The following is a 124,516-nucleotide window of genomic DNA, read 5'->3' on the forward strand; positions in this document are numbered from 1 at the left end:
ACCTGTTAAAAACTCTTAGCTTAAAAAGGCCAACGTGTCCCACTGCATCCAAGGCCATCGCCAGTCGTCCTGATGGAGATTTTACACATCCTGTCTCAAGCAGCACCTCTCTGATGTCATGGTCCTGTTAGAGAAGGAAGGACAAACAAGAGGTTCAGTAAGGAGAGTCTTCCACTGGGATGAGTACACAACCCATGTCATAACCCGTGCATTTTAGGTAAAGAGACCTGATGCAGTCAACCTAAGAATGACTTATTCTTTGAAGCTTAAGGTCCCTCGACTCACCGCTTTAGCGGGAGATGAAAGGGACGCCAGGTGGGTGGATGCTGGACCCATTCATAAAACCCATAGTTCCCGGTCTTCTCTTCTCATTGGCCCTGGGGGAAAGGGGCGTGCCTTGCGGGCGGAGCACGCCCTACGTCCAGGGGAGTGGGACAATCCATGCTTGGATAGAGCAGGGGGAGATTTTCCTCAGTTTTCCACTTTCCTTCTCCTTTCTACAGCCTGCCTCCCTCGTGGTGGGGATGGTACGCCCCACCCTCCTTGCATTTCATCCCCCGCCTCCCCTCCTCAAGCCGCGGCAATTGCCGCCATCTTGGCGCGTCAAACTGAGGGAAGGAGCCAAAGCGGGCTTCGGGGGGCTGGGGCGGGGGAGCCCCCCCAGGCGGCGGATAGCTACACCGACCCAGTCCACCTCCTCTCCCCGCTCGGGCGAGGGTTTTCCGGTCCCGCGGAGGCCCCGCCGGTTTGGGCCGAGTGCTGTCAAGCAATAGCGGGGAGGGGCCGGCGGAGCGGCCACCGCCTCCCTCGGACGGGCGGTACCACTAGGGCGGGGGCGGGCGGCTCCCTCACCTGGGGGCGGGTTAGGTAGCGGGACGTCCCGGCGCCTGGGGCGGGGGGAGGGAGGAGCGTGGGGCGGACGGTACCACGGGGGCGGGGGCGGGGGGGAGGTAACGGGCCGGGCGGTACCATGCGGCGGTGAGGGCGCCGCCGCCGCCAGGGCTGGGGATCGGGCCGGGGAAAAGAAGCGTCGGGCCGCGGGCTCAGGAGCAGTCTCCGCCGCCGCCGCCGCCGCCGCCGCCGCCGTCCGGGCATGTCGTCCAACTGCACCAGCACCACGGCGGTGGCGGTGGCGCCGCTCAGCGCCAGCAAGACCAAGACCAAGAAGAAGCATTTCGTGTGCCAGAAAGTGAAGCTGTTTCGGGCTAGCGAGCCGATCCTGAGCGTCCTGATGTGGGGGGCCAACCACACGGTAACCACCCTCCCGTGGGCCCCATGCACCCCCACGCGCCACCGCCGTCCGCGTGTGTCACCCTGCGTGCCCCGGTGCCCCACGCCCCTTGCATGCCTGCTGCCTTCCCGCTGCCTGCAGGCTGCGCCCACCCTCCCGGGGGTTCATCACCAGCCTCCGCGGCCCGGCCCCTCCATCGATGCATGCACCCCACCCTTCGCATGATGCCTCCGCCGTGTGTGCCTGCCAGCCCCCCTGGATGCTGCTCCCCCAGGCCTGGTGTCTCCGGGGGTAATTCCCATTCCTTATTTCTCTCTGCTTCCTGCATCTTAGAACACCCCCCGATACACACACACAATGACTGACATGTTATTCTGGTCCTAACAGGACCCTCACCCCCATAGACTGGGCTCTCTTGGAAGGCCAGGGTGAAGATGTAGCTCTCGTTCTCTCTCTCTGCCTTTCTAATTTTTCTGTATCTTTGCTGCTTGTGTTCTTTTCCCCCATCACTGCTTGCTGGTCAGCCTGGGCAGGGTTTGAAGGGTGGGAAATGGAGGGCGGGGAATGACGAGTGGGGAGTGGAGAGTGAGGTTGACCCGAGTCTTCTGCCCTGATGCTATGACTTCACAAAGTTTCCCATCACCCCTGCCCTTCTTAACCACCTCTGCAGAAATTCCGATTTTCCTTATATCTCTTCCTTCCTGCAGGCAGGATGGTAGTCATGTTGGGTAAAAGTGTATGTGTCCATGTACTATTAGATAGGATCTTTATTCTCTCCTTCCTTGCCAGTGTAGGTAAGAGAATTGAGAAAGAAGGAATGTAACTGGTTTTAGATTGGTAAGTCCTGATTATGATGAGGATAAGAAGAAATGTGTCCTTTTTTGTGCCTTTTCACCAGGTGTCACATCAGACAGCTGTGTGTTTTAAAATTTTATCTAGATCTTAATCTAGAGTCCCACCTCAGGTGGGAAGGGATATAATCATTGAGAATAAAAGCTTTGTGGGAAAAACACCAATGCAAAATATTACTTTGTTTTTAGAATTCTTTGTCCATCACTTCTCTTACCAGGGCTTACTTATGCAGCAGTACTTGCCCAGGAATGGGATGGCAACAAGGTGCTGAAGCCAGTTAACCTAGTGATCTGTGGATCATTTCAATAATCAGTTCAAGAACTGATTATTTAAGGCCCTTTCTTCTTCCTCTTGCTTTAATTTCATTTAAGTACCCATTAATCTATCTTTGTTGTCAAATGATAGAACAGGAGAATTAAAGGAACCAATCTTTTTCTCCCACTATCTTTTGGCCTCTTGATAAATTTCAATTTGCCTCTGCCTCGATGCTATTGGAAACCATCAAAATCAGATACCTAGATGTTAACTGAATAGTGCAAAAGTGAATATAAGGCCCCATAGGATTTTTTTCCCACCTTTCTCTGCAGAAGATTGGCTGATTGATTGATAGATCCAGTCTTTAGTCTTATTGAGAATGAAAAAAGTATGCAGTGAAAAAGTATGCTTGTGTTTAACACCATGTTGGAAAAGTTATTGTGTTATAGTGGTCATCCACATAGATGTGAGGAACTGTAGGCTCACAACGACCAGTCCTTTAGAAGCTTCTTTAGGTCAAATATCCTATTTATATGCAATTCTGAACTTTGAGTGGCTATGAAATTTTAATTATACTTTTTTCAGGGGCCAGCCAGGGATAGTGGTAGGATCAGGTTTGAAGTAGAGATCTCATTTGGATTCCTAGTCTGTTTTCTCTCCATAATATTCTTAGACAGTTCTGACTCTAGTAAGCAGCAGTTTCTTTGTGTATAAAATTGGAAGATCTTGAAATATAGAAAGTTTTCAAAGATCACATAATCTATTGTCTCATTTTATGGGGAAGGAAACTAAGTCTCAGGTAAAGTGATTTTTCCATGGTCACTAGAAAAAATAAGGAGATCCCAATGTATCCACAAGCAGTATTATCTACTGGATATGCTTATTTTGGCATATTTCATTGTCTTAAGTCAGGGAATTGGAATATACTTATTTGGTCAAGGGCAAATGGAAATTGTCTTGATATTGCTGAAGAAGCATGGTAAGTTATTTTTACTTATTGGCAGAAAGTTTTACAAGTCATGCTTGTAAATACTTATAGAAGCTGAGGGAGTCAGAATGACAGACAAGTAGGTTCCAATAATTCCTTTTAACTTGTGTTTAGGAAAGGGCTGCTGGTACCCATTGCCTTTGTTAATTTCTATAGATTGCTGTCTTCTGGCTCTTGGGAACTTGAATGAAGGCCCATGTTTTTTAAGAATAATTTGCATCTCTAGGGAGCCTCACTGACTTCATGCCTTCAGCAGGAGGGATGAATCTTCCCATGTTGTATAATTGCATCTGAGATCATATGGAGACTCATGATTTCTTTGTTCCTAGCTGTGAAATGGGGAGAATAGTTCTCCCCAGATGATACTGGCAGAGTACTTTAGAATCTCTAGGAGACTGGAACTCAATTTTACTTGGTGAATAGGAGTCCTTCCTTAGAGGACAATTTCTTTAAAAAGAAAAGTGGCTCCTTTTTTAATAAGAGCTGTTTAGCCTCCTAAATGACGAAGCATTCAACAGTGTGTCTTGTGTAATTGTTTTCTACAAGATGAAGTACAATGAGATGGAAACTAGTATATTTAGATGAATTCTAAGTTGGGTAAATGATTGGGCCCAAAGGATAGTCATTAATAATTTAGAAGGAAGTTTCTGATGGAAATCCCCAAGGAGCTTTCTTTTCTGTGGTCCTATGCTATTAGCATGCCATCTCTGCCTTTATTGGTCATTACTAAAAATGTTAATCAAATTTGCAAATGGCACAGAGTTGGTAGGGAAATCAAATGCAGAGAACAGCATTAGAATTAAAAAAGATCTAGAACATTAGGTCACATGTAATAAGATGATGTGATGGGGCAAATAAAAAGTCATATATTTGAGTTAAAAAAAAAATCAGTTTTGAAGTACAAGGTAGAGACCTAGCTAGATAGGTGCCACATTTTATTTTAGTTTATTTTTCTTTTTTATTATTTTCTTTTATTTTATAATGACTTTTTATTGACAGAATCCATGCCAGCGTAATTTTTTTACAACATTATCCCTTGCACTCGCTTCTGTTCCGATTTTTCCCCTCCCTCCCTTCACCCCCTCCCCTAGATGGCAAGCAGTCCTATATATGTTAAATATGTTGCAGTATATCCTAGATACAATATATGTTTGCAGAACCTAACAGTTCTCTTGTTGCACAGGGAAAATTGGATTCAGAAGGTAAAAATAACCCGGGAAGAAAAAATGCAAATAGTTCACATTCATTTCCCAGTGTTCTTTCTTTGGATGTAGCTGCTTCTGTCCATTTATCAATTGAAACTGAGTTAGGTCTCTTTGTCAAAGAAATCCACTTCCATCAGAATACATCCTCATACAATATCGTTGTTGAAGTGTATAATGATCTCCTGGTTCTGCTCATTTCACTTAGCATCAGTTCATGTAAGTCTCTCCAAGCCTCTCTGTATTCATCCTGCTGGTCATTTCTTACATAACAATAATATTCCATAACATTCATATTAGGTGCCACATTTTAGTAGCATGCAAAGTGCAATATGAATCCATGGGGGGATATGGTAGCCAAGAAAGTGAATGTAGTCTTCCTTTGCATTTTTTTAAAAAGATATATTGTTCAAGGCTAGGGATGGTGATAGTCTTCCTACTGGAAGTCTTCCCTGGACAGACCACAAATGGATTATTATATTCAGTTCTGAGAGCCATACATTACAGAGGATAATATTATAAGATGGAGAACATCCAAAGGAGGACAGTGAGAATAGTAAAGGTCCTTGGGGTCATAAGGATCTGCAAAGAATCAGAGATGTGTTTCTAGAAAAAGAGAAGATATAGAGAGATTTGATAACTGTTTTCAAATGTTTAGGCTATTATAGGGAAGAAACTTTAGACTTGGTCTTCTTTAGCCACAGAGGGCTGAGCTGGGAACAGTGGGTGGAAAGGTGCAAAAAGACAGATTAGACTTATTGAAAGGAAAAAATTGCCAACAACTAGATCTATCTCAGAGTGGAATGGGCTGCCTTAGAAGATAGGTTACCCCTAAGTAGAAGTCTGTCATCAAAGCTGGAGGATCACTTGTCAGCTGTGTGATGAAGGGAAGAGGAGGTTTACGGTTTGGATGTGGGTTGTACTTAGTGGCTTCTGAGGTTCCTTCCAGTCTCAGTTGCCTAATCTATAAAATGAGGTACTTGAATTAAAGAAACTTATAATCCGTTCTAACTCTGAGATCCTGGCACCTCTTTGATTATTAAATCTTTCATTAATTTTATATTTATGATATCTTCTGAGGAAAAGGTGGCTTCAGGACTATGATAGCATTTGGAGCATCTGGTGTAGTAGCTATTAAGAATGACTCTGACTTTTCTCTAGGATCGTTTTATCTTTTAACTTCATGATCATAAAGTACCTGATTATTTGGCCTTCAGTTAGCAATGGGAAAGCAAAGTTTAAGAATTTTATATAAATGGGCCCAGCATGCCTGATGAGGAGGTAGGGAGTAAGCTTATCATGGATGAGTACCACTGAAAGCCAATTGGCTTTTCAGAAGAAAAATGTGAAGCATGCAATTGCTGAAATCTTCAGCAGCCAAAGGGTGGGAGTAGGTTGCAGAAAGCAGTGCTCATTATGGAAAATGCTTTAAAGGGACATAGATAAAGTAGACAGCAGAGCCCCTGAGAAGGTAGATTGAGGGAGGGTGTAACAGGCAGTGGCAGGGGGATGAGGTGGAGGAGAGAAGGGCAACATGGACAACAACGAAGACATGACTGTGTGTTTTACATATCAGAAATAGTGATCTTTTTGGCGAATCAGCATTAGAACTCGGTTCCCTGGGTCCCCGGTGCATCAGTTCGAAGGACATCTAAGGTGATGCTCTGAGGCAGAGGAGAGATGTTTGGAAAGGTGGAACCTGATAACTGAGGTCTCCTCTTTGGGCTTATATTCAGTCACTTCATGATTTATCCATGTTGATTAAGGAATAGTGATGGTATACATAGATCAAAACAATGTTCCAAGGGATCTTCAGTTTCATCAATGGAAATATTCTTTCTGCTGGCATAGATTATAACTCATCCTTGCCTTTATATGTGGTGATTATGAGGTTTTTTGTGACTGAGCCATGTTTATATTTGATTTTGGAGTATAATGGATTTTAATTTCTTCCTCGTGTTTTTATTGAATTTAAAAATATTCATTACTTTAAAAAAAGGGAACCGTTCCAGAAGTGTTTGGTTAACAAAGAGAAATAACAAGAAGGGAACTGGCCCAGATGTTTTTTTTAAAATTAATTTATTAATTTATTTATTTTTGCTGAGGCAATTGAGGTTAAGTGACTTGCCCCCAGGGTCACACAGCTAGGAAGTGTTAAGTGTTTGAGACAGATTTGAACTCAGGTCCTCCTGACTTCAGGGCTGGTGCTGTATCCACTGCGCCACCTAGCAGTCCTCCAGATGTATTTTGGCTAAAAGAGAGAAGATTAAAAATACTGTCTTTAGCATATTTCTTCTTACAGTGGTATTCTACTGCCTATAGAATGAATATAAGGCAGAAGATATTGAACTTTAACATCCTTAAATACCTTTAACAAAGTCTGGCCCCATCCAAGAAGATAGAGTCTTATGGAATTATTGATTTAGAGGGGGACTCTGCCCTAGGATTTGGGAACCATGATAATACATCTCACTTAATGTTGTTCATTACTATGAGAAACAAAGTTTAGAGCCCAGTAGGTTTTGATAATTTGATTTACATTTCATATGGTCAGACCAACATTTGTAAAACATAATGTTTCAATGGGGTTTGGTTTATAATGTAGTAAATATGAAAGCTAGAAGGGACCTCAAGAGATCATCTAGTTCAGCTCAAACTTGAATAAAAACAATCAGTAAAAAACTCCATTGTGGTTATCCATTCTTTTTTTGAAGATCAGTAAGAGATAAGAAAAGTGTAGAAGTGACAACATTTGGCAACTAATTTGGCACGAGAGAATGAGGAATTTAGCAAATCTTATGCCTAGCAAGATGATGCTATCTTTTTTTCCCCCTGAGACAGTTGGAGTTAAGTGACTTGCCTAGGGTCACACAGCTAGGAAGTGTTAAGTGTCTGAGAGCACATTTGAACTCAGATCCTCCTCACTTCCGGACTATTGCTTTAACCACTGCACCACCTAGCTGCCCCAAGATGATGCTGTTCTCAAATAGTGATGAGTTTGAAGGGAAAAAATGAGTTCTCTTTTGAAGCTGTTGAATTTGAGATGTCTGTAAAGCACCTCGTTTGAAAATTCCATCAGGCAAGCTGGCAGTACAGATTTAGAGCTAGACTGGATAACCATCTAAAGTTAAAAGGAATCTGCATAGTTAATATTTGCACCCATGAGAACTGATAAAGATGGTCCAGCAAGGGGGACTGAGTAGTATAGTTAGATGGTGGAAACAAGATAGCAATGTCAGGAAAACCCTAAGGTGAGCAAGTGTTTAGGAAGAGAGAGTAGTAAACAGTATCAGTTGTTGCAGAGAAGAAAATAAAGATGAGGTTTCAGAAAAGTCCACTGAATCAGTGGTAACTTTGGAGAACTCTGTAGGAAGCAGCATGCATAGTGGAGAAAGTATATAGTTTAAATACTGTCTTTGATTCTTACTGTCTGTATGACTGGGCAGGGCACTAACCACTCTCAGCCTCCTCATCTGTAAAATGTGCTGGAGGACCTCTGAAACTGAAGCTTCTTCCAGTTCCTGTGACCTATGATGCAATAAACAGAATTTTAGTCTAATGGTGAGGTTTGAAGTCAGACTAAGGGTAGTGGGGAAAGAGAGTGAGAAATAAGTTAGAAGCAAAAGCAAGAGACAATTTTTTCTAGGAAAAGAAGAGAAAGAGAGGACAATGGCTTAAGGTGATAATCCAGTCGAGCAAGAGTTTTTAGGAATGAGGGAGACCTGTATATGTTTCTAGGCAGCAACATGTCAGTAGTAGGAAACGGTTTAGAAAGAGAAGGGTATGTGATTGTCTGACCAGTGTTCTAAAGAGGATATGAGGGGATGAGATCAAGGGGAAAGTAGAAGTTTTGGCTTTAGCAAAGAGAAAGGCCACAATTTCCTCCAAGATTAGAACAGAAGGGGAAGAAAACGAGGGATAAAGTCAAAGCATAGAGAAGTAGAATGGGGGAAAGGGAATTCAGGGAAAATGGACTCTTTTCTCAGTAAAGGATCAGGTCCTCAGTTGGTAAGTGGGGGGCAGATAGGGTGGAAGCCCCAAGGAGAGAAGAAAAGGCTCAGATGATAGAGACAGTTTCCTTCTATGACCTGAGCCTAGATGTATGAATTATCTATTTGTTTCATTTGTCCCTGCCAAACACCATTTGATGGCATGAGTAATCAAGAGGGGACACCCTTTTCCTACCTAGTCATCCTACACACAGTTGCTCTCACCTTTGCCTCTACCCCCCCTCAACTCTCAAAAGAGATACTATTAAATAGATACAATTGGTATTCCTGAACATGGTTTTGCAAAGTTATTTTCCCTTTCCCAGGCTGATGAGAAAGTCTTGGTCCCATAATAAAGCCTAAATTCCAGACTCTGTTGTAGCAGTTTGCTACAAGCCCTTACTCTTCAGGTCATTTATATAGTCTGCCCAAGAGTTGGGACTCAACTGAAAAAGAGATAAATTAATTGTATTAAACTTGAGGGCCTCTTTAGATTTACTTCTTGCTCCTCCTTTAGCATCTCTAAGTCAGGTTTTATGGGAGAAGGGGAATGGAAATAGAATTGCTTATATGCTATTTTCTTCAGTGTTCTACACTGAAAATTAGAATGGTTTTAGCCAAAACTCAGACTTAGCAAGCAAATTTGCCAAAAGATAGCAGAAAAGAGGGCTTGCAAGACCTCTGAAAGGTTAAAATGTCTTCTCACCTTATCTCTTACTGCTGCAAATACTAAGGTTTTAGCTGATGGTGTTGGTGTAAAATGCCTAGTCCTGACCTCTGATATGGCACATAGCTGATTGCCAGAAATATTCTGAGTCATTTGCCTCAGTTTCCACATTAGTAAAGTGAAGAGTGTGCCTTTCTCATTTCTGGAAGGCAGGATTTCCCTCCAGATTGAGTCATAGTATATGAACTTCCTGGGACTTTTCCAAGGAAAAAGATAGGAAACATAAAAAGGGTAGTGAATTAAATGCCATTTCTAAGATTCCTAGAAGAATCTTAATGACTGGGTTGGGTTAGATTCTCTCTCCTCACCCCACCTCTTGCCCGCAACATGGGACCGCATTGAGATAAGGATGATTGGTATAGAAATCACCTAGCAGCTACAATGCTCTGGCCCTGGATCCATTAGTAATGACTTCGGTCACAGTGGTAAATCCAGAATGCATTAGTGGCAACTGAGCTTATTACATTCAGGAGAAGTGAGGCGGGGGAACATCTATAGCTAATAAGACAGTGAGTTAGTCTGCCTTATAGTGTAAAGAGGTTTCTTGGAGGTGAGACAGGTGAATTGACTCAACTTTTCCCCCTCTGAACTAGTAGGAATTCCACCTTTGTTTAATATTCCACTCCACTGTTTCCTGTCTCATTGCTGAACAGGACCTGTGAGTGATGGAGAAATAAAGATGAGAGCAATAGAATGATACCTTTCAGTCACTGGTCAGGGTTTGAATAAGAATAGTTGAGTATTTGATAGAACTTTCTCAATGGGAGAACTTTTTCATTTTTTCCCTCTGTACAGATGTTTGCTCTTTTCTCTAGCCTGACCTTATGATGAGGTTGAATACAATACTTCCTTATCCAATTTGTAAATGATCATGTCCATCTTGATATACCATTTCACATTTCCCCACCCCCCCCATTTCTAATTGTTTCACCATTAATGTTAAAGAGCTATTCAGATGTTTCAAATTTATAAAGAACAAACTTGGTCCTAAACAAGAATTTAGAAGACACCTTTGCAGAAGTAGGAATCTGCAGTTGAAACATTGCACATGAGATCTTTTTTTGATGTGTTAATTAGTTTTCCTGAATTTTCTTTTTCTTTAAAACTGCTTCTGGAGGAGTAAGAGGGATATAGACAGAAATGTAAGAAATGTAAATCTTTTTAAAATTTAAAAAAAGAACTATTATGAGATTTATTTTCATTGGTTCAGAGGATTTTGAGCTAGCGAAAAGACCTCAATCTTTAGTTCAATCCCCCTCTTTTCAATATGAGGAAAATGAGATCCAGAATTATTAAGTGACTTGGCCAATAGACTCTATCAGGCATATTAACTTTTATTAAGTACTTACCATTTGCCTGGCACTGTGCTAAACCTTGGGGATACAATCAATTAAAAACAAAAAATTCCTTCAATAGGGCTACTCTGGCAGTGTGATATTTCCATTTTATAGCTGAGAGGTGAAACTATTTGCCCGTGGCATTCAATAATTAAGACTCAAACCCTGGTCTTTAGTACTAATCTCTTTTCAGTTTTTAATGTTTTGTTGGTGCTTTTTTTTTTTCCCCTTCAGATATCACTGTCACTTCCCAATAGCCCCTGCCCTCAAGGTGCTTACACTCTAACAGAAAGGGACAAGGCACAAAAAGAAAGTTCATTGAGGGAAACCAAGGGGTCCCAGAGACAGTTGAAGCCAAGCAGGACTGCAGATGCAAAGTTTCTGTCCTCTGTGAAGAAAGGCATTGGGAAGAATCTGGTGTCCTGCCCTGCAGCCCTCCAATCAGAGGGGAGAAAGGCTGAGGAAGGCAGCTTCCCGCAGGGTTTAGGTTAGCAGCCTGGTAATGAGATTAGAGGTGATGAGCTTACCCTGGGGGGGTTGGGAGGGGTGGTGGTATCTTGTTTTCTGGAGTTGAAACTACCAAGCAGCAGATACCAGATAGAGATCCAGTTGCAGAGGAGGGGGAAGAGGAGGGGAAGGGGGGGGAAATGGGGAGATATGGGGGTGGTTCCCCTACTCATTTCAAGTCAGTTTCTTGAAATTTTAATACATGAGCACAATTCAAATAGACACCTAGGGCTTCCTCATCATTTTACAAATGAAGAAGCTGAGAGTTCCAGATAGCTGAAGTGAGGTGCCTAAATTGTCTGGGTAGATTGGGAATCTCAACCAACAAATACTAATCACTTATTCTGCTTGAGGTTTTTGTTGTTAGGCACTATGAAGGATGAGGATGATTTAAGTCAGGCCTTCAAAGAGTTTGCAATCTAGTAACAACAGTGTTGCGCTGGTGTAGCACTTAATAGTTACAAAGAGCTTTTCATGAATTATCTATCTCATTTTATTTTCACTTCCACCCTGGCAGCTATTTTGTTCAAATGGTGGTGTCCTCATTTTATACCTAAAGGGTGAAAGCATTTGCCCAGGATCACACAATAAATAACTCAGAACCAAAGCCAGGTCTTCTGACTTCAGTACTAATGCCTTTTGATTTTTCTGTCCTCTCTTTCTCAGATATCACTGTCACTTCCCAATGGCTTTCTCCAATCTTTGTAACAAAGAGGTACAGTTAAACAAAACAAATCAAACCCACTTAACCATATCTGACAATGTATGCCTGATTCTTAACCTTAGTCTTCCACCTCCCTGAAAAGGCACGTTTCCTTATGAAGCCCCCTTCCAGAGTCACAGTCCAACACCATGTGCAATATAACATCTTGCCTCTTTAGTAAGGGAGATGCACAAATTAATTATTTATAAGATTAAATGTTGTAAATAGCATAAAGGGAGATACCTTAGGAATTGAGAGAATAGAAAAATTGCTTTTTTTTTTTTTTGACAGCAGAATCAGATACAGAAGAAAGGGTATTCTCCCTTTAATTATTCTCCCATGGCAGGTCTCATCATGAGCCTCATTGTTTTCTCTGCAGATCAATGAGCTCAGCAATGTTCCAGTCCCTGTCATGTTAATGCCAGATGACTTCAAAGCATACAGCAAGATCAAGGTGGATAATCATCTCTTCAATAAGTAAGTTCCTGGGGTCAGGTCTCTTGTTTGGAGGACAGACCTTCCCTTCATTTGGAGAACTTTGGAGGCCAGACCTTGTACCAGTGACTGAGCCAACATCTGTTAGGGGTGGGAGATAATAAAAAAGCAACAGACTAATAATTGCTGGCTCTCCCCTCCCTCCCTATCTCTTGACCTACCCCACTTCTCAATAGTGCTGTGAGGTTCCCAGTGAGCTTTCAGCTGGACACTGAGGACTCACTGGAGGCCAGCTTGGGTGGAAGTGAGCCACCTGGTAATTGAAGCATCTTGTGTGGGGCTGCCAGCTATCTTGATCTTGAGAAGAGGCAGGAAGCTGCCTGGCATGTTTCTAGTCTGGACTGCAGTCATACTCCCTGTAGGTACAATGCTCTTCTCCCTTGTGAGTGGTACAGGTACAATAAGACTGGTAAGGAGCCTATGGACTCCATTCAGAGTTACTTTTCTCCTTCTGGGCCTTTAAGGCATCTTGGGTAGGAAGCTAAAGCCTCTGGGCTTTCTCTTTGCTCTTTGGAGACCTCTGCCCTTTGCTCCTGCCATCTAAGTACTACCTACCCATCATCCTTTATGCTTTTGAATTTTTATTGAGTTTTCTTGCACTCCACAGCCCTTCCTGGTTCAGTGGTCTTACTGTTTTAACCCCACCATTTACAGAGACTTTGGTTCGTGAATCTCCCTCAATGTCTTTCTTCCACAAGGAGTAATAAGAACACTTTGTTCTAAAAGCCATCTCCATATCACAGCTGCCACCAACTAAATTGCTATTTAGCTGAGGAGAGGCAGGAAAATCTGAACAATTATATTCATTGTCAGCCTCTAGTTGAGAGTGGAGAAGGAGACTTTTGTATTCCTGGGGTTCAGGTAAGATCCAGGAGGATCCAAGGACCTTGGGCCCATCGCAGTTTCAGCATCCATTGACCGTGAAAAATATTCCCATTACTCTTGGACAAAAGCAGGAAATTCCCTACATTTAATGGGAGGAGGAATAGTCAGGGGAGAGTACTAGCAACAATATTCTGAAGCCAATTTTTTATTTTACATTCCACAGTAGTGGGGATGATTATATTTCCCTCCCTACTGGAAACCCCATCAAACTGTAGAGAAAAGGAGTCATAAAAGCAGCAGTAAGCAAGGAGGCCTTCCAGGAAAAGTTGCAGTCTTTTGTTAGTAGACTCATGGCTTAAAGCACCAGAGCCAAAGATATTTTCCTTCTCTGTGTTGGCAACAGGAAGACAGAGGGTTTAGATCATCATATCTTTCTCCAGGGCAGTGATCTGAGCAGTTCCATTGGCTGCAAATGATGATATAAACAAGGGTCAAGTTTGAAGACATGTGACATGATATCACTCCTCAGGGCTTTTTTATTGTGATAGTGGAGGGTAAACTGGTATGTATGTATTCCATTGAAACCCAGTGGACAGAAAGATTTTTTTTTCCTAGAGAGAACCTACCCAGCCGATTTAAATTTAAAGAGTACTGCCCAATGGTGTTCCGAAATCTCCGGGAGAGATTTGGCATTGATGATCAGGACTACCAGGTAAGAGAATCTTTTTTTTAAGAGGGCCTGAGAGTGGAATTGGTGGGGATAGGTGGACAATGGCGCAGATCTTAGTGGGGGCAGGAAGCTTGAAGCAGCACTTTTCCCCAGGGAAATTCAGGTGCTAGTGCTGCTGCTAAAGGCACCACAGGCATAGCCTTAGTTGACAACAGGGCCTTGGCACTTCTTGGACTCAGGAAACATGAGTCAGGGTTATTGGGAGGTTGAACAATGGGATGGAAGAGGGGATCATGAAAACCACTTCATTTTGATCTGAAATTCCTGGTCTAGGCTGAAGATCCCTTCTCCTTCGTAGTTTGACTTAAGAGAGTTGTTCCCAGCAAGAGATAAGAGCCTTCTTAAAGCAGATAAGACAGATTAGGAAAGGAAGACTTCAAGGCTAGTATAACTCCTTCCCAGGTATGAGTGTCAGGTAATAAATAAGCCACTTATGATTGGGGGAGGGGGTCAGGCAGGGTAGATTAACTGCCCCCTCCATTTGATGCTTTTTGTGGGTTGAAGGAATCAGTCCCCTTTCATAAATTGGGGGAACTGATCCCATTATCAGGAATATTATAGTGTGATTCATACCTCATAGTTTCCCTTTCTCCTCTACCTCTTCATCTGGGCCTTTTTCTCTTACCTAACAGGCCTCCATCAAATAAGACTTGGGCTGTGGGGATTTCTACCTCACCTATATAGTAATAGGAGATACAGATGATCCTTATATTAAGAAGCAGGGGAGTGTAGTTTGTTAAAATCTGTAAAGGATGCTCAGATCTCCATTTTGCCATGGTATGAGTGGGTCTCCCATCCAAGTAGATCTTTCACTGGAGCTTGTCTCCAGGAACAAAAGGGGTCTGGTCTGGTGCTCCTTCCCTCTCCTTGACTTTTCTCTACCCTCCTCCTCTAATCTCTGTCCCCCTACTGAAAGCAGAGAATAAAAAAGAGTGAGATGGAAGAACTAATACCTGAATAATTAAAATTCAACTTTTATATATATACACATATGCTACAGGAAGGTTATCCTAGTCCTGTATTAGAATAGAGCCCAAAGTAAAATCCAAATTTTAGGAAAGAAGCGTGAGGAGTTTTTGATCATCTCTAGTCATTGGAATGACAGCAAGTTGTCTTTCCTCATCACCCTCTACTGTGGCTTACGCCTCATTTCTTGTCTCATATTGTGCTGTGTACTGAAATTTTCAGCTGCCTTTCTGGGTAGATGGCTATGCTGAGGATTGGATGGGGCTTAGGGAGGATCATATAAGTCAAGATTATTCAGAACAGGAGCTATATTCTTCATCTGTTTGTTGATTGAAAGCCTTGGAAAAGAATTTATTTGGGTTTCCTGCCACATTGGTCTTTCCAGGTAGAAGGTCAGGAATGGGAGCAATAAACATGTATGCACTGATTTCCACTACTGAGAAAGAAAGTATGATACATCAAAACTTTCAGGCTTCATCTCCCTTCTCTTCTTGTTAAGCCTGAAAGCCCAGTCTGAGACTCAGTCCTTTCACTTTCATTCCTTGCTTGCAGACCTAGTAGTAGCAATGTACTTGGATTGTCAGGACTCCTTGAGAATTTAATTCTTCTCATAAGACTCCTCATTTCATGCCTCAGTTTTCCTTTAACAATAAAAATGATATTATTTCCTTCCCAGAATACTGAGGCCTATATAAATTAACCCAAGGGAGTTGGGGGTGAGAAAACTTGAAAAAAAGTAAGGAAAGCATCAAATGAGGGAGAGGAAAAACATTGAAATTAAGCATTTGCAGTGACCTGGGGATAATTTTTTTTCCAAATATTTAGAAACAGATAAATATAAGCCTTATGCCTAAGAATGTCATTTTTCAACATTCATTCAAAAGAAACCTTTATTAAAGCACCCACTGTATTCAAGAGTTGTGCTAACCACTGAAAGAATTAGAAGACATAGTTCCTGCTTTCAAGAAATTTATGATTAAGTAGGGGAAATATGACATGTACATAAATAACCATCATAACAGAATGTGCTAAGCATATAAGAGAAATATTAAGTATTTCCCTGCCTCCCGCTTCCCTCTTGTCCTCCAGAATAACCCATTATTTTTCTGAGAGTCTGGTAAACAGAAAATCACTTTCTTTTCCCCTGACTCTTTCCAAAGGGTTGCTTTTCTTTTTAAAAGAAATTTGAGTCACTTTCACTTCTGAATATTTCTCTTCCCTCTTCTCAGTAAACTTTCCCTTTTAACAAAGATTTAAAAAAAAAAATTAGCATAACTGACATGTTTAGCAGTTTATGCATGGCTTCTTTTCCATAATCTCTCCCCTCTGCAGTGAAATGAAAGGAGGGTGGTATTTTTTCTTAACTCTTCTCCAGGACTAAGTGTGGTCATCCTAATAACACAATGTTTAGTTTAGTTTTTTGTTTTTTTTTAATTGGGTTGAGTTTTTTTCCCATTACCAGGGATATAATTCCATTTCCATTTTATTCCTTATTTTTCTAGTTCTCCTTCAGATTGCATCAGTTCATGGAAGAGATTTGATGCTTCTCTGCTCATTTATCTTATGGGGCAAAATTATTACATTCATTAACCATAATTTGTTTAGTTACTCCCCAGCCAATGAGCACCTACCTACTTTGTTTCCAGTTTATCGTTATGATAAAAAAATACTACAATGACTATTTACATATATAGAGGATTTCCTTTCTTCTTCGACCTCTTTGAAGTATATGCTTAGCAGAGAGCTCACAGAATCTAAAAACTTGTACTTTTTAGTCACTTTTTAATAATCCCAATTTACTTTCTAGAATGTTGAGAACAATTCATAGTTCCACCGTCAGTTTATTAGTGTACCTCTCCAACACTTACTATTCCTCCTTTAGACAGATCATTTTGTTTGGACCAGACAGTTTCATGGCCACTGCTAATCATTGTCCTCCAAAAGAGATGGAGTCTTAAAAAGGAATGGAAAACCCAAAAGTCCCCCAAAGAATTCTAACAAGCCTGGTAAATGCAAAGCAGGAGGCTGGGGAAGGAAGGGCTCTCAGACAGAGCCCTGAAGGCCACGGCTACAAGGAGAGTCCATGTTTCACTTGTTTGGCACCCAGGCAGGGCCTCCCAAGAGTTGTCTTTAGGCGGGCTCCTTCACTTCCACAGCTTCAGAGACTGCCAGGATACCTTGACTGCTCTTCTGTAATTCAGACCCACGTCTCTGTGTGTCTCCATTTGGGCGTTTGACCATGTGTTTCCAACTCAGCATGTTCAAAATCAAGCATATCTTTCCCCTAAACTTCCTTAATGGCACTATCATTCGCCTCTGCTAAAACACACGTGCTGCTCCTTTCTTCCTTACCTGCCACAAACCCCATTGAGTCTTCTTCCATGGTGAGACATCAGTTTGTCTGAAAAAGACCAGGAGTTAAAGAGAGCAGCAAACTTAGATGAGTCAACATTGTGGTATCTTAATGTGGTCTTAGCCTGCACTAAGAGGGGTAAAGCCTCCAGGAATAAGGAAGGGAAAGTCCCTCTCTCTCCAGTCAGACGCTATCTCGCATCTGCTGTTCAGTGTAAGGATGACATTGATTAACTGCAGTATCCAGAAAGGTGGAGAACTGTGACCGGTAAGTCTAAGTCACAGGAGATGATGCTGAAAGAACTAGGAATATTTAGCCTAAAGAAAACAGGATGCAGGAGGGAATCTGCCAGCTGTCTTTAGTATATGAAGAATGTCACATGAAAGAGAACGAGATGTCTTTTAGTTGTTCTCAGAAGGCATAACCAGGAGCAACGAGTGGAAATTACCAAGAGTCCAGTTTAGGCTTGGAATCAGGAGAAATTTCCTACCAATGAGAACTGCCCAAAGGCAGACAGCCACCTCAGGAGGGTTGGGATCTCTCTAGGATGTCTCCCAGCAGACACCGGAGATCCATTTGTCAGGAGGGTTCTAGGTAGTAAGGGTACTCTTAGGAATGGATTGAACTAGATAGCTCTTGGGGTCCCCTTTCAGCTGGAAACTTCTGTGATTCTGTCATCTCTGGTAGCCACTCCTTCCTCCAGTCCCCTTGCTGTCTGCCAGGACTATTGCAATGACCCCTTTCCTGATACCTTCATTCTCCCTTTTCACCCATTCTGCTCATTACCAGATAGATATACTTTATGCTTCTCTTTGGTCAAGTACTCACAGCTCCTTATGGTGCACCCATGTTTAGGCTTCTGTGCCATCTATGGCTCTGCAGCCACACCAAGTCCATAAACTTTCTCCCTTGGGGTGTGGTGTGAACTGGAATAGTGGTTCTCTCTTTGAAGTCCAACTCAAAAGTTGCCTTATATGGCAAGCCTTACCCTCATTTCCCCTTTAGGGAAAACCTTTTTCTCCTATACCTCAGACTTCACTTTGTACTTCTTTCATGAAATTGTTTGTTATTTTGTACATCAGTACATCAAACACTTTTACCAGATTGTTAGACCTGGCATGGGACTTTGCACTGAGTATATCTTTTGAATTGAATTGAAAAAACAACACCCAGTTCTTACATTTGTTTTCATAGGACATAAAAGGGGAGCAGGAGTAATTGGGAATGGGATTAATCTTCCCTGGTGCAGATAAGGAAACTGAGGATAATAGATGTGTAGTGACTTTTAGGAGGTTACATAGTATGTGTCAGGATTAGGTTGGAAGTCAAAGGACTTTGACCAGGAGGTCCTACTTTTAGGTCGGAGAGAAGCTCATTGGAGCTAGAATTGATGGAAAGATCTTTTTCCATAACTTCTCATACCAGCTGTAGGATAGAGGAGGGGAAGGGAGAAAAAGGGGCAGCGCTAGTTCTATTACTCAAAACTCTTTGGGGGAAATAAGTGGGCAGCTCTAGTTTGGAGTGCCTTTGTCCTCATACATGTCTGCAGGGTGAGGGGAGGGTCAAACTCCTTGTTGAAAAGGAGACACCCAGTACCAATTGGGGTCCCACAGCCAGCCTAACTTCCGTCTCGATCCATCAGAACTCAGTGACACGCAGTGCCCCCATCAACAGTGACAGTCAGGGCAGATGTGGAACACGTTTCCTCACCACCTATGATCGTCGCTTCGTCATCAAAGCTGTGTCAAGTGAGGACGTGGCCGAAATGCACAACATTCTCAAGAAGTACCACCAGGTATGGGGAGCCCCGAGTCTTAGCTGTGGAGGGGAACAGGCGCTGCCTTCCAACAGCGAGCCCTGGCCCTCTCCTGACACTGCTGCAGAAAGAATGGAGGCCCTATTGACTCCTTATCTGCGCAGCTCTCCCAGCCTCTTCACTGACACTTGGGCACCTGCCTTGTCCGTTTCTGGAGTGAACCTCCAGCTTCCTGGGAACCGTTGAAAAGAAGCCTGGCTAATGTGCTCACCACATTCTTTGTATTTGTTGGGCTTGGTAGCCCTTGTGACTTCTGTCTCCAGCAGCTAAGTCAGTGCTGAAGAATCATGGAGAGAAGTAGCAGGGGATGGGGAAGTGGAAGGAGCAGCTCTGGTCCCAGGATGGGGATAGAATTTAAAGCTGCAGCTAACCCTTTTTTTTTTTTAAAGCAAGTTGCCCCTCAAGCCAGGGCCCTATAACGCTCATTTGCTAGGGATTCATTGGAAACAGAACTGAGGGGAACCCATGTCCAACTTCTTGAGGGCTAGAAATCCAGAATTGTAATTGTGATTTGTACAGGAAGGAATCCATCTGTCCTATTACATCCAGCTGTTACTCCTCTTTTTTTCTTTTCTTCCCATCCCCTCCCATTATAGTTCATAGTGGAGTGTCATGGAAACACCCTTTTGCCCCAATTCCTGGGCATGTATCGCCTGACTGTGGATGGTGTGGAGACCTACATGGTGGTCACTAGGAATGTGTTCAGCCACCGGCTGACTGTACACCGGAAGTACGATCTCAAGGTACTTGTGGGGCCCCTGGACTCCCATGTCCAGTGAAAGCCAGTGAGATAATGTATAGTAAGCCTTAAGTACCACCTATATGTGAAGAAGCTGGAAGAGCTGTGATCTTTCTGAGAAGATGCCTGGGGGTAGGGAGGCTTTATCCTTTACGTCCAAATGGGTTCTATGTTATGTTCCTTCTCTGTGCCTCAGAGGCAGCCTAAGTTCTCAGCATGTGGGGGACAGGAGGCTAGTTGCAACCTACTTTTAACCCCAAAGTTTTTGTCCTTTATGGACAGAGAGGAAGGCCTTGAATTTCTGTTAGTGGGATATACACAGTGAGGCATGAGAATGGAGATGAGTTGGGATGAGTTGTCTACTTGGTCACTTGCTTTTGGCCTAAAGTCACCTGATTGTAAACCTGGAGAACAATTTGTGATTGTAGAACTTTTTTTTCCTTTTTTTCCCCCTTTATGAAATTTAACTGGCCCCTCCACACATCCGACTTCTGAAGTTGGCACTGATACCACAGCTCTAACAAACTCTGCCTAGTTGTTTGTTTCTCTTTTCTCCCAGCCTTCCCCACTCCCCAGCAGCCAGTCCTCTGTGGACTTGGCTTTTCCAGCATCCCATGAGATATAGAGTGTCTTTGCCTCTTCTCCCCACCCACTCCTCTTTTATATTCCTCCTCAGGGCTCCACTGTGTCCAGAGAAGCCAGCGACAAAGAGAAGGTAGGCTGGGGCGCTTAGTAGCCACAGTCCAGCGTCTGTCTGGAATGGCTTCAGCAGGAAGGAATTAAGACTTTCTTTCTATTGGCAAGACCCTCCAGGGAAGAGAGTGTTTTATCCCCTAGCTCTAGGTCTGAGCCCAGCCTAGCAGAAGTGGCCTGGGGGATATGTCAGATCTGTTAATGTTTAAAGAAGATGAGATTCCCACAGGGCTCCCATACCTTAGCAGGAAATTCTTCTATATCACTAACCTAAGGCCCTGACCTCTGCTTTTTTCTTGTGGCTTATCTCTAGGCCCTCCCTAGGTTCTTTAGGGCCCTCTAGAAGCTAGGACTGAGACTCGATGGAAGGGGCTGGTGACCACTCAGGCTGGGCATTTGTGTCTACCCACCCTCTACCCCTCCCTGGGGGGATAAGTCCCAGAGCTGCCCACCCTGCCTGATGTTGCCTTCCCCTTTCCACAGGCCAAGGATTTGCCGACCTTCAAAGACAACGATTTCCTCAATGAAGGACAGAAATTGCATGTAGGGGAGGAGAGTAAAAAGAATTTCCTGGAGAAATTAAAACGGGATGTAGAGGTAATAAACATGGCCATCCTTCTGTTAGGGAGAGGATGGGAGGTGATCCAGGGGAACCCCTCTCTCTTCAATGCTGCATCCACTTAAGTTACTAGAGCACCTTTTATCAGATATCCCTGCTTGGCTTTTAAATATTACAGATCTATGATGTATAGATTTTAGAATTGCTCTAGAGATTTTGTGTATGTGCTTTTACCTCTGTCAATAAATTATGAGTTTCCAGGAAAGAAGGACCATACTATCTCCTCTGTCTCTCTGTCTGTCTGTCTGTCTAGCTCTCTCTTTCTGACACCGCCCCCCCCCCCCCCACTCCCACCCTGGCAATTGAGGTTAAGTGACTTGCCCAGGGTCACACAGCTAGGAAGTATTAAGTGTTTGAGGCCAGATTTGAACTCAGGTCCTCCTGACTTCAGGGCTGGTGCTCTATCCATTGAGCCACCAAGCTGTCCTCTCCTTTTTCTCTCTCTCTCTTTTTTAAAAACAATCATTTATTAAGCGCCTGCTATGGACCAGGGACTGTGCTGAGAGCTTTAAAATATTATCTTATTTGATCCACATAACAATCTCAAGAGAAAGGTGCTGTTATTCTTATTTCACAGCTGAGGAAAGGGGATAAACAGAGGTTAAGTGTTTTTCACAGAGTCACACACTTAGAAACTGTCAGAGGTCACATTTTAACTCAGGTCTTCCTGTTTCCTAGCTCACACTATACACTGGGGCCATCTCACTACAGCTCTTGGTTTTCTCTACACAAAATGTATTTTTTATATAAAAAGTATTGCCAGCACCTGCTTTTCAGATAGTTAATTTATGAAATCATTGTGTTCTTTGAGAAACATATGTTAGCATTAAAACAGCTTAAAGAAATGTCATGGCATTTCTGAAACAGCTGTTGTAGCATGGAGAAAGTTCTGGGCCCCAAGTCAAGAAGATCTGAGTTCAAATTCAGCCTCTGACATTTATCAGAAATTGGATCTTGGGCAAATCACTTAATCATTGTTTGCCTGAGTTTCTCCACCTGTAGAATGGGGATAATAATAGACCTACCTTGAATGTTGTGAAGAGGAAATATGAGATATTTGTTTCTGATTTAACAAATACCTGGCACCTAGTAAGTGCTAGATAAATGCACATTTCCTTCCTTTCCTTTGTCTTCATGACTCTCTTGGAAAAAAAAAATTTTTGATTCTTTTTTTTTCCTTCCACATTTTAATATTAGCATAGTTTTCTACTGCTTTCTTATCTTATGCTAACAGTGGAATGCAAGCTGGATTTGGAATCAAGAAGACCTGAGTTCAAATTCCCCTTCTGACATATACTGTGTGTTCATCTTGGAACTTGACTTTCCCCAAGAAAAAAATGGAAATGAGGAAACATCTTCCTCCTGGTATTGTGGGACTCACATTCATTTTAAACATCAAAAAAACTTTATAAGTGTCAATTACTTAATTAACATTAATAACAAGAATACTAAACTAGTAGGGATTTAGAACAGTTCACTAATCTTCACATATCAAGATGATATGCCTGAACTCCCCAAGACCTATGGCTTGTTCATCAATAGTTGAAATAGATCTTCGTGGGCCCCAGATATATTCTCCTTCCTTGTTTGTAATGGATCTGTCACATCAGGTAATGGCCCAGGATGAAGGCCCTTTGTGGCCACTACCAAATTAACTGGAGACCCAAATTAACCTAGCCTCCTTAATAAAGGGCTTGTCAAGTAAAAGCTGACTAGATGATCCCAGAAGCATTTGTTTCCTAGGATCCTTCGTTTGCTTCAGGAGAGTGAAGAATAAAGGGAAGAGGTGGGAAAGTTTGTTCCCTTCCCCTCATGGGGTGAAGTTTTTCTCTCACTTTTGGTGCCTTCCCCCCTTCTCTTGGCCTCCTTCCTCATCCTTTCCCCTTTACAAAACCACTGGAACTTTGTATATAATCCTTTTCTTTTCTTTCCTCCTTTAGTTCTTGGCGCAGCTTAAAATCATGGATTACAGCCTTCTAGTAGGCATCCATGATGTGGACCGGGCAGAACAGGAAGAGATGGAAGTGGAAGAGCGGGCAGAGGATGAGGAATGTGAGAATGATGGGGTAGGCGGCAATCTGCTCTGCTCCTACGGGACACCCCCCGACAGCCCTGGGAACCTTCTCAACTTCCCCCGATTCTTTGGCCCTGGGGAATTTGACCCATCTGTGGATGTTTATGCCATGAAGAGCCATGAAAGTAAGTGGGAGCACTGCTCTATCAACCCTATTTTCTCTAGTCCCATGGCCAGAGAACCTTGTCATCTGTAAGAGCTGTTGCTTGTGGCAGCTATAGCATGGCAACCAGAGTCCTGGTTTGGAAATCCAAATGGGACCTGTATTATGTAGCATATGGATGACCTCAGATAAGGCATTTTGGGATAGGTTATCTCAAAGGTTCCTTTCAGCTCTAAATTTTAGGTCTTCTCTCCTTGGCTTTTGCCATCCCCAGAAAAAATGGCATTGGCCCCTGTGTTCATGAGCTGTCTCCATGCCCTCCCAAGCTCCCTGTGCTACATTTAGTAGCTCGCTTTTCCAGGAGTTCCTTTCTGAGTTTTTTCTAAACTCTTCAGAATGGGAGAGGGGAAGGGGCTTCAAAGTAGAATCTGCTTTCATCTTCCTTCATTTAAATATCCTGATCATGTTCTGCAAAGTAGGGGAGAATGAGGTTCCCGAGGAGAACATTTTGAGTGCTTCCTGACCTATGGGTGGGTAGTTTAGGAGGCCTTCTGAGTTACTCAAACACAAAACCCGAAAAACTCTTCAGCTGGACCAACTTATCTGACCCCCACTCTGCCTCACAGCTTGTGAGGATACAGGAAAATAGTATCCTCTTTTACTTTAAGAAGATGTCAAGGGAGGGTTTGAGAATCTCTGCGTTTCATGTCCAGGGTAGGTGTTTTTGTGTCTGATCCAGCTGTCTCCTGCCCTCTGTTTTCCTGCCAGATGCCCCTAAGAAGGAAGTGTATTTCATGGCCATCATTGACATCCTCACACCCTATGACGCTAAGAAAAAAGCTGCACATGCTGCCAAAACAGTGAAACATGGGGTGAGTCTGCCCTGTTCCAGACCAGGTAGTGGCAAGGTGGGGGACCTTGAGACAGAGCTCTGAGAGGCCCCTGTGTCTGAGTCCCTTCTGGCAGCAGTCTCCCCAAACAGCCTCTCAGGAGGCAGCAGCCAGGCTCTTTCTCAGTCTCTCTAAGAGTTGAAAGGTTTTTCCTCACCTAAGATTGCCTCTCTTCCTTTCACCCATTGCTGCCCTTCAGCCAGGCAGAGCATCCTTCTCTTTCAGCGAGTGAAGTCAACAGCCATTTCCCCCCCCCCCCCAAGTTTCCTTTTTCTCTAGAATAAATGTCAGTCATTTGATCAACTAATGCTCATGTTCTCCAAGCCCTGGCCCTGAGAGCTGGGTGGCCTGAGGCCTGCTGCCCCTTCCCTGTCTCAGAGAGGGCTCCAGGGAAAGCTGCTCTTTCTGTTTGTCCTCTGCCCCTTCAGGCAGGTGAGCTTGCCTTGACCCTGTTTCTCTTGTCCTTAGAGAATGATCCCACCTGCCCCCTCTCCCAGAGGGTTCCTTAAGATGTGTTGCTTCTCACTAGGCAGCTTGTAACAACTTTGTTTTTGTATTTATACTGCTCCCTAAAGGCCTCTTTCCCTCCAGATTTAAATCCGTTGTTCTGCAAAATAAAACAATGGAAGATCTGGGGCCTTCACCTTGGCCTCCCCTCATAATTAACTAAGTGTACTATTATAGGCTTGCAGGGAGGGGGAATCTGAGCGTTAGTGAGACTTACACTGAGAAGAATAGGAAAAAAACAAGCCAGTTCCAGTGGGTCAATCATACTGAAAAACTGCTTGCAAGAACACATCCAAACTGTGTGCAGATAACTGGGGCCCCGTCACACTGGGCAGGCTCTGACCCCCGGACCACTCTGTAACATGTCCTTTATGCATTGCAGGCTGGGGCGGAAATTTCAACAGTGAACCCTGAGCAGTACTCCAAGCGCTTCAATGAATTCATGTCCAACATCCTGACATAGTCGTCGTCTGCTTGCAGCCAGAACCCGAGTGCTGGGGTGGGAGCTGGGAAGGAAAGGGGGGGGCAGGTGGAGAGTTGAGGGGGAAGAGGGTGAGCTTCAGAGGAGAGACTAACGTAGCCTGCAACACTGTACAAGACACTGTAGCAGCGTGTGCGAGAGTGAGTGAGTGTGTGTGTGTGAGAGCTTTGTGGGGATCTTCATCTTCTGTGCACCCTGGATTTCCCCCACTTGACCCTGGTGGAAAAGTGGCCCTCTCTTTGTTACTAAGACACCCAGAGGCTGGGCAGGACTCCGTCGGGTTTATTTGGGTTTTGTTTTTTAAATCGCAATGCTTCAACATTGTTATTTATAATGTTGTGTGCAAGTCATCCTGTTCTCCTCCACCCCAACTCTGTTTTAATGAAAAAGCCCCAGTAGTCCTCCCTGCATTGGGGCCAGTTAGAGCAAAGCACTATGACATCAGAAAGGAGAATGCCAGTAACTTCCAAACCTCTTGGGGGGGATTTGGTTGGATGGATTATTTTTTTAAACTAGGGTATCGAGTGCAGCTCTCCCCACTGCCTACCATGCATAGAAATTCAAAATGAGATTGTTCTTCCATCTGTACTTACTCCCTTCCCCCAGCCCCTGACATGGCCCAGCACAGGCCATGGGGGGACTGATGGCCAAAGACGTCAGAGTTTGTTGGCTTTTGGAGCCATTTGTTTTAAAAAGGGACTGCACATGCCCATGGAATCCTGGCAGGTGTTTCCTTCTCAAAGCCTGCCTCCCAGTGGATCCCAGAAGTAGAAAGTATGCTAATGGATATTATCATCATGTATTCAGTTATTTTTCCCTTCTAAAACCTCAAGAAATCAGAGCATGAAAGTCACTGAAAATCTTGTGTACTTCTTCCCTTTCAATTTAACCTCCCCCCCCTCCCCAATCCCAGCAATCCTTATTTAGTTTTGGACTTGTGTGGGTCCAAGTTCTTAATCTGAGGGAAGTTAAATTGTTCCTTCCGAGTGAGTGTCTTCTCTAGTTGAGATCTTTCCTAGTTCTGTAATATAGATGTCTTATTCTTCAACTCCTGGTGCAGCATTCAAAAGCCCTCAAGGTTAATGAGTAAGGGAGTGAATGTCCCTTTTCTATTTGCAATAGTTCAGGAGTCATCTGGAGAAACATTTCCAGTAAGTTAAAATTCATGTACTTAGTAATATATGTGACCAAGATCAGTACCATCTGGGATGACTTTAACCCCCCAAAATAACCCTGGATTTTTAGCTAGTTGCCCATTCATTCTTCTTCCCATTTAGAAATAATGGGCTTCTTCAACTTCATTTTGGGCTCTCCTACCTCAGGGGCCCTGATTTACTTTTGATTCATAAATGAGCCAGGCATAGGTCTCTCTGAGGTCAAGCAGTTTCCCCCTTTTCAGAGAGAAAACTCAGCCACAAGGAATCTAACCAAGTGAAAATACTGACTTGAGGATGGGGAGATGGCATTCTTTATACCTTCTCTTTACCTAGGACAGAAAACCAGGGAAAGTATTGGGGAAGCTTGTAAATAGTATTGTCCAAGACAGTATGGTTTGCCACACCGTTTGGAATGAGGTTTGATTTTCTTTGTTGTCGTTTGGGCTTAGCTTCTCAAGCAGGAATGGAAAGCTTTCGTCCTTAACCTTTTGGTCTGGATTCATTATAGGAATGGATTAGAGATGATAGATTAGTCATCCCTGCCCTGTGCTGCTTGGATGAAATTCAGAGGAGTGGTAGGTGCAAGGTAGCTTGGATCAGCTATCTGCAACAAAGCTTCCAAGGTGACAGGAGACAGAACTTGGAACCAGATGACCCTCAGAAAGCCAGTCAGACTTAGGAAAGAATTTATGTAGGAATGATTTTTGGACTTGACCCCATCCCTAAATCAAGAATGAAAAGTTGGATATGATTCTAGACCTCTGTTGTCTGAGAAGTTTGGAAGAGTATGTCCTTTTAACACTTGTGCTCCCACCATTCTCTTTCCATTACATCTGTTGATCATGTTGCCATAATGTGTATAGAAAGTGCAGATGTGATTTAATCATTTAAAGATATACTACCCAGGTATCTAACTTGTTTTAACATTACGGTTTTTAATTTTTTTTTTTTTGTATATTGTTTACATTTTTGAGAGGTAGCATTCTGTTTCAAATACTTATTTTGTTTCTAGTCAGTATTTTTGGTTATCTCCCAGCTGCAAGGTAAGAGTTACCAGCATTTGAGTTGTGGGTTTGGTGATTTTTTTAAAAAAGGGTTTAAAAAATGGTTACTCCATTTTCTGCTATTTCTCAAAACCTTAGGTTTTGTCCTTTGAATTAGAATATTTAAAAGCTATTCATCTTGCTTTAATTCAAGTTTTCTCATTTTTTAATGGTTAGAAATGTAGAAAAACGGGAACTGGTATTCAAAGGTTGTTTCCCCCCACATCCTTTGGGTAGGTGGAGTCTGACATTTCCCCTGCCTCCCATTTTTATGTTATGATTTTGCACAGAAGATAGCTCTAAGAAGAGATGAGAAGCTGTTACAGTCTTAATGTAAAATTTAAGAGCAATTCTGGAGTCTCTGGAGGTTAAAGGTTTAAAACAGGAAAGCCAGAGTGAAATTAGAGGGTCTGTCTTCCTTTCCTCCTTTAGGGGACTGAGTAATATGTGTTTCTATTAACATGAGTCCTCCTCTTCAGACCTTTCTATTTGAATGTTTATGGCTGCAAATGAGAATCCAGTAGGCTCCTTGTCACAGTGAAGAATTACTCTTATACCTCCACAATAAAGACCACTACCTGAAGGCCCTGGCCTCTTTAAACTCAATGACCACTAATCTTTGCATGCATTCATGTCCCACCCCTACACTTCACCACAGTACACATACACACAAACTCCTCCTTTCCACTCCTCATTTGGTGGATTGGAAGATATTCCAGCAAATTATCAGCTCCACAATCCAGGTTGAGTATGCCTAGATCCTTCAGGTTATTCTCTCTAAGGAATTGGGCCATCTATAGCCCTTCTCTGGTCTCCCACTGATTCTGTGGTGGTAATTGATAAAGAGGCTGCTAACCCTTCCTACTCTCCTGTTCTGTATCTCAGGACAGGACCTCCCCAGCTGGTGCTTCTGACATATATTTATACCCTGGGTGGAAGAAGATATTACTTTGTTTTTGTCCTTCTTATCCCAGGAAAAAGAGAAAATTATCTACCATTTTGCATTTAGAATGGAAGAGTGTTGTTTGCCTCATTCCTATGTAAAACAGCCCCCTTCATATGAAGAATAATTTTAAACTCTAAAAGGCTAGGGAATGGTTGGACTAGTTTAATTTTTTAAGTAGAAAGCAAAGGGAAAAAATTTACATTGCACCAATATGAGGGCTGATGGATGGCTCATTTCAAAAGGGCCAGTTCCCTGTATTTGAAACATGACAATTCTATAGATCAGAAAAATTTTAATCATTGTGCTTCCCCCCCCACCCCCTTTTTCAAGTCTTTACTTAAAGATATTCTTGACCATCTCTTGATGTCATATCCATATCTCCCAGAAAGCTTGGGGTAGCAGATCTTAAGAGGAGCTTACTTAAGGAAGAACTTTCCCCGTGCTCTGCTCATAATCACTTTGCAAAAGAGATCTAGTGTAATGCCTCAAAGGAGTTAAGTCCAGGATTGTTCCTTAACTGGTATCATGCTCTTTAGCACAGTCAGATCATTGCAATTGAAACAAAATGTGAATAAAGTTTTGGGTTCAACTTTTTGGGGGAAGGGAAAAACTCCATCAATCATGACATCTAGATTTCCATTTTTTAAATAGGAATTTTCAGTCCTCTGTGCTTGTCTGTTTGCTCGGAGAAGTTTGAGACCCTATTACTGTTTTGAAATGCATGCATGTTACAAGATGAATCTCTGACCCAAGGGGAAAAAAATAAAACTCCAAATTTTGTGTACATCTTTTTTTCACTATGGTTTTTGTGCCTACCTTGGAATAAAGTTTAAAGTAGCATTTTACCTTCCAATTTGCAAAGCCAACTTTTAGCGATTACCAAGTGCCTCAGCTTGAGGAAGGGACGTTACAAATGCCATTTTGACATGCTTTATTAGACTAGCCGAAAAGGGTGGTGCAGCTAGTGCTTCTTTATTGTCTCCTATCAATCACTTCTCCCAAACTCCCTTATGCTTTGCCTCCAACAAGATATATTTGTATACATGCCAGCCCCAACCCTACCATTTGTGGGTGCGAAGGACCTAGTACCCCTTGAAAGCTTTTACAGATAAACAGGAGTCCACAAGGCAAAGAGTACCCAAGGTTCCTTCCAGGTCAGGAAAAAAAAGGGCCACATCCCTGAAACAACTATGGAAGTTATTCAGAAAGCAAGAAAGAGAGATTTCTTATTACTTTATTTTTTTAAGAAAAAATCAGTGGGCTCTGAGAGAGGGAAAAAAAGGGGTGGGGAAAAGTTAATCCATCCGTGCTTTCAATGTTCGGGTGGTGATCTTGTCTTTCTCACTAAAGGAGGAATTAAGAGAATATTACAATTTTAAGTTTTAACTTGTGATTTTCATGCCTAAATGACCACACCAAGAGAGACACTAATACCTTTTTCAAGAAACTAGCAATACATTTAATGTTAAAATTTAACAAGGACGTTTAGTGACTATTCAGAAGTTTTTTCCTGTTCATTGCTCACTGTACTACAATATAGTTGCACTAAACCCATTTTGGGATGTGACCCACATGGGGATTTGTTTTGCCTTGACTATGCTTACTTGTTACAAATTTTCTTTTTTCTTGGGAGGAGGAAGATGAGAGGAAAAAAATGCAAAAATGGGGGGGAGGGGAAAAAGGGGGAAGATTCCCTCCTCTCAAGTTAAATACAACTGCTATAACAAAGACGAACAGGAAAGTAATTGACTTGGCTTTTGGTTTTGCTAAACCACATTTAGATTTAGTTTACAGTATGATTTACAGTTTTGAAAATCATACTGGCGAAGAAGAAAAGGAAATAAACTTGCTAGGAATCAGAGGAGAGTCATCATGAAATTTTAAAAATTGGCTAAAGATTTACAATCCCTTCCTCAAAAAATCTGGAGCACAGGGAAAGAAAATAAATTACATCTGTTCTATGTTAAAGCCCAGGGACAAATGTCTATATTTCAAACTATTTTCCAAGAGAATATTTCTGCCTCTCTTTAGGGAGAATGGACCCTTGCCCTAAGTCTTCTGATATGTGGTCAAACCTGGAAAGTGCCATGACAAGAATGGAAAGTTCAGGACACAAGACCAGGCATTATATACCCTAGGCAGTGGGGAAAGAAAATTGGAAAGAATGAGCAGCTTAGTTTATTCCCACTTTATCCTTGCTACAAACCAAATAGTTCCCTCTCCAAAAGCCTACCCAAGGCAGTAAGAAAAAATTACACCACCCCATACTCACATAATATGGACAATCACCCCCATTCCTGACACAGCATCCCGATCTACAGCATTCAGCATGGCTTGGGAGATGGTTTCAAAGAGGTGTTCAGGTTCCTACAAAGAAAAGGGTGTCCTATCAATTTTCAAAATCCAGCTCTTTATTCACTAATATTTCTCAACTCAAGTTTTCAGGCTAACCCAAGGTCTCATCCCTCCTTTTTTTCTTATCTCCAATCTATAAATGGATGAGAAAAATAAACCTTTAAAATACTTCCTTTAAAAACTGTTAGTCCTATAATTCAAAACTATGACTGGGATCAAACCTGAGGATTGTTCCTTTCTGGAGTCAGAGAAGTAAAAATCAAAAAAGTGAGAATTTGCTAACCAAACTGGCTCTAATTCCAGCCAGAAGTGTCTCTGGCATTCATTTCTTAACACTTAACATGCACATTCACTTTTTATTTAATGACAAAGAGGCAGAAAACCTAGGCAGGCTTTGGGATCTCCCAACACCCTCAATTCCACTTACCATATCAGGTTCCCAGAGGGATTCACACATCCCATACATCTGTTCCGAGCAGGTACCGCTGACCACAAAGTCATCAGTCACCATGGGGCAGCCAATGAGGTCCAAAGAACAAATAAAGGGTTCAAAGGTCTTGGGGTGTAAGCCAGCAATGACTGGCTCAGTGTAGTAGGGGCCAAACCTGGCAGTGGTGGGGTAAAAAGAGGGTGGTCAAAAGAATTCAGTAGGTACCTTCCCACTTCTCCCAGACTAGTTAGGGCAGAAAGAAAACATCCCCCCAGTCAATGTGCCATCAGCTTGTTTCCTTACATAGATTTGTTTTTAAATTCTCCATTTTCTATTTGGTATCAGGCAGTACTTAGAAACTCTTTTCCCCTTCCTTTCTCCTATACTTCCCTTAAGGCTTTCTTTTCTAACCATCCCTTCAACTTTGGTCCCACCCATCCCCCTGGTCCCTCTCCATTCAGTCCCTATCCCTCCAATCACCCAAATCTATCTCTGGCTACTCGACTCAGATGGCTCTGGAGAGAAAAGTGAGGCTGTGACCTTGCCCAGCCCTCCCTCACTTAAATGCCACAGCATCACCTCCTTGATGTCATGGTCCTTATTGAGAACGGAAGAACCAACAAGTCCCTATCTCTATACTCTTCTAAGTCCACACTAAAGGTCCTTCTCTACTTAGCTCTTTATTCACTAATATTTCTCAACTCAAGTTTTCAGGTCAACCCAAGGTCCCATCTCTCCTTTTTTTCTTATCTCCAAACTATAAATGGATGAGAAAAATAAACCTTTAAAATACTTACTTTAAAAACTGTTAGTCCTACAATTCAAAACTATGACTGGGATCAAACTTGAGGATTGCTCCTCTCTGGAGTCAGAGAAGTAAAAATCAAAAAAATGAGAATTTGCTGCAGATTTAAAGCACTTTGAAGTCTGAGCTCCTGTCTACAAGTCACTGGTGAGATGGGGGCCTAATACAAAAAGTCAAAAGTGATATAATGCTTTCAGGTTCCCAAAGTGCATTACATTCACTACTTCAGGGGAAGGTTCAGCTGAGCTATTTATGTCAGCAGATAGACCCATATAAATGAAAGTATAGAAATTAACCTGAATACAGTATGTGCTACTCTATCCACTACTCACACTCTCAATCATCTTTTTTAATGGGAAAAAAAAAAAAAAAAACATACCCTGGAAAACTCTGCTGTAGTAAGCTACATTTGAGTTTTATACAAGTTATACTGGGGGGAAAGGGATAGTGTATGGCATACTTTGCAAAGCAGTAATTATGAATGAAAAGATAGCCAGAAATACCAGAAAATGTTAGATTTGAGGAGAGAAACTTGGGCTCAGATTCCATGTCAGAAATTTATGCTGTATGACCAAGGGTGGGTTGCCTCGTTTCTCAACAAAAGCATTTTATAAATCTCTATAAAAATGTAAGCTGATAAAAGAATTCAACTTGACTCTCAAAAGTATTATTATGCCCACTTTACAGATGAGGGGCAGAGAGGTTAAATGATTTTGACTATGATCACCCAGCTAGTAAATGTCAGAGGCCATCGAGACTCTAACTCAGGTCTTTTCTGATTCCCAAGGCCTTCCAAAATGTGAACTCCTTTTCCACAATAGTATATATATAGGAATACTAACTTTTGCCACTATTGCTGTGTTCCAGTGTCTCTGCTTTGCTCCCAACCATTTAATCCTGGAAGTTTGTTTTTGAAAGACTTCCCAGACCTTTAAAGCCCAGGGCCTGCTCACCGTTTCTCATAGAGGAGGTTAGCTACCATGCTCATGAGGGTATTAGGTTTGATCTGTCTTCCTTCCTTCAGTTCATACAAATTCAGCCGGAATTTGAGGCGCTGAGCTCTGAGGAAAAGAAATCAAGAGCCAAATATATGAGTACTGGCTTGTGATTCTCCCATTGCCAGGATGGCAAGTGACAGAGACTAAGTCAATATTATCAACCCAAGGCAAAACTTACCTTTCAAAAAGCCATCTCCAAATAACTCCATTTCATTCAAAACCCCAACAGCACATCTATTTTTGCAAATTACAACTTGTGAACATGCAACTTTTTAAAAATTTCCTTCAGTAGTTCTGCCTGTTATGTGTCTTAACTGTACCAACAGGAAGGTGAAGTGAGGAGAAAGTCTACTTCATTCTGTCACTTTAAAAATTTTTTCCATTTTATTTTTTTGTTCTGACATTAAACAAAATGAATGTTTTCATACATAGTTGGGAAAGGCAGAAGATTATATATGATCTTTAACTCCCTCTGCCTATTCACCCACATCCAGTTAGTCACCAAGAACTGTCAAATATTCTTAGTCTTTTCTTCCATTCCCATACCCTAAGCAGGCCCTTCTTTATTATATCTGAATTATAACAAACTTCTTAACTTTTATTCTTTAGTCTCTCCAATTCATTTGGTCCAGCACTACCAGATTAATATAAAATATATCATTTTCACCATATTACCCAATTACTTAAAAACCTTTGATGACTTCCCATATCCTAAAGGATAAATGTAAACCCTTTAGTCGTTCTATGTTCCATTTTCTAGACTTATTTCCATTACTTCCTCTTCCACATAGACCTTTTGCCCTTGTAACAATTATCTACATAACTTAATTCATGGTTTCTCTTTCTTCAAAGGCCCAGGTCAAATTTTGTGACAGCATAGTAAATCTCTGATATTTACTCGTTGTGACTGAGAAAGTCACTTAATCTCTATGTCTTGGACAATTTTCTAAGTCTTATCCACTAATTCCTGGTTGGCAGGTAGAGATAATTAAAGGAGAAGCAATAGACAATTAAGTCAGAAAATCTGGTTTCTTGTTCAGAAACAAGATGTTTAACTTTGCAAAGATTTCCCCTTTCTGGGCCTCCCCTATATGTAATATGGGAGGACTGGATTACATGTTCTCTATAGGCTCTCTCAGTTCTAACAGTCAGTTATAGCATGCTTTCAAGGCCACTTAAATCAATCCAGCGCAACACAGACCTCTTTCTTATCTTCATCCCCCCACAATTATTTTCTCTACCACTCTTTGGATGCTCCTCATTTGTCACGACTGTCAGCACTCTTAAAAGAAAGTATCCTGTTTTCCCAACAATCCTTCGAGCACATTGTTGATCTCAAGTCGCTTTATTTATATATCTGCATCCCTCCTTTCTCTCCCCCTAATCTTAAAAGGGGTAGACTCTTGATAAATGCAAGGGCACCAGTTCAGGGCTAAGTCCTTTCAGGGACGGGCATTCATGAGACCACAGGGTCCCAACCTTTTGGGTCTGTGGAAGCTAAGGGACGCTTTATCAGAAGAGGGTTTTTAGACAGTTGAAAAAAAATTCTAGTTGGAGATCAGTGAGAAAAATGGTGTCATTTTTTCCCCAGATAAGTTAGAATGGTGTAATGGTTTTTTTTCCCCCCATTTAAACGGGGAATTTAAATTCACACACTTCTTGAAATCTAAAATTCAGGACCACCCGTGTCAGAGTGGGGAAGAAGGCTCACACTTACACGGTCTGTACATCAGTGGCCAGCCCCGCCAGGCCGATGTATAAGCGGTCTCCCATGGGGAAGATCTTCTGGAAGTCGGTGGTTACCATCTGGGCCTGGATGCCAAAGCGCCGGTCCGCAGCGATGGCCACACAGTTCTTCCCCTTCATGGCCATGACGGCCCCTCCGTTATAGGACATAATAGACTGGGGGAGAGGAAGGCGAGGGAGGTCAGCGCCGGGGCAGCCACAGCCTCTCAACACCCTCCCCACCATCCCCTACCCCTCCTCCGCGGACTCAGGCCCAAGCTCCCTCTGCAGCCTCGTCCCAGGTCCGCTCCGCGCAGGACGGCCCCTGGCCTGTCTCCCCTCCTCCTCTCCCGTCTCCAATCTTGCCCGAGTTCTCTTCCTTCTCAGCACTCCCGAGCCCCATCCTAACTCGGGAAAAAACCACTCACCATGGTGCCGGCGTTTGAGAGGAACCCAAAGGATCCGCAGCTAATCCCAATCTCCTCCGGACTCCGGCCCTCTCAGCGCGCAGCCGCTGAGACTTAACACTGAACTCCCAGTGGCCCACCGTCCGACTTCCCATTGCCATCCAGTTTTTTGATTGGTCTTCTCTTCTACCGTCAAGTCACGTGGGTCCGAGAGAGCAGGAGTGCACCTATCAGAAGTGGGCGGGGAAGGAGAAGAGGGGATGGACCGAAAGTGAAAAGTCATGGTCCGGAAGTAATCTTCTATGAACCTAGGGGCATGCTGGGAACGCGGAGGACTCTGTGGGGGATGCTGCTGTAGTTGATGCGCATGTGCCAAGCTGGGCGGTCTCCGAGCCTTTCCTGGTGGTTTTCCTGCGGGCTGGCTTCCGTTTTATCATGTAGTACTGCACCCCCATCTCTGAACTCCCCTTAAGAGACTTCGGGCCCCGTAATGAAATAAGTTCCTTTCCCACGAACTGCACGATGCACGCAGAGATCACTTGGACTCTCTCCTCCGGCCAGCTCCTAGTGGATTGCACGTGGGATGCCTCCTTTCCTTAACGGGGGTTCAATGAGCATTTGGGTCAAACTAAATATTTAGAGAAAAGCGAACCGAGACTCTCAAGGGAATTAATGAAAAAAAAAATCAAATGAAGGTGGCCTAGCTGTACCTGATCTAAAATTATATTATAAAGCAGCAGTCACCAAAACCATTTGGTATTGGCTAAGAAACAGATTGGTGGATCAGTGGAAAAGGTTAGGTTCACAAGACAGAATAGTCAACTAAAGCAATCTAGTGTTTGACAAACCCAAAGATCCTAATTTTTGGGATAAGAATTCATTATTCGATAAAAACTGCTGGGATAATTGGAAATTAGTATGGCAGAAATTAGGCATGGACCCACACTTAACACCATATACCAAGATAAGATCGAAATGGGTCCATGACCTAGGTATAAAGAACGAGATTATAAATAAATTAGAGGAACATAGAATAGTTTATCTCTCAGACTTGTGGAGGAGAAAGAAATTTGTGACCAAAGATGAACTAGAGACCATTACTGATCACAAAATAGAAAATTTCGATTACATCAAATTAAAAAGCCTTTGTACAAACAAAACTAATGCAAACAAGATTAGAAGGGAAGCAACAAACTGGGAAAACATCTTCACAGTTAAAGGTTCTGATAAAGGCCTCATTTCTAAAATATATAGAGAACTGACTCAAATTTATAAGAAACCAAGCCATTCTCCAATTGATAAATGGTCAAAGGATATGAACAGACAATTCTCAGATGATGAAATTGAAACTATTACCACTCATATGAAAGAGTGTTCCAAATCACTCTTGATCAGAGAAATGCAAATTAAGACAACTCTGAGATACCACTACACACCTGTCAGATTGGCTAAGATGACAGGAAAAAATAATGATGAATATTGGAGGGGATGCGGGAAAACTGGGACACTGATGCATTGTTGGTGGAACTGTGAATGAATCCAACCATTCTGGAGAGCAATATGGAATTATGCCCAAAAAGTTACCAAATTGTGCATACCCTTTGATCCAGCAGTGTTTCTATTGGGCTTATATCCCAAAGAAATACTAAAGAAGGGAAAGGGACCTGTATGTGCCAAAATGTTTGTGGCAGCCCTGTTTGTAGTGGCTAGAAACTGGAAAATGAATGGATGCCCATCAATTGGAGAATGGTTGAGTAAATTGTGGTATATGAACGTTATGGAATATTATTGTTCTGTAAGGAATGACCAGCGGAATGAATACAGAGAGGCTTGGAGAGACTTACATGAACTGATGCTAAGTGAAATGAGCAGAACCAGGAGATCATTATACACTTCGACAACGATATTGTATGAGGATGTATTCTGATGGAAGTAGATTTCTTTGACAAAGACTCAATTTCAATTGATAAATGATGGACAGAAGCAGCTACACCCAAAGAAAGAACACTGGGAAACGAATGTGAACTATTTGCATTTTTGTTTTTCTTTCCGAGTTGTTTTTTACCTTCTGAATCCAATTCTCCCTGTGCAACAAGAGAACTGCTCGGTTCTGCACACTTATATTATATCTAGGATATACTGCAACATATTTAACATATATAGGACTGCTTGCCATCTAGGTGAGGGGGTGGAGGGAGGGAGGGGAAAAAATCGGAACAGAAGCAAGTGCAAGGGATAATGTTGTAAAAAAAAAAATTACCCTAGCATGGATTCTGTCAATATAAAGTTATTATAAAATAAAATAAAATATTATATTAAAAAAAAAGAAAAAAGGGAACAACCTTGAGTCTGCTAGGCTAGGCATCGGTTAGAACGCTGGATTTGGGGGGACCTGAGTTCAAATCCAGCCCCAGAAACGTCCTAGTGGGTGACTCTGGGCGAGCGTCTCTTAATGTTAGCGTCAGTTTACTATTCTCAGATAATAATTGCAGTACTTTAAAGAGTTGTGAATGAAATCAAATGAAATGAAATCAAACTTGTAAGGAGCTTTGCAGCCTTAAGATGCCTTATAAATATTAGCTTTTATTATTATTTCTCATTATTGTTAAACCGTATGCTGTAACCTCCCTTGCTCTCCCCGCTCCATGATTAGTCTATCCATCTGTGCCCATATAATCAGCTACAAATTACTAATAATTGTTATCCGTTGTAAATGGGTAGTTTCGTGGAATTCAGCAAGCATTTATTATGTACCTACTAAGGGAAACTTTATAACACTGATTGTAGAGAAGGGATCTACAGTCATAAGTCAAGGAAATTTCCTCATTCAGAAGATACACTAATAGAATCACACCAAAAATAAAAAATAAAAAAATTTAAAAGATATTCAATGAATTGATAGACTTTCAAAATTTTGTCTCAAACACTCCAGGACTTAATAGAAAATTTGACATAGAAGATCCAGGAGAAACATAAGATAAACATCAAAGACCAATTACAAGAGATTCAATAAGGACAAACTACTTTTTATATGGAAATGTAAACTGCATGCTTAAAATTGTCATTAGTAGAAAGATTGGGGAAGAGCTAAGTATGATGTGGTGATTCTAAAAATTGAAATTGTGTAAGAAAAGGTAAAATGAACAATTATACAAATAAGGCTTGAAAGGAAAAAGGAATCAGGTGAGGATGGAGGGCGGGTACTGCTGGAACGTTACTCTCATCAGATCTGGATTAAAGAGGGAACATATACATTTAGAAGTGCATGAAAATCTTCCAAATTTATAAAGAAATAATAGGTTGAAGGAACAGGAAAAGGAGGAGGTACAGAAGAGTATGTTGATTAAGATTTAAGAAAGTAGGAGAAGAATAAAAGAAACAGAACCTAATCAAAGTGGTTAGAACAAAGAAAAAGAGGGTAAGGGTAGATGGTAAGGGAGAGATTCTTGAAAAAGATTTGGAATAGAGAGGTAGTAGAAGTAAACTAGAGGAGGGATTGAGTAAAAAGAGAAACATAGGACAATAGTGAGGAAAAATAGGATGGAGAGTAATACACAAATGATAATTATAACTTGGAATGTGAATGGGATGAATTCACCCATAAAATGGAAATGGATACAGAATCTGATAGTATGCTGTATATAAGAAACACATTTTAAAATGAGAATACACTGAGTTAAAATAAATGGTTGGAGTAGAATATATTATACATCAGCCAATGCAAAAAAAGTAGAGGTAGCTAACATATCAAAATCAAAGCTAAAATTGATTAAAAGAGATAAATAGGGGAACTATTATGATAAAAGGTACCCTAGATATTGAAGCAATATTAATATTAAACATATATACCAAAGGCCATAGCATCTAAATTTTTTAATTTTATTTTTATTTTCAAAACATATGTATAGATAATATTCAACATTCATCCTTGCAAAAGCTTATGTTCCAGATTTTTTTTCCCACCCTTTCCCCTAGAGAACAAGTAATCCAATATAGGTTAAACATGTGCAATTCTTATATGCATATTTCCACATTTATCATGTTGCACAAGAAAAACTAGATGAAAAAGGAAAAATATAAGAAAGAGAACAAAATAGAAGCCAACAACAAAAGAGTGATGTGTACAATGATCTCCTGGTTCTGCTCATTTTACTTAGCATCTGTTCATGTAAGTCTCTCCAGGCATCTCTGAAATCATCCTGGGGTCATTTCTTACAGAACAATAATATTCCTAACATTCATATACCACAACTTATTCAGCCATTCTCCAATTGATGGGCATCCACTCAGTTTCCAGTTTCTTGCCACTACAAAAAGGGCTGCCACAAGCATTTCTGTACATGTGGATCGCTTTTCCTCCTTTAAGATCTCTTTGGGATATAAGCCCAGTAGAAACACTGTGAGTCAAAGGGTATGCACAGTTTGATTAACTTTTTGAGCATAGTTCCAAATTGGCATCTAAAATTTTAAAGAAAAGTTGAATGAATGGCAGATGGAACTACATGGTTGTACTATAATAATAATATAATAATGGGGCACTGTTGGAGTCCAGCTCCTGTAGTGGGGAAGGATGTGACAATATACTGAGGCCAGGTGGGACAGTCCTGTTTATGGGTGCTTTAAAGTTTATTGATCAGAGACACAAATATATGTACCTCAAATGCTTATAGGTTTGATACAAAGTACACTCTTTTAAAATTCTTATAGCCTGACAAAATTCTGCTATGATGTAAATGATTAAACCCCTTAAGCCCCAGATCTTGGTTACTTAGAGATACAGCATCAGAGTAAAGTTTATTATATCATTATCTCAGGTATCTTTCTCCCAAATACCTTGTCTCTTTGTGGACATTCTTTCCTGTCCTAAATTCAAAGGTTTAGCTTTTAATCCAAAGAGTAGTGTTTGCATTTTGCTTCAGTCACTAGATTATTAATTTATTATATTGATAAGCAGTTTCTGCTATTTCAATAAGGGAGTTTTGGTGAGCCATGTTACTGTAAGACTCAAAACCTGGAATGGAGTCTTACATCCTGGCCCTCTATAGGGGACTTTAATCTTCCCATTTCAGAAGAAGACAAATCTAACCAAAATATAATTAAGAAATATAAATATATTGATATTTATAATATATATAATATAAATATAAATAATTAAGAAATATAATAAATATAAATAAGAAAGAAAGAAAGCAACTAAATAGAATTTTAGATAAGGGAGATATGATATCTGGAAAAAATTGAATGGAACTGGAGAGGGATACATCTTTTTCTCAGAAGTACATTTATAAGGATTCTTTATAAGGATCAATCATATGTTAGGACACAAATATATATAAATATAGGACACTGAAATATTAAATGTTTCCTTGAGAGACCACAATGCAATAAAATTACATTTCCTTAAATTCATAAGAAACTAAAATCATTGGCAATCATTTTTGGTAACGGGTGTGAGTTAGATGCTTTCTTGTTAAGATCAGGTGTGAAACAAAAAAGCCTACTCACTCTGTCTCTCTCTTTCTCTCACAATTTTTTTATTTTCAAAATACATGCAAAAATAGTTTTCAACATTTAACCTTGCAAAACCTTGTGTTCCAAATTTTTCCCTCTCCCTTTCCCCACACCCCATCCTCTACACAGCAAGTAATCCCATATATTTTAAACGTGCAATTCTTCTACACATATTTCCACATTTATCATGCTACACAAGAAAAATCAGATCAAAAAGGAAAAAAATGAGAAAGAAAAAAACCATAAACAAATAACAACAAAAAAGGTGAAAATGCTGTATTGTAATCCACATTCAATGGCTATAAGCCTCTTCACAAGTCCATTGAAATTGGCCTGAATCACTTCATTGCTGAAAAGACCACAAGTCCATCAGAGTTAATCATCATATAATCTTGTTACCATGTATAATGATCCCCTGGTTCTGCTCACTTCACTTAGCATCAGTTCATGTAAGTCTCTCCAGGCCACTCTAAAATCATCCTGCTGATCATTTCTTATACAGCAATAATATTCCATAACAATTCATATGCCATAATTTATTCATCCATTCCCCAACTGATAAAAGGATGCCCACTTTCCCCAATATTATTTAATATTGTGTTGGAAATCCTAGCAATAACAATAAAAGAAGAAAAAGAAACAGAGATTATAAATTTTTTTTGCAGATGATGTAATAATATGCTTGGAAAATCCTAAAGACTGATCAAAAAGTTATCTGAAATACATAAATCATCAGATTTATTTATATTACCAACAGTAGTAAGCTGCAGAAAAAGATAACTAATGATATACAATTCAAAATAACTCTAGAAAGCATAAAATACCTGGGATTACACCTACCAACTCAAACTCAGGATCTATATGAACAAAAACATAAAAAAACTTTGTACACAAATAAAATCAGATTTAAATGGTGAAATATTATTTATGGGTAGGTAGGGCTAATATAATAAAAATAAAAATTTTACCAAGTAAATCTGTATATTCAATGTCATCCTAATTAAGTAATCAAAAATTATTTTATGGAGCTAGAAAAGTAATAACAAAATTCATTTGAAAGAACAAAAGGTCAAAAATATCAAAGGAACTAATGGAAAAAAATGTAAAGGAAGGAGATTTCACAATACTAAATCTTTTTTTTTTTTTTTTTAGCAGTACCAAATCTTAAACTATATTATGTAATTATCAAAACTATCTGGTACTAGCTAAGAAATAGAAAGGTAAATCAGTGAAGCAGAGTAGACATGAGATCTACAGTAACAAACAAATATAGTAACCCAGTGTTTGGCAAGTATAAAGGCTTAAGTTTTGAGAATAAGAATTCATTATTTGGTTAAAATTGTTGGCAAAGTTAGAAAGCAGTCTTGCAAAAATTGTGCCTATACTAATATTTTATACCATTTTCCAAGATAAGGTCAAAATGAATACAAAACCTAGATATAAGAGGAAATACAAGAAAATTTGGAGAATATAGAACATATCAGATTTATGGATAAGTGAAACAATTAACAAACAGACAAAAGTGCTGTGAGATGTAAAATGGATAATCTTGATTACATTAAATTGAAAAGATTTTATACAAATAAAACAAATGTAGCCAAGATCAGAAGGAAAGCATTTATTTATAGGATAAAATTATTTATTATTATTTAAAGGATAAAATTTATTCATAGATAAAGATTTCATACATCATACTACTAAATACTTGTCAGATGGGCTAAGATGACAGGAAAAGATAATGATAAATGTTGGAAGGATGTGGTAAAACTAGGACACTAATACATTACTGGTGGAGTTGTGAAGTGATCCAACCATTCTGGAGATTAATTTGGAACTATTTCCAAAAGGCTATCAAATTGTGCATCCCCTTTGACCCAGCAATGTTTCTACTGGACCTGTGTCCAAAAGAGATCATAAAAGAGGGAAAAGGACCCTCATGTGCAAAAGTGTTTGTAGCAGTTCTTTTTGTAGTAGCAAGGAATTGGAAACTGAGTGGATGCCCATTAGTTGGAGAATGATTGATTAAGTTATGTTATATGAATATTATGGAATATTATTGTTCTATAAGAAACAATGAGCAGGATGATTTCAGGAAAGCCTGAAAAGACTTCCATGAACTGATGCTGCAGTGAGCAGAACCAAGAGAACATTGTATACAGCAACAAGATTATGTGATGTTCCACTGTAATGGACTTATCTCTTTTCAACAAAGTGCCATCTGCATCCAAAGAGAAAATTATGGAGACTGAATGTGGATCAAAGCATAATATTTTCATCATTTTGTTGGTGGTGGTTTTCTAGGTATTTTTTTCTTTCTTGTGGTTTTTTCTCCTTTTGATCTTTTTTGTGTGTGGCATGACAAATATGGAAATATGTTTACAATAATTATACTTATTTAACCTTTATTGGATTGCTTGCTGTCTTGGGGAGAGAAAAGAGAAGAGAGGGAAGAGGGAGAAAAAATTAGAATACAAGCCTTTGCAAAGATGCATGTTGAAAACTATCTTTACATATATTTGGAAAAATAAGATACTTTTGAAAAATAAAATATTCAAATTCAAAAAAAATTTGATACCTCAAATATATAAAGAACTTTCAAAGGATATGAATAGGCAATTATCTGGTAAAGAAACCAAAATAATGTATAGTTATATGAAAAAATACTCTAAATCATTATTGGTTAGAGAAATATACATTAAAACCACCTTGAGATATATTATATCTATCAGATAGGCTAAATGATTGAAGAAGGTGACAAATGTTGAATAGAATGTGGAGAAATTGGTACCTTAACTCATTATTGATAGATCTATGAAGTGACAAAATTTTTGTTTGTTTATTTATTTATTTGGGTTTTTGGTGAGGCAGTTGTTGTTGTGCCTTGCCAAGGATCACACAGCTTATAAGTGGCAAGTGTCTGGGCAGGATCATGTCCTCCTGATTCCAAGGTCGGTGGAACCATTGTACCACCTTTTTGCCCTTGATCCTACCATTCTGGTGAAATATTTGGAACTATATACTCTGCTGATACCCTTTGATCCAGTTATACCACTTAAGGTTTATTTCCCAAGAGGATTAAGGAAAAAGAAAAAGAAACACATGTTTTAAATATTTAAAGCTCCTTTCTTTGTGGTGATAAAGGATTGAACACCATGGAGATGTCTATCAAACGAAGGATGACTAAACAAATTGTGATATATGTTCATGATGGAATATTACTCTGCTATAAGAAATGTTGAGCTCAATGAATTTTTAAAAGCACGGAAAACACCTAATACCTTATACCAAGAGAAGGTCGAAATGTATTCATGATTTAGATATAAAAAGTGATATTATAAGCAAATTAGAAAAACAAAGGAGAGTCTACCTTTCAGATCTGTGGAGAAGGAAGGGATTTGTGGCCAAAGAAAAACTAGAGTACGTTATGAAATGCAAGATGAATAATTTTGATTATATTTAGCTAAAAAGGTTCTGTACAAACAAAACCAATGCAGACAAGATTAGGAAGAAAACGATAAACACAGAAAAATTTTTTTATATTCAAGGGTTCTAATAAACTCTCATATCTAAAATATATATAGAATTGACCAAAATTAAAAGAATTCAAGCCATTCTCCAATTGATAAATGGTTGAAGGATATGGACAGACAATTTTCAGATGAAATTGAAACCATTTCTAGTCACAGGAAAAGGTGTTCTAAATCACTATTGATCAGAGAAATGCAAATTAAGAGAACTCTGAGGTACCACTTCCCACCTCTCAGATTGGCTAAGATGACAGGAAAAGATAATAATGAATGTTTGAGGGAATGTGGAAAAACTGGGACACTAGTTGGTGGAGTTGTGAATTGATCCAACCCTTCTGGAGAGTAATTTGGAACTATGCTCAAAAAGTTATCAAAATACCCATACCCTTTGACCCAGCAATGTTTCTACTGGGCTCACATATTTCAAAGAAATATTAAAGAAGGGAAAGGGACCCACATGTGCAAACATATTTGTAGCAGTCCTTTTTGTAGTGGCAAGAAACTGGAAACTGAGTGGATGCCCATCAGTTGGAGAATGGCTGAATAAGTTATGGTATATGAATGCTTTGGAATACTATTGTTCTGTAAGAAACAATCAAGAGGGTGATTTCAGAAAGTCCTGGAGAGAACTGATATGAACTAATGCTAAGTGAAATGAGCAGGACCCAGAGATTATTGTACACGACAACATCAATATTATATAACAATAAATTCTGATGGACTTGGCTCTTTTCAACAGTGAGATGATTCAGGCCAGTTTCAATGATTTTGTGATGGAGAGAGCCATTTAGACCCAGAGAGAGAACCATGGAGATAGCATATCACAGCATAGTATTTTCACCTTTTTTATTGTTGTTTGCTTACTTGCATTTTGTTTTCTTTCTCATTTTTTTCTTTTTGATCTGATTTTTCTTGTGCAGAATGATAATTATGGAAATATGTATAGAAGAATTGCACATGTTTAATCTATATTGGATTACTTGTCTAAGGGAGGAGGTTGGGGGAAGGAAAGAAAAAAAATTGGAATACAAGGTTTTGCAAGTATGAATGTTAAAAATTATCTATGCACATGTTTTGAAAATAAAAAGTTTTAATAATAATAAAACATGGAGAGATTTCCATGAAATAATGAAGAGTGAAATGAGCAAAACCAAGAGAACATTGTATGCAGTAACAGTATTGTTTTAAGAACAACTATGAGGAACCAAGTCATTCTAACTATTATAAATGCCCAAATTAACTTTGAAGATCCTATGAAGAAAGATGCTGTTTGAATCCAGAAGGAAATATTTTTGTGGTGTAGGAAATGATGAATTGGTTGATTTAGAAAAAAATGGAAGACTTATTCTTATGAAGGTGGGAGGGGAGATAGAGGGGAAATAAAATAAAAAGTACACAGTATAGAACAATTTTAAAAAAAAGGAGGAAGCAAAGAAAACCTAGGCAGTTTTGGAACTAAGGGATTGTCTTCTTAACAGGAAATAATTAAATAAATTATGGTATATTGATGTAATATAAAATATGGTCCATGAATACAGCAATATTCCATTATTATGCCATAAGAAATAGTGAAATGTACAGTTCATAACCTGGAAGGACCTCTATGAACTGATACAGAGAAAAAGAGAGCAGAACTGTTTGAATGATTTATATGATGACAGTCACATTGTAGAAAAAAAATTTTTTAAAATATATTTTCAGATCTGAAAAATGTTAGAACTCTGAACCCTGCAATGATAAACTATAAGTGTTGAAGGCTGAATATATAACAGAACACTGACCTTTAGCCAGAGAAGTAGTAAACTAAAAATTCAGAAACATATTTGGGGATTTAATCAATGTGAAAACTTATTTTGCTTCACTATGAATATTTATAAAGATAATTTTTTGTTGTCATTATTCAATTGGGGGAAGAGATGAGAGACAAAAATACATGGAAAATGATATATTTTTTTCAAAAAATTAATATAATCTACTTGGGGAAAGAGACTGTCTGGCTTAAATTTTTATCCCCAGGCTAAACACAGTACGAGGCATGTACTAAGTAATTGATAAATGCTTTATCCAGTAATAATGATTAAAAATGAAAACTATGCTGGTTTTAAGAAATTTTCATCCTATTTGGGCAAACACCATTTTCACAAAGAAGTAACTACCAGGTATATCACTGGGGCCCTTGTAGTAGGTCACGCTTGCCCTTAGGCCTTGAGGGAAGTGGGGATTTCCAAAAAAACAAAACCTGAAGCCCAAATACCCAAACTCTAGATCTGCTTGTGGTAATCTTTCTGAGCCATAGTTTCCTCCTACAGGATAGGAACAATACTTTCATTTCCAGAATAGAGAGTTGCTGGGAAGAATGCCCTCTGTAAACCCTGAAATATCACAGAAATGTGATAAATGGAGCATATTTCTATGATTTCTTTAGTTTAGATGACTCTGGATGAAGAAACTCACACTACAGATGGAACCTTCACTGTATCTTCTAGTTTTAGAGAATTGCCTAGTGAATCGAAAGATTTGGCAACCTGTCCAAGATCATACAGGTAATACAGATCAGGGGTTAGAATTAAACTCACCATATAGCCAGATCTTCCTAAATATTAACTGCCAGGAATTTTTACAAATTTTAAAAAAGCCGAGGCAGCCTAAACAAATGGGACTGGTTTCTTGTAGCCAGTGTGAGGATGTAAATGTGTTTAATTTCATGTAGAATTTGAAACAAACAAACAAACAAAAGACCTAAGCCATCATTCACACAGAAAACTAGGTCCTAGAGAAATTAAATGATTTATCCAAGAGACAGAGTATAATTCAAAATCAGCTCCTCTGACTTCAGATCTAGAATTCATGTATAGCCAGCGCTTAATAAATGCTCTACCATTTATCCATCCATTCATCATTTATCTATCACCTATCCATCTTTGTATCTATCATTTATCTATCCATCTGTCCAGTCATCATTTGTCTATAATCCGTCCATACATCCATCCATCTTTCATTTATCTATCCATCAATCATTTGTCTATTATCCATCCATCCATCCACGTACCTATTGATCTATTCATCCTTCCATTCATCATTTGTCTATCATCCATCCATCCATGAAGTTATCCATTCATCAATCATTTAACTATCATCTATCCATCCCTCTATCATTTATCCCATCTATGTAGCTATCATCTATTTATCCACCCATCTATGTATCATTTGTCTATCATTCATCCATCCATGCATCTATTTATCCATCAATAATTTATCTATCATCTATATCCATTCATCTCTGCACCTCGGTCTGTCTGTCTATCTATCTATCTATCTATCTATCTATCTATCTATCTATCTACCTATCTATCCCTCACTGCTAGCTACCAACCCTCATTAAAAAAAAGGACAGTCTGACACTTTTGAAAGACTAAATAACTCTGATTAACCGCAACGAGCAACCCCTATTCCACTGACCACTGATGAACCATGCTTGTCACTTCCTGCCAGACAGATGATGGACTCAGGATGCAACATGAGATGTATATTTTTGATTGTGTACAGTTTCTGGTGCATACAACTGTGAACATGGTTTATAAGGGAATTTGTTTCTGTTGGTTAGTTGTACTTATGTGATAAAGGTTTTTGTTTTTATAATAGGAAGGGATAGGGGTGAGAAGAAAAAATAAATGCTCGTTAATTGAAAACAATGACCATTTTAAAGGGTTAAGAAAAATAAAGGAACTTTTTCTCTTACTTTCTACAATCCCTCAAGAAAAAAAGAAATCGAAACCTCAATGTGTTCCGAAGTCAAAAATAAATTTTGAAACTTCTGCTGTTTGGGGAATTTTCCCGCCATTATTTCTTTTTTTCGTCAGCCGGATCACAATGCCCTCTTTGGAAACTGATCCTCCCCCGCGCCCCCAGTTAAACCCGTCACGGACGCTGGTGGAATGCATAATCCTCAGAATTCTGGATCCCCGCTCCAGTTTCTGAGCCTCCGCCCTTTCTCTCCATCCGTTGCTTCCTGGCTTTGCATGCTTCTGGCCTTATCCTTGGGTCTCTGCTCCCCGGGACCTGGCTCCCAAACACCCCGCCCACATTTGTCATCCTCTCAGGTCGGCTTTCTTCTCTAACACCGCATTAGAACTTCGCCCCCAGCTGCCGCCAGTGGGCTCCCTTCCATTGACTCAGGACAGTGCGGAAGCACTTTGCAGTACGGTCTCTGTGGCGCAATCGGTTAGCGCGTTCGGCTGTTAACCGAAAGGTTGGTGGTTCGAGCCCACCCAGGGACGGGAGTTTTTTTCCACGGGCTTGAATAAGCTTGTACAACTCATCAACCTTCTTTGCTTCCCCCGCATCCCTCCCACACAAGCTCCCTCGACGCCAAAGGTAGGAGATATTGGCAAACAAGTATGACGTCTGGACTGGGGAAACGTAGTTTGCTTCCGTCAGTAAATGCTTCACCACTCCCACCCTTGAAAAGGGTTGCAGCGTAAAAGGAAAAGGGGGGGAAAGGAGGGAGAAGGGGGAGAAGGGGAGGAACACTACAGATTTTATAATGTGTACCCGGTTAACAGGATTTGAAAGAAATTTGTGCGGAAGGTGGGACAATCTTCTGTTGTCCATAGTAGTCTATGTGTTGCATTCTTTGTGTGCTGCTGCTTTCTGATATTGCAAAAAGAGAGGTAGAAAATCGAGAGAGAAAATGGGAAACATAAAGACAAGGAGACAAAGCCATAGAGAGAGGTTCAAACAAAAAGAGAAATATGGAAAGATAGAAAAGGAAATTCAGAAAAATAGAAGGGGATGACATGGATAGATATAAAAAGGGATAGGAAGAGCGATGTATCATCTTTGGTATCTTCAAAAAGATGTTTCTGAAGCTCCTAATTGTTCTGGGTAGTATGCTGGGGTCTAAGCAAAAATAACTGCAGTAATCCAGTCCTTGCCCTTTGAGAGCTGACTCCAACGTCAGAATAAAATATTGGAGTCAGTACAGAATGAGTTTGTGAAGTATTAAAATCAGAAACAAATGAATGGGAGTAGAGTTGGGGGAGAGTGGGGGGAGGAAGGAGGGGAGTTGCCATGTGGGGAGTTGAGGGAAAGGCGTCTTGGCAGGAGGAAGACACTTTTAGTGGGAAGGAAATGGAACAATCTTGAAATTTCATAGGATTATAGATTTAAAATGGGAAAGAACCTCAGAAATGATCCAGTCCAGCCCTCTTATTTTACAGATTAAAAAATTGAGTCCCAGAGAAGATGAATAACTTCAAATTCAGGAAAATTTTGCCTCTCATAAAGCATGGAAGACTACTTGAATGCTGGAAAGGGGCTTAGTGAAGTGGGTTTAGAATGACTGGGTAACACGGTGATCGCAAGATATCTGTCTATTCCCTTTATCTTCTCAGCTGGCCCTCCTATTTCCTCCCGGCTGTCCTCCCGGATTGGCAGGCGACTGTTGAGCAGAGTAGCATCTGCTTTCTACAAACACAACCTGTTACCCGAGGAGCCCATTCCAGTTGTTACATTTGGCCTCGATTCTAATTGTTGATAATTCGATGGGAATTAGCAACATGAGGTCTTTTTCTTTGTTCTAAAGAAAGTATAGAAAGAATAGAGGAAAGGAGATCCCTGATAGTTATTTGAATTCACCCAGGGAGATATCTGAATTTATCCAAACTGGGGTGAGTTGGGGGCAATTGAGGGAAAGACAGCTTTGCTCACATAATTCAAGAATATGCTGACCCTTGAAGCTCCTAAAACGACCCTTTATTCTCACCACTTTTCTATTGCACCAAAGAGATGGTTCTTAGGAGGAGGGAAATAAATGACAGGTTCTCCTGATATTCCCAATAGATTCTTCAGAGATCCCTCCAGAATGTCGGTTCTCCCTCCTTTCCTTATTCCTCCTCTCTCTGCCCTCTTCTTTTTCCTTCTTCCTTTCCTCCACTTACTCTTCAGTCTATCTTTCCTTCCCCTCCCTCATTCTTTCCTTTATACCTCTTCCTTTTCTTCATTTCTTTTGCTCCCCCCTCCCTTTTTCCTCTTCTCTTTGCTCCCTTTCTTCATTTTCTCCTTCAACTTTTTTTTTCTCTTTCTATTCTTCCTTTTTCAATTCAATCCAAAAAACATTAAAAGCTCCCTACAGAAGAAGCAAAAAGAGATTCAATACAGGCCCTGTCCTCAAGGAGTCTTAAAGAAGGACAAGTATACAAAAATGAGTGAGATGCAAAGGGGAGAATAGAAACCAAATGCTCCGGCAATTTTGTGATAGGAGAATTCAATTTCATTTCTATCTCCTCCTGCTTCTTCTTTCTCCTATTTCTCCTTTTCTTCAGTTCTTCCTCCATCTGCCACCACCCCCTTTTTCACGTGGACAGGGGAGGGGGGTCACAGAACCAACATTTAATTTAGCTAGCATGGCATCTGCGCCCAGAGCAAATCATTGGTGAAGATTGAGCCTAGATTATTTACTCCCCTGGTCAGTGGCCAGCGAATCAAGGCAGGAAGTTCGTCCTATGATAAGTGATTTTATTAAAATTCATAACTCAAGCATCCACCCAAGTGCCTAATTGCACTTTTAGGCAGATAATCGAGCTCTGAGAGGAGTGTGTTCTATCCATCAGTCCAATAAATCTCATAAAGGAAAAAGCAAATGGATCTCTCTTGTCCACCCCCTCACACACACACTCCCCTCCCCCTCAGCGTTCTCTATAATAGTCCTGATTTGCTAGTACCTGCGAGCGAGGGCTCTAGGCCGATTCTTTCGAGGACTTCTCCAAGCCTTGCTCATCCTTCCACCACCCATCTTTTAGTGTTTCCCTCTTCCTTCCTGTCATGGACAGGATGGATGGGCCTGAGGGAAGGGGCTTGGCCTAGAGAATCATCTTCCTCGCACCCAGAAATTTTTCTCTCTCTCTTAAGTCTGCACTTAGACTCTCCCTCCTGCTCTGCACGTCTGCGTCGGAGAAAAGAACTAGAAAGTGGAGATAGGGAGAAAGAATGGAGAACGCCAAACACGCAGGTTGCTCGAGAAAGAACCGCAGGCAGCGAGAGAATCTGGGCCCACTCTGGCCACAGATTTTTCCCTCTGGCAATTTGTCTCAGTTTTGGTTTGGGTTTGGGTTTATTCTTCATTGTTTTCCTTTTCAGTCCTTTCCTTCATTGTCTCCTTTCCTCTTTTCTTTTTCCCCCTTCTCCTGAGCGCGCGCGCGCACGCGCGCAGACACACACGCCCCCCAGACTGTGTCCACTCTGGGGCAGAATGAAGGAAGGAAAGCACCGTGGGCACAAACGTCAAAGACGGTGGCACCCCCAGCGGGCCTGAGCTCTCCCTGGGTCCGCGCTCCAGCCCTGCCAACCCCTCCTCCCTTCCACTCCGTGGCCTCGCACCCCTGCCTCAGCTCCTCCCTCTCTGCTGTATCCGGACACGCGGTCCTCCTCCGCGCTGCTGTAGAAATTGGCGGAGAACAGCGTAGGACTGGAAGGCTAACGAGCCCCCCTCCTCTCCTCGGGGGCCGTCCCGGGCCCAGGGACGCCTCCTCCTCCGGCAGCCTGGCGCCGAGCCGCCGCGGTCCCTAGGTTGTCTGAGAGATTTAACCCCCGGGGAGGGGGAGCTAGAATTAAAGAAGGGGAGGAAATTGTATGCTCATATTATGTGTGTGTATACACACACAGACACATCTGCATCATGTGCGCGCACACACGTATACATACACATAATTGGCAAATGAAAATCAATTCCACTTGGATTAAGCAAAAAGAGCCAAGATGAACAATTCAGAGGCCGGATGGACAGAGGGAGAGAGGGGCTCCTAGCCCCCGGCCTAATCGATAACATATTGAGACTGTGCGCACAAGGTTCCCCTTCGAGGCTTTATTTCTGGATTTTCCCAGCCCCTGGCGGCCAGCTCCGAATCCAGCCTTCTAGAGGGAAAGCCGGGGAGTGGGGGAGGAGGGATTCTGCAAGTGGGGTCACAGGATTAGAGGGGGCCAGACATTTCGGGGTAAAAGGGGCTTTGGATGGAGAAGGGAGTGATAAGGGTGGAAGGCTACTGTAGGTGGGGGAATGATGAAGGGAGCAGTTTGGGACCGGAGGAGGCGTGTTCACGCTTGAGACCGGGTAGCAATTGTGGGGGGCCCAACCTAGCCTGCCTCCCCCAACCCCCCTCTTCCCCTCTCCGCAAACACCCTGAAGGAATGAGGTCACGTGGGGTGGGGAGTGGGCGGGACCAACTCTAGTCTGAAGGAAAAAAAGCCATTTTGGTCCCCCCCTCTCCGCCCCCCATCCCCAGTCCCTCCCCTCCCCCTTTTCGTCCCCTCCCCTCCCCTCTCTCCCTCCCACCCACCCACCCCAAGCCGTTTTCACAAACTCCTTTCTTACACCAGGTTTTTCCCCTCCCGCCGCCGGAGCGGGAGATTCGGCTGGGGCCCGCTCCCCCCCTCCCCTCCCTCCCACCCCCCTTTCCCGCGACCCATCGGACCCGGGACCCAGGTAAGCGCGCGCGGACTGCCCCTGCCCTTCTTCGCTCTAGCGAAAAGCCCCGGATGCACGGGTTCTTTCCCCCTTTATGAAGCTACCGAGTGGGGGGGCAATAGTGCCCCCTTTATTGCTCCCTTTTTCTCATACTCCCAGCCCGCCCCGTCTGCCTTTCTTTCTCCCCTTTTCTCTTTTTTCCTTTCCTCTGCTTCCAAGATGGCCGAAGCGGCTTCCCTCCCCCCCTTTTTTAAACGACTTGCCATCTCTTCTTCTCCCCGACCACCTCCACCTCTTTATACCGCAACCCCCCCCATTCCCCTGCCTTAGAGATGGAATAGGGGAGAGGGGTGTAGGGAAACCTGGGGGCTGGGGAGGGGTCTTCGTCCTCTCGACCCTTTCCACTAGCTTTATAAACACAACCCCAGCCGCCCACTGCTTCATAACTGGGGGAGGGGTGTGCTCACGCCCCCCCCACCTTGTACCCCAGGCATCAGGGACATTCGAGGAGTTGGGGAGGTGCTCCCTTGTTCTTAAGGGGCTGAGGAGGAGAATGGGGGTTCGCCTACGATTCTGCGCGAGTCCCAGTATCTTTCACCATGGGGTGCTCTTCTCCCCCTCCCCAATATAGTGACTTCTCCTTTATCCCCCAAAGAAAAAGGACCAGTGTCCATCCCCTGCCTATAAGACACTCCCTCCACGGGCCCCGCCGAAAGTTTGACTCCAGAGAGGTGGAGACGATCACCCCAAAACTGGGGCCCCATGTTTAAGGTGGGGGGGAGAAAGAGGGTTACTTATCGCGATATTTTTCGTAGATTGTGGCAGAGGAGGGGTCTGGAAAGCTAGCCCCTCCCCCGCTCGTGAGCTGGAGCCTGGGGCTTCCTCCAGTCCCCCACCCCACCCCCAATCTTTTGCCTCGAGCTGCTGGGCCGGCGATCTCGGCCCTTAGTCAACCTTTCCTTCTTTTACTGTATGTCCAAAAATGCCCCCGGCCCCCCTCCCCGCTTGAGCGTGGGACTGCTCTGGTTGAGGGGGCAGAGGGCGTAAGACAGTAGGGATGGTATAGAAATTATCCATAAATATTGTGGGAAGTGTTGGGTCTTTGCTTTTCCCCTCCCATTCTCTCCCTCTCTTTGTCTTTTCCCCGACTGTCTGTCTCTTACTCGTACGTCTGTGTGTGTGTGTATTCGGAGTTGTACCTCCGCGGGGCCTCCGAAGCCCTCCCGGGGTCTCCCCCAGTGTCTGTCTCTCCGCCTCCTCCAGTCTCCCTCCTTCCCCTTGCTCCCCACGGCCCCATTCCAAATTGTTGTTTTGGGGGAGGGAACGCGAAGCTAGCATTGGTGGAACTTTTCCCCTCCGGACCCTTCTGACCCGTGGGGGTGGGGTTAAGGCCAGGGCGAACGTGTGTGGGGGGAGGTGAGAAAGGATGGAGGTGGGGGCGCTTGTGAATCTGAGCTGGGAAGAAGCGCGCGTGTGTCCATGTGTCCCCAGGAGTCTCTGTCCAAGGTGAAGGCTCCTTGCTGGGGGGTAAGGAGGAGAGGTTTGGGCTGAGGCAGCCGTCCTCATGGATCCTGACCCCGGGGTCACTTGGTTCCGGGACAGGTGCCCTCTGCCCCCCAGGGAGCAGGGGTGTGCGCGCCCGGGGGGGAAGGAGCCGTGGGCTTGGGGGGAAGGCACAAAGACCAGTGTGTGTGTGCATTATGTCAGGCCGAGGGGGGAGTGTGTGAGCCCAGAGCCTTCTCTGGCAGGCTTCGGGTCCTGGCTCGGGCTGCCTCTGGCTCGGGTGTGTCTGCTCCCGGTGTCTGGCCACCTCTCCCGGGCAGGGGAGCGTGGGCAGCGGGCCTGGCTCCGTGCGTTGGCTCTGCGTCCCTTCCCTCGGCGTGGGTCTTTGTCTGGGGCTGCCCGCCTGTGTCTCTTGGGTTTGGCACCTTTCTAGGGGCTTCCCTGGATGGCAGCTAGCAGGGAGCATTGGGAGGGCGGGCAGCCAGGACGGCGGGCAGCCGGGGCTGGGCCGTGGGGGAGAGGGCGGGCTCCCGGGCAGTGGGGACCAGGAGTTGGAGGGATGGAGCGCTTTTCCATGAGGACTGGAGAAGAAGCTCAGCATCTCACGGAGAACGGATCCAGGCCTGCTTGCCTAAGGCAGGCTCCTGGAGAACAGGTAGATGCGACTGTTTGCCAGTAAAACGGACAGTCTACATGGCATGGATGGATAGTCACCAGAAATGCAATTTGCTGGGATGAACAACAGGAAATGGAATGCTTAAATAAGCCCAGCTTAGGGCAGATGAGTAAAGAACTGTCTGCCTGGCAACAAAGGGCCATGTCATGGATCACCATTTGGGGCTTCAGTTAGGTCTTGGCTGTGCCCTCCTACTTGGCATATGACCTTGAGGATGTCTTTCTGGGGTTCATCTTCCATATTTATAACTGGAAGGAGGGAGGCAGGAGAAACCGGGGGTCTTCCTTACCCATGAGATCAGTGTTTTAAAAGGCATACTTTATAATAGACTTGATAGCTGTATAATCTGGGCAGGTCCTTAATCTCTTTCATCCTCCGTTTCCTCACCTGTAAAATGGGGATGACATTCACAACTATCTCATGGGGTTGCTGGGAGGACCAAAAAAAAAAAATAATAACATATGAAGAAAGTGTTCTGCGAATCTTAAAAGTGAGGCTGTAGCCTTGTAATTGCCTTGAACTTTAGGGATTCCATCCACAGGAACTTGGATCAGAGAGTTTACCTGTCTCATCCCCTTACCTGCAGGCAGCGCTGCCCATCTCCGATTCAAGGCCCATTGGGATTAAGTTAGAGGGGGGAGTTTGCCAGCTCTTTGAGAGCTCTGGACCAAGGGCCAAAAGATCTGGCTTGCCTCCTGCTGGATATGTGTGATCCCAGTCTTTCTAAGTCCTGGCCTCCAAGGAGACAGGTCAGGATCATGGATTCTGAAACTTTTTTGAGTTGCAAACTCTTTGGCAACTTGTTAAAACCTAGGGATCCTTTTTTGGTTCATGGATATTCTAGGGATCCCTTTTTGGAGCAATGTTTTTGAGTGCATAAAATACATGGGATTACAAAGAAAGCCAATGATTAGTGAAAATAAAGATGTAATTGGTTTTTTCCCCTCTTTTCTAGTTCATGGATATTCTAAGGAATCCCTTTTCAGAATAATGTTTTTGAGTGCATAAAATAAAATTCCTAGGATTACAAAGAAAAGCAATGGTTAGTGAAAGTAAAGATGTGGTTTTTTCCCTTTTGATTTCATAGATACTCATATTTATCCAGGGAGCACTTAGGCGTCTGTGCGCTGTTAAGGTCCTGTCCACTCACAACCTTGTATGACAATTTGCATGACCTTGAGTGACCTCCGGGTCAGGGAATTAGGATTATTTTCATTAGAGGAAAAAGTAGTGATGAAAGAAAGGGACAATCTAATTGGCTGTAAGCACTTGAATGGCAATTCTTTGCATGTTGATGCCCAAAGTCTCTTAGGAAAGATCTAAAAAAGTACTGAAACCAAGAGAGACTTGAGGAGCTTCTATTCTGGTGAACTTTGGAACCAAAGAAAGACATCTGAGAGTGGAGAGGAAGTATGGGGAGGCTCAGGCCTTGGACTAGATTGTCTGAAGGTTAGAGAGAGCCCCTCTTCCTCTGGGGGGAGGGGTTCGAAGGAGCCAAGTTCTCCATTGATATCCTATTTCTGAGCTAGGTCCGTTGGGTTTGACTTCCTGTGGATCCTTGCCATTTTATCCTCGTGTCATTCTGTGTCACTGCTTCAGTCTCTTCCCTGACAAGATTGTCAGTGTCTAGTTTTCCTTCTCCTCCCCCATAGATCCAACCTAGTAGCATCAGGGGAGAGATTAGGTATCAGGTGTGTGGGGGCCCTGAGGCCCAGAGGTGGGGAGAGGGCAGGGCCAAAGGCCCCAATACCAATAAAGGTTCCTGTTTACTGTACCTCTTGGCATCCTGCCTGCAGGGCCCTGCAGGTAACCATGGAAATCAGATGAGGGAACCAATGAGCATCCCTTCACTCCCTCCTCCCTATTGGTAGGTCTGAGGCCCCTCTGGATGAAGGGACAGGGGACACCATGGGAAAATGGAGAATGTTTTTTAAGAACTGGGGAGGAGAACAGGCCATAGTGGAAGCAGATTAGTTCATCTGAAGCTTCTAGGGGAAGAAGAGGGACCTGGTTAGCCTTCTGAAGTGGCCCTTGCTTTGGAGGAGAGCTCAGTTGACTCCATGATAGCTTGCTCACTTCTGAGCCCATGAATCTTGTAGTCTGGATGTTAATGTGTCTGTCTTACTGGAACTACCTTGGGTCTATGCATTTAAAGCAAGAGTCTGTTGTTTTGGAAACACAGCAAGTGTGTGAATGAGGTGGCTGCGTTGGTGTGGGGAGTCTGGATTCATGTGTAAGGGAAGGGGAACCATCGGAAGTTGGAGAGTGAGTAAGACAAGGAGGAGAACAGCCCTTGGCAATGGCAGACCTCGGTCTCTTCGTGGAACACAGTACCCCCCTCACCCCGATACAGGGGCAGACAGCAACACAGACAGATAAGGAGACACTGAGTTTATTCTCTCTCTCTCTGAAGCCTGGAATGAAGCTTCATAATTTCTTATTTGAAGACCCAGCTTCAGGTCATTATATACATATGACCTGGAACAGATCCCTTCATCTCAAAGGACCCCAGTTCTTCATTTGTAAAATCAGAGGGTTATACTAGAATAGAGATTCTTACCCTGAGGTCCGCCAACCTGGAATGGAAGTATGTGTCAAATTGCAAACTTGAATGGAAGAAAATGCATCTTTATATTTTCACTAACCCTAAATTGAGCATTTCTTTCAATTATGAATTTAGAGATAAACATCATTCTGAAAAAGGGCCCGTAGGTTTCACCCTGTTGCCAAAGCTATGAACCCTTTTTATTTTATTATAATAATAACAACCAAAGTTAAGAACTAGCTGATAGAAGGGATTCCTTCTACCTCTAAATATTTAATCCTATGATCTTAGAAATTAATATATTCCTATCTTGCCAGGATTGGAGTCACTATAGAAATGGTCAAATAGCTGAGGTCCCTTCTGGCTTTAAATCTATGACAGTATCCTGTGACCCAGGAAAGGAGGAAAGACTGACATCTGGGCCTGGGGCCTGGGACCACCTTTTGTTATTTTTCTTTAACCTGGATCTCTTTTTGTCTTTTTGGATCTTTTTTGTCTCTGAGCTCTCTAATTTCACTTTTTCCTCTCTGGGTCTCTCTTTGTTCCTTGGGTCTTCGCCAATCTCATCTCTAAAGTCTCTATAGAAACCCCTGCTTGTGGTTGTGAATGTCTTGTCTTAGAAAAACCAAATGCTATGGTTTTAGAAATCTTTCCTGGTTTGGGGAATGGCAAGAATGGATGTGAAGGAGATGAAGGGGGAAGAGAATGTGGTTTCTAAGGGCTATACGTAGCCCACTCTGACCCTACACACTGGAGTTTTCTTAGAATGGGGAACTTGGTGGGGCTTTTTCCTGTTCATATTTGAGATGTGATTTCTAAAGGAAAAGAAAGAAAATTGGGATTTTGACACCTTCTCCATGAATGGTTCCTAAGTTGTGCCCTTTACTTGGTTCCTTCAGGCACCAGAACCTTAGATGTGAGAAGGATATCTTGGAGTCCAGCCCTGTTATTTTAATTCCATTTAATAGGTTGTTAAGTAGCTTATATTAATTATTTTTCTATATGGCTCTAGTTAGTTACAGTCAAGATTAGAATCCAGGTTTGTCTCCTGTATACTGTTGTTGTTCCTACCCATACTGGGTAGAGGGGGTCACTAGTGGGCTCTGGCACCTGCCATAGTGTTTGTCTGGAGATATAAGGGGGACCGGCATTCATTGGTGGGAAATGTGAGGGCTTTTTTAAGGGACTAAAGTTGGTTACTATTTGCTTATGTAGCAGGAAAGTTAGATCACACAGGCGTCTACCCCCTTCTTTCTGCCTCTCTACCCCTTTTACCTGCAGAGCCCCACATTGGGCTGTGGGAAGTGGCCCAGAAGAAGGTAAAAGCACAATTTCTGCCGTCACAGAGGTGCTCCGGAGGGGAGAAAGGCTCTTTATCCAGATGCAGACAGGAAAATGGGGACAAGTGAATAAACTGTGGCTCTCAGGAGGGAGGGGATGGAAAGAGCAGAATCAGGAAAAACTCCTAGAAAGGAGTCAGGAACAGAGCTGGGGAGGGACCGGAGGAACAGAGCAGGAAAGGAGGGAGCAGGGCCTCTGAGAAAGGTGTGAACAGGTGTAGTGCAAAGATGGAAATTGGAGAGCCTCTGGTTATGGAGTAATCTGTTTATTGAATTTGATATTATCAGTATTCCATACTTATGGCACAATAAAAGGAACATTGGATTTGGCATTAGTTTATCTAAGTTCTTGTCTTGCTTTTGCTACTAGCTATGAGACCCTGGACAAATCATTTACTTCTTTAAACCTCAGTTTCCCTATTTGTAAAAGGTGGTCTCTGATGTCTCTTCAGACTTGATCCTATGGTCTCCAAGTTCCAGATAAATGTGCACACACACACTTGTTGTTATTCAGTTGTATGAGTCCTGTCCAGCTCTTCACAACCCCATTTGGGGCTTTCTTAGCCAAGATACTAGAGTGGCTTGCCATTTTCTTCTCCACCCATTTTACAGAGACAGAAACTGAGGCAGAGTTAAGTGACTTGCCCAGGGTTACACAGCTAGTGTTTGGAGTCTGGGTTTGAACTCTGGAAGATGGTTTTTCCTGACTCCAGGCCTGATGCTGCCCACTGTGGCACCATCTAGCCACCTGTAGCCATCCATGCATATATACATGTATGTTTATATATATACATATCAATATGTGTGTGTATTATATGCACACACATGTGTGCATTCCGATCACACACGTACACACTCTCTGGTTGTGAATGTCAGGCCGAGACACGGGCACATCAGCCAGAAACAAATCTCACTTGTTTACAGAGAGAAACGGTGCAATCGTTCTGAGCACTGAACTCCAGGAAAGCTCTCCCAAGACTTCTGAATCTTAGTCTACTTTCCATCTTGCTCCCTGCCAGCTGGAGAGCTCTTCCCGTCATCTGACCCAGATCTGTCCATCTTTAGGCCTGTTCTCAGCACAGGTGGCCCCGGAGCCTGCCTGCTCCCATTATCTTCCTGGGACTTGCAGGTGCCTGGTACCCAGGGTGGGCTCCCAGCAGCTGATGGCGAGGAGAGGTGGAAGAAGGGCCCGGGATCCCAGCTTCCCCTCTTCGAGCTTCTCCCTGGCTCAGGTGGTTCCCTTCTTTTTCCCAGGTCGGTGCTCCCCCTCTTTTACCCCAGCATCATGCATCGGACAACTCGGATTAAGATCACGGAACTGAACCCCCATCTCATGTGTGCCCTCTGTGGGGGGTACTTCATCGACGCCACTACCATTGTAGAATGTCTGCATTCCTGTAAGTGGGGGAAGGGGCCGAGGGTGGCGAGCCCCATCTTCCCCAGGGAGTGGGCCACGCTCTTGGGGGGTCTAGCTTTACGGGAGATGCAAGGGTGTATGGTGAAGCAGGCCAGAGACTGCATTCAGAGGCCCCGGGTTTGAATGTGGGCTCTCTTCATTGCCTCTTCCCCCTCGGCCTCAGTTCCCTCATTGAGAGAAGTTGAAGTTTGCTCTGGGTGGTCTCTGAAGGGGCTTCCAAGTTTCTATAATGGGAAAGACTGGATTTGGCTTCAGTGTGATGCAGCAAAGTCCAAGACTGCCAAGGCAGAGACAGATACTCATAAATGGGGTACGAATTACGGATGGGAAAAAAGTAGCGCCCAGCCCTTGATGAGAGGGAGGTAATTAAGGAAAGGGGAGAATTCACGAAGGAAGCTTTCTGCAGGGCGCCTGTAACTGCAGTCTCGTTAGGGGCGTTGGACCCCATTTTAGATCGATATGTGGGCTTAGTCCTTTGCCCCAGTCCATCCCATGTGCGAGAAGATGATCTAGCCGGCGGGGAGGTTGCTTGGCCAGGTATGCAGGGACCTTCCTAACCTCTCCCACGCCTTTTCTCTCTCAGTCTGCAAAACCTGCATCGTCCGCTACCTGGAGACCAACAAGTACTGTCCCATGTGCGACGTCCAGGTCCATAAAACACGGCCCCTGCTGAGCATCAGGTGGGCTTTCCCTTCCAGCTGCTGGCTTTGCCTGCCTTCCCTTGCCCCTCACCCGGCCACTTTCTGAGGGGTTCCCCAAATGGGAGCGGGGCAAGTCGGGAAAGAGCGTAAAATCCCTAGGGAGGGACCAGTTCTTGGGGTGGGGGGTCGTGATTCTGGCCAAAGGGCCATGTGCCGGCGCGCCTCAGAGAAGGGGCTCCCCCAGCCCTGGGAAGGTCTGTGGCTGCCTCTGACGCGCTCTTGTGTCCCCTCATGGCATCTTTTCCAGGTCAGACAAAACCCTTCAAGACATCGTCTACAAACTGGTCCCTGGACTTTTCAAAGGTACTTCCGAAAGGCTGCCCTGCTCCCGCCCGCTCCCCCGCCTGCCTCCTTCGTTTTCCCTGAGGGTCTTTGCTTTCTTCCCTTCCAGATGAGATGAAGCGCCGGCGAGATTTCTACGCGGCCTACCCTCTGACGGAAGGTGAGCGCTCCCCCTCAGTCCTGGGCGGCGTCGGTTGGGGACGGGGGGAAGCGGAAGCCCGCGTGTGTGTGTGTGTCAGACTCTCTCTCTCTCCCTAATTCCCCACCAAGACCCTGCCCCCACCACGGCATGACTTGGGTTTGGTCCTTCCCCACACTGGGCTGAGTGAGTATCCCCGCCAAGGAAGGAAACCTGTTGAGTATCCCGTCCAGAGCCCTGGGCCTCCGGCAGAATGTAAGCTCTCGAGGGCAGGGACTGGTCTCCGGTTTGTCTCCGCACCCCCGTGCCTAGCCCTGTGTCTGGCACAGAGTCGGCACTTCGATGGTTGCTGACCCAAAGTGCGTTTGGGCAAGTGGGGAGGAGTGGCGACTGTGGGCCCCTTCCTTTCCCACCCCGAGGCGGAGGCCTGCTCCCCCGCACCCGGGCCGCCACCGACCCGAGTTTTCTCCCCCTAGTCCCCAACGGCTCCAACGAAGACCGAGGTGAGGTCCTAGAACAGGAGAAGGGGGCCCTGAGTGATGATGAAATCGTCAGCCTCTCCATTGAATTTTACGAGGGTGTCAGGCAAGTTCCTTGTCCCTGCTGCGCTCCGCTCGGGGGGGCCTGGGAGTTGGACTAGGTCAGGGTGCCCACCTGGGCCACGGGAGCTTTCTCCTGCTCCTTACTTGGAGTTTCATTTCCCCCACATCCCCCGGATTTTCAGCTCGGGGTGGGAGTGTTCCTGGTAATTAGCCCCTCCCTGGAGGAGACAGGAAGGGGTTGGGAAGGGACCCCCCTCCCTCTCCTGGGATCTCCTGGCTTCATTCCTTCCCCCAACAGGGACAGGGAAGAGAAGAAGGGCGCCCTGGAGAATGGGGACGGGGACAAGGAGAAAGTGAGTGCTAGAGGCAGAAGGGAGCCGGGGGAGTGGGGCACGGGTGGCAGTGGGCGAGCCACGAGGGAGGGAGAAGAGGGGTCCAGGTAGTCAACCGAGGAGACTGCAGTGTTGTTCCTTCCCTCCTCCTGCCTTGAACCCGTCTGTGCCCTCCCTTTCCCCCAGAAGACAGGGGTTCGGTTCCTGCGATGTCCTGCAGCCATGACGGTCATGCACCTCGCCAAGTTTCTCCGTAACAAGATGGATGTGCCCAGCAAGTATAAAGTGAGTCGGAGCCCCAGGAGGGGAGCCCTCTCTAGACGGCGTCCTGTGGGCTTTTCCTGTCCCTCACTTGTCCTAATGCGGCTCCCCATCCGGGGACCTTCCGCTGGGCTGCCTTGTGCCTCCCGAGGAAGGCTGTGCCCGGGGTGACTGGCCAAGGAGCTTGGGATGGGGAGCCAGCGTTGTGATTCAGCCCTGAGCCTCTCTGGGCGGCCCATTGTGAAAACCGTGAGGTTGGTTTCAGCAAGGTATTTGACAGGCCTCTCATAATGTCCTTGTAAACATGATAAAGCCATAGGGGCCGCATGGGCGCGCAGTTCGCTGTTGATAACTAAGGGAACGGAGGAACGGGAACTGTCTGTTTCTGCTTGCAGGGAATCTCTGGTGGGAAGGCCACGAGGCCCTGCCTTAGCTTTGTTGTAGTCAGCGTTGTTCTTCTGCATCACTAGTACAGCTGATTCTACACTGGTTGTAATAATACAACACTGATGCATCCCCAGGATCTGTAAAGTTACTGATGGATTAAATGAACAGATCCAGTTTAATAAGATGGAATTTTATAGGGAAATGTCCTTTTGCTTGACTATGAATATTTGTTAAAGGGTTTTTCTAATATAGGGGAGAACACAAATGCAAATTGAAAAAAGATAAAAGTTTAAATTTTTTAAAAGGAAAAAAGATGAAATTCAATAGGAATAACCACTAAGTCCTGGGAGGGGGTTTTAAAAGAATTCAATTGTACCAGTATGGGATCCAGGAAACATGTCTATATATATTTCAAATGATTGAGGCCTGACTGTAAGTTCTGTATGAATCCACAAATGAGTTGTTGTTTTTTAAGCTGCTTTGATTTTAATTAATCCAATAGAATAATTAAATAATCATTATTAATCACTTGAACTTGAGCAAGAAGAATAAACATCCCTCTGTCCTGGTGAGACCAAATCTAGAGTATTCAGTTCTGGGCACCACAATCTGGGGAGGGCATGACCAGCTGGGGCCCATGTAGAGAATGGTGACCAGGATGGTGACTGGGTGAACGAATGAATGAAGCATAAAGAAATTACTATATGCTAAGTGCTGAGAATACAGGTAGAAATAAGGTGGGCTTTGTACTCCAAGAGCTCACGTTCTACCGAACAGGCTCAAAACTGATAAATGGAAATTATTTGAGGAACCTGGGGCATTATTTAATTTAGAGAAGAGATGGACGTCTGGGACAGCTGGTGCATTTATAGGTGTTTTCAAGTATTTAAAGGGCTGTCCTTGTGGAAGAGGGATTTCGTTTGCTCTTCCTGGGTCTCTAGACAATAAAATTAGAAATGATAGGAGAGGCAAATTTAGTTCCATTTAAGAATCATTAAAAATCACATGTACAGTATAATCCATTTCAAGTTGTGTGCCTTCTTAGGAAGGGATGTGGGGAGGGAAGAAAGAATAGAATTTGGAACTAGAAGCTTTTTTTGTTTCCTTTTAATCTCTTTTTTTAATGTTTAAAGATAGTTTTCAACATTTGATTTTGCAAGATTTTAAGTTCCAAATTTTTCTCCATTCCTTCCTTACCTCCCTAGTCTCTAATCACATGTATAATAAAACCTGTATCAGATTGTGTATCAACTTAGCAAAGGATGTAAGGAGGGAGAAAAGAATAGAATTTTGAACTAGAAATTTTTTTTGCTTCCTTTAATCTTTTTTTTAATGTTTAAAAATAGATTTCAATACTCGATTTTTTTAAGATTTTACTTTCCAAATTTTTCTCTACCCCCTTCTTTACATCCCCAATCATGTTAAACATATTGACACATTAATCATGCTGGAAAAGAAAAATCAGAACAAAAAGGGAAAAACCATAAGGGAAAAAATTAAAAGAGTATGCTTTGATCCACATTCAGTCTCCATAGCTCTCTCTTTGGATTCAGATGGCATTTTCCATCCCAAGTTTATTAAAATTGTCTGAGATCACCGTCTTGCAAGAAGAGCCAAGTCTGTCATAGTTGATCATCACACAATGTTGCTCTTACTGTATTACAATGTTCTCCTGAGAACCAAAATTTTTAAAAAGAGCTTAAAATTATTATTTAAAAAATATTTATTTGTTTTGCTGAGGCAGTTGGGGTTAAGTGACTTGCCCAGGGTCAAATAGCTAGGAAGGGTTAAGTGTCCAGATTAGAACTCAGGTCCTCCTGACTTCACGGCTGGTGTAAAATTATTTTAACATGTGAGTAGAGGGAAAATATTGTCTAAAAAATTTTAAATGCTTTTTCATGCAAAAAAAAAAAAAAAACATTTGTGCCTTCTTAGATAGAATACTTTTTAAAAATTAGAATGAATAACCCTCAGGTGGTAGTGAGCTTCCTCATCATTGGGCTTGAGGATCATTTGTCGGAAATGTAAAGAGGATTCTTACAAATATTGGTTGGAGCAGACGCCCCCGAAGTCCCTGCAAGCTCAAAAATGAGCATTTTAAGCTACCTGTTCTCTCCGTGCCATGGAGGGGAAGGCTGGCAAGCTGGTAACCCCTTGGCTTCCCCTCCCTCTCCGGGGAGGGGTGTTGCTTCCCCAGGTGGAGGTGCTGTATGAGGACGAACCCCTGAAGGAGTACTACACGCTCATGGACATTGCCTACATTTACCCTTGGAGACGGGTGAGCGCGGGAGAGTGGGGGGCCGGGGCAGGCAGGGCGGGGATAGTTCCCACCACCAACCTGGGCTCTTCTCCCGCCCTCGCCCCTCCTTCCTTTCGCTTCCGGGTCAGGGGTCGTTTCTCTCTGGCCGTTTTTGCTGGTTTCCCGCCTGTCTCAGTCACACACACCCCCGCCCCCCCCTTTCTCTTGGTGCTGCTGCTGTTCTGGTGGGGGAGGGGGGCCTTCTGGCCCTGACCCTCCCTGTCTGTCTCCCGGCTCCCTGCCCTTTGCAGAATGGCCCTCTCCCCCTCAAGTACCGAGTCCAGCCGGCCTGCAAGCGGCTTCCTCTGCCCACCGTGGCGGCTCCCTCAGAAGGCACCAACACCAGCGGGGCGTCCGAGTGCGAGTCGGTCAGCGACAAGGCCCCCAGCCCCGCCACCCTGCCCGCCACCTCCTCCTCTCTGCCCAGCCCCGCGACTCCCTCCCATGGCTCCCCCAGCTCGCACGGGCCGGCTGCCGCCCACCCCGCCTCCCCGAGCCCCACATCTGCCCCAGGGGGCACTGCCAATGGCGGCACCTCGAACTGCCTGCAGACACCGCCGTCTACCAGCAGGGGGCGCAAGATGACTGTCAATGGGACCCCAGTGCCCCCCTTGACATGAGGACCAGGGTTTTCCTCCCTCCTGTTTGTGCGGCCTCTCTTCTCTGCCCTCTCCCCTTTTTGGCTTCCCTTCTTCCCTCCCTGGCCCAAGTTCCCTCTACCTTACCCTGAAGGGTAGAGGGGGGTTGGGCTTTATAAATAAATTTATCTATATATATATATATACATATATATATATGTACATAGGAAAACCAAATATACATACTTATTTTCTATGGATTAGCCAGATTAATTTAAAAGCTGCAGGAAACAGAGACCTTACATGTGTGTGTGTGTGCAGGTACGGGTGCGGATTGTGTGTGTTTGGGCTTTTTGTTTTTTTCATTTCATCCTTTAACGAAACTGCATGACTTACTCTGGCTCCTTCCCCTTTTGGATTAAACATTTAGCTGGGAAGGGGCAGGGAAGTAGAGTCTTTGGGGGTGCGTCAGCCCCATCCTCCTACTCTCCCCTCCCTTCGAGGAATGGGCGGAGATGTGAACCCCATCCCCCCCAAGACCCCAAAGCTTTGGGTAGCCCCGGTCCTGCAGGGGCAGGTTTGGGAGATGGGCTGTGACCATAAAGGGGACGGGGGGTGGGGAGAGCTGACTCTCCATTCCTCTGGCCTTTGCTCCCACCCACCCCCATGCTTAACGCAGGGAGCATTTCTCTGACAGTGCCTTTTGCAAATGCAGTTTGTCCTTCGGTTCTGAGCGGGGAGACCCGGAGGGGTGGCTGGCAGTAGTCCCCAACCTCTCCCCTCTCCCCCTTCCCCAGCCTTGTAGCTTCTGTGCATAGATTAGGTTCTTTTTTCCTTTTGTTTGTGCCCTTTTTTGGCATTAATCTTGCTGAAGGAGAGAACTTGGGCGGGGGGACCGAGCTCCTGGACCCACCTAGAAGCTTTTCCAGTGTGGATACTTTTCCCCTCCCTTCCCCCGACTCCCATACCCCTCTTGCCAGGGGTTAACTGAGGCCGCAAGTGAAGTCCACGTTTGGGACTTTGTGGGGAGAGGGCATTTGAACCTCACACAAGCACACTGACCCCAGACTTGGGAAAAGGCCCTGGGAGGGTCAGCAGTCCCCTCCCCCTTCTCCTACCCAGGGACCCCAAGTTCAGGACAGATGTCAAGGGGGATTCTCAAAGCACAAGACAAAGGTAGGATTCCCAGTGCCCTTCTTTCCCCAGGACTGTTGCCTGCAGGCTGAACAGACACCTTGGTTTGGGGTGGGGTGGGGTGGGGTGGGCCCGGGGACAAGGCTCAAGTACTTGGTTACAGGCTGGCCCGTCCCTCCTACAATGTAAATAGTGAGAAGGTGGGATGGGATGAGGCGGCAGGGGTACGACCAACCAAATGGCTTTGTCTGTGTGCATCCTGTCCTTGTTGGGGGTTCTGTGATCTGTTCGTGTTCCCTCCCTCCCTCCCCCGCCTTGGCGTTTGTACGACTAATCAGCTTTGTAATAAATGCTGCAGATTCTCCTTGGGTTTGTGCCTGGTTTTTTGGGGGGTGGCTTATGATGGGGAGTCCGATGTTAAGTAGGATCCTTACACCCTCAGTTCACTTCATGGCCTCTGTCTTAACACTCTTAATAGTCAAGAAATAAAAGCAGTTATCCCTACTCCCCTATGGAGCTACTGGAGAATTAACTTAAAAAAAACCTTAAAGTTGGCAAAAAATTCTGTGTTCATAGATGACAACTGCAAGGGAGCCCGGAGTTCATCTAGTCTGAGCTCGTTTTACAGACGAGACACCCAGAGACATCCACAGCTAGTGGTGGCTGGGGGGATGGGGAAGCAGGAGTTCCTGATAAACCCTAGACTCCAGTGATCCTGGCTTAGCCTCACAACAGCCCTGGGAGGGGGGGGTTCTACGGGGACTGTCACCCCTGACTTAGAGATGAGCCACTAGGGATGTCACAAAAGTCCTAGTGCACCAAGGCTGCCCAACTTGCCATTTGTCCTCAACACAAGTTGAATCCAGGCTGTTCTCATTCTTTGGGCTAATTATTATGCCGCACAACTTGCCCTGCTGAATGCCCAGAATTCAGGAATTTAATTCTAGAATTGACATTTTCTCTATCTGTAAAGATATGCCATAGGGTGTTTGGGGTGGGATGTCTTTGATAGGTGGGAAAGGGGACAGGACTGGAGAGTCTTAAACCCATTATTGCAATTATTAGTAATATCACTGCTAGTGTTGGTATATAAACATGTGTATGTTAAATATGTTTTACAAAATTAAATACAATAAGTATATGTTCAACTTTGCAAAGCACTTTACATGTGTTAACTCATTTGGTCAGACAAGGGCCTTTTCCCAGCCCAATAAGTATATATGAAGTGTCTGCTGTGTGCCAGGTGCTGTGCTAGGGATTGGGGACAGAAGTTGATAGAAGGAAGCATTCCCTATTCATCAGGTGTGTTCATGTAACTTCCAAAACCTCGGGGAGAAAAGGAGGCAGAGCAAGGAGGGCTGGATTTGGATGAGGGACTTTGGAAAAAGACACCACATCTCCCCCCCCCCCCCCCCCCCCCCCCCCCCCCCCCCCGCCGTGAAAACGCACCTAGCTTTCCCACCGGGTAAAGGTGAGTCTGTAAGCCTTAGTTAACAAGCTTGCTCCTCTGTGCCAGGTTAGTGTGGGCAATACAAAGAAAGGCCCCCAAAAAGAATATAGTCTAATCTGTCTCAGTTTCCTCAAGGGTCAAATGAGGGCTGTGGGTAAGTAGCTGACAACTAATGAGAGGAAGACCTCAAATAGAGGAGCAAGCAATGTGTCAGGTCAGCAGTCCTGGAACTGGATCCTCCCTCCTACTCACATTAATAGAAAAAGAATTAAAGAAAAAGCAACAAAACAAGAAAAACCATTTCTAAGTATATTTAATGGTGCCCGATGGGGATGAATACATTGCTCCTGGGTTCTAGACTGTGGGGGGAAGGGACCAAGAACCCTTACACTCCAACAACAGGACAAGAGATCAAATCCAGGGAATGACACCAAAAGCCTCCCACCTCCGGCGGAGACAAGTAGAGTCTAGACCCGGATGTGGAGGAATAGAAGGGTCTTGGGGGGATCTCTTGGTGGGATGGCAGGCAGGCTCCCAAGAATGGATGAGCCCTTCAAGGTGCCTGGAAGGGAGGTCGCCAACCCAAACCTAAGGCCTCTGCTGTGGGACCACTCAGAGCGAGGAGCCCTCCTGGGCATTTTGTACCCGGTCACTCTTGTGAGTGCCGTCACAGTAGGGGGGCTTCGAGGTTGCCTTGCAGGCACAAAGAAAGGCTGAACGGTCTTCTTCAACTTTGAACCTGAGAGGGAACAGGCCCGTTGCCTGGAAGAGGTGGGAGGCGTCACAGAAAGGCTAGGGAGGAAGGAAGGCCGGAAACAGGTCACTCAGGCCCCTGCCCTCCAGGTCCCTGCACTGGACAGGGAGGGGGATCCTGAGGAGGAACCTCTTAGGAAGCCCCAGTCTGATGAGGGAATAAAGTCAGCTGGATTCCTTGGGAACACCGGTGGGGAATGGGAAATGAATTAATTTTTAAAAAGGAGGGGTGGGGTTAGGAAGATCAGGTCCCAACAAAAATGGACAACTTACAAGCTAGGCTTACTTCCCTACCCCTCCCCCCCCCCTCCGCTCCGCTCTCCTCCCCCTATGGCCCTGACTTTTAGAAAGGTTTCCCTGGGGCAGAGAAAGTGAAAAAGTCTCTTGGAAGCCCCACAGAGGGCAGCCAAGAATAACCTTGCCTGAGAAAGGGGAGATCCTAGAGGGTGCCCCCTACCCAACACTCACTCTTACAGAGAGTCCTACCTGGTTCTTACTTCGGCCACACACACACCATTTATATGTTTTCCCTGCCTTCAGGAACACCTTAATGGGTTTTTTTTGAGCAACCAGAGGCTTCTTCCTTGGAATCCATTTGTCCTAAGAATAAAGAAGGAAGGGATGAGTTTAATAATCTTTATACTAAAATAGTTTTTCCCCCTATTCTTTTAATTTATTACTTGTTTCCTTTTTTTAAATTTATTTTTCTCTTTTCATGCTATTTTTCCATTGGAAAAAAAAGCCTTATAACAAATATGCCTAATTAAGCAAAACAAACTCCCATACTGGCCATGTCCAAAGATGTGTAGCTTATTCTGCATGTCAGTCCATCATCCCTCTGAAAGGAAGTAGGTAGTCAGCCATTGCATTGATCAGAATTAAGTCTTTTTAAATTGTTTGTTTTTACAATATGATTATTGTAAAAATTGTTCATTGAAGTTCAAAAACTTAAAAAAAAATTTTCTAAACTGCTATATTTTATTTTTTCCTATACTGTGACATATTTAACATGTAAAGGACTGCTTGCCATCTGGGGGAGGGGGGGAGGGAGGGAGATTATAAAGATTACACACATACAGTCATATAAAACATTTCCATATTAGCATGCCAGGGTAACTTTTTACAACATTATCCTTTGCACTCACTTTTGTTCCGATTTTTCCCCTCCCTCCCTCCACCCCTTCCCCCAGATGGCAAGCAGTCCTTTACATGTTGAATAGGTTACAGTATATCCTAGATACAATATGTGTACAGAACCGAACAATTTTCTTGTTGCACAGGGAGAATTGAATTCAGAAGGTATAAATAACCCGGGAAGAAAAACAAAAATGCAAGCAGTTTATATTCATTTCCCAGTGTTCTTTCTTTGGGTGTAGCTGCTTCTGTCCATCCTTGATCAATTGAAACTGAATTAACTCTCTTTATCGGAGAGATCCACTTCCATCAGAATACATCCTCATACAGTATCCGTTGTTGTGGTATATAATGATCTCCTGGTTCTGCTCATTTCACTCAGCATCAGTTCATGTAAGTCTCGCCAGTCCTCTCTGTATTCATCCCGCTGGTCGTTCCATACAGAACAATAATATTCTATAACGTTCATATACCACAATTTACCCAGCCATTCTCCAATTGATGGGCATCCTTTCATTTTCCAGTTTCTAGCTACTACAAACAGGGCTGCCACAAACATTTTGGCACATACAGGTCCCTTTCCCTTCTTTAGTATGCCCAGTAGAAACACTGCTGGATCAAAGGGTGTGCACAGTTTGATAACTTCTTGAGCATAGTTCCAAATTGCTCTCCAGAATGTCTGGATGTGTTTACAATTCCACCAACAATGTTCCCACATCCCCTCCAACATTCCGCATTGTCTTTCCCTGTCATTCTAGCCAATCTGACAGGTGTGTAGTAGTATCTCAGAGTTGTCTTAATTTGCGTTTCCCTTATTAATAATGATTTGGAGCACATTTTCATATGGCTACAAATAGTTTTAATTTCTTTGTCTGAGAATTGTCTGTTCATATCCTTTGACCATTTATCAATTGGAGAATGGCTTGATTTCTTATAAATTAGAATCAATTCTCTATATATTTTGGAAATGAGGCCTTTATCAGACCCTTTGACTGTAAAAAGGTTTTCCCAGTTTATTGTTTCCCTTCTAATCTTGTCTGCATTAGTTTTGTTTGTACAAAAACTTTTCAATTTGATATAATTAAAAATGTCTATTTTGTGGTCAATAGTGATCTCTAGTTCTTTGGTCATAAATTCCTTCCTCTTCCACAGTTCTGAGAGGTAAACAATCTTATGCTCTTCCAATTTCTTTATAATCTCATTCTTTATGCCTAGGTCATGAACCCAGTTTGACCTTATCTTGGTGTATGGTGTTAAGTGTGGGTCAATGCCTAGTTTCTGCCATACTAATTTCCGATTTCCCCAGCAATTTTTGTCAAATAATGCATTCTTATCCCCAAAACTGGGGTCTTTGGATTTGTCAAACACTAGATTATTAAAGTTATTGGCTGTTTTGTCCTTTGAACCTAACCTATTCCATTGATCAACTAGTCTATTTCTTAGCCAATACCAGATGGTTTTAGTAACCACTGCTTTATATATTAGCATGTTTCAAAAGAAAGCAGACCAAAAACACAAAACCAAAACAAGAAAAATAAAAATTTTAAAAAGTGTGCTTCGATCTCCATTCAGACTCCAAAAGTTCTTTCTCTGAAGGGGGATATCATTTTTCACCGAGTCCTTTGGAACTGTTGTAGATCACTGTATTGTTGAGAATAACAAATTCATTCACAGTTGATCATTATACAGTATTGCTGTTATTGTGTATAATGATAATGTTCTGATTCCGTTCATTTTTCATCAATTCATATAAGTCTTCCCAGGTTTTTCTGAAACCATCCTACTACTTATTTCTTATAACACAATAGTATTCCATCACAATACATACCATACCTTGTTCAGCCATTCTCCAATTGATGGGTATACCCTCAATTTTTAATTCTTTGCCAACAGGAAAAAAAAAGCGGCAACTAACACTTTTGACTGGCAGCTTTTATTCCTTTTTATTTTGATCTCTTTGGGATATAGACCTAGCATTGTTGAGTCAAAGGATGTATACAGTTTTACAGTCCCTGGGACATAATGAACTTGTTTTAAAAATAGTTTGATAATTACTTCAATATAATTGGCTTCCTTTGTACATTTAAAAAGCAATATTCTGAGAAGGAATCCCTAGGCTTCACCAGCCTGTCAAAGGGATCCAAGACATCCACAAAATGGATAAGAACCCTTGGTCCAGAGCTTTAAGAAATACTTTCTCTGTGAGTATATGTATATATCATAAATACACTCTTCCATCATAGCAACCCTCTAAGCTAGATGCTATTATGATCCTCATTTTTACAAATGACGACAATATATCTGAGATAGGGACTGCTTCCAGATTTTCCTAATTAGAAATTCAGGATTCTAGTCATTATTACATGCTACTTCAAGGGAAGGCATGACAAGTTCTATAATCCTGTGATCTTTTCCCTTTCTATGATTTCATGTGTCTGACCCACTATCCCAGCCTTCCCTAGGAGTTCATTTTCTTCCTGCCAATATGTATTCTCTACTTTCCCTGCATGTCTCTATCTCTCCATAAAGATATATGGATGTGTATTTTTGTATGTATATCTGTGTATATCTATATATAGACAAATTGATCTCTCACTAATCTATCATCTAAGACTCTCTCTTTCCTTTCCTGTCCCTCTTTCTCTCCCTCCTCTTTCTCATTCCCTCTCCCTCCCTCCCTCCTTCTCTCTCTCTCTCTCTCTCTCTCTTTCTCTGTATGTGTGTGTGTTGTGTCTTGAGGGATGTTTTGGGGGTAAACCCAAGTAGCTGGGTAAAAATTTATGAGTATTAACCCTAAGGAACCTTAAAAATCACTGAGTTTTAAATGAGAGAAATGAGGAAATGAGCTGGTAATATAAATGCCAAGGCCTCGAGCTACATGGCCTTGGCCAAAGTACATTATTCCTCTGGGCCTCCCCAGGAGGGAGAAGATGGGTTAATTAAACCTTTCCTGTGAGTATTTACTTACCAGCCAAGAAGAGAACACCCTGATCTGGTTCCACCTCAGCTCTGCACCCTGGTGTGAGGGAGGGGGACAGAAACAATGCAAAAAAGAGAAGAGGGAAAAATAAATTAAGTTTTTAAAAGTTGATCCTGAGGTTTTTTAAAGTAGTGGGCCCATTAAATATTTTAATCCATCATAATAGCCCAAGGCTGATGAAAATAAGGAAGAAGTTGAGATAAGAAGAAAGGAAATACAAGAGGGTGAACAAAAGGAGGAGAGAATTTACAGAATGGGCTAATAAAACACCAGACTGCTAGTGGTGAGGGGAGGGAGAGCTCAGGCTTGGAGACTGGGGTTCAATTTGATCTCAGACATCTCTCAGCTGTGTAACACTGGACAAGTCACTTAATCCCATATGCTTGTTTCTTCAACTGTAAAATGAGCTAGAGGGGGAAATGGCAAACAGCTCTAGTATCTGCTAAGAAAACTCCCAAAGTGGGTCCCGTAGAAGCAGGCACAACAGAAAATGACTAACCACTACCAACTGAAAAGACCCCAGAGAATTCGGGAATAAAAGAAGTGGGACCAAAGAAAGAGGGGCAGAACCAGGAAATCCAGGGCTTTAAAGACCCTCTAGTTCAGCTCCCCTTCATTTTACCCAGAAAAATCCAGGTAAGTGGGGTGACTTGCCCAAGATCATTTAGGAAGAGCAGAGCCAGGATTTCAACTCCTTCCTGATTCCCAATGTAGCCACCTTTCTTCAGGGGGCTGGAAAGAAGGAGGGGGCTTTCAGAAACGTGGAAGGGACCTCAGTCCAACTCAATTCCCTAAATGAAGAAATCGGGGCAAAGGGGAATGGGGGCAGGATATCGGAAGGAAAATCAGGCCTGGGAAGGGAAGGGAAGCAAAAGGAAGAGAGGGTTAGAGGAGGTTGGGAGGAAGGCTTAGGAAAAGGAACGTGGGGCAAGGATTTAAGGGATTTGGGAGAAAGGTAATTAGGGGAGAGGGGAAGAATAGGGGAGAGGAGTGGGAAGGTGACTGGGGGAGAAAGGTGATTAGGGGAGGGGGAAGAAAGATGTAGGGGAGAAGGGAGGAAAGGTGACTGGGGAGAGGAGAGGAAGGTGTAAGGGAGGAGGGAGAATAGAGGAGGGTGACAGACGGGGGATGGAAAGGTGATTAGGGAATAGGGGAGACAAGGTGATTAGGGGAGGGAGTGAAAACGATTAAGGGAAGGGGGTGAAGACGCGATTAGCGGACGGTAAAAACGTCATTAGGGTAGGGGTGAAAACGATTAGAGGAGGGGGCGAAAACCTGATGAGGGGAGACAGAAAACAAGCATCGGGAGGGAGGGAGGCCAGAAGGACTGGAGAACGCGGGGAAGGAAAGAAGCGGAGCTGGAGAGAGGGAGGAGGGAGGCCAGGATCAGGGGTTGGGGGCAGGAAGGAAGGCAGAGGGCTCGTGGGGAGGGGTCGAGGCTGGGGAGGGGGTGCGCGCGGAGGACCGCAGGCGGCGCGTCCCGCCGGAGCCTCTCACCGCGGCCCGGCTGCCCACGGTGCGCAGTCCAGCCACCACGCTGGCCATTGTCGCGCTGCGCCACGGACTCCGCCTCCGGCCCCGCCCCGTGGCCGGGTCACCTTCCCCGTCGGCGTCCCGGTGCGGCCTCCGGCTCTCCCGCGGGGGCGCTAGGGATGCGCTCGCCCTGCGCCCGAGCTATGCGCCCGCCCTGCGCCCGCGGCCTCTGCGCGCCTCCCCCCAGCCTCTCTTCCTCTCTGCCCTCCCCTTCCTGCGGGAGGCTGGCGCGGCCGGCCGCGGTGGGAGGAGCTAGCCGAGCCCCGCGGAGCCCTCGCGGCCCTGGGCACCAGCTGTTTTCCCCCGCGGATTGCGCCCCACCCTAAATCTGGGAGGGAGAGAGCTGAGGTTGCTAGGGGAGCCCTGGCGGGAAAGGCTCTATGCGCGCATTTGCTGCAGCCGTCTACAAAATGCATGCACAATAAAACGCAAGATGAGCCTCTAGCTGCAGAAGAAAACACCGAACTCCTCCGATCCCTCTTCCCCTAAAGTCTTTCGTGGACCCCAACTGCCTCCGAGTAAAGTTCTTGGAAGCAGTCCAAGTTCTCCACCTTTCCAGCTTTATCTCACAGGACTCCCATGCACGCGAAATCTGGGCCGCGGACCCGGCGACTCCAAAATGTCTGTGTGCTGACCCGCAAGAATGTCCCCTCTCCCTTCTTTTCACTGACCGGCTTTCCTGGCCTTTCGAGGGCTCCCTCGTTCTGCTAGCAGTGGCGACAGTGCCGGGGTCAGGGAGACCAGTTCAAATCCTGCCTCAGAAACTAACTTACTTAGCCCACCTGCCTCAGTTTCCTCATCTGTAAAATGGAGTTAATAGCAGCCCCTATCTCGCAGGGTGTGAGGATCAAAGGAAAGGGATAAGTGAGTGGATGCATAGATGGGATAAGGATGCATGTACATGACACAACATGTTGTCCAGCCGTGTTAGACTGTGCTCCCGTTTGGAGTTTTCTTGGCAGAGACACCGGAGCGGTTTGCCCTTTCCCTTGTTCAGCTCATTTTACAGAGGAGGACACTGGAGTAAAGGGGATTAAGTGACTTGGCCAGGATCGCGAGGGCTACTAAGGGTCTGAAGTCACAGCTGAACTCGGATCCTCCCGGCAGCAGGCCCGGCGCTCCACCCCTCACCCCACCTCGCGGCCCACCACACATGCACACCCGAGCCACTAGAGCGCGTACGCACGGGAGCTCCGTGTGTGCACATGCAGATGCACGTGTGTGCCCGATACGCCCCGGCGCACACGCATTTGCACGCATTAGCCTCCCGCAAGGCTGCTAGTATGAGTATTGCTGAGGTATCTTCCCGCCAAAGCCCTTGACACGGTCAAATAATCCAACTTGAGAAACTGATCTGGTTTTATCAGCGGAAACGACTTAAAAAGCCGAGCCATTACCCTCCATGGCTGCACGCGAAGGGCCGGAGGATTTTTCCGTTCGGATGGCAACGAAAACCTTCCCCGAGGGTTGCCTCCCCCACCAGAGGGTGAGCTCCCCAGGGTTTGGCACGTGCTTCATTCACTCAAAACCCTTCCGTGGTTCCCCCTTGGCTCCGCGTTCAAGTTTAGGCTCCTGACTCCGATTGAAGGCCACCCACAATGTGGTCCCGACAGCCTCACCCTGAGATCAGAGGCGGGCACCCCGAGACCGCCGAGGGAAGCAAACGCTAACGCCCGGACCCAGATCCTAGACTCCCGAGCCAGGCTCCCGGCTTTAGCCGGGGTTGTTTCCGTGTAGCCTGAGGCCTTTGACTTTGCCTTCTCTCCTGTTACTAATTCTCTTGTTTGGAGAAGGCTAAGACCTCCTCGGGGCAGAAAAGTAAGGTATTAGTAGTAAGTGGGTCGGACCTGAAAGTCACTTAGAGCCCTCAAGGCTAAGAAGCCGAGGTTTTTAGCACAACTCCAGGCTTGCAAATAGGCACGTAATCACAGTATATTGGATTTGATTCCTTCCCCGACAAATGGGGACAAATTGAGCCGGTGCAGTTGCGTGTCCGGGCTAAGAGGCAAAGATGCAAGTGAAAAACACCAAATATGTACTTGCTAAGCTAGGGTCAACCCTGAATAGTAACAATAACAACAACAATAATAGTTTTTTTTTTCCCCACTAATCATGACCCTTTTGGGGTATATCTCGGAAAGCTACCGGAGTGCTTTGCTATTTCTTTCTCCAACTCGTTTTGCAGATGAGGAGACTAAGACAAACTTGTCCACATTTGGAGTTTCCTTGGCAAAAATACTGGAGTGGTTGGCCTTTTCTTTCTCCAACTCATTGTGCAGATGAGGAAACCGAGAAAAATAGGGTTAAGTGACTTGCGCAGGGTCTCACAGCTAGTAAGGGTCTGGGGCTGAATTTGGGTTCAGGAAGAGTTTTCCTGGCTGCAGACCCAGAATCTCTCTACAATGTTGCCTGCTGCTCCTGCTATGAGATTCCAAGTTTTTCAAAATCATTTTTCCCTCAGCAGTCCAAATAATGCTAAACCCAGTTGATGTGTAACTTAGAGTGTGGTCAGATTGTTTTTACTTTTTCTACTTTGTTATAAAGATTGTTGAAGGCCTTAAGGTCTACCCAGGGCCATCTCCAGTCATCCTGATCTTGCCACTGGACCCAGATAGCTCTGGAGTAGAAAACCCTGGATCTAAATCCAGCTCACTTTCCTGTCATGGCAACACCTTCCTGATGTCATGGTTCTCTTCAAGGACAAACAAGAAGAGGAAAGATGTTTTGGTAAAGAAAGGTGATATTGAGACAGAGTGAGAGACAGAGACAGAGACAGAAACAGAGAAACAGAAAGAGAGAGAAACCAGAGAAACAGAAACAGTGACAGAGCACAGAGACACAGAGAAGGGAGAGATGGAGAGAGGGAGGGAAGGGGGGAAAAGAGGGAAGGGGGGGAGAGAAGGGAGGTGGAAGGAGTGAGAGAGAAAATGAGAGTCACAATGAGAGAGAGAGAGAGAGAGACAGACAGACAGACAGACAGACACACACACACACAGAAACAGAGAAAGAGAGAGCAGAGACAGAGAGGGAGAGAGACAAAGACAGAAAGGGAGACAGAGAGAGGGAGGGAGAGAGAGAGAGAGAGAGAGAGAGAGAGAGAGAGAGAGAGAGAGAGAGAGAGAGAGAGAGAGAGAGAGAAGGAGACAGAGGGAGGGAGAGAGAGAGAGAAAGCAGAGACAGATACACACACAGACAGAAACAGAAAGAGCAGAGACAGAGAGAGGGAGACAGACAGAAAGAGGGAGGGAGGGAGGGAGAGAGAGAGAGAGAGAGAGAGAGAGAGAGAAAGCAGAGACAGACAGACAGACACACACACACACACACACACACAGAGAAACAGAGAAAGAGAGAGCAGAGACAGAGAGGGAGAGAGACAAAGACAGAAAGGGAGACAGAGAGAGGGAGGGAGGGAGAGAGAGAGAGAGAGACAAAGACAGAGAGAAGGAGACAGAGGGAGGGAGAGAGAGAGAGAGAGAGAGACAGACAGACAGACAGACAGACACACACACACACACACAGAAACAGAGAAAGAGAGAGCAGAGACAGAGAGGGAGAGAGACAAAGACAGAAAGGGAGACAGAGAGAGGGAGGGAGAGAGAGAGAGAGAGAGAGAGAGAGAAAGCAGAGACAGATACACACAGAAACAGAAAGAGAGCAGAGACAGAGAGAGGGAGAGAGACAAAGACAGAGAGAGGGAGACAGACAGAGAGAGGGAGGGAGGGAGGGAGGGAGGGAGGGAGAGAGAGAGAGAGAGAGAGAGAGAGAGAGAGAGAGAGAGAGAGAAAGCAGAGACAGACAGACACACACACACAGAAACAGAGAGAGAGCAGAGACAGAGAGAGGGAGAGAGACAAAGACAGAGAGAGGGAGGGAGGGAGAGAGAGAGAGAGAGAGAGAGAGAGAGAGAGAGAGAGAGAGAGAGAGAGAGAAAGCAGAGACAGACAGACACACACACACAGAAACAGAGAGAGAGCAGAGACAGAGAGAGGGAGAGAGACAAAGACAGAGAGAGGGAGACAGACATAGGGAGAGTCATAGGGAGACAGAGAGAAAGAGGGAGGGAGGGAGAAAAGAGGGCGAGTCAGAGAGAGGGGGTGAGGGGAGAGCATACATACAAACTTAAACGGGGAAGGAGAAGGCCTTTTAGTGCTGTGAGCTAGATATGTAAGAATCATTACAATTGAAAAGCCCTTTGAAAGTCCTCCAGTCTCCCCCGTCCCATTTTACAGATGAGGAAACTCATTCTAGTTCCAGACAGGAATGCCTTAAACAGCAAACATTTATTAAACACCCACCATGTTGGTGACAGATAGGAATAGGAACTCGGATTCCCTGACTTCAGATTCAGGCTGTTACCCATGAGCAGGTGGAGGCCCAGTACCAGCCATCCAGACCGCCAGATTCAGGGTCCCTCCAGCTGCAGCAAGTCCCGCTCTTCCGGGCCTAGGAGAGCGCCCGGGGCCTGAGCACCGCCCAGTACAAGTTGCTGACCAGGCCCCTTGTTTACATAAGAGCCCAGCCCCAAAGGAAAAAAGCCAGGAGGAGTTTGGGCAGGGCGGGGGAATTTGCCGCAGCTGCCACAGCCTTGTTGGATGTCCATCTCAACAACCAACTACTGTTTTTAAAATATCGTATGTTATTCATAATCTTTTGTTTTTATATCATGTTCAGTATATTGCTCCTCCCTCTTCCCTCCCCTCAGTCATTCCCACAAAGTTCTTTAGACTGTGAATTCTTGCTTTTTACCTTTCTTTCTATCCCCAGGGCTTAGCTCAGTGTCTAATACCAGGAAAGTGCCTAATAAATGCTCATTGACCGACTGACTTTCCTTGCCTCGAAGTAAGAGAAAAAGGAAATCATTTGGCGCCAGCTGGATATAGCAGTGAATGCAATATTCCACACCTGCAGCTCCCCATCTCTGCGCTGAGGGAAAGGAGATGTAGGTTCTCCAGTGAGCAGGTGCAGAGGGATCAATCCAGGAGCAAACCTTAAATCTAGCCCTTCTCTGTCATCGAAGAGAAGGGGCTGGGAGCCCCAGGGAAATTGGGACACCGAAACATGGGAGAAAAATCTTATGATTTGGGAGCAAAGAAGGGACTTCCTTTAGAGAAAGGGAAATCCTGGAGGGAAGATAACTTGCAAAACTGGAAAATCACTGCAAATGAAAACTGAGCTGCTAAGTAGGAGTTACAGCCTGTAGTCTGGCATTGACTGTAGGCACCAAAACGTTCCATAGGGCCATTATCCAATATGATAATAATATACAGAACTGGAAGAGATCTTAGAAATTATCTAATCCAACCAACAAGTTACAGAGGAGGAAACTGAGGTCCAGTTAGGGGAAGCTATTTGCCCCAGGTCACATAAGCTGTGAGTAACAGAGGTGAGAGTCAAACCCAGGTCATCCACTACAAATCTAGTGTTATTTTTTTTATCCTCAACCTGCATCCTTTCTGGCCAAAGACAAAGTCTTTGCAATTCCAATAGATGTGAGGTGGAAAATATAATTCTCAAACAGAGAGAACTATGGAGACTGAATCAGATTGAAGCATACTATTTTCAACTTTTTGTTGCTATTGTTTGCTTTTTCTTTTTCATGGTTTTCCCCTTTTGTTCTGATTTTTCTTTCACAGCACGACTAATAGGGAAATATATTTAAAATGACTGTACATGTATAACATACAGCATCAGTTTGCTTAGGGAGGAACAATAAAAATAAAATAAAATTCAAAATCTTACAAAAATAAATGTTGAAAACTATATTTACATGTAATTGGAAAAATAAAATACTATTGAGGAAAAACAAAAAACAACAAACCCAAAGACAAAAGTCTTTGGTTTCTCTAGCTATTTTCTCCATATCCCTATTAATTCTCAGTAATAACAGGTACTACTAGTGAGAAGATTTTTATTCTTTCCAACAGCTGTATGCCTTTGGGAGGAAGGAAGAAAGAAGGAAGCAAAGAAAGAAGGAAGTGGTTTCATATTAAGCTCCTATTTGTTGTCCTCACAACAACCCTGGGAGGTAAGAGCTATTATTAGCCTTATTTGACAGTTAAAGAAACTGAGACAGAGAGAGGTCATATAGTCATTAAACGCCTGAAGCTGGCAATCAGCTCAGGTCTTTCTAACTCATTTCTAGACTCATTGCTTTATCCATTTTGGCATTTAACTTTCTCTACAAAATTTTACATATGAAAGTATTTTATGAGTGTTTTTTTTTTTAAATTTTATGAGTGTTTTTACATGAGTAAATAGGAGAAGAGCACTTGTTTTATAAGAATTAACTTTACTGGGACACATCTATTCCCAACTGTGCTGGTAGACTCAATTATGGAAGATCTCAGAAGAAGTGTAAAATGTTTCTGTAGCAAGGAACTGAGTGGCTGCCCATCAGTTGGAGAATGGCTAAATAAATTATGGTATATGACTGTTATGGAATATTATTGTTCTGTAAGAAATGACCAGCAGGATGAATACAGAGAGGCCTGAAGAGACTTACATGAACTGATGCTGAGTGAAATGAGCAGAACCAGGAGATCATTGTACATGGCAACAAGAAGATTATGATCAACTCTGATGGACGTGGCTCTTTTCAACAATGAAATGATTCAGGCCAGTTTCAATAGACAGTGATGGAGAGAGTTATCTGCATCCAGAGAGAGGAACATGGGGACTAAATGTGGATCACAACATAACATTGTCATCTTTTTTTTTGTTTGTTTGTACTTTTTTTTCTCATTTTTGTCCTTTTTAATTTGATTTTTCTTATGCAGCATGATAAATGTGGATATATGTTTAGAAGAAAAATGTCCTACAGAAACTTTTGAACCTGTAAAAATGATGGGGGAACGTACCAATATTAATGAAGTCATGTATCACACATTCTCAAAGCCAGAGCAAGAATGGATCTCAGAGAACATGAGGTTCCAACTATATTGTTTTAGAGGATAGAGCCTCACACAGCCCATGTCCCCCTCTTCTTAATAAACAGTTGTGTACTAGGCCTATGAAAATATCAAAACAACAACAAAAGGAATTAACCCTTGGCGCTCAAAGAGTTTACCTTCTATCTGGGATGACAAAGTGTACCTATGTAAGTATGTACAGAGTAAACACAAACTAAAAGTTAGGTAGTTAAGGAGGAGGGAAAGCCTAACAATTGGGGGAAGGGATCAGGAAGGCTTAATGTAGAAAGGAGAACCATGAGAGAAGCTAGGAAAAGGGGGGAGACAAGATAAGTTGGAAGGAAGAGGAGCATTTATTAATGCTTACCTTGGATAAAGTCCTGTTTTAATAAAAATAGGTGGTGACCAGGTTGTGAATGGCTTTTTTTTTTAAATTTTTTATTTAATAATTACATTATATTGACACTCGTTTCTGTTCCGATTTTTTTCCCCCTCCCTCCCTCCACCCCCTCCCCTAGATGGCAAGCAGTCCTTTATATGTTGGATATGTTGCAGTATATCCTAGATACAATATATGTTTGCAGAACCGAACAGTTCTCTTGTTGCGTAGGGAGAATTGGATTCAGAAGGTATAAATAATCCGGGAAGAAAAACAAAAATGCAGATAGTTTACATTCGTTTCCCAGTGTTCTTTCTTTGGGTGTAGCTGCTTTTGTCCGTCATTTATCAATTGAAACTCAGGTCTCTTTGTCAAAGAAATCCACTTCCATCAAAATATGTCCTCATACAATATCGTTGTCGAAGTGTATAATGATCTCCTGGTTCTGCTCATTTCACTTAGCATCAGTTCATGTAAGTCTCGCCAGTCCTCTCTGTATTCATCCTGCTGGTCATTTCTTACAGAACAATAATATTCCATAACAGTGAATGGCTGTAAAAGCCAAATTGAGGATTTATTGACTCTTCTCCATCTCCAGTCTTTGCTCACAATACTTCCATACCTAAAATATTCTCCAGACCTCCCACCCTCCCCTCAAGGAGATCATCTAATACTTCTGTTTCTTGAGTTTTCTTGGTAAACATACCAAAATGGTTTGCTATTTTCTTCAGCTCACTTTGCAGATGGGGAAACTGAGGCAGACTGAAGTGACTTACTGAGAGGAACAAAGCTAGTAAGTAAGTGAGGCCAGATTTGAATTTAGGAAGATGTCTCACTGACCCCAGGCTCCGCACTCCCATCTACTCTACTACCTTGCTGCCCCCTACTCAACACCAAAGAGTCGATGTTTGTTCCTGTTTAAGGACAGGATCATTCACTGCCCCAAACTCTTCCAGAAAGCCATTTACATTCAGTTGCTACATTAAATGCTGTTGGAATCCTTACTAACTGCTAACTAATTAGAGTTGATCTAATCTTACAAGAAGATGTTTTGGGCAGAACCTGAAACAAGGTACTAAGTAGAACTAATTAATACAAGGCTTGTGTTCACACCTTTACTCATTGGAGTTCAATGAGTTCACACCTCCCTTGAAGCTCTTTGGGCCAGAGAGCACTATGGGAGAAAACCCACAATCCCTCTCTTGAAGGAGCATAAATAGAGCTTCAATGGGCCAGTCAAAGAAGTTCTTCAGAGTGAAGAAGCTACAAGTCGAGATTTCACTGGAATGACATGAAGAGTGGAGCTGGCTGGAGGCTGAAGAAAGCAGAGGCAGAGGCTGAAGGACCAGACCTTTGGATTTGGAGATATTCGGAGGGCTCTAAGCCTCTAAACCGGCTGTGCTTTGAGAAGAACAAGAACTCCAACATTTGAACTCATAACAAAATGCCTCCATTTTTCTCCCTCAATTCGAAACCCTTTGTAATCTAGGTCCTAAGGGGGTCATCCAATTTCTCCAAATGACCACTGATCTTTTAATCTCCAATATAAAGTGCTCTCTGTCTTTGTCTCTCTCTTACACATACACACACCTGGATTAAGTGACTTACCCAGGCTCATACAGCAGGTGTCTGTGGTCCTCCTGAGTCCGGGGCTGGAACTCTATCCACTGAGCCATCTGCTTGCCCTGCTTTCTTCCTTCTTCCTTCTCCTTTTAGTCCTCTCCATAGCACTCTGAACTAGTTTGTTGACACCCTCTTTTCCTGGATAAATTCTCCCCTCCAGGGTGTTGTGACAAAGCTATCTCATTGTTCTTCCACCTCAGTCTCCTTTGCTGGGTCTTCATGCAGATAAATCCCACTGGATTGTCTTTTCCCCTCTGTGTTATTTTTGTCACGTCCAACTTTCCCTGATTCCACGGACCCTATAGCTTGCTTTCTAGGTTTGCATGAGTCCATCCTCCCCCTCCCAACAGACTGCAAGCTCCTTGAGGGAAAGTGCTTAAGGTTTACCGAACTGACATTTAGCACAATGCTTGACACACTTTCCAACCATTTATTCTAGTTCTAAATCAAGCCTTTATTAAGCGTTTGCCACATTTGAGACACTGTGCTCTAGACACTGGGTTTCTAAAGACAAGCGAGAAAAATCCCCCAAAAAGACTCTAGGAAAAAGACTGGAGACACACAGAGCTTCGAGGCTTATAAAACCCTTCTTTCCCCCAACAATAACCCAGTGAGGGAGCAGCACAAGTGTCACTCTGTTTTACGGAGGAGGGACCGGTGACTCACTGGTGGCCACATGGCTAGTAGGGGCCAGAGCCAGCCCTGCTGGCACCAGGACCTAGCCCAGGACCTAGCAGACACAAGGCCTTGTCCCACCTAGGGATCCATGAGTAGGCATCTGTGGCCACATGTGCCTGGGGTTTTTGGGTGGCACACAGGTCCCGCTGCCGGCCGCTTCCTGAGCCCTAGCAGCCTGGCTCACTGCCATCCAGCTGCACAGCTGGAGAGGGTTATCTGGTGCCCAGTCCAAGTGTCCTTCCTGTTCCCTAGCGGGTTCCTCCTGGGTCTGTTCCATCTCACCCGCCCTTAATATATTCAACAAGTAAACATGTGCAGCCTCAGGCCATCTTATATGGCATGGCACCCCATGAAGAAACAGAGGTTAGGGGAAATCATCTGCACTGAAAGGGGCCCGAGGAACCATCCCGTCGAGGGCTTCTGAAAATTCTTCCTCTCCTAACTGCTGTTCACCTGAGAAATTTTTACTCAACCCCAGGTATATAATATAGGCATACAAATCAAACATTTACTGATAAATCTTAATTTTTCAACCCTCCCATATTCAATCTCAGTTTCAGAAGCTTTGATCCTGTTTCATAATCAAAAACAAAAGTACAGGGAGTGATCATGTACTGGAATGGCCTCATTTTGCAGGTATTAAGTAGCAAGGGGAAGATTTGCACCCAGTTCCTCCAACTCCAGAAAGACTCTTTCCGCTTCACCGTGACCTGTCCAAGGCCCACCAGTTGGTGTCAGAACTTAGATTCAAAGCCAAGTTCTGTGCTATTCCCAGGCCATTGCCCTATTATATCACACAGTCTATTCTATTCAGTATCATTAGACAAGATGATGTTAGCTGTAGACAATTTTTTTGTAAAACATTCTTTTATTAAAAGAACAAGTGCTGTTTACGAACTGCCCTTTGTACAAATAACATCAGTTATACAAAGATACAAGATCTGAGTTATACACACCACAGGGTGAAGAGGGGGGTGATGGGAAGCACTACCTCTTGGGTTGAGGAAAGAAAGGGGATTCAGAACTGGGGAGGGAACAAACATTGGATTTTGCAGACTGCTGTTCCCTTCCATTCCAGTTCCCTTGAGTATCTGGGGGACAGGGGAAGAAGGGGTGAAAAAAATCAGGATCGGGTTGAGATGAAATTCATTGCCAGCCTGAGAAAAGGTGACAAAGACGTTCTTTTGGGGGCCTCTTGGAGCAGAATGAGACAGAAGGCTAGTGGTCAGCCATCCTATCGCACCCAATTCCCTTGCAGACATTTCAATAAAGCAAGGGGCAAAGGTGGACCATAGCTGTACAAAGGAGGTTCCCAGGAGCATCTCATCTTGCCCCCATTTGAACTTCACCCTCATTTCCCAGAGGAGTCGCCTCCCACTCCCTTCTAGCTGGAACAGTCTTGGGAGAGGGGCACTGGGGAGGGCACGGTGTCTTCCCCCTTCCCTCCTTGGCTCCACAAGCTCCCCACCTCTTGCTAGACAGCAGGCTGGACAGGATAGGGGAGGGCAGGGGGGTGAAGGACGCAGGGCTGGTGGAGCTTACAGTGTTTGTTTTTAGGGTTGGGAAGAGGGCTCAGGGTGAGGAAGGCCTGTCCCGGATCTCCCAGTTCCCCTCCTTCCCCTGTGGCCCTGCACAAGGCCAAACCCCAGGGACTCTTCCCAGGAGTCCAGGGAGTCCTAGGTCTCTGGGGAGCTCCCCCGCTACCTCCAAGTCAGGACATGGTATGTGTGTGTATGTGTGTGTATGTGTGTGTGGAGGGGGAGCTGTATAGTAGGAAGCCAAGGGAAAATCTGGCCTCCCTTCCTAAAAGAAGAAAATATCACGCTGGGGGTGGGGTGGGGGTGGAGAAGGGAACTTTCAAAAGTATAATTCTTTATGTGGCAGATTGGAGATGCTCTGATCAAAAGCAAGAGTAAGTGCTACGTATGACCCTCCCTCCCCCCAACCCCCACCCCCGAGACACGGGTACAGACAAACTCTCACGGGACGCACACAGCAGCAGACACGCGCTCCCACTCGACCTCACAGCACTTACAGCAACGTTCACCCACGCAGACAGACGCACCCGGGACCCCAGACCAGGCTTGCAGATGCAGGCCGTGCCCTTCCCTGTCTGCCCTTCCTTCCTGCAAGCAGTCCGCTGCCTCAAAACCCCCTCCCCCTCCCCCCACCCCTTCCCCCATCTTCAGGTCAGATGAAATGCTGGGAGGGGTAACACATACCCCTGCCACTCTCACCAATCTCCCAACTCTGGCTTCCTCCCCGACTAACCACATCCTTCCCCTCCCCAAGACACAGAGACGGCTACCTTTAAACAAATCTGCCTCTCCCCCTCCCCCAGACTCCTCCTTCCCCCCACTTCAGTCTAAGTCAGTTCTCACCAAATCTACCTGATACGAAGGCCTGGGAGGGAGCACCTGCGAGGCTGGGCCTCCTGGGGAACCTCCATGCCAGGCGGGCCCTCGGAATCACAGCCCGACCCCTTCCTGCTTCCTTCCCCATTCGAGGAGCTAAGCTAAGCTTGCTAGGGAGTTCCTTCCTCGCCTCCAGCCCCAAAGTCCCAGGATCAGGCCTGCAGGTCAGAGGGGCTCTCAGGGACCCCAAGGGGCCTATGATCTGCTGGACCAAGGCCCAGGAAGGGGATCTCAGCCCCAGCACACTAACCTGCCTTACTCCCTCAGCTCAGAAATAGTTACTTCCCTTATCGTCCTAAATACCTTAACTTCAGCTACAATGTACCTGATAGGGCTGGGGAACCCTTCTAAGATGACACAGTATAAATTCAGGAGATCTCTGGATGCTATTTTTGAGGGGTGGAAGGGAAGGGGTGAAAGCGTTTAAAAGTTTAGATAGATTAAGGACAAGATGATAATTTACCATTTCTCCCTAACTGCCTGTAGAGCATTAATAAAAAGTGATTATTTCAGAGATTTCCAACATTGCCCCCTGAGCTCTTGGCGAGCCTCAGAGACTGCCCGGGGGGGGATGTCCCCCCCTCCCTCCTCAGGCTCCCTGTGTCTTATCAACAGGATTAATATTATTTTCAGTATCAGAAAAGAACCGATTGAGCAGCGTGGGCAAAAATATATCTGCGCTACGTCTTCTGTCGTTGCCAAAAATATATACATCTCCTCTTCTTTATTTAAAAAACAAAACAAAACAAAACAAAAAAAAAACAACCCCAAAACAGAAACACAGAAACCACACATGCAAAAAGAATGACAAAGCACACGTATCTGGATGGGTATGAAAGGATCTCTCCCTGCCTCTGCCCTTTCCGATGACGCCCCCCCATGATCCACTCCCCACCCCAGTGCAACTGAAGCAAACCTCTTTAGCGCCCCCAAACTCATCCTGTCCTTGGCTTTCTGGGAGGGGAGGGAGAGCCTCCTGGCTCCCCACCCAAGAGGAATGGTTGCTGGGCAGAGGGCTTCCTCCTGGGGAAGGCAGGCTTGTTGGTGCAGCTTGCTTCCTGCCCCCAGCCCTGATTCCCGGGGGCTCCCCAGGCCTAAGGAGAGGGCAAAGAGGCTAGAATGGGCAGACAGAATGAGCGGATTGTGGCGGACCCTAGCCTCCCGCCACTCAGCTATGTGCGTGTATGTGTGTGCGTGTGTATGTGCTAACATATCTATGTGCTCGTATGTGTGTGTGTGTATGTGTGAAGAGGGAGGGGAAGAAAGGGGAGGGGGAGGTGCTCGGAGCCCCTTGGGGGAGGGCCGAGGTCCTGGGCTGGGGGGTGCCCACCCAGGAAAGAAACAGACGGCAGTTACCCTGGCTGGAGACCCCTAGTGGCCGGGGGCCACGGTCTCCTTGGCCCTTCCCTGCTCAGCATGCGCTCTCCCCGCCCTCACTAGTCCCGGCCTCCGCCAGCGCCCACTCTCCTCTCACCCCAGCTTCCCAGGGTCCAGTGATGTACACACCCACACACACACACACACAGATATTCACTCACAGAGCCGGCCCCCCAGCACTGTCACAGCACACCCCACCGATAGGTTCTAATAGTGCAAAGAAGTGTGGGGTGGAGGGGAAGGGGAGGGGGGCCAGGACGCACACCCAGCCCCTCCCTCCATCTTCCCAAGAGGAACCCCCGGGAGGGGTGGCTGGGGAGAAGGGAGGAAGCTGGGTTCCATGTGACTTATTAAGATGGAAAACCCCGAGCTGACCTCCCTTCCCCCCCAGTGCCTGCAAACAGTGGGGCTGGGGAGCCCCTGCCCCTGACAGGAGGCCAGAGCTACATGCCCTCCCAAGCCCCCACCCCGGAGACACGGGTACAGATAAATTCTCACAGGCACATCCCCGGGACGGGGGCAGGGAGGGAGGGGGCAGCCTCGAACCCCGGCCTCACCAACCACTAAAGCCTCTCGAGCGCCCTCCTCCTGTGTCTGCTGGGAGCGACACGGCCATCATCCCCAGCTGCCCCCCTCGATCCACTTCCTTCCCCAGCCCGTTGCGGGCAGGGAGGGCGGATCCCTCGGTAGGGGTCAGAGTCGACTCTCCTCTCCTTGTAAATCCCCAGTGGGGACGTCTCCGGAGGGACGAGAGGGCTGATGGGGAGGAGGGGGAAGAGGGGCTGGCCTCCGCAGAGGAAAATCTCAAAGGATACGGATAAGTTGGAGCTGAGCCTCCCGCCTGAGGGAGGAGCGCCAGGCTCGTCTCTCTGCCCCATCTCTCTGTGGGCTCCCCCCCTGACAAAACCCTGCTTAGTCCTGTGGCCAGGCCGGTGGCAGGATCTCAGCATGGGATGGGTGAGACCCGTTTGCACCTCCTCTATGCCAGGGCTTTCCAGTGTCTGAGCACGGGCGCCTGCTTGCGGCTGGGCCCCCTCTGGGGCCGGGCTTCCCCTGAAGCCCCCCTGGGGCGGGGAGGGGGAGGGGTTGTTTAGCCTTTTTCCTGGTTGCCTGAGGATCCTTTGTCACCGCTCTGGAAGGAGAGGAGAGGAGACAAGACTGGGGCGTTAGCAGGGGGTGACGGTCACCTCCTCTGCACCCTGGTCCCCTTTCCTGCCACAGTCCCTTTGACCCTTTTACCACCCAGCCTCTAGTCAGAGAAAGCCGGGCTGATCTGTGACTCCACAAACAACCACCCAAGGTCTCCTCCAGAGCAGGAGCAAGGGGGACTGTGACCCCAAATGTGAGCTGTGAAAAGAGGGAGGAGAAGCTCCAACCTCAGAGCCCACCTGGGCCAGGTCTAGACTGGTGACCACTGGGCGGGCACCTCGCTACCCTGCTGGCTTTTTCTTCCTGCTTCCTTCTGCTGTGGCTACAACTCGACCCTCCAGAGTGCCAGGGGGAAAAGGGTGAGAGGGGACCCCAGAGGGCACGGTACCCACCCCTCCTTTCTGCCCGCTGTTGTCCGCCCCGGGGAGGCTGAGGAAGGGGTTGGTCTGGGCGGTGAGGACAGGGGGCCCGCCTGCTGCTGCCGCCATGAGGGTGGTGCCGGTGCCCAGCGCCGGAGCCACCAGAGAGCCCGCGGGCAGCAGGGGTGGGGCGGCTGCTGAGGGCAGGAGACCAGGGGTGCCTGAGGGCAGCAGAGGGGCAGTGCCGCCTGCCAGCAGGCTGGCCATGGGGAGCTGGGAGCCTCCAGACATCTGCAGCCGCTGCAGCTCCCGCTTCTGCTGGATTTGCTGGATCATCTGGTACACGACAGTCTGGTGGTCCTGGAGTAGGGAGGACAGGGTAGCTGGGGCTGGGCTAATTCTGAAGCTTTCTTTCCCTTCCCCAAAGTCCACTCTGCCCCCCCCCCCAACTCAAAATAAACTCCTTGCAGGAAGGCACCCCATCTTATCTAAGCTCCCTGTTTTCCCAAGTTTCTACAACGAAGACACTTAGGGCTGCTGAATGGACTGCCCTGGCCAGTTCCCAGACTTAAACTCTCTTCCCTCTTCCTGAAGCGGCCAATCACTGAGCCAGAGTCCCCTGACACCCCCTAACAAGCCCTTTGGTTCCCTTTCTAGAAGAGTCTCTCTTTTCTTTCCCATTCTTATACCCTGTCATTACAGGTTAAGGACCCAGAACTGGAGGGGGAGGGACCGAGGTCACAGGATGGCAGATTCAGAGCTGGAAGGGACCGAGCGGTCACTGGATGCCTCCCCCTCTCATTTTACAGGAAAATACTGAGGGCAGAGAAGGGGATTAATACACCCAAGGTCATGCCGGCTGAAGGGAGAATAGCCAGGTCCTCTTCCAGCACAGAAGTCTCGCACTGGCCTCGGCGGGGGCTCTGCCGCTGCGGGCACTGTTAGGCAGCGCCACGACAGGAAGCAGAGGGGGAGGGGAGAGGGGATCCCTAAGGTGTGGGGTCACTTTCCTAGGAATCCTCCCGGGAACATGGGTGGGCCCTGGGAGTTCCCGTGCGGTTGGGGGTGACTGGGCTTGAGTTACCGGGGTCAGCTGGGGCGAGGTCAGAAGCTGCTGAAGCTGCTGGAGCTGCTGCTCCTGCTGTTGGAGGAAGTGTCTCTGCTGTTCTGTCAGACTGCCAGAGGAGAGGAGAGAGGGATCAGGGCACACTCCCTCCCAGCCCCAAGAGCAGAAAGTGGGGAGGCCATTGAAGGGCTGGCCTCTGGCCTTTCCTTAGGTCAGACCAGAAAGAGCTAATGTAGCAGGAGGGAACCCCTCTCCCGGGCAAGGGAAGGAAGCGGGAGAAGGGTGTTTCAGTGCTGAGGAGATACTTTTAAACTGGGCAGGAAGAGACGGCCAGTGGCAGTCTCCAGCAGCACAGGAGGCCATCTCTCTGAGCTGTGTGGGGAGCAACAATGTGGCTGCATGGGAGGGGTCTTATGTGATTTGGATATGCTCGCTCTCTCTCTTTCTCATTACACTAGTTGCCTAAAACTGGGTTTCCTTCCCCACCCTCTCACCTGCTGAGTCCCCCTGGAAGTTGCATTGTCGGGGTTCCGCTGCCCTGGTTTAGGCCGGTGGGTGTTGGGGGGGCCACAGCCCCATTAAGCCCACCTAAAAGTCCATTGAGGGGCAATGTCCCACCCCCTGCCAGGCCTCCAAGAAGGCCATCAGCCATGGACACTGTCCCTAAGCCAACTCCTCCAGCCCCCCGGGCCAGCCCGTTTTGTGACTGTGGCTGCTGAGGGGCTGGGGGGCCAGGCAGGGCCAGGGGGAGGGTTGCTGGACTCTGCTGCAGGAGGGGCAAGGGTGGAGGTGTGCTGTGGAAGGATAGTGAGGAACTGCTTCGGCTTGGGCACCCAGAGTGAGGGTCCTGGAGGAGAAGAGATGGAGGTCAGAACCCGAGCAAAGCGCACCAGCACCAAGCCAATGTTGCCATCCCTCCTGCCACCTGTTTTCCTCCCAAGCAACAGCTTCAGGCTCAAAGAATGCTCCACCACCATTAGCTCCATCAAGCCAGCTGCCTCCCCCCAGGATGGGGGAGAGGAGAGGGGAGAACCTATGCCAAACTGGCAGGCTATCCACAGTAATGGAGGCCAAGTAGAATGTGGGCACTGCCCAGGGGCCCCTGAAAGGGTACTGGGCATCAGAAGCAAGAATGCAACCTGGCACCCCTCCCCTGCTGCCCATACCTCGGAAGACATGGAGAGGGAATTCTCCAGGCCAAAGCTGTTCTTGCCAGGAGGGCTTTTGCTGGTGCTTAGGGAGTCACTGCTGCCAGCTGAGGAGAGAAGTGAGAAGGACAGTGGGCATCAGGAGAGGACCATTACCAGCCCTCCTACCAGAACACCAACCCTACGGGGCCTGGTAGAGCCCTCGGTTCCCCATTCACCATTGGGTGGCAGGCAGTAGGGACCCTGGGGGGTGGGTCCATTGGCAGCGGGCACCCCAGCAGGTACCACAGGGAAGGGCACTGAGAGCTGCACGTTGAGGATCTGGAGTCGTTCCTTCTTTGCTGTTAGGCTCATGATCTGTTCCTGAAGTCTCTGGTTTTCTTTTTGTAGCGAGTGCAGGGCTTTCAGCATTTCCACAACTGGAGGGGGGAGAGAAAGGGTTCAGGGAGGGCAGCGTCCCGGAAGATCTTGGGGGTGTGTGGGGGGAGGCAGAGGCCGGGGCCCCTGGGTGCCTCGGCGCCCGCTCCCCTCCCTCCCCTCCCCCAGGGCCAGGCCCCCTCACTGTTGACTCCGGCCTCGCCGTTGCCCTGCTTCTCCAGCAGCTGTTCCATGTTAGCAGTGCCTTGGGCTGCAGGGTCCAGCTGGCTGCCGGCGCACGGAGCCGAGGGGGCTGTCTGGTCGAAGAGCGTGGGGAGGCTGCTGATGGGGGACCTGCGGGGTCAGAGACAGGACACTGGCCCCCGCCCTCACGCCCGGGCCCCCTCTCCCAGCCCGCTCCCAGCCCTGCCTCCCGGACTCACATGGATGACAGGCTCTCCTGCGGAGAGGTGCCCCGGCACCCGAAGCTGCAGTCCTCCAGGCTAGGCTCTGGAAAAGAGAGGCGGGGGTCGGCGCGATCCCGGCCCGGCCGGAGCACCCCTGGCCCGGCCCGCGGCCCCACGGTGCCCGGCGCTCTCAGCCCGCGGCTGCCCGGCCAGCAGGGCCGGCTCGTGGGGTCCCCGGGGGCACGCACCCCTGCCTTCTTTCGGACGGGTTCTCCTGAACTAGCGAGTTTCCCCTCAGCCGCCCCCCGAGCTTGCTCCTAACTAGTCCCTGACGAAGCCTCCGCCACTAGTTTCCAGCAGGAAGTGGGCTCTGGGCCTTTGGATGGACCCAGGTGGGAAAGCCCCGCCTCCTGGGGGGGCAGGTGGTGCCTCCCCGCCAATCAGATTACGGCCACTCCCGGGCCGAGGCTCCCTCTAGGGGGCCAGAGGCGGAGCTGCAGCCGGCAAAGCCGAAGACCATTTGTTTGTAGAATGAATGGGGCGGAGGGTGCCGAGAGGGGCCGCCGCTCTTCACAGGTTTCCTGAAGGGCCATATGGGCCCCGTGGCCTCCCTGAGTCTCGTGGGGCATGGCCGAACGGCTGCTGGAGCCCTGAAAGGCCGAGAGGCAAACCTGATTTACTCTTCCCTTCCTAAGCAATCGTTCACTCTCTGCCTCAGTTTCCTTGTCTGTAAAACAAGCCCGATAAGACTTAGCACTCACTTCCCGGGTCTGTGAGGAGGGTGCTGGGCAAACCACCAGCAAGGCGGCGGCAGTGATTCTCTCCTACGTCCCGCCCCCCGGGGCGCTCAGTCCTTTCTAGGGTGGGCCCACGTACCTGTTCGGCTGTTGTCAGCCTGGGTGAGGAGGGGGTTAACGGAGCCCATGGGGGTCCCGAAGATGTGGGAAGAAGGAAGGCTGAAGGTAGAACCAGCCAACGAAAATACCTGCAGTGGAGAAAAGCAGTTTCCTGGATTCACCAAAAGGGACAAATTGTGGCCCTGGGAGGGGAGGGACCGGGCAGGGCGGCTTTCCCAGGAGGCAGGGACACCACAGGGCTCTAGATGACTTCAGAGGGTCTTACCTGGGTGGTGGAGATGGAGGCAGAGGAGGCGGGCAGGGTGCTGGCGAAGGGGGAACGGCTTAGCTGGGGCAGAGACGAGGTGCCTGTGGGGCCCAAGAGGCTGGAGGAGAGGGGCGTGCTGCACACAGCCCGAAGGACCCCACCGCCGTGCGAGATGGGGTCCTTGTTACTGGTGTAGATCCCTATGGGGAAGGGGATCAGACACAGGAGAAAGCTCATCTCATCCTTCATGCCGGCTCTAAGCCACCCCACTTCACCCAAGCTCAGAGCATCCCCCTGCCTGATCCCTCTTACAGGAAGCCCAGGATGACTGAGGGATTTTGGCCTAGCTCTTGCCTTGCCCCTTCCCCCCAAATCCTCCTGAGAGGCTAATTTCAGTATCTTTTTGTCACTGCATTATGGCAGACCTCCTCCCCGCCCAGCCCGGCCCAGCCCTGTCCTCCATCTCCTCCCAGGAGACAGCAGGAGATTCCTACCTGCCCCAAGCAGTGGAGACTCCAGGCTAAGGCTGGGCAGGGCGGCCTGGTGTCCAAAGGCCCGGGAAGCAGAGGCACTGTTCACGCCCGCACTGACCAGTGAGCCCCCCGAGAAGGGCGAGGCTGCTGTGGCAGTAAAGCCGGCCAGCTGGGCCCCAGGGAGGGGCGGTCCCAAGGGCCCTGCTCCCCCCTCCTTGTTCCTACTCCCCTTCGGCCTCCCAGGCCCGTGACGGTTCTTCTTGCTCCCTTTGTGTTTCTTCTCCTTCAGGCCCTCCACCACCTCCTCGGAGGCTGCGCTGAGGGAGGGCATCCTCTTGTGGCTGCCAGGCCCGGCGCTTCCCCCGGGGACGTGGGGGGCCTTGTACTCTCCTGGAGATGGCACCCGGGCCCGAGCAGTGCCCGAAGCGGATGTGGAGAAGCGCATGATGGAGCCAAAGCCAGAAAACACCACCTTCTGCTCAAAGACATCAGCCTTCGGGGGCTCGGAGGCAGGGGGTGAAACGGCGGCTGGCGGCCCAGGGGGGGTCGTCTTGGGGTACTTCTCTTCCTCCGGCTGCTCCAGTTTGGGGAAGGATGAGAAGTCCGGGGAGCTTTGGAGGGAAGAGACTGCAGACAAACAGAGGTGGCTTAGAGTCAGGGCTAGAGTACACGACACCTCTGTTGGACCTATTGTGATAAAGGGAGTGGAGGGTATGGAAGCTAGCCTGGGGTTAGGTCTAGCTTAGGGAGGAAGAGGCGAACACAGCTAAAACTCAGAGGAGAAAAAAGGGGAGAGAAGGAGCAAGATCCTGGCTACTCATTTGGAAGAAGTAGAATTTAGGGACAAACTGAGGAAGAGAAAGGGAAGGGACTGTCAGCATTTTTCTCTCCTGAATCTATCACCATGAAATGCTGCATAAATCAATAAGGCAGAGATGGGGACAGAACAGTGATTTCACTGGTTAAAGGAAAGTCCCAGATGAGAAAAATCCCTCCATTAGTTCCGGGCATTGCTTGTCTATAGCTTAGTTATATAGAGTAGAACTTCTTAAACTTTTCCCACCCACAACCCCTTTTTGCCCAAGAAATTTTTATGTGACCCTGGGTATACAGTTATACCAAACAGATATACAAACCAGACGTTTACTGAAAATAACGCCCCACATTCAGTTATGAGACCCCATGTGGGGTTGCCACTCAGTTTAAGAAGTATCAAGAGGTTAAGGGATTTACCCATGCTCACATAGTCAGTAGGTATCCGAGGCAGAATTTGAACTCGGGTTTTCCTGGCTCTGAGACTGGCTCCTTCCCTAGAACACTCCTCTACTTGTTTTCTTTAAAAGGTGGAGCTGGGCTGGGTTCCAGTCCCTTAGGCTTCCCCTTAGCCCTCACACTCACCTGTGGGCTGGAAGGGCCCTCCAGAAGAAGAGGAGGAGGAAGAGGAGGAGGCAGAGGTGAAGCTGGCCACGCCTTTCCCACTGCTCAGCTTCTTGCCCTTGTGGCTGAGGCTGTGGCTGGAAGACTTTTTCCCTTTGGCATCCCTGCTGCCCTCGGGGGGTTCCCGGGCACTGCCCTCATGGTGAGAGGAGGAGGAAGAGGAAGAGGAGCCCTGAGGAAGCAAGAGAGAAGTAGGACTGAGAATCAGCCCCCTCCCTCCCAAGGTAGAGTGGGGAATTCTGTCCATTGCCCCAAGGTCTGGGAGGAGAGGTCAGAGGGGAGATGTGCTCCCCTGCCCCCACCTGCCACCCTTAGGGTGGGGATGATTCTCTCCTTTTCCTACTAAATCAAAGGATCAAAGATTCAGAGCTGAGTTCAAGTCCCTCATTTTACAGATAAGAAAACTGAGGCTTAGAGAAGTTCTGTGGCTTACCCAGGTTCCCCAAACTACTAAATGTCTGAGGGAGAATGCAAACTTAGGTCTTGCCCCCTCCCAGCCCAATCTTGCACCCATTCCCCAGAAGAGCACAAGCCAAATTTTCTGGGAGAAAGGCTGTCCTGCTGTGCCGCCCTCCCCCCCACAGCTGAATTGGACCCAAAGCCTGAGAGTGCTGCACCTGGCTCTGCAGTCAGACTCAGGGGGTGCCTGGAGCCTTAGGGGGCAGGTTCAGAGAGGGGGAGGCAGGGTCCTGCGGGAAGCTCCGAATCAATGGGAACAAGGGGAGGCGGAAGGCCTGAGAGGGGCCTGATCTGCAGGCAGCGTGAGGATGGCGACGGGGGCAGGGTCCGCAGGCGGGCGGGGCGGCAGTGTTATGGGGTGCTAGGGATTTTCAGGCTTGGGAAGCAAGAAGCTGGCAGGCTGCCAGCCAGCCCAACATGATAATGGGGAGAAGAACAGGGGTGGGGAGAGGAAGACACCCCCTGACAGAGCCACAATCTTCCCTCTTTGTGCTACACAACAGCTGGAATCGTGAGGCGGGCCAGATGTGGCTCTACTCTGAGGGAAGGCAAGGAGAACGGAGGGGGAGGGAAGGTTACAAGGGGACAGCTGGCCATTTGGAGCGCAGGCATCCCTGGGCATATGCTCCCAAAGCAGCCCAAATGGACGTGCGCGTTTGCAGGCAGACGTGTCCCACGTGTGTGGGCATAAGCGCGCGCCCTCCTGCAAGCTCACACACAGACACTGAGGGGCGTGCTCCCGTCTGCCCTGCCCGGCCCTGCCTCCACTCCTGCCTCTTGGACGCCAGACGCCCCACTAGGCTCCCCCGGGCTCCTTCACACCAAGCGGGCGCAGCTTCAGAACCCGGGAGCCGAATTCTCTGGCCAAGTTTCCCTCCCCGCCCCCTAGCAAAGAAGGGGGAGAGGGAGAAGGCTACTACGCCTGGGCAACTTGGGCAGTCACTATGGCAACATCACTGGGGCAACCTGATACCCGGTCCCTGTGCCAAAGTGCCCTGGGCGCTGCCAGCCCTGTCAGGGAGGGGCAGGGATGAAGAAGGGGGCCTCTCAGACCCCTGGGCCCCACGGAATGGGGTGGGCTGCAGGGGGCGGGGCGGGCAGGGCTCCCAGTGCCCCTCTCTTTAGGATTAGAGACTCCCAGGCGAGGAGAGGCGCGAGCTCTGTTTGCCAGATGTTCTGTCTCCCTATGTGGCAGGTCTGACCCACCAGGGCCCCCGCGGTGCACAGCTGGAGAGGGCAGGTTGGGGAGGGGCCTGACCAAGGTGCTGCGCGAGGGGCCAGGGGAGCGGGGACACGGCCCTCCTCAAGGTGCCAGAGCAGTGAACCTTCATTCAAGGGAACAGCATTCGGGGCTGATTTCAAGTCTGGCTCCTCTCCAAAGGAGGGCCTGAGAAGGAGCTTTTCGTTGCTCCAGGGACCCCTCACAGGCTGCCAGGGAAGAGGAGGGGGGTGCTGGGGTCTCGGCCCCCTCTGACTGACCTCCGGGGGGCCGTGGCAGGTCACCTCGTGCCTCTGGGCCTCAGGTCTCCCTTCTGCAGTGAGGGAGCTAGACTAGGTGCTCTTCTGGCTCCAGTTCCACGGCCCTAAGCCCCTGCGAGCTGAGGGACGTGCCCTCCCCATCGCTGCTGACCTTCTCTTCCCCAAGGAGGGGAGAGAGTGAGACCATTCCCCACGCCCCCTTCCACCTTCTCTGGGACAGGGACACGGCGACATGACCAGCCAGCGGCCGCGGCAAGAGCTCACACAATCGGAGGCAGTCAGAGCTCCCCTAACCAACCCCTTCATTTTACAGACAGAGAAACTGAGTCCCAGAGAGATGGAGCAGCGCCCCGAGGCCGCCCAGCTAGCCAATAGCCTTTCTGGGTCTCCCGCCCAGGGTTCCTGACCCTCCCACGTGGGGGCCACCGGGGTGGGGCAGGGGCTCCCCGTGCCCCCTCGGCCCCTTCTCTTGCGCGGGGTGGGGAGGAACGCCAGCAGCTGGTACCTTGTCAGTGACAGGGGGCACAGGAGGAGTGAGGATTCTGGGGGGAGACTCGGGCCTCTTCTTGTGCTTCTGTTTGAGCCGATCCTTGTCCTTACGACTCTGCAGAGACAAAGGTGAGCACACTGAGGTACCGAAGACAGTGGGGGGGCGAGGAGCTGGGCCGGGCGTCCCCTCCGCAGGGAGAGGCAGCTGAGGGAGCAGCCTGAGAGGGCGGGGAGGGCCCTTCTCCCCTCAGCGCCTCCCCCCGGAGACCGGGCCGGAGGCAGGGATGGGGCTCCCAGGGATGGGGAGGCCCCCGCAGGTTCCTCAGTGATTCCCAGCCCCTCCCCCTGCTCTCTGCTGCCTACTAAAAATAGCCTGCTCCATTATCATGCCAGCGACCCAGCTCGACACACAACCCAGCAAGGACATCCGCCCTGGGGACCGGCGCCCACAGACAGCGAGGGCCCGGCTGGGGCGCCCGCCCAGAGACCCCTCCCAGGGCCCCGGACGCCCGTCGGCGTGGGTCAGGGCCAGCAGGCGCCCGCTCTTTCTCCTTCCTTCCCCAGGTGACCTACCTTCTTTGGGCCTCTTTCGTGGTGGGAGCCATGCTTGTCCTGGGAGGACGGCGAGGCGGACTGGCTTCTCCGGCCAGCCATGAAGCCGCTGTTGCCTCCCCCGGAGCCCCCGCTGGAGTGCCTCGACGGCTTCTGGCGGAGGGGTGGAGGGGAATGGGCCGGCTGTTGGAGGGGTCTGAGTCAAACCCTCCTCTCCCAGCCCACCGAAAAGACCATTAGGGTCAAGCCATCCATACTCTGCCTCTGCTGGGGCCCTGCAAGTCCAACCATCTCTAGGGTGTCCCCAGGGGATCTTTCCTCTGACTTCGCCATTCCCTCTAACCCCCGAACCTCCCTCCCTTCCCCATCAAGTCCACAGAATTCAGAGCCAGCTCTTAGAGACCACCTAGTCCTTTTTTAGTCCCAGAGTGCATCAGGAGGAGGCCCTCGGACTTGAACCCGGCTCTTTCTGCCAAACGGGCAGCAAAGGCCCTCCTGGGATGCTGGTGGGATGGGCAAGGAAGACAAAGAACCGTCCCGACTCACCATTTTGCTGAAGTGGTATTTGCAGTAGCCGCAGTATTTGACGTTGTCCACTTCTAAGACCTCTTCCTCACACAGCAGACCGGCCATCTGGGCGCTGAGCCCCCCAACCCAACCCCAGGGAAAGTTAGGCTGATGGAGGGCTCCAGTTGCAGACCACCAACAATCCCCTTTCCCACCCAGCCAGACCATCCACTATGCCCTTTTCTGAAAGCTTATAATTATTAGAAACAATAGCTAATGGGAACATTTTCTGCTTTTTGTCCCATTCCTGGGATGTCAACAGACAAACCCCTCATTTGCACAGTGGTGTCTATAGGATGTGGTCATATATATATGAGTAACATATACATATATATAGGTATATGTGTGTAAATATATATGTACATATGTGTGTATACACACACATATATAGGTAAGACATCATCTTAAATAGGATTTAGCTATATATATTATATATATATACACTATATGTGAGTGTGTGTGTGTGTGTGTGTGTGTGTCTGTTGGCACATTATCTTAACCACCACTGCAGGGGCAGAACTTGGAACAAACAGACCAGTTATGCCTTTGATGAAAAACCAAGAATTTATTTTGGGATGACAAGACTACAGATTTAGGGTTGGAAGGGACCTCAGAAGTCCTTTATTGAAACATTTTACAGATGTGCAAACTGAGGCCCAGAGTGGGAAGTGATTTGCCCAAAATGTAAGCAAATAAGCATGCAAAAGAAGGGTGAAGTTGCCAGAATCCAGTTCAGACTGAGTCCACTTCTACCCTTCATCTTTCCTGGGGATCATATGGCTCTGAGAGGGCATCTGGGGGCAGGGGCACACGAGGGTAGGGGATGGCTCACCAGGTGACGTGGAAGGCTTGCCGACAGCCATGTCGGTTACAGGTCATGCAGGCTCCTGAGGCTGCCTTGCTCTCCCGGCCCTGCTCCTCACAGATGTAACAAGTCTAGATAAAGCAATGGAATTATGGGGTCTCAGGGCAGAGAGCCTTGGATTTGGAGACAGGAAGGGCTGTTTTCAAATCCAGTCTCAGATGTTTACTCTGTGACACTGGGGGTCACTTAACTTCTCTGAGACTCAGTTTCCTGATTTGTAAAATAAAGTAACAACACTTGCTACATAGGCTTATGGTGAGGATCAAATAAGATAATACTTTAAAATAAAACCAAACTCTTCAGACTCTTATCTTCCTTCCTTCCTTCTGCAGCCCTCTGTGCCACCTACTCCTCCTCCTGGCTCTAAGTCCCTGTGGCTCTTTCTTCCCCTCCTGCCCGATCAATCCATTGCCCCCTTCCTTTTTTCTTCCAGGGCTCCTATCCCCCAATTCCTTGATATCTTCTTGTTCCACAATACAGAGCATTCCCAAGGTACAACCTCAATCCTTCCTAATAATAACTCAGTGACTTGAGGCTTTAAAAGCTTTATTTCTACAGTTACCCCGTGAAGTAGGCAGTGCAAGGATTATTCTCCATTATACATATGACCCAGAGGGAATCCAGGTTTTAAGTGATTGCCCCAAGATCAAACAACCATTACATGTCAGAACTGAAATTCTAACTCTGGGTCTTCAGATATTGAACCTGGGGTTACATCTTAATTAATTAATTAATTAATTGATTGATTTTTGGAGAGGCAATTGAGGTTAAGTGACTTGCCCAGGATCACACAAGAAGGAAATCTTAAGTATCTGAGGCTGGAATTGAATTCAGGTCCTTCTGACTCCAGAGCCGGTGTTCTATCCACTGGGCTATCTAGCTACCCTTCCTGTGCTACTCCTACTAAAACAAACAAACAAAAGTGTCTTTCCCCCAGAGCCCATTTTTTCTGGCTTGGGTTATGTATGTGTAGTAAGGGTATGAGGGGAGGCAAAGAGAGAGGATGCCGGGATCTCCAGGGAGGAAGAAGAGAGGAAGCTGATCAAGATAACATGCTGACTCGGCTGAAGTGAATAAGATGGGAAGACAGATGAAGAATGGACAGCGATATGGACACAGAGATTGATGGAAGAATGGCAGAAGCTGGAATGACCTGACAAGAGAGATGGATGAAGGACAGAGGGACAGACCTCGAGAAGGCTGAGTCAAGGACTGACCTTGTTGAATCGGTCGTGGGGCACATACTGTAGGACAATGGGCTCCATGGTGAGCACATTGGCAAATTGTACCTCGGGGATGTACAGGGCACACACCACATGGGCCCAGCCTAAGAGGCAAAGAGACAAGTTTCAGGGACCAGCCCTGACCTCCAGGCATTCAGTCTCTGCAGGACCCTCTTTCTCCAGCCCAGTCTCTTCACTCCCAACACGAAACCCAGGCCACTAGTCCTCATTTACATTCATTTCATACAACTCCAATGTCATTTAATTCAAGGCATCACAAAGAAAAATTCCCAGTCCCGTCCTAACCCTTCCCAGGCTAGGAACCTTCAGGCCAAGTTAAACATAAATACGTCTGGCCTGGGCCGGGGAGCCCCCAGAGAGTCAACGTGCATGGAAGGGTTAATCCTATGGTAGCAGGAGGAGGGGCTCCCTTGCTCACCTCCATTGTCCGTCCTCTTCAATGCCCCATCTTTGTGTGGGCACAGCTCACACCTCTATAAGAAAATACAGCGCAGAAACGAGGCATCAGAGAGGGCATTTAAAATATGGCCAGGGGAGAAGGGAGGGCCTGGGAGGATTTCTTTTGAACCCTCCCTGGCTCCATTGAAAATAAGTTTAAAAGGCCCCAACTCTGGGGATTGAGGGACTAAGTGCTGGGGATGAAAAGCTCTTATGTTCAGTGTTAGGGATGAGATATGGAGGTTCAACTGGAGTGCAATATGAGTTCAGGGTCCCCTGAGGCGCAATCAATGTCAGGGATGGAAAGGCTCAATGTTGGGTGCTGGGATCTCAGTGTCAGAGGTGGAGGAGTCAGTGTCAGAGATGGAAGAATCAGTGTCAGAGATGGGGGTCCATGTAAAGGATGGGAAGGCTCAATGTTGGGTGTTGGGAGCTCAGTGTCAGATGGAGTCAGTGTCAAAGATGGAGGAGTCAGTGTCAGAGATGGGGGAACAGGTAAAAGATGGGAAGGCTCAATGTTGGGTGTTGGGAGCTCAGTGTCAGAGATGGGGGAACAGGTAAAAGATGGGAAGGTTCAATGTTGGATGCTGGGAACTCAGTGTCAGAGATGGGGGAACAGGTAAAAGATGGGAAGGTTCAATGTTGGATGCTGGGAGCTCAGTGTCAGAGATGGGGGAACAGGTAAAAGATGGGAAGGCTCAATGTTGGGTGTTGGGAGCTCAGTGTCAGAGATGGGGGAACAGGTAAAAGATGGGAAGGTTCAATGTTGGATGCTGGGAACTCAGTGTCAGAGATGGGGGAACAGGTAAAAGATGGGAAGGTTCAATGTTGGATGCTGGGAACTCAGTGTCAGAGATGGGGGAACAGGTAAAAGATGGGAAGGCTCAATGTTGGGTGTTGGGAGCTCAGTGTCAGAGATGGGGGAACAGGTAAAAGATGGGAAGGTTCAATGTTGGGTGTTGGGAGCTCAGTGTCAGAGATGGGGGAACAGGTAAAAGATGGGAAGGTTCAATGTTGGGTGTTGGGAGCTCAGTGTCAGAGATGGGGGAACAGGTAAAAGATGGGAAGGTTCAATGTTGGGTGTTGGGAGCTCAGTGTCAGAGATGGGGGAACAGGTAAAAGATGGGAAGGTTCAATGTTGGGTGTTGGGAGCTCAGTGTCAGAGATGGGGGAACAGGTAAAGGATGGGAAGGCTCAATGTTGGATGCTGGGAACTCAGTGTCAGAGATGGGAACTGAGTGTCAGGGAGTTAGGTGCTCAGTGTCAGGAATGGAGGAATCAGTGTCACAGATGGGGGTCCATGTATAGGATGGAAGGGCTCAATGTCAAATTTCTAGGTCTCAATGGGGGGAACCAAACACTCAGGACTGGGGGATCTAAATAACAGGATTGGGGGATGGGCACTTAGGAACCCAGGCTTGACCTAAACTCAAAACTCTCCAGCCTCAGCCTTGTTGCCAGGGAAATTGGTGGAGGGTCCAGGGGAGCAGATGTGAGGGGAGCATACTCACCACCCTGGCGGCTCGCTCCTGTGACTCACATTTCCGGCAGAACCAGGGTCCGGTGGGCACCTGGACGATGCCATAGCAAGCTTGGGGGGTGGGGTAGGAAGGGTCAAGTCAGTGCCCAGAGTCCCCTTAAGGACAAGGGCCCCAGAATGGGGGGGATGGGGAGGGGGCTCTTGAGAGCTGGCTTGAAGCAATTTTCTTAATGACTCCCTTAGGAATTGTGGGTAGGATGGGGGGTGCAGAGAGAGTGGAGAGGGTGCACCTTCTTAGGGATAAGCCAACCTCCTTGGCTCTCATATCTTATTCTCCACCAGTTCCTTGGGAAATTCTTCAAGGGGTTACATACAACCACACAACTACATAACCAAACAACATCAAAACATGACAATCACACATGACCACACAACAAGACAACCCCATTTCCTAAAATCAATGGTAGGCCCTGGGAGGTAGGAAATTTGGGTCCTTGCCTCAGACCTTAGATGACCTCCCTCACACATAATTTCCTCCTAGCTTTCCCTCTTCCCCGTCATCAGAAACTACACAAAAAAGGGAATATTTATTTACACTCTCTGAACAAGTCATGTTAAGGTTTGCTATGTATATGTTATTCTGGAGGGGGAAATAAATAGTCAAAGCAGAAAAAACGGTATCCTCTATGTCCTTCACTTTAGCTAGCTGGGCAGCACAGGTCAGAAGTCACCTACAAAGGCAGGTGCCAGAAAACTAACTCTGGGGAGGAGCTGCCAACAGCCACAGCAATTGGGCTCCTGGGCAACAGGGGCTGTTCCCATGATAAACGGGGCTAAGGGGGGGGCCTCCCAGAGGAAGACTGAAGGGGATGCTGAGATCCAGGTGTCTTCTGTCTCCCCCACCCCCCAATTCCTCCAGGGTTGAACCTCCTAGTCATGTGCTGCTTCGGAAACTCCCAAAACCAGTATCTACGGTCCCACACCTTTCCCTAGAAACATCTTCCGAGTCTCACCTTCTTTACAACACCCCTTAAAGTCTCTACCTACCTTAACCCCCCAGGGCTCTAAGTCCCTGCTCTCACCTCCCTAATACCCCCCCTTCTCTAATCCGGAAGCTGAGGGGGGGAGGGCTGACTCCTTCTGACCTCCCTTTTTACCACGAAGCAAGAACCAAATTAACCAAATGGGGTTAAGGTTGGGGGGGGTTGGAAAAGAAGAGTTTTATTCTGGTCACCCCAAACTCGGAATGGGGCAGGCGGGGTGAGGGTGGTGATGAAGCACACCATTAATCGCCCTTTTCCTTGGACTCCCCCTAAACTCATTCAACTTGGGGGGGTGGGGGGAACAATATGATCGGAACAATAGGCAAGAAAACAAAGCCTAGTCGCCCCCTCCTCCTCCTGAGATGGGGGTGAGGATGGGGGGTGTCCCCTTCCACCTCCCCTTCCCCTTCAGGTGTGTATGCATGGAGCTGGGGCAGGTCCCCACGGACTCGGGGTAGTCCCAGGAGTGGACGCCAGTCTCCGCCGGCCCGGCGATGGGGGGCGCAGACCCCCGCCCCCTCCCTCAGCCCCTTCCGCTGGGGGGGGTCTCGCCCTCCCCCTCCCCCTCTTACCTTGATGGACAGCGACGCTACACGCGTGTCCATCGCAGTAGACTAACGGATTCTCCGCCCAGCCCCGCTCGTCCGAACACACGCAACAACCTCCTACCATCTCCTTCATACTTCCATGAGCTCCGGGGGGGTGGGGTGGGGGGGCGCTGGGGGGGTCCGCGGGGGGGGTCAGGGAGGGAGGGAGGGAGGGAGGGGGGGCTCCTTCGCTCCTCTCCCCCTCCTCCTCCTCCTCCTCCCCCTCCTTCTTCTCCTCCTCTTCTTTTCTTTCTCTTCTTCTTCTTCTTCTTTTTCTTCCGCTCTCTCGCCCTCTGGCCGCCCCCGCCGCTGCGCTCTTGCCCTCATGCCCCGGCGGGCGCCCCCCCCACCCCAAGAAGAACCTGGCTCTCCCCTGCCCCCCCTCCCGGGCCCCCCCGCCCCAAACTAAAGAAGGCCCCTTAGCAGAGGCAGCCCGGCCAGGCCGGGGTGGCTGAGAGTGGCATAGCTCCCTCCTTCCCTCCTCCTCCTCCTCCTCCTCCTTCTCCTCCTCCTCCTCCTCCTCCGGCCCCCCCCTCCGGGCGCACACGGCCCCCCCCTCCCTCACCCCGCCCCCCCTGCTCCCCCTCCCCGCCCCGTCTCAGCAGTCATGGCCGCGGAGCTCGGTAAAGTCTTAGGTTCAGAGAACAAAGCCTCGCTTGGTCGGGAGGGTTTCTTTCTTCCTTTTTTTTTTTTTTTTTCAAATTCGCGGTCCGCCCCACGCACACTAGCTCACTCACACTTTCCGCTGTCACCTTCGTTGGTCCCGGGCTCTGTGCTCCGGTGGCGTTTTCTGTCCGGTTTTTGGCCTCGTTTCCCCCGTCTCTAGCTTGCGGGTCTCTCTTAATATCAGCCCTGGAGGGGAACTTAGAGCAGGGACTCGGAGGAGCCCCCAGGGAAGAGAAGTGTTGGGAGTCTGGGATCCTGTTCTGGGGACTAGGATGCTGTGGACCCTTTCCCACTCCCCCACCCCCACCCCCACGCAGCTCCCCACCCCCACCCCTCTTCTGGAAAGGCACGGACTCACACACAGTCCTACCAGCACCTGAGTGGAACCACAGACATAGGACTCACTGCTATAACAACAGCCCGGTCAATAAACAGATTAGTTAAGCACCTGCTATAATAATTATCCATTGCCGAGATTTATATAGCACCTACTATGTGCTAGGGATTGTGCTAAACACTGGGGACACAAATATGAAAGATATTTCCTGCCCTAAAGGGGCTCATGAACTAACGACCCAGAATAACATAAAAACTACGTGCAAACAAGCTTTTCTCTCATAAACATCGACATTAATATAAATACATTACATATATTACCCAAACTTTTCATACATATGGGCAGCTTTAATCATATGAATAAATTTTAGTTAATAATTAGGGGAAAGGCAGAAGATCCTCAAACCTCAAGTGTAATCATAGATTCAATTCTAGGATGGATGCATTCATTCCCAGAACCCTAGACTTGCAAACATGGATATAAGCACAGACACGGACACCGTTACAAACAAGCGGGCAAGCTCGCCCTCAGACACACACAAACACGTGCACAAGCAAAGATGCAAAGATAAATGGATAAACTTCTAGACACAAACAGGTAGGATTAAACACCAGCTTCATGGGCATTCCCTAAGCCTCCCACTCAGACACAAAAGCACACTCACAGGTACTCACAGCCTCACACGGAGATATATGTACAGAGTAATAAGGGTTCGGGGATGACAATGGAGACACACAGGGACCCAGACAAACTTCCAGATTTTATGTGGCCATATAAGAGCCCTGATGGACTGATGGTTCCCTCAAAGGGGAAACGAAGGTGCTTATCCCCAAAGCTTGGGGGGTGTGTGGGAGGGTATGTATAGTAGGGGGGGTAAGTTTGTGATCGTGATCAGCACCCCCCCCCAAGACACTCCCAAAGGGACGACTAAATAACTACAGGGTCAGAGGTCACCCAGTAGGAGGTAGGGTAGTGGGGGAGGGGAGAAGCCTGGAGCAGGGGGCTGCCTGGCAATACTTCAAAGACCCTGTTGCCGGGCGCGCTTCCTGCGGGGGGAGGGGCTGGCGTGGGGAGCTGGGACGGGGGAAGGAGGAGGGGAAGATAGGGGCGGAGGACAGACGGGGAGAGGGGCGAGAGGTAGGGGGAAAAGTGGAGGCTCTCCCTCCGCCTTTTCTTTCCCTCCTACCCCTGGCGGACGTTTCCGCCGCCCTCCCGCCCCCTTTTCTCCTGCACCTGTTCGACCGGAACACCAAGGGGCTAAGAAACCCCCTACTCCACAGCGCTCCCCCCACTCCCCGCTCCGGATCGCTGCCTTTCAGGGCGGGGGGGGGGCGCAATTTTCTATGCTAGAGGGTCCAGGAGACTGAGTAAGGAGGCGCCTCCTTTCCCTTCTCCTACTTGTCTCCCCCCTCCCCATCCCAGTCTCTCATTGGTTCCGCTGCGGGTGGGGGGTGGGTTGGGGGAAGAGAACTTGTCCTTGACCTGGAATCTGGAATTGGGGGATTTACTTTCACTAATCCATCAGATCTGGGGGAAGAAGAAGGAGGTGGGAGAAGAGGAGGAGGATTCCGGGAGTGGAGCCGGGTTGAGTTTATTCCCCCAGTTGAGGGGCTGCTCCCATGGCATCCACCCTGCCCCCAAATATTGGTTGGCACCCACATTTACGTGCACGTAGCCCCTGTCTCCCTTCGCATCTAAGAGTCTTTTCCCAAGAAAGCGGGGTAGAAAGCAGCCTCACGGCGGGGACATCGGGATGGGGAGGTGGATCCAGAGGGAATGCACTAAACTTTCTTTTCTCCTAATTAAAAACTCCGGGAAGGGTTCAAAGTATATAGTAGAATAAAACTATTAATCGTTCCTGACGATTAGGTAGGTGTTATTATGATCCCTATTTTACAGATCAGGAAATTGAGGCAGATGAAGAAACTTGTCCAAGGATCATATATAACTAATGAGATTTGATTCCAAGTCAAGTGTCCGGTTGACTAAGCCAAGATTACAAACTCTTTGGGGGCAGGGATTTCTATTTATTTTGGTCTTTGCCAAGCGCAATACTTATTGCACAGTAGGTAATTTTAAAATGCTTGTTGGAATTAAATGAGATTTCTGTTTCTTTTTGCAGCTATGTTGTTTGTTAGTTGAGGGTGGGAGTTTTTCTAAGGATATATGGATCCTCATTTTTTCTATCAAATTAGGGGATCCCAACTCAAAAGGTTAAGATTCAACAGCTAAACATAAATTAAAGGCCTACTATGTGCAAGATACTGTTAGACAATGAGGAGGTTGAAAGAAGACTTAATTCCTGATCTAAAAGAGCTTTCAATAGTAGGGCAGAGAAGACAATATACAAACTCCTATTTATAATATGAAAGAGAATTAGCACAAATGTGTAAGATAAGAAAGGCACCAAGTATTGAGAGGAAGTCTGACATAGTTCTTAACTCAGTCTAGAGACCCAGGTTCAAATTCCACTGCTATCTCCAGTCACAGATACATCCGGAAATTTGTTTTGCTTGATTATGCAGATTTATTTGCAAGATTTTTTTCCTCCCCCTTAAGGGGGGAAGATGAGAAGAGAAAATATTTTTGTTCACTTAAAAAAATTAATTCCTAGTGCTAGCTGTGCGAATACAGACAAATACCTTAACACTTCTGAGTCACGATTGTGAAGAACTTTCTAACTCTTAAAAAAAACCAACATATATGAACATATATTATTTAAAGTTCAGAAAATTTACTCTAGGGGTGAATCAAAGAAGACTTTTCAGAGGAGATACTATCTTAAAAGATCGGTACACCCTTTAATGTCGAAATGAAGGAGTGCGGAATGGGTGAAACCAATCTCTTCCCGAAAGGTTGTTAGTCCAGTTTGGCAAAAACTGCGTTAAAAAGAAAGAGAAAGTTGGAAAAGTAGATTGAATTCCAAATTGGAAAGGGATTTGAACGCCAGGATAGAGTCCGGGCTTTTTTTTTTTTTTAAAGCAATGGGGAGTCAAGAAACCCAATTGATCTTTTGGGGGACTGCCTAGATTTAAGCGGAGCATTAAAATTAATCTGACGTGATGTTGAACTTGGTGTTGGGGAAGACAAGATTTCGGGATGGCCGTCAGTTTTCAGTTTAATCTGGATGGAAATCGTGGAAACTCCCACCGACAATGCCCATAGTCCACGGTGTTCAAACTCCTAGTTTCCAGAAAGGGTTCGGACAGTAGGTTTCCCACGATTATATTCTCAGCCTTTCTCTAACTTTCCTCTTTTCCTTTTACTTCGTTATCTATCCCCTTTTCGTCCTTGCCTAAATTTGCTACCCCTGCCCTAGTGTCTCCAGTCTCACGGCTCAGCTCCAAAGAGACTGGGGCAGATCAGACAAACAAAAAATTATTTCCTTGGCTCAGCCCGCCCTTCCCTCTCCCCCCCTCCTCCCCTCTCTACTCCAGTCCCCGGAGCCAGAAGGGGATTGTGGGGCAGGAGCCGCCGCCGCCGCCGCCGCCGCCGCCGCGAAGCTGAGGCGGAAACTCCACATTTTCTCTCTGCTGCTCGGGCCCGCCCGTGCCGCCTTCGGCACCCCGCCCGCCCGCCGTCCCGTCGCGCCGATGGCCCCGGGCGCAGGGGTCCTCGCTTTCAACCCCTCGCTAGGCACTGGGGCCGGGGGTGGGGGGCGGCCCCGAGGGACCAGGCGGCTCCTGCGGAGAGTTTCCGCGAAGCTTCAGGCGCCGGTTCCAGGAAGGGAGCGGGGGAGGTGATTGTTTCGGTTTTGTCTACGCTCCTGCTTCAGTAACTCGTCCCCGCGCGTCCCGGGGAAGCCATCGGCCCGCCCTTAACAGACCCCCTCCCCCCACCCCGAGTTGCTTCCAGCCCCTAGAAAGTCCCGAAGCCTAGCCGGCTAGTAACCGGGCTCTCCGGGAAAGGACGTAGTCCACGCTGATTTGCGTTGATTTGCGTCTCATTTACATGCCTGTTTCGCGTCGAAAAGCGAAGTCTCCGCCCCCTGGGGTGCGCGCGTCCGGGTCGCGCTCCCAAGCTCCCGGACTCCCCCCTAGCAAATTCCCCTTCTAGTTTCAGTACATACCCCCACGCCCTCAACCCTTTCCTCTCCGTTTTATTTTACTATAAGCCTGGGAAAAAGTCGAGGTTGAACTGCCGGGATCTGGAGTCCCCTCATTTATTCCGTGTACCGCGGAAAACCAGCAAGGGACCAACTACCGAAATGTACAATAACTAAGTTAGCAACCGGTTAATAAATATGGGGATTCATTTACTTTACAAAAGAGATCAATAGCGTTTCTCTAAATGGAGGTCCTCCGTTAGCCTTTGTTTTAAAAGATTGTGAAAATCTGGGCGACAGAAGAATGCACCTCACCCTAAATAGCAGGCTTGAATGGGACAGGGTGGCAGGGGCCTCGGGCACAGAAGCCAGGATTGTGAGCGGTAAAGGACCGAGAGGGCATTTAGCTCGGGGCTTAATGAGACAAAGTGACTGGGACCTGAATTAGAGACCAGATGAGTCTTGGGGTGGAAGGAACTTCAAAGGACACTTATTGTAGGTTTTAATGAGAAAGGGCATCTGAGCTCTGTATCAGATACTATTCTAGAGGCAGGTGTAAATTTGAAAGGAACTCGTAGGTCATTTAGTCCTATTTTTCCTTCATCCTTGATAGTTTTCTAGAATAACCTGGACCCACGTGACTCTGGAGGGGAAAGTGAGGCAGGTGGCCTTGCACAGCCCTCCCTCATTGAAATCTATGTCATGGCATCACCTCCCAGACGTCCCAGTCCTCTTTCAGACCGAAGCACAAACAACAACCTCTGTCCTTCTGTTAAGTGTTGGGACTGGGTATGTCTGGAGGAAAGGCCTGGTCTTTACATGGCTTCTTAGGAATGAAGTTTAAAAATCGATCTGTGGTAAAAACTAAGGAGAAAGATGGGAAGTAGGATTAAGGAAAATTTGGGGGGATGAGGGGCTTAAGAGAGAAGCTTGCAAGAAGACTTCATGACATGGATGTCTATAAGGCTACCAAAAATTTCTTTGATACTATGTACTTTTTTCAGATTGAACATACAGTTATTATTTTTTAAGGAAAAAAAACCCTCAACTTTTATTTTATATCTTTTTTTAAAGTGTACATTCATTTCTGAATAGATTTCTCCCATCTTATCTACTTGTAAAAATCAGCGTGGAGCAGCAGAAATAGAGCAGACCCTTGTGCCCAAGAAGGCAAGGTCTTGCCTTTGCCATTTTTATTAAGAAGCCTCATTGGAGGGGACAGCAAGGTGGCAGGTAGGTGGTGTAGTGGACAAAACACCAGCCCTGAAGGCAGGAGGTCCTGAGTTCAAATCCAGCCTCAAACACTTAATTCTTCCTGGCTGTATGACCCTGGGCAAGTCACTTTACCTCAATTGCCTCAGCCCCCCCCCCCAAAAAAAAAAAGTCTCATTGGAGTCATTTACTCTTTCATTTCCCCAAACAACTCTGTTACTGAGCTGCAGAGGTGCTACTTTTATGCTAGTAGAGTTTTCTCTTCTAGAAATAGCTTATATCAACAAAATTGCAGTTCTAGTTCTTATACCATCCCTTCTCCCCTACCCAGAGATCTTACCCATTATAACAAAGATTGAAAGAAAGAAAGGCAATCTGTTTTAAAAAATATATTAATTTATATTACCTGAGTTCAAAAGGAGTTTCTGACACATTTTATAATTTCTGCCATGCTACTTGAAGACTTTGTAAATAGAGTGTGTTGGATTGAGACTCAGAAAAACGGGGCATCCTGAGATCCTTATTAGCACTCATCCAGGACAAGACTCTTCTAGTCCTTCATTTCCTGATCTCCAAAACCCAATCTCTAAAGCACCTGCCTTATGTCAGGTACGCTGCTAAGATTCCTTCAAGTTTGAAATCTGTGATCTTAGCCTCTTTTTGCTCATCTATAAAATGCCAACTAGACTCAGCATTGTTTAACCAAGATTAAAATGTAATTTGGAAATGTTTAACAAATAAAAATGTGATAGAAAACAGATAATGTTAATTTGTGGTTTTCCGAGTCAATATATACCTGCAGAGATGTAGGCTATATCTTTACCACTGGGGTATATGACCTCTTCTAATTCTTAAAACCTTTGATCCTTGACTTGGAAAAATTCATTGATTTGAAATCAGACGACCTGGGTTCAAATCCCAGCTCTGCCATATGATAACCTGGGGCAAGTGATCTAACTTTTAGTAGATATGTTGTAAAGAGTTCCATTTCACTTATTTACAGAATGTGGGTTTGGATTAGGAGAACTTTGAAGTCCCTTCCTTCAAGCTCTAAATCTATGATATGATTTTATGGGATCCTATCTGTTTGTATGAAATAGGGGAAGAATGGTAGTACTGTGTTGACCTTGACCTCTGGAAGCTGCCTTAGCTTGGATTGTTCCTTTCTTTTGGGGAGGCTTTGAGGTCAAAGGACACAGATCTGCAAATTTCCTCCAGACTTATAAATTGCAAATCGACACAATTGCTTTCTTTCCTTATATTTCACTGCTTTTCATACATAGCCTGGCATTCAAGGCCTTTGGTCTGCTCCAACCTATGTTTTCTTGATTTTATCTCTCACAGTTCCCCTAAGAAAGTTTCACTTAGGCTAAATTGATCTATTCCTTCTCCTCTCCCCTGCAAATCCCTCTTTGCTCCTTCAATTTATCCTTCTTGGAGTTCCTTCTACTCTCATTTTTTCTTACCTAACTCCAACCAATATTTTAAGGGACTATTGAAATCTATTTACCTCTAACTATTTGAACCCACAATGACCTCAGCCTCCTTTGAATTTCTATATGTTTTGTCTACATCCAATTCAATCTATTGAACATTAAACAGCAAATTGTACAAGGCACCTAAGTAGGTACTGGGGATTTATAAATTATCTCATTAGAATGTCTTTGCCTCTTTTTTGTAGCCTCAGTGCTTAGCAAAGTGCTTGCACATAGTAGGTGCTTATTAAATGTTTCCTGATTGATTCTGTATGTATGTATATATGGAGATGTTCAGTGATTCCTTTTGGAAAAATTATCAATATAGTTTGTATCACCTTCATTTCTCAATATACCCCTCATTCCTCTACTACACAGGTAACTATTTGTAATACAAACTTTTTTTTTTTTTTTTTAAAGAAAGAAGGAAAAAAATCCTGTTCAATAGCAATTCAGTCTGATAGTATATGTAATGTTCCATATCCATAGTCCTCTACTGTTTCAAAGAAGGGAGGAAGATGCATTTTTTTTCTTTGAGAATAAGTTTGATTGTTATAATTACATAACAATTATATAACATTCAGCTTCCATTTTTGGAGCTAGGTGGAGCAGCTCCAAATCTGGAATTAGAAGATTCTTGAGTTCAAATTTGACCTTAGACATTTATTGGCTATGTAAGTCTGGGCAAGTCACTTAATCTCTGTTTGCTTCAGTTTTCTCATCTATAAAATAGAAATAATATGACAGCACTTTCCTGGTGTTTTTTAAACAACTCAAACTGGATATTTAATAATAAACTCAAAATACTCAAAACTGAACTCATTATCTTTTCTCCTAAACCCTTCTATGCCTCCTAATTTTTCTATTACTATGGTGAGCAACACCATCCTCCTGGTGGCCCAGGCTCATAATCTAGATGTCGTCTCCAGTTCTTCACTCTCTCACCCTTTTCCCCCATCCAATCTATTGGCTAGTCCTGTCCCCTTTGCAACAGCTTTCTAATAGACCCCCTTCTCTCCTTTGATACTGGCTCCACTCTAGTTCAGGCCCTATCTCTATCTCCCAGTCAATGACTTCAGTGGTTTCCTATCATCTCCAGGTGATAAATACAATATTCTCTGTGGTTCAGGGATCTCGACCTCACCTTTCCAGTCTTTTTATACCTTACTCCCCCATACATACATACTTTGATATCCACTGGCTTCCTAGTTTTTCCCCGAAGAAGGTACCCAATCTCTGCTCTGGCATTTTCTCTGGCTGAGCCCCATATCTGAAACTCTTTCCCTTCTCTGCCTCTCAGCATTCGTGCCTTCCTTCAAATTCCAACTAAGGTCCCATTTGTGGGAAGTGAGAAGCCTTTCCCAACTCCTTTTAATTCCAGTGCCTTCCTTCTTTTAATTATTTCCTATTTTTTTCCTGTATATAGCTTTTTGGTATATATTTGTTTGTTTGTCTCCTCCATTCCATTGTGACCCCTTTGAGGGAAGGGACTGATTTTTGCCTATTTTTATTAAATAGTATACACTTAATAAATGTTTATTGACTGTGATATTTGTAAAGTGCTTTGCAAACCTTAAAGCTATTTACATTATAGTCATTTTTAATGTTGTATTCCTTGTTCTTTAATCATTTCTTTTCAGTAATATCTGATTCTCCAATCCTATTTGGGTTTTCTTGGCAAAGACACTGGAGTGTTTGCCATCTCCTTCTCTGTCTCACTTTACAGATGAGGAAACTGAGGCAAACAGGATTAAGTGACTTACCCAAGATCACACAGCTAGAAAGTATCTGAGGCCGGATTTGAACTTGAAAAGATGCTGGCGATCTATCCATTGCCCCAACTAGCTATCCAAAGTTGTACACATAGTTCTTCTTAATTCACTTTTTATTATTAGATCACATAGCCTTCCTATACTTCTCTGTATTTTCTTAAGGCAAAGTTATTGGTTCTCTTTGAAAATAAAGGCATCAACATGGAGGCAAAGTAATATTCTATTAGATTAGATTTGGGTCCTGCAGTTAGTTTAGCCATTTCCTAGTCAAAAGGTTGCTGTTACAAAAGGTGCCTGCTATAAGGAACCTTTCTTTCTATCTCTGACCTTCTTGAAGTTAGGTCTAGCAGTAGGGTCACAGGTTATGTATATTTTTGTCACTGTTGTAGGAATTCCCAGGGAGGAAACTAAATTCAACCAAAGCAGGTCAGCAACTGTTTTGCAATTTATAGCCTTGGACAGTTGCCTGGGGCACTGCTAAGGTTAAGCCTCTAGCCTAGAGCCAGCACATCCAGGATTTGTGAGGGAAAGCCAGGACTTCATGATTTAGAAGTCAAGGTAACTCTGAATACACTGCGGTGGTTCTGTCCTGTCTGACTCTGCATGATCGCAAATATGGTGGCAGGGTTTGCCCTTTCCTTCTTGAGCTCATTTTATAGATGAGGAAACTGAGGCAAGCAGGCTTAAGGGACTTGCCCAGGATTCCAAGCTAATAAATATCTGAGGCTGACTCCAAGCCTGGTAATTAGTTTATGAATTGCACCACCTAACTGTCCACACTGTCCCATGCAAGAACAACAAAATGCCTGCTCTCAAGGAGCTTATATTTGAGGGGTAGCCAGAGAGACTTAAGATAGGTAGGTAATGTCACTTGCCTTGTAACTTGAGGATGCTCAAAGAATCAGGGAAGACTTTATGGAATTTATGGTGCTAAAGCTTGGATTCTGACTTGCTGAGCTGAGCTGAAGAGGGAGTGTGATCCACATGTGGTAAATGGTAGGGCCATACAACTTATCTGTCACCTATTGCCATTTTTGTAGCCTTTAAAAATGTATGGGTCCTTGAATATGTACTAGCTGTGTGACCTTGGGCAAGTCACTTAAACTCAACTGCCTTAAAAAACAAAGGAACACACAAACAAAAACGTATGTCTTCTCTCCCCAATTAAATTGGGAACTCCCTAACAGCAAGATCTGTAACTTACTCTTTATATTTCTTCAAGGTTCTATCTAGCATTGTGTTGAAGTTGTTGATCACTAAGCCTATTGACAAAAGGTAAAATGACATCTCTTTAGTAGAGGATTTACTTTCCTTTTCTGCTTTTCCAGACTTATTCTTCCTTTCCACATATTTCTGGGCTCCTAAACAAACTGCTTTTTCCTATTTTTGTGCAAAAGGGCAGCTGGATGGTACAGTAGATAGAGCACCAGGCCTTAAGTCTAGAAGTCTTGAGTTCAAATTTGATCTCAGGTCTGGACAAGTCACTTCACCCACTTGCCTCAGTTTCCTCATCTGTAAAATGAACGAGAGAAGAAAATGACAAACTATTCTAGTATCCTTCCCAAGAAAACCCTAAATGGGATCACAAAGAATCTGGCATGACTGAAATGACAGAAGAACCACACATTTTAGGAATGAACCAGGAGATTAGAGCTCCCTTTCTTTGAGGCAGATGGGTATAGCAGTGTTGGGCTTAGAATCTAGAAAGATCTGAGTTCAAATCATGCCTCGGACACTTACCTGTGGTGTGGTCCTAGGCAACTTATTCAACCTCTTAGCCTTAGTTTCATTACATGTAAAATGAAGGTAGTAGCACCTATTTCACAGGGTTGTGAGTATTAAATGAGATAACCTGTGTAAAGTGCTATGCAATGATAATGGCCTTCACATAGTTCCTACTCTCTCATATTATCAAATATTTGATCCTCACAATAACCCTGGAGAGTGGTGCTATGAGTCCCATTTTATAATTGAGGAAATAGAGATAAGTAAATAGTCTAAAATCACACAGCTAGTTAAATACCCACGATCAGGTTAATTCTGGTCTTTCTGACTATAGGTCTAGCCTTTTATCCATTTCAACATCCAGCCATTTATAGAAATGTTTGTTTATTATTATTTTCACTGCACTTAATAAATGAGAGCAGAATAAGATCCTTCATATCTTAAGGATTGCTTTTGCCCTCTGATCAGTAGGACTTCTTGAGAGGAACTGTGGCAGCATTAAAGTCAATGAAAAGAGTAATGAATTAGGAGTCATGATATCTGGATTCTAGCCTTGTGATGTGACTGTGGGTGAGTCACTTCTCTATCACTAATATGACATGGTGGGGGAAAACACTTTCCCTGGAGTCAGAGAACTTCACACTTCTTCTTTGGGCAGGTCACTTAGTTTCTCTGGACTTCAGTTTCTTCTTATGCAAAATAAAGGGGTTGGATTAGATAGCCTTTGGAATACCTTTCAGCTGCAAATCTTTGATCTTCTCTGAGCCTCAATTTCTTTCTTCATAAAAATGATTGAGTTGGATTAGATGATATTTAAGGTGCCTCCTAGATCTAAAGTTCCATGGCATTATTCATGGTCACAGAACAGGAGACAGGCTACTCAGTCCAAGCTATACAGAAAAGGATTCCCTGCTATAACATGCCAACAAATGGGCAGTTACTTTCTGCTTACGTGCTCCAAAGAGGAAGAAGCCATGATTTGAATTTTTAAGAATTTTTTTTCTTCTTGATACCAAACTTAATTTTCTCTCCAGTTTCAGAGAAAAAGTCTGAGAAGAAATAGATGAAACGTAGAACCCAGAGGCTGATCCTCGCCCATCTTTCCTGTCCTGGAAGACATGGAAGAAGGTTATGGTACTGTTGTAACCCCAATCCTAAAGTCTGTTGCCATGGAACTCTATTCTCATGGGGTGAAAATGAATGCTCTGCCCTGCCTAAGGACATGGATGGGAGTTGGCAAGAGTAGGAGAGAGGAGAACTCTTGAGTTTTCTTAGGCTTGCTATCTCTTCAGAGTTAGGGTTCTTCCAGCTTCCAATTAGGAGAAGGAAGATGGAAGACAACAATTCTATTTTAGATTGCTGAAGGAAAAGACTTTAGGAAGAAGCTGACAGACTCCATGTCCCTCTCCTCAGCTTGCTACATTAGAGACTTTGGGGAATTTCCCTTTGAGTGGCATGTAGGACTTTTTCTTTTCCTTGGTTAAATCGAATTGTTCCAATTCCAGTGGATAAACTCCTTTATTCCGTATTATCTGGTCTATATTCTCTTAAGTATACTTTCGCTCAATTGTTTTGCTATTGATTTGGATAAATGGATTTCTTTGATAATTGCTAAATGTATTCATTCTGGCACTAGTATTTGGTAGAAAAAAGGTCAAGCCTTTTCTATAAATATAGAAAGCTTGGGGTCCTGTTTTTCCTGTTAAAGTTGGATTGAGCTTGAAAACCTCATCCCTAGAAAAATACTATTTAAGGGAGCAGATAACTATAATTCTAACCTGGTACCCCCTCTCTTAGGAAAGCAGAGTGGCCAAACCATCTGTCCCCAACCTCTTGCTTCCTCTCCTGGCAGGAATTAAAGTCTCCCTCGGAGAAGGAGTGGGGGTGGGGAGAAGAGGCTACAGATGTCTATTCTGGCTCTCTTTGAGCTACAAAACTATACCGTGCCTCCCCCCCTCCTCTTGGTGCAACAGGGGAAGACAACCCTCTAATAATAATAATAATAATAATAATAATAATAGCAGCTAGCATTTGCATTGTGTTTTTGATCCTTGGGAGGTGGGTGCTATTATTATGCCTATTTTACAAATGGGGAGACAAAGATTATGGACTTGCCTACGTCACAGAGCTAATAAGTGTCTGAGTTCAGATTTGAATTCAGTTGTTCCTGATCCAGTCTCACTGCTTTATCTGCTGCACTGCTTAGCCACTTTTAGTCATTATCAAACAGGACCTATTCCTCACCACACACACCTGCTCTCATAAACTTCCATCCTTGGTTACTATCCATCTTTCAAGGCTCAGCCCAAACTCCACTGTTTTCAGAAAGCTTTTCCTGAATCCCTCCCAGAAAATGGTCAACTGTGTGACTAGGTGATGTAGTGAATAGATTGCTGGACCTGAAGTCAGCAATCCTGGGGACTTCAAATCTGGCCTCAGGCACGAGCTATGTGACCCTAAGCAAGTCACTTAGCTCCATTTGCCTCAGTTTCCTTATCTGTAAAATGAGCTGGAGAAGGAAACAGCAAACCACTCAGTATCTCTGCTGAGAAAGCGCTGAATGGGGCTATGGACAAGAACAGCCTCTATACTTCTTTTGGGCACTTAGTATATCAGCTTCATCTTATTTGTCTCATCCTCTGAATACTTGATAACATATATAATGTGTGTGTGTGTGTGTGTGTGTGTGTGTGTTTTATATATATGGAGGGAAAGACACACACTCACCGAGAAACAGAGAGAGAGAGAGGAGAGAAACAGAGAAAGAAAGAGGGAAAGAAACAGAGACAGAAAGATAGAGAGAGATGGAAAGAAATACAGAAAGAGAAAAGAAAGAAAGTACAAGCACTTTACTATGTCATATATGCTTCAGTGAATAATAAGAGGCACTAGTCCATAGTACTGGAGAGAGTATTAGGCACCAGGAGGGCCTTACCTGGGCAAGTCATTATCTCTTTGTGACTTGGGCAGCTCTAAAAGGCTTATTATATCTAATCATGGATGGGTGAAGATCAATGAAAATAATTCATGTAGATCTTTAGAGCGATTAGCCCATCCTAGATTCTAAGCATCTTGTGAGCAGGAATTGTGCCTTAAATATCTTTCTTTGTATGTCTCTCTGTATTCTCTATATATGATATATAATATATAATAATGTAATATTCTCTACAATTTGCCAGCATAATCTAAGAATAAGGCCTAATTGAATTCTTGCTCAAGACTAAATTGAAGAGAAGGTACAACTGGCACTGGTAGAAGAAATTTCTCCTTCAGCCTCTCCCCCCGCGCCCCCTCCCCCCAATAAACACTGAATAGGAAGTAACTGTGACAATCTAACTTCCTTTCCATGTTCCCTTCCCCTTCTTCCTTCTCTTCTTTCTCCTACTTTTCTTTTTTCTTTTCTTCTTCTTTCTCCCCTACTTCTTTCTCTTCTTCCTTTTCTACCCCATCTCCCTACTTTTTAGCTAGCTTGCTTTTATGTATGTCTTCCGTCATTAGATTGTAAGCTTTTTGAGGGCAGGGACTACCTTTTTTTCTTCCTGCTTGTATTTGGGACTCCAGCACTTAGCACAATGTCTGGCCCATAGTAGGCACTTAAATGATTAGGGTCTATGGATAGATTTCAAGGAGTCTGTGAACTTGGATAGGAAAAAAATCACAACTTTATTTTCATTTGTATCAAACTGAAAATGACCGTTTCCTTTAATTATAAATTGGATCCATATCCATATACTTTCTCAGATTGCCAAAGGAGGCCACAACACGAAGAAGGTTAAGAACTCCTGTTAACCTTTGAGGTTAAAGGTTTTACCCATGATCACATAGTCAGTAGATGTCAGAGAATTTGAACTCAGGTTTTCCTGGCTCTGAGACTGGTTCCCTGGCTACTAGAACACTGATACACTTATTTTCTCCAGTCTCTTAGCTCCTCCTTGGCTTACAGCTCCCCATCTTTCCCTGTGGGCTGGAAGGTTCCTCCGGAAGAAGAGCAGAAAGAGAACTTCTTGCCTTTGTGACTGAGCTGGGGCTGGAAGACTTTTTCCCTTTGGCTCTCCTGCTGCCCTTGGGAGGTTCCCAGGCAGTGCTCTGATGGTGAGAGGAAGAGGAGGAGGAGGAAGAGGAGCCCTGAGGAGGGGGGGAGAGAATCAGGCGCCCCTCCTGTTCTCTCCCCCCCTTCCTAACTCCCTCCCCTCACCATCCACAGCTGGGAGCAGCAGAAGGAGAGTAAGAGCTTTGCTCCTTTGCCCCAGCATCTGGAAGCAAAGATCAGAGGGAGATGGGCTCCCTCCTGCTTGCCCACCCCCCGCCGCCGTCAGGGTCCTGCACATGATTCTCTCCTTTCGTGCACAGATTCGTGGGACTCAGAGGTGGAGGGGGCCTTAGAGCTCAAGGAGCCCAAACCCCATCCCGGGGCCCTTTTTCAGATGCTGAAATCGAGGTCTGGAGGGATTAGGTGATTTGCTGAATGTCAAAAAGGCAGCTAGGTGGCGCCATATTGCACAGAGTGCCAGGGCCGGAGTCGGGAATAATTCAAAATTGCCTTCCGTCATTTCCTAGTTGGGTGACCCTAAGTAAGTCACTGTGTGCTTCAGTCTCCTCATCTGTCAAATGGGCTGGAGAAGGCAGGGCAAAACGCTCCAGTAACTTTGCTGAGAGTCCCAAATGGACCACGAAGAGCCAGAAATACTCAATAACAAGGAGGATCAAGCAGCTAGTCAGTGTCTGAGGCAGGATTCAAATTCAGGTCCAGACTCAATCCACTGCTATCTCTTAGCACTTAGTAGGTACTCAACAGATTTAAGTTGATTCTTCATTCAAGGCAGCTAAGTGGTGCTGTGGGTAGAACTCTGGGACTGAAGAGGAAGACCTCAGTTTCTTTAACTGTAAAAATGGGAATGATAATAACACAGCTTTGAAGGTTTGTTCTGAGGATCCAATGAAATGTTTGTAAAGTACTTAGCAGAATGTGGCACCTAGTAGGGTCTTTATAAATGCTTATTTCTTTCTTTGATTCCATTATTTAAGTATTAATATGTGCATGTGGGGAAGTAACAGTATAACCAACGGAACAATAGCTCCTCCAGAGTTTTTCTTGCCATGTAATTTGATTTCCAGATTCGAATTCATCCGACCACAGGAGATATCTGCTTCCTCTTGCCTCTTGTTCTCACCCCATTGCTCTCTTGGGTCCTTCCCTCTTCCCCAGCCCTTCAATCCCCAGACAATGCTATCTCCTGCTAATCTGAGGGGCCTTGAGGGTAAAGCTCTGGGAGGAGTGGGGTGGGGAGAGGCAGAGGAAGGAGCTCTCAGGATCCCCTCCCTGCAAAGGGCCCCCAGTGGGTTAATGGGGCAGACAGTGTACACCCAGGACCTGGAGATAAATGCAGATGGAGAGACAGGGTCTTCAGCTGGACAGCGCTTCTCAACCTTTTCAGTTTGTGACCCACTTCAGTCATTCAGTCAGGACAAAGGCCTCGCAGACCACATTTGCCCCTTAAAAAAGAGAGAGAGAGAAAGAAAGAACCTAACCCTTATCAGAATGAATGGGAAGATTAGCCCTGCTTTGGCTGAGATGCTAATGAGGGCTGTCTCAATTAAGTTATTAAGTCATGCCAGAAACCTAAGAATAGATATTGTCATGTTATAAACATTATTATTCTAAGAGACCAGCCTGCAGACCATCTGGAAGGACCTCAGCCTCATGGACCAATCAAAGGCATAGACCAGAATGGAGGGACTTGAGCAGGGTGGGATAAATCAGTGTAGGCTCTATGGAGGAGGGGGAGAGCATGAGGAATGCAGGGCTGGGAAAAGGGGGTCCGGCTGGGCGTAGGAGTAGGGAGAAAGCTGAGGCAAAACCCCTCACCTGGGCAAAGGTGGGATTCTTGCTTGGGATTCTCTCCTCCACCTTCTTCCCTTCCCTTTATATATTCTCTTTCTTAGCCAGCTCATCATGGCTTCACTTAGCACCTCTATGCAAATGACTCCCAAGCCTACATCAAAAGCCCTCAGACTCAACATGACCCAAATTGAACTCACTGGCTTCCCTCCAGCCATTTCTCACTGTCCCCCTTTCTCCCCCAAAGCCCCCAGCAACTCTTTCTGCTTTCTGCTCCTGGCATTGCCACCCTGCCGCTGGAAACTTGGACACCACTTTTAAATCCCCTCTCTCTGTCTCTCTGTTCTGTGTCTTTCTTTTTGTCTCTGTCTCTGTCTCTCTTTTCTCCCACAACTACCAATCAGGAACCTTGTCGGTTCTACCGGCACTGATGGGAATAGAATATTGAGGAGAGATCATGGACACCAAAGATTCAGAGCTGGAATGGACCTCTTGCTTAAGCATCCAACTCTGTTCTTTTATAAAGGAAAAAAGATGCTCATTCAGAGCACTGAAATGACTTGGTTAAGGTCACACAGGTAGCAGCAAGAATAATTGTGCTCAAGACTTCTGGCTCAAAATTCATTGTTCTTTTTGCTACAACAGAATCCCTCTCTTCTCCGGTGTTGGGCCCCTCCTTTCCTTTCCCATGGCAACCAGACTACTTCAGGCCCTCATTAACTCTCTCCTGGACTAATGCAATGCCCTTAAAACTGATCTGCCCGCCTCCCATCTCTCCCCCTCAGCAATCAATCCTTCCCACTTCCTCACTTTAATCTTTAATGCTCCAGAACCTTCTAAAGCTTCCCATCATCTAGCAAATAATGTGTAAGATTCTGTGCTTGGCCACTAGACTTCCATAGTCCTTTCCAGCTTTGTCTCCCACTATACTCCATTCAAGTTCCCAAATGAGGTGATTCATCAATTCTCAAGCATGTCCTAAAGGCTGGCCATTTTTCTGACTCAGTAAATCCTTTCTACCTGACATATCCCCCCCGACTACTCCAGATTCCCTTGTTTTTCTAATTTTCCTGCATTCTTTAAGGTCACTGTAGTCTCCCTTGATTGATCTTCAGTAGAAAGAAATCCTTCTTTAACTCCCTGAGTGGTTTTTAAAAATAATTTTCTTATTTTACTTGTGTCTACAAGTTTTATCTCTCTCACTAGACTAAAAGCTCCATGAGGGCTGCCTAAAGAAGCTATTGCTCCTCTAGGAACTCTCTACTCCCACCAAATTTTTTTCTCTTCAAATGCTCCTTGCAGATTCCTGACTTGGAAAACCATTGCTTCTTTGGTTCAAAACTCTAGTTAAGTCCATTGGGAAATTTTCCCTAGTTATTCCAGCCCAAGCTTAGGTTTCTTTCTTATGAATTCTAATGTATTTCATCTATAGAATAATACTGGTTGGATTCATCTTTGTATCTCCTACTCTGTAGTGCCTAGATATTTGGTTTAGTGAATAAATGATTGCAAAGATTCAGAGGGAATCAGATGGGCTTAAATAGAAAAAAGAGTCTGAACCAGAGAGTGATTATAGAATTAAAAACTAGAAGGGGGGTATTATGAAATTCAGGGCTTTGTATGACTTTTTCTGACCTCTTTCCATCAGAGAAATTTTTATGCTACCCCAGGTATATAAATATATAAAATAGGTATGCAAATCAAAAATTTACTGATGATAAAAATTATAATTTTGTGACCCGACCTTCAATTATAGATTCTATATGAGATAACAACTTGTAGTTTAAGAAACTTTGTAATAGATCACTATTCCAAACCCTTCATTTTACAATTGGGAAAACTAAGGTTTGGCCACTGGATAGATTGTTGAAGGGGGTATATCCTTCCCCCTACATCTCCAAGGGAAAAACAGGAGCTTTTCCCTTAGTCTCCTGGATTCAGGACCCAGGTCCCACTGTCTCCAAAGAATACAGACTAAGGGAGAAAACCTTCAAAAGCCCTATTTGAGTTTAGAGGCATAAGGAGAACAGAGATCAACACTGCTTCTACATTACAAGTCTAATTTAAGCTACTTCCAATATTCATCCCATATCCAGACCTAGGATTTATAGAATTTCTCTAGATATACCTAGGGGATAAGCCCATCCTCCATCTTCCCCTTTATTTCTCCCTCTTGAGGCCATTTCCCAAATCAAAATAAATCTTCCCCTCCACACTACCTCCCAGGCCCTGTTAGCCCACCTGCTGCTCCCTCTCCCAGTGGGGATCATCTATAATAACAACTCAGATTTATATAGCCCTTAACAACCTACTTTGCTTACCATGGCTCTGTGGAGGTAGGTAATGAAAGTGTTAATTAATAATGTTCCTATTTTAGAGATGAGGGAGTGAATCTGGGAGAACTTAAATGTTTTACCTAAGGCTGCACTGTTGGAGTCAGAGATTCCATTGGATCCCAGGACTCTTGACCCCAAGGCCAGAGCTCTTTAATTCAGCCATTTGTCTTTCTATAAAACAAGAGACTTATAACCAGTTAGGTTATATTCCCAGTTAGGCAGAAGCTCTGACTCCCAGCCTATCCCTCCGAAGGGGTGACAATTCTTTTACCAGATGACGATGACTCTCAGACCTGCAAGGATCTCAGAAGGCTGCTTAATCCACTAGTATCTCAAGAATGCCTCTTCAACATTCAACACTAAAGAGGATCACTATACAGCTAAGGATGGGGTAACCCATTCTCTTCAGAGGCAACTCACCTTATTTCTGGTTATCTCTAGAGCCTTTGAGTTGGAGGTCATACAGACCAAATTGTTTTTCTTTTTTTTTTAATAGCTTTTTATTTACAAGTTACATGTATGGGTAATTTTATAGCATTGACAATTGCCAAACCTTTTGTTCCAATTTTTCCCCTCCTTACCCCCATCCCTCCC

At 45.7% G+C, this 124,516-nt stretch overlaps 5 protein-coding genes and 1 non-coding gene across 16 annotated transcripts; 3 read left to right on the forward strand and 3 right to left on the reverse strand.

Moving 5' to 3' along the window:
* The first annotated feature begins 968 nt into the window (after positions 1 to 968).
* PIP4K2B (phosphatidylinositol-5-phosphate 4-kinase type 2 beta) lies at positions 969 to 29,012 on the forward strand. The gene is made up of 10 exons (XM_051994649.1): positions 969 to 1,252; positions 12,171 to 12,268; positions 13,727 to 13,823; positions 18,803 to 18,955; positions 19,573 to 19,719; positions 20,392 to 20,430; positions 20,892 to 21,005; positions 22,968 to 23,226; positions 23,973 to 24,076; positions 24,984 to 29,012. The coding sequence occupies exons 1-10, from the start codon at positions 1,094 to 1,096 to the stop codon at positions 25,062 to 25,064; spliced, it is 1,251 nt and encodes a 416-aa protein (XP_051850609.1). The 5' UTR covers positions 969 to 1,093; the 3' UTR covers positions 25,065 to 29,012.
* Positions 29,013 to 29,446: 434 nt separating this feature from the next.
* On the reverse strand, positions 29,447 to 35,082 carry PSMB3 (proteasome 20S subunit beta 3). Its single transcript, XM_051994650.1, has 6 exons — positions 34,970 to 35,082; positions 34,534 to 34,718; positions 32,772 to 32,879; positions 31,011 to 31,188; positions 30,501 to 30,595; positions 29,447 to 29,572 (listed from the first exon to the last, which is right to left on the reverse strand). Exons 1-6 carry the CDS (start codon positions 34,970 to 34,972, stop codon positions 29,524 to 29,526), a joined length of 618 nt encoding a protein of 205 aa, XP_051850610.1. The 5' UTR covers positions 34,973 to 35,082; the 3' UTR covers positions 29,447 to 29,523.
* A 13,107-nt stretch (positions 35,083 to 48,189) lies between these two features.
* On the forward strand, positions 48,190 to 48,263 carry TRNAN-GUU (transfer RNA asparagine (anticodon GUU)). Its single transcript has one exon. It is a non-coding gene; the product is annotated as a tRNA-Asn (tRNA).
* Positions 48,206 to 66,947, forward strand: PCGF2 (polycomb group ring finger 2). 7 transcript variants are annotated; one of them, XM_051994653.1, is made up of 10 exons: positions 48,206 to 48,360; positions 59,766 to 59,908; positions 60,512 to 60,608; positions 60,877 to 60,932; positions 61,021 to 61,071; positions 61,527 to 61,635; positions 61,891 to 61,945; positions 62,111 to 62,209; positions 64,770 to 64,850; positions 65,123 to 66,947. In XM_051994653.1, exons 2-10 carry the CDS (start codon positions 59,797 to 59,799, stop codon positions 65,489 to 65,491), a joined length of 1,029 nt encoding a protein of 342 aa, XP_051850613.1. In that variant the 5' UTR covers positions 48,206 to 48,360; positions 59,766 to 59,796; the 3' UTR covers positions 65,492 to 66,947. The 7 variants fall into 7 exon arrangements, with proteins under 7 accessions (XP_051850613.1, XP_051850616.1, XP_051850611.1 ...); XM_051994656.1 differs by lacking the exon at positions 48,206 to 48,360 and adding an exon at positions 52,237 to 52,465; XM_051994651.1 differs by lacking the exon at positions 48,206 to 48,360 and adding an exon at positions 53,867 to 53,953.
* A 1,382-nt stretch (positions 66,948 to 68,329) lies between these two features.
* Positions 68,330 to 74,588, reverse strand: CISD3 (CDGSH iron sulfur domain 3). The gene is made up of 4 exons (XM_051994658.1): positions 74,398 to 74,588; positions 72,889 to 72,936; positions 69,273 to 69,386; positions 68,330 to 68,825 (listed from the first exon to the last, which is right to left on the reverse strand). Exons 1-4 carry the CDS (start codon positions 74,443 to 74,445, stop codon positions 68,646 to 68,648), a joined length of 390 nt encoding a protein of 129 aa, XP_051850618.1. The 5' UTR covers positions 74,446 to 74,588; the 3' UTR covers positions 68,330 to 68,645.
* A 10,281-nt stretch (positions 74,589 to 84,869) lies between these two features.
* On the reverse strand, positions 84,870 to 104,986 carry MLLT6 (MLLT6, PHD finger containing). 5 transcript variants are annotated; one of them, XM_051994662.1, is made up of 20 exons: positions 104,501 to 104,675; positions 102,917 to 102,996; positions 101,386 to 101,440; positions 100,941 to 101,050; positions 99,691 to 99,794; positions 98,838 to 98,931; positions 98,313 to 98,444; positions 97,756 to 97,854; positions 95,274 to 95,484; positions 93,897 to 94,502; positions 93,421 to 93,602; positions 93,175 to 93,283; positions 92,335 to 92,401; positions 92,097 to 92,245; positions 91,753 to 91,953; positions 91,553 to 91,641; positions 90,881 to 91,233; positions 90,405 to 90,495; positions 89,354 to 89,680; positions 84,870 to 88,944 (listed from the first exon to the last, which is right to left on the reverse strand). In XM_051994662.1, exons 1-20 carry the CDS (start codon positions 104,607 to 104,609, stop codon positions 88,903 to 88,905), a joined length of 3,210 nt encoding a protein of 1,069 aa, XP_051850622.1. In that variant the 5' UTR covers positions 104,610 to 104,675; the 3' UTR covers positions 84,870 to 88,902. The 5 variants fall into 5 exon arrangements, with proteins under 5 accessions (XP_051850622.1, XP_051850621.1, XP_051850624.1 ...); XM_051994661.1 differs by having other exon boundaries at positions 98,313 to 98,474; XM_051994664.1 differs by having other exon boundaries at positions 84,870 to 89,680; positions 98,313 to 98,474; positions 104,501 to 104,986.
* Between the last annotated feature and the right edge of the window lie 19,530 nt (positions 104,987 to 124,516).

This window comes from Antechinus flavipes, chromosome 4, assembly GCF_016432865.1.
Source record: "Antechinus flavipes isolate AdamAnt ecotype Samford, QLD, Australia chromosome 4, AdamAnt_v2, whole genome shotgun sequence".
In the NCBI taxonomy this organism is placed as follows: Eukaryota; Metazoa; Chordata; class Mammalia; order Dasyuromorphia; family Dasyuridae; genus Antechinus; species Antechinus flavipes.

Bases quoted from the DNA above. Each gene is read 5' to 3' on its own strand.
- PIP4K2B (XM_051994649.1), top strand. From the start codon at position 1,094: ATGTCGTCCAACTGCACCAGCACCACGGCGGTGGCGGTGGCGCCGCTC. The intron at 18,956-19,572 runs GTATGGGGAGCC...CTCCCATTATAG, and splicing joins TTCTCAAGAAGTACCACCAG to TTCATAGTGGAGTGTCATGG. The intron at 24,077-24,983 runs GTGAGTCTGCCC...TATGCATTGCAG, and splicing joins CCAAAACAGTGAAACATGGG to GCTGGGGCGGAAATTTCAAC.
- PSMB3 (XM_051994650.1), bottom strand. The intron at 32,880-34,533 runs GTAAGTGTGAGC...TCTTTTCCTCAG, and splicing joins GCCACTGATGTACAGACCGT to AGCTCAGCGCCTCAAATTCC. The intron at 29,573-30,500 runs GTGAGTATGGGG...TTCCTCCTTTAG, and splicing joins GGGGTGATTGTCCATATTAT to TGAGAAAGACAAGATCACCA.
- PCGF2 (XM_051994651.1), top strand. From the start codon at position 53,874: ATGGAGGTGGGGGCGCTTGTGAATCTGAGCTGGGAAGAAGCGCGCGTG. The intron at 61,072-61,526 runs GTGAGCGCTCCC...TTCTCCCCCTAG, and splicing joins GGCCTACCCTCTGACGGAAG to TCCCCAACGGCTCCAACGAA. The intron at 61,636-61,890 runs GCAAGTTCCTTG...TTCCCCCAACAG, and splicing joins GAATTTTACGAGGGTGTCAG to GGACAGGGAAGAGAAGAAGG.
- CISD3 (XM_051994658.1), bottom strand. From the start codon at position 74,445: ATGGCCAGCGTGGTGGCTGGACTGCGCACCGTGGGCAGCCGGGCCGCG. The intron at 72,937-74,397 runs GTGAGAGGCTCC...CCCTCACACCAG, and splicing joins CCGTGGGCAGCCGGGCCGCG to GGTGCAGAGCTGAGGTGGAA. The intron at 68,826-69,272 runs GTAGGACTCTCT...CTTCCTCCCTAG, and splicing joins GTGGCCGAAGTAAGAACCAG to CCTTTCTGTGACGCCTCCCA.
- MLLT6 (XM_051994664.1), bottom strand. From the start codon at position 104,609: ATGAAGGAGATGGTAGGAGGTTGTTGCGTGTGTTCGGACGAGCGGGGC. The intron at 101,441-102,916 runs GTGAGTATGCTC...ATTTTCTTATAG, and splicing joins AGGAGCGAGCCGCCAGGGTG to AGGTGTGAGCTGTGCCCACA. The intron at 98,475-98,837 runs GTGAGTCGGGAC...CCCCTCCAACAG, and splicing joins AATACCACTTCAGCAAAATG to CCGGCCCATTCCCCTCCACC.